Genomic DNA, 144179 nt, shown 5'->3' on the forward strand with positions numbered 1-144179 from the left:
AGTTAAAACTTTATTCTTAAAGGCTTTTTACACTTGAATAAGTGCTAAATAATAATAATAGGCCAAGACTGAAAGAAACTCTTTCCACTGGAAGAGTGTCAACACAGGCAGGATGAAGAACTGGGAGTTCTTCTAGGGAGTGAGGGGGTGACAAAATCTGGGTTGATGAATGCTGACGTTCTGAATAAAATCACTCCATGCCTTCACCTAGGTCAAGAAACGACATTGTTTTCCTGAGCCGCGGTGACAGCGAGGTGACAGAGATTAATAGCTTGGTATTGACTGAGCAACTTTGAGTTCCTTATCTCTGTCAAGTCAAGGCTGTGTCCAAGGGCTGAAAGTGTTATTAGACTTATAATTGCAAAGACATTTAAAGGGTTTCCCCTTAAGGGACTATGAAATCCAATAAACCTTTCACAAAACCTCAAGCGCTGGAGTGCAAAGCCCCCGTCTGGGAGAACTGCGCGCTCCCAGCCAAGCGCCAGGGAAACCTTGAAGCCGCCAACATTGAATAATGTTTGATTTATGAAGTTGGTTTTGAATTTGTATCAGTTGTTTTATTAAAAATATATGAAAGGAAGTTTTAAATATGAGCAAGCCCTGTAGGCGCTTGTCTGCACTGGAGCTGCCTGTCTGGCTGAGCTTCCTCCTTGCTGGGGCGCTGGATGAAGGAGGAACGAGGAGGGAGGAACTGGGTGGCTAATTTGCAGGGTTAATTTGGTTTGCCAGGGGTTAGGTCTCAATTTCTCTCCCAGGTTTACAGAGAAAGGTGGAGGGGCTAGTGAATGCTGGAGTGGGTGGGTTTGATTTGTCATCGGTAAGGTGGCCCCGGGACATCATTGGTGAGCAGGGCTGCTTTTCTTGTCAGCAGCAACACCAAGAAGTACATCAACTTCTGGAAAAGGCATTCCTGCTTCCATCCAGGAAAGTTCTAGCACCAGAGGCTGTAGGCAGGGTTGTGGTTTGTTTGTAGGAGACCTGCTTAAGGGTGCTGCTTATGGGGTGCAGAGCAGGTTAGGACTTGACCTCGGTTTTTCCATCTGTCAAATGACAGGACTGGACTACATCCCCCAGCCCATTACCGCTGATCCTAAGGTTCCTCAAAGTTCACTCAACAGGGCAACACCCACAGAGGAACACCCACAGAGAAGAGCTCTGTGAGGAAGGTAAGGGTGCTGTAGCCCAGCGGGTGGGGCAGCTCCTGGCACTGTGAATGAGCCCATGGTTTATTGAAGCATATTGGTAAAGGGGGGCCTCTGTCTCCAGGGCCAGCCCGGGGTGACAGTACACGGACTGTGCTGAAGGGGCTATAGACATCTGCAGAGATTTGGGAGGGCATTTTTTATGTTCTACCTGGGAACTTCCCAACAGATGGATGCTACTTTAGGCATGAAGTACCCTCAGCTTCTTCCCTGCCATGGGCTTTCCATGAGAACCCTGGTATGAGGTGTGAAGGAAGCTGGGGTCAGCCTCAGTCTTTCCCAGAGGACACCATTCATTCTCTCTGCCCCATCCTGGAGTGGAGCTTCCACAGCCCTGCCTACCACTGCCTCACTGTGTCAGGCACATAGCAGATGTATAATAAATACTGATGCAGTATTCATTGCATCCCCCCAACCACTATCAATGCTAGTCAAAAGTCACCAGCCAGCTTGACAATTCTGCCAGATGGCTATGGGCACTTGCCAAAACTGGGCGAGTGGGGCTGATTTCAGGTTTGACTTGGGAACTTGCCAACAGGTGGTTGATTTTGAAGGTATTGAAGTACTCTCTGGTGCTCTAAGGCTGTACCCTAATGAGGAGGCTGGGAGAGTGGGAGCCCCAAGAGCCCTTCATAGAGGTGGTCTTGCCCTCTCTCTACCTCCTTCCTGTGGTGAGGAGAAAGTCTGGACATACTTGGGGCCCCTACAGCCACTCTTACATCACTGCTCCATCACCCTCACACTGCTGCTCTGTGCGTGGCACATTGCAGATAAGTGTGTATTGAGTGGATCAGTGAATGAATGAAGCCATCCATCAACTCAAACTCTACCCCACCCCATTAATGCCACCCAAGCATGACTGACCAACACACTGACTTTGCCAGGGAGCTGTGGGGATTGCAGAAGCTGCCCTGCTCTGGACCATGGTGTAGTAATCCTCCATCTTCCTAAATTGCATCTGTAGGTGTTATATCTCAGACCTTCTAATAACTTGACCTCCAAGTACCTTGAACTTATCCTCAAGACAGTTTAGCACCCTTCTCTGAACCTCTTCCATGTGCCAGGTAGAGCAGAACAGGCCATGGCAGACACCAGAGAGGGCAGAAGCCAGACAGACCTGGCTTCAAGTCATGACTCTGCCACTTTTCAGCTTGGGCAAGTGATTTCACTTCTCTGAGCCTCAGTGCTCTCATCCATAAGATGGGGATAAATATTAAGATCTGCCTTAAATGGTTCTCCTGGAAATGAAAGATGCTAAAGCACCAAACATATTTTGATCATTAGCATCATGCTGAGTTCTCAATGTTTAATGCTCTGAGGTACTATCATGCCAAGAATCCCCACTTGATAGGGAAGGACACCAAGTCTTAGGTTAAATGGTTTTACCATTTAGTGGTGCAGCTCACAAGTGGCTATGCAGGGCTTGGCCAGGTCTGGCAGAAATTGAATCTGATTCCAAAGCCCATAGTCATCACCAACTTGCTTCAAACTCCAAATACCTGCCATGAATGTTTTGGGATGGCCCCTTGATATGAAGAAGGTGGGGGTTATTTCTTAATGCTCAGTGATGGCCACAGATTGGGCATATCCTTTGTGAGCACTTATCATCTGGAAATCCATAACATTGGGGCTGGGAATGCAGGTTTGATTCAGATAGACCCACAGTCAGTAACACGCCTTCTCCAAGGTATTTCTCCAAACTATGGAGGACTGACTTGATGGAGGACTTCCCTGGGTGGTAGAGAAGTGCCCAGGTGGTAGAAGAGTACCCAAGTGATGGAAGAATACCCTGGGTGGGGAGAAGAGCCCCTGGATGGTGGAGGACTGCCCTTGGAAGTGGAGGACTGTCCCAGGTGGTGGAAAATTGCCTCTGGTGGTGAGGTGCCCCAAGTAGTCAAGGACTTCCCAGTTAGTGGAGGAGTGCCCTATATGGTGGAGTAGTGCCCTGGGAGGTAGAGGAGTGCCCCACCATGTAGGACTGCCCCAGATAGAGGAGAAGTGCCCCTTGTGGGTAGAGGAGTACCCTGGATGTTGGAGGAGTGCCCAGTGGTGGAGGAGAGATCTGTTGGTGGAGGATTGCCACAGGTGGTAGGTGACTGTGTCAGGTGGTGGAGGACTATCCCAGGTGGTAGAGCACTGCCCTGATGATAGATGATTGCCCTAGGAGGTAGATGGCTGCTCTGATTGGTGGAAGATTGTCCTAGGTTGTTGAGGACTACCCCAGCTGGTAGAGGACTGCCTTGGGTGGTGGAGCATTGCCATGGTGATGGAAGATTTCCCCAAGTGGTAGACGGGTGCCTGGGTTGGTGGCACCATGTGGTAGAGAAGTGCCCAGTGGTGGTAGACTGCCCAGGTGGTAGAGGACTGACTTAGGTTGTGGAGAACTGTCTCTGGTAGTAGAGGAATGCTCTGGGTGATAGGGTGCAGAATGCCTAGCCAGCTGACCTGCTGGTTTGGAAACCAAGGCCTGGACTTTTTTCCACCATGACCCTGTGGGTCCCTAGAACTCCCCACTTTTTTAAGGCTCAGTCATCTGAGAGTGTGTCTCCCTGGGGCAAAGCCAGGCCAAGACAGTAGTCACATTGCACTTGAACCAAGGCCTATAAGCCCATGTGGCTGGGTCCCAGCTGAGAAACCACATACAACACATGGATTTCAAGGCACAGCTTGTCCTCTTGAGCTAGTACAGCCCTCAAGGAGGCAGGAGCGAGGGACAGCTTATCTCTTGCCCTTCCTCTGAGTCTGGGAATTGCCTCCTCTGTCCAGGTAGGGACCAGGTCAGTCAGTAAATGCTGGTCTTCAGGACAGATGAAAAAGAGAAAACCTCATCCTGCTGAGGTTGTGAGGCCTTTCAGAGACTCTCCACCCTTGTCATGGCCCCTCCACTCCTGAAACAGATAGCTCCAAGGGTTCATCTCATCCCTCTTCCTGATCCCTGCTCCCCTCACTGTGCATACTTACTTGTTCTGTGATGTCCACCATGACATTTAATGACTCCTCAGCTCCCTGTATTTCTCCTTCGTCCGCCCCTGTGCTCTCTGGCTCACCTCATGTCTTCCTATATCAGCTAATCCCTGGGGCCCCACACCTCAAGTAAACATAGTCTTGGGAGGCATCACTGAAGAGGTGTCACTTCTCAGCATGCAGGACCCATCTGCCAACCTTTGTTCAGACAGCCTTGTTACTTGTGAACGTTGGGCCCTGCCTACTGGATGGTGGCTTTTGGATCTTGTAATTTGCAAAACTCTTTGTTCTTCCCTGCCTACTAGCTGTTTCAGACAGACTCACTCCTTTGCAGAGTTGAGCTCTTGTGACATTGAATCTGTGGGGCTATGGACTGTTTGGAAGTTTGTCTTGAAGGTTGGCCTTCAACAGTCTGTCATGCTTTGTGCTTTCCACCTGCTTTTGATTAAATTTGAGTAGAAATTTTCAGTCATATGGGGTTTTAGTCACTGGAAACACCAAGGATTAGGAAGAGCAGAGAGACCTGTAAAGGAGACAGAAATGGCTCTATAAACAGCTCCCCTTGAAAGGGCTCTCACACTGCCCAGTGGCTTCCACACTGGCTGTATGTATACTCACATCACCTGGCCTCCTTTGCCCCAAGTAAACTCTAGACTGGTGCTAGGAGATAGGTACAAAGCACTCTGGCCATCAGGCCCTTTGGAGGGTAAGTCTGGCTGGTGGGGGTTTCACTCTCCTGTGTGTCTTCCCCATGGGATATTACAGGGAGTGGTCAACTTTTCTGGCGAATTAGCCCACTCAGATGTACCAGTGGGGGGAAGATGATGAGGTGTCCTTCTCCTCCCAGAGAATTAGGATGTCCTTTAATTGGGGTGAGACAGTCAGGCTTCTTTGAAAGCAAATAACAGAAACCCCAACCAGGTTGATTGGATCCAAAAGAATTGATTGTCCCCTGCAACCAAAAAGCAATTGTGGGACCAAACAGCAGAACTCAGGGCTCAAACACTGATTTTGGAACTTGGTCCCTCTCTATCTCTCAGCATTCTTTTCCTCTGGGTTCACTCTTCTCAAGTGAGCTGGTCCCAAGTGGTGCCACCAGCAGTCCCTGATTTACACCACTTTCTTGGTTGCTATGAAGAAATTCTGGAGACTGAGTCTCACTGGGCCCATCTGGGCCAGTGCCCATTCCTGCACCAATCACTGGGCAGCAACAAGCTGATTGGCCAAAGCCAGGTCATGTGCTTAATCCTGGAGTTGGGTCAATGTCAGGTGAAGACACACGAATTCAGAGTGGGATACGGGCAGGGGAGTAAAACTAATGCCCATTAAAGGAGTCATTGCAGACTTTTGAACTTTCCAGCTGTCTTTTGCTAATACCATTTTTTTCTACATGAAGCAAATCACCCATCTTCTCTGCTTTGCATCCCTGCCCTTCACTTCCTACCTCCTCATGTCTAGTTAGTTGTTAATCTGATGTCAGTATGCTACTTGGAGAGATCTTTTCTTGTTCCATGCCTCAGCTTATGCAAAAAAGAGGGATTAGAATAGTTCAGCTGCATGACTTCTTCCAGCCCCTTCAATACTAATCTTAGCTTCTTCCTTCGGGGCTCAACTGAAGTGCTGCCTCCTCCAAGCAGGCTTCCAGTATGTCTCCCACCTGCCCAGTTCTGATTTTGCCTTGAGTCATGGCTATTCTGTATCCATTTCATCTTCCTTCTACCCCATGAGTTCCTTGAGGGTAGGATCATGTGTGATTCATCCCTGATTCCCAGACAACACCTCACGCATAACAGGTGCTCACAATACTTTGAGAAGTAGAGACCTGGGGTACTGTCCATATCTTGATTCTTCCTCTATATTAAACAGTGAAGAAATGTCAAAACAGGGTAATGAAAATTGTGTATTTTAAATACTTTCTTTGAACAAATTAATGCTTTCACACTAAAGCAAATGCAACAGAATAATTTACTACTCTGCTCCCATAAAATACATGACTGAATAATTTTGACTAATGCAAAATGTCAAAACATTTATGGGAAAATAATGACACTTCAGAAATTTTGATATAGCAGGCAGCATTACACCAATTAAGATCTGAATGACAGCTACATGTCACTCCTAATCCCGGACTTAATTCTGTCTTCAGTGTTCTACCACAGGTGGCAATGTTCTACAATGCAATTTGCTATTCACAAGATAATTACAGGATTTATTTTTAAGAACTTAATTCGCAGTGCCCACCAGGTGGTGGGGTCCATTGAGGGGACCCACGTTTAAAGCTGGAGGATGAGGGTCTTCAATCAATGCTGTTGTGCATTCCTGTGACTTTATTTATAACGTCATTTGGTGACAGTCTGGGATCTAGGTTTGAGGCCTTCTGTGACTATGTGGCCACCCCTTCTTCTCCCATCCACATCTCCCAAGATCAGCTGTATGTGGACTGGGCTTGTGGAGCTGCCTCGAGTGCCACTAATCCAGAGGCCTGACAGTGTAGGGGAGATCAGGGACAGGTGGGATGGGAGCGTGGTGCTGGGGCAGGCTCGCGCAGACACTTTTGGCAACAGGCCGTGATCACACTGCGGGTGGTTGGACAGTCTTCTTGGCCCATGCATATGCATCATGCCAGCCCTAGGGAGCTGGGGACTTGGCCGGCCTCCAGAAAGGGCACCATATGGAAAGCGTGTGAGGTTTTAATTTTTTTCAAGACCTTACCAAAACAAAAGAAGTAAAAAAAGAAAAAAGGAGACAGGACAAGAAAAGTGAAAGATAGGATCATACAACGTTAATGATTAAAGACTCATAAACATCAGCAAACTGCTCTAGCCCTGACATGGCCGTGGAGAAACTGAGGCACAGAGAGTCAAGGAGGGCATGCTCAGGTCCAAACAAAGGTAGAAGGAGAAGCCAAGAGTCTAGCACAGTCCTCTGGAGAAGCATGACCTTTGGTTCCTGTTTCCTCCTGGGATTTTCCTCTTGGGATTGATTTCCTGACAGGACAGGATAGCAATCTATGGTTTTGTGTTTCTAGATCCTTCTAAGCGTCAAACAATTTCTTAGCAGGTGGTGTTTTTACATGATCTGTTCTTCAAATCTATTACCCAAGATCATTCTTTTTAACTACATCAGGCTTTAAATTCTTCTTTTGGCTTAAACAACAACAACAAAAGTTTAATTGTGATAGAATAAGCATAACAAAATTTATCATTGTAATCATTTTGGGAGATGATGTAGTATTTATTGACATGGGAATATTTACACAATATATTCTTTTTATTGTGGCTATAAAGCAAATAAAATTCACTTTCCCAACAATTTCCCAAGTATACAGCTTAATATTGTCAACCACAGGCATCATTGTGCCACAGACCCCCAAGACACCTCCTACCCTGGAACTGTACACCCGCTAAAGAACATTTCCCCATATTTCTCTCCCCCAGACCCTGGCAACCACTATCCTTCTTTCTGCTCTATGAGTTTGACTACTTTAGATACTTCATATAAATAGAATCATACAGCATTTGTCTTTTTGTGACTGAGTTATTGCACTTAGCATCATGTCCTCAAGTTTCACCCATGTTGTAGCAGACGACAGGACTTCCTTACTTTTTAAGGCTGAATAATATTCCATTGTGTGTATATATCACATTTTATTTATATCTATTCATCTGTGGATAGACATTTAGTTTGCTTCCACCTCTTGGCTGTTGTGATTAATGTTTCAATGAATGCAAGGATGCAAATATTTCTTCAAGATCCTGTTTTCAATTCTTTTGGATATATTCCCAGAAGTAGGATTGCGGAATCATAAGGTAGTTCCATTTTTTTATTTGTTTAAGGAACCTCGATTTTTGAGGAACCTCGATTTTCATGGAACCTGTTTTCCATGGCAGCTGTGCCATTTTACATTCCTACCAGTGGTGCACAGGTGTCCACTTTCTCCACATCCTCACTCCATCTTAGCCATTTCTGAGTGTACAGTTCAGTAGTACTAAGTATATTCACATTATTGTGCAACAAATCTCCAGAACTTTCTCATCTTGCAAAGGGCTTCAACCATTGGGGTTGGTTTTTTTCTATTGCTTGTGGTGAAAAAGCCCTAATTTATATACCCCTAGTATGGTGCATCCCAGTTCCCTGGTTCATCAACATGTCAGACCATTCTTGGTTTGTATCAGTGGGTGGATGTTGGGATGGCAGGAGAAAGCATTGCCCTAGAATTCCTGAGACAGGGTGACAATGCTCCTGAGAGCTTGGGGAAGACACCTTGAGGTTCTTCCTCAAATCCTTGGAAGGAAGGATGAGAAGCCAGCTTGCTCAGATAGTGAGGATAGGTCACATACCTAGATCTGTCTTCCCTGACTGTCATGAAGAACTGTGTTTTTGTCTAACAGAAACAAATGTTCATTCTTAGCCACACTCTAAATTTAGCAACCCTTGGGGCACTAGTTCAAAACATCGGTGCCCAGGCCTTGCCTCTTCTCTCAGGATGGGAGATTCTTCGAGGATGTGCCTCAGGTCCAGGTAAATAATCCCCCAATTCAGAGGTTGAAGCAAATGTTTGCCTTTGAGATAGGAACCACTGATACCCTTCATAGACTTCACAGGCCAGGAAAAGGACGGCTTTGAGAGCACCCAGCATATTATTCCCATAGAATTTTCTTGTCTTTTTCTTATAGAAGGGCTGTTGAAGGTCATGTCACAAACCGGATGTGTATCATAACAGATGGAGTTCTTCCCTGATGAAAGAGGTAGTTTGGGGGAACAAGTGCTTGGCTTGGTGATTTCAGAAGTCCTGATTTGTCAAAGCCAAGAATAGCCTTGTAATAATAAAGGGGAAAAATTGCTTGAGATTCCAAGGGAGTCATGATTTAGCGATAATCCCAAAGGAAAACTAGGGTATTATGGCTCCTCTCCTTCCTACTGCCTCCTGAGAGATGATGACTCATTTGTAATTTATTAGCTAATTATGCACAGGCAAAGGAGTATGAATCACTTCATTCAGATGATATCAATTAATGAGGGCTTGTTGGAGTTCTTTCTGTTGGGGTTCTGAGTGTGTTTAGACAACACAGGTGCTGCCGAGGCCAGGCTACCTCTGGGGAGGAGGTACTCCATTTCCCCCTGCTCCTGCCCAGCTAGCTAGCTGGTTCCATTCTGATTCTGACTGCATCACCTTCTGATTTATCTGCCCTTCATCTCTTGCAGGCTCTAAGAATGTGGGCAAATCACCTTACTCCTCTGGACCCTATCTGTAAAATGGAATCATTTACTATTCCTGCTCCCATGTGAGAGGCTGGCTGGATGCCTGGAAACTTTAGACCAGGAATTTAGAACTATTGGCTGTTTGGTTTGCTCCCAACCCCTGAGAGAGTTGGGGGGATGCCAGCCCTTAGAACCCAGAGACTTCCCTGCTTCATGCTCACTGCACATATACTCACAGATACAGGCTCCAGGATGCCCTTTGCACCATGGCATTTATCATCAATGAGCAGCAGATACCTCAGTGTCCAAGAATAGGGGAACAGCAATATAAAATGTCGTATGTTCAGATGATGAAATACTACCAGGCAGGTACAAGGACTGGCCTAGATCTCTATGTCCATATGGATAATGGCAAATGGCTAAACAATATATATAGTAGGATCTCATTTATGCTAAGAAATCAATACAAAATAATGTTACACATTTTCTGTGGAAAAGTATATATATATATATATTTTATATACATATATATATATATATATATATATATATCACTCAATCAAGCAATCATCTATATATTTGTATTTGGGAAAGGATAAAATGAGTCTAGAAAAACACATCAAATTAATGGCTTAAGAGCATGAGAATTTTATAAAGTCCCTTTTGTCACCTCACTCTCTGATTCCAACTATTTATTTTCATGGACAGTGGGACCTATACTTGGAAGGATGACAAAGGAGACTTTATCTGAATGTTCTAATTAAAATAATTGTTTATTAGGCAATTATAAACACCTGATGCCCACCTTGTTTTATATTCTGTTCTGGACCCCAGAAGCTCCTTCCAGGCCATGACCACCCCTGCCTCAGCCCTCCACCCACTCAGCTCCGCTCCTCTCTTTATACTAAGACAGATTTTAATAAAGTTGCTACATGTGGAAGAGGATTATGGGTTCATCTGATTTCTGCTATTTGAAGTCCTAGGGGAAGGAAAGCCTTGTTTAACTCAATTCATAACACTATTAATCCAACCATAAACCTTCTGATGACTTGAAAAGAGAGAGGAGAATTCATTATAGCTCATCTCTAAGCAGCAAATCCTTCCTCTCACATACCAGCAGGTGAGACTCTGGGGGCCAGAGCCCCCTCTGTCTCTCAGAAGGTCATTCTCAAAGCCCAGTTACAAGAGCTGTTGTCTCAATCCTTCCCTGTCCTTCCACACTTTCTACATGGGGTAATTGGAGCCCAAAGAGGTTGTATGAGTTGTCCAAGATCACAAAGCTAAAAAGAAAGAAACCTAGCAACTCAGCTCTCCTGATTTTGTGTCAAGGGGTTCATCCATCTCAAGGACAGATTTTCTAAGTGTTTATTTATTTATTTATTTATTTATTTATAGAGAGCGATCATGTGCCTATGAGCTGGGGAGGGGCAGAGGGAGAGAGGGAGAGAGAGAGAATCCCAAGTAGGCTCCACACTGTCAGCGAAGAGCCCCATGTGGGGCTCTATCTTATGACTGTGACATCGTGACCAGAGTTGAAATCAAGAGTTGGCTGCTTAACTGACTGAGCCACCCAGGTGGTCCGTAAAAACAGTTTTAAATGTGCGTTTATAGGTTTACATACAATCATTCTACTTCTGGAAGTCTAGTCCAAGGAAGCCATTCTAAATATGGAAAAAGCCATACCCTGAAATATTCATCACAGTATAATTCATAATTCAAACTTCTGAATAAGGATATATATACCATTAGGGAAACAGTTCACTAACAGTCACCCATTACTCAATAAGTTATTATACCACCATCAAAAATGTTCAAAAGACTCAAATAAAGAGCATCTATGTAGCTCAGTCCATTGGGCATCCAACTCTTGGTTTCAGCTCAGGTCATGATCTCATGGTCATGAGACTGAGCTCTGCGTCAGGCTCCACACTAAGTGTGGAACCTGCTTGAGATTCTCTCTCTCTCCCTCAGCCCCTCTGCCCAATTTGTGATCCTTCTCTGTCTCTGTCCTTCTCTCTCTCTCTCTCTCTCTCTCTCTCTCAAAAAGAATCAAATAATATAGATAATACTCCTATTATGTTGAATTTAAAAAGGCAGGATAAAAATGGTGTATATAAAGTTGTTTATAATTTCATGAAAAATGTGTGTATAGAAAAGAAGACTGGAAGAAACAGCAAATTGCCACATGAGGGCTTGTCACCTATTTCCCACATATTTAGTGATACCAGATTGAAAGTGCTTTATTATAGTGGGATCATGGTACATATTTCTTCTTGATTCCGTTCCCCCCAAATATTTCGTAATGTGCTGATATTGTTTTTTAATTAAGTTTTAATTTTGAACAAGTGGTTTCACCTATTGTCTTAGGTCACTGTTTCTTCAAAACATACTTTGAGTGAGAAATTTACATGCAGAAGTTTGATGGGAAGAGCTCTGAGGACCAAAACCTGGGTGGGGCAAGGGAGGCAGGATTGGGCAGAGGGGGACATTGGGCTGCAGTGCAGTCACAGTTAAGTTCTCAACTGATCCCATGGAAGCTCCACAGCTGGGATGGGCTTTAGGATGGCTGTAATTGAGATAGCCTATCTCACAAGGACAGGAATTAGATGGGGACTGCCCCAATGGAGAAGGTGCAACCTTGGGAAAGGCAGCTTCTCTTAGCTGCAGGGAGTTCCTGGGAAGGGACTCAGCTCTGAGTCAGCAGGAGCCAATGCTCTGGCAGCTGAGGGAAGGAGTACTTTGGTTCAAAAGGAGGGATCTTGGAAGCGCATCACAGCATCTACTAACCCTGTAATAATGCACGTGTACCTAGCAACAAAGCAATGATTTAGAGCACATTGAAAAGGACCCACTTCACAGATGGTGAAACTGAGGGATAGAGTCACCTATGTGACTTTTTCCAGGTCACAAACAGAGAATGTGTTTGTTTAAGAATCATGGTAGCAATCCCAGCACAAGAAGCCACGTGCCCTGATACCCAGATTGTCTACTGCCTGAGGCATAGCCTGAGAATTCTGTCCAAAAGAGTCAGGGTGTAGGGCCAGAGAAACCAGAGAAGCTGAGCTGTGCCCCAGGAGTCTGCAGCAGAGAGCAGGGCTTCCTTCAGGTGAGAATGAGATCTCTTCTAGCCTTTGGTGAGCCACCTGGAAAGAATGAGGGAATGGAGCCCACCCAGGAGACATAAGTCCTGGTGCCATCAGGCCAAGGCACTGACAGCAGACTGCCTGCCAATCCCACCCCACAGGAGTTTCCTCAAGAAACTGGGGATGGAGCAGGGGAGGTCAATGAGCAATTTGATCCTTAGTTTACTGGGATTTTATATGGTACTGGGGACATAGCAGTGAATGAGGCAGATGAGGAGGTCCCTGCCTACATGAGGCTAGAGTTTTGTTTTGCTTTTAAATGTTTATTTATTTTTGAGAGAGAGACAGAGCATGTACACATGTGAGCAGGGGAGGGGCAGAGAGAGAGGGGGACAGAGGATCTGAAGCAGGCTCTGTGCTGACAGCAGACAGCCCAATATGGGGCCTGAACTCATGAACAGTGAAATCATGACCCGAGCCAGGGTTGGATGCTTAACCGACTGAGCCATCCAGGTGCTCCATGGGGCTAGAATTTTGTAGGGCATCCTAGAGAGGCAGCAAATTATATGGCCTCAAACAAAGTCCGGGTTGGGGGCCAGATTCCTAAGTTTGAATCCTGGTTCCCCCCATCATGATACCATGAGAGCAGGGGCATGCTCCCCTCACCCTGCCTCATTTTCCTGATCTGTAAAATGGTAGCAGTACTTACTATTTCCTTTCCAATCCATATTCATGCACTTTACCTCATTCAGTCCTTAAAACACCCCTGTGGGGTAAACACTCAGAAATGTACCCCCACTTGAGGTGCTCATGGTGACAAAACCTATGATGAATCTATCCTATCCTCAGGGGCTGCTTGCCCTGGGGAGTCTAGAAGTTCCGCCAGCCAGTGCCTCATTAATCCCCAAGCAGAGCCGCTCATGCATCACCACACCACCGCAGCTCAGTGGCCCGGATAAAACCCCTCATGTTCTCATGCACAAGGCCTCTGGCTACCCCTCATCACTGGGGGTGTCCCCTACACCCTGGGAAAAGCCAGTTTTGGCAGGGCTGGGGGCTCTCCTTGGCCAGATGTGTTCCCTCTTCCCATCCCAGGAAGATGCTTGAGATCCAGTTCCTAGACTCTCCAAGTTGTTAACAGCTGCTCCCATGTGATCAAGAAATTACCACTCCCTAAAATTTTGAAATACATTCTAAATATAGATGCAACACTGGGGCTCCTGGGTGGCTCAGTCGGTTAAGTGTCCGAATCCAGCTTGGGTCATGATCTCGCAGTTTGTAGGTTTGAGCTCCGCGTTGGGCTCTGTGCTGACAGCTCAGAGCCTGGAGCCTGTTTCAGATTCTATGTCTCTCTCTCTCTCTCTCTCTCTCTCTGCCCTCCCCTGCTCCAGGTCTGTCTCTCTCTCCTTCTCCCTCTCAAAAATAAACATTAAATGCAACACAGACATATGATAAAAATGCAGATGGCAGGAGAAGGTGAATCATCTTCTTCTCCCTCCTTCCTTTACCACACAAACCCACCCCTTTGGAATTAGATTCTCCAGGGAAATTGTTAATTCCCCGCACTTTGTACCAGCCCACATATGCATACATTCTTAAGATGTATACAAATGGAGTTATAATACAGGTACAGCTCTGCCTTGTGTCCCTTCACTTAATAACATTTGATGGAGGAAACATATTAGAGTTATTTGGTCTATTTTTTTAAGTTTTTAAATTTATTTTGAGAAAGAGAGAGAGAGGGAGAGGGAGAGAGCAGGAGGGAGAGAGAGAATCCCAAGCAGGTGCTGTGTTGTTCAGCACAGAGCCTGACATGGGGCTTAGACCCACAAACCATGAGATCATGATCTGAGCCAGCCAACTAAGCCACCCAGGTGTCCCTGATTTATTTTGATGTACATGGTATTAATTCTAATTCTTGTAAAGACTACCATTAATTTTGAAATGACTTAATTTTTTCTATTTGATCCTAATTCTTTTTAACGAATTCATTATGCCTTATTTAACCGTATAGCTCTTGACTGCAGTTCCAGCTTTTGGCTGCACAAACAATGCTGTGATGAACATTTTGAACATGCATCCTGGAAAGCAGCTTATCCTTAGGATATATTCCTAGAGATAATCTTTTTTTTTTTTTTTTATATCATGTTCTTTGTTTATTTATTTTTTTTTATTTTTTTTTTACAGTAAACTCTTTTTTTTATTTTTTTATTTTTTAATATATGAAATTTACTGTCAAATTGGTTTCCATACAACACCCAGTGCTCATCCCAAAAGGTGCCCTCCTCAATACCCATCACCCACCCTGCCCTCCCTCCCACCCCCCATCAACCCTCAGTTTGTTCTCAGAGATAATCTTATTTTAAAGTTCCACATGGGGATTAAAAAAATGAATTTCCTTTATCACATGCTTCTGTGTTTCCTCGCAAGATCAGGAAATGTTTTGTTGGAGACAAAGTGGCCTGTTGAGGGGGTGGGCCAAGAGTTTTGGTCATATCTTGTGTTGTGAGGAAATGCTTGCAGTGGGACTAGAGATGCAGAAGCAGAAATGGTGTGGTCAACCCAAAGAGTTGGCCATTTTTATGATGTAAGTTGATTTCTGCTCCTCTACTTTAGACTTGGAAGGATCTAAGTGCTGGTGGTGGCTGAATTGCAAACCCATCCCGTGGTTTTTAATCAAGTTACAAATTGGCTTGTGTGCCCCTTGTTGCTTATGTCTGGCAGTAAGATGTGACCTGGGCATACTTTCTCTAGTTGTTTCGTAGACAGGTCACTCAGTAGCAGTGTAAGTCTCTTCTCACACAGGGTGTGTGCATATGTGTGAGACCCAGGAGCAGGAGGCACAGCACATATTATTAACTACAAATAACATTTATTGAACACTTACTGTGTGTGGATACTGTGTGTGCGTGCATGTGTGTGTGTGTGTGTGTGTGTGTGTGTGTAGGTGTATGTGTGCCGACACTGTTTTAAGTGCTTTCTGTGATTTAATTTATTTAATTCTTAGAACAAACCTAGAGTAGGTGCAATTATTATTTATATTTTACATATGAGGAAACTGTAGTGGTTATTGGCACTGTTCAGATGGTATTTTTAGTTTCTCTTGTAAATATATGATGAGTTTGCATTTGCCAGCCCACTTGGAAGTTAGGTGTGGCCATGTGAATTGTTTTGATTAAAGAAAAATGTGAACACAAGCATCATGAATCTCTTCCAGGTAGAAGCTTTAAGAACCAGCATGTGATTGGTCCCTTCCTGGCTGTCACAGAGACTGGCAATGCTCTGTATGTCAGGTACTCTGTCAGTCAGGGGCCCAAAATGAAGATAATATATAGAAAAACCCTCAGGCAATCTATGATAGATGAGAAGTATAAGTGCAAAATAAATTATATATTTTTTATTTTATTTTATTTTTTAATTTATTTTGCTGAGAGAGAGAGAGAGCGAGCACAAGTGGGGGAGAGGGAAAGAGAGAGAGAGAATTCCAAGCAGGACCCACACTGTGATTCCCACACTGGGGCTCAGTGCCACGAACCATGAGATCATTACCTGAGCCAAAATCAAAAGCCAGACACAACCGACTGAGCCACCCAGATGCCCCAGATTGTACTATCTTTAACCACTATGCTCCTGGGATCATTTTTTTTTTTTTATCATAGTATAACCTACCCTATCCTGATTGACACAGGCAAAGAGTTTAAGTTAGTTTCTCAAGGTCACACAGCTAATAAGTGGAAAAGCCAGGGTTTGAACCCAGATGCTCTGGCTTCAGAGTTTGCCTGTCCTTCCCACTCTGGTATATGGCATATCTACTTAAGTTGGAACTTAAGGGGCAGAATCAAAAGCTCTTTCTAAAATTCTGAGTGTCTTTGGGAGTAAAGATCCAGAATGTCAGGTTGACAGGGACTTCATCATCAGATGCTCAATGCAAATTGAAGATATATATATATATTGGGGCAGGTGCATATGTCTAAATAGTCTATGGGTAGAATTGGCTCAAGAACCAAGGGCCCAGACAAATCCTGAGGACACTGGCTCCCCATCACTTCAGTCTCCTTTCATCTGTATTGGCTTCGATCTTAGGCAGCCTCTTGCATTAGGGAAGCAAAAACTTCATCCACCAGTTTAGTGCCCTAGTAGGGATGTGTTTTCATCCTGCCCACCTCAAAGGGCAGTGTTAAGAACTGGGTGAAATAATGTGTGTGAATGTGATTATGGCAAAAATGAGAACATAAACATCAATGTCTTTGGTGGTCATGTTAGCTAATGAGAGTTTAAATGCTTCTCCTTTCATTGGAGAGGGGAGGGATTAACAATATGAGGATAGGTCCAGCTGCGGAGATCATACTTGAGGTTCCAGCACACAAAACCCAAGGACTATTTCATTCCAGCCAGAGAGTCAGGAAACAGCACCCATGGAACAAGCTTGTAGCGGGAGGCATGGCAGTGAGGGTGTGGCAGCACCTGTGAATTTGAGTTATGCCTCCTTTGTATGGCAAACACTAGTCAGGGGTTCCTTGGGTTAGGATCTTCCTTCTCCAGAACTTGTACTCAATCCTCATGGGGAAGCCTTCAGTGGGTATATCTGTATGACATGACGCTAATTGGTCTGGGGAAGAGGATATGTGGCCAAGCTAAGATAATCGATTTTTCTCTCCTGGTAATACAACATTCAGGACAGAGACTCAGAAGCTTGGGCATGGTCATTCTTTTACTTGTAAAATTTTATTGAGCACCTACTAAATGCCTGATATTGTCCTAAGTACTGGGGATTCAGATCATTCCATGTCAACATAGATTTTACAACAGAGATTTACAAACACACACACACACACACACACACACACACACATATCTATATATAAAGATAATTTCAAATGATAACTACTATAAAGAAAATAAAACAGGGAAATGTGACAAATAATGACTAGGTAATCAGGGAACGCTTCTCTGAGAAGGATCATTGAAGCTGAGTCCTGAATGAGAACTTATTCTTGGGAAGATGTGGGGAAGGGGATTCCTAGAAGGAAGGACAGAAAATACCCTGAGGGAGAAAAAAAGTTGTCATTATATGGGGTCAGAAGGAAGGCTGGTGTGGCTTAGAGGGTGCCGAGGGAGGGGGAGGAAGTCTGGAGAGTAGGTTAGGTCTGAGTTAGGTAAGGCCTTGGCAACCATAGTAGAGAGCTTGGCTTTAATCCTACATACTGTAAACAATTGCAGTTGAGTCCCCACCCTTTTTAAATTAAGGTATAGTTAACATACCATGTTGCCTTTTAAGGCCAGAGACCTACAGAGAAGAGCTCCCATTATGTTGAGATCCCTGGAGCTGGCCATTGTCCTGCCCTCCCAGAAGTTTGGCTCCTCAGCACTGCCTGACAGACTGAGCCAGGCCCCTCACCTGCCTCTCAACATCCACTGCCACACTATTTTCATTTAGGAAAAATGTCAGCCAGGTCTGGCTTCTGCAGGATTCTGCTTATCCTTCCTTCTGCTCAAAGCATTTTGTCTAATGCATGAGGGTATAGTTTACCTTTGGTCTACCTAAAACCAGAGCCTGGGATGGGAGTTCTTGTTCAAGTGATCTGTTGAGGGAGTGTACTCAGAAGAAACTTGTGATGAAGTGAGGAAGGCAAGGTATGGTGAAGCAATAAGCAAAGGTGGGGTTTCAGTTGACATGTAGCCTCAGCCAGATTCCTCAGAAGTTCTCAGAGCATGAATGGCTCCACAGAGTTGAATCATCTTGAGGCAAGGTGACCAGGCTTTTATACCCTGTGCTAGTTACTGCCTGCAGGCTCCCAAGTGTCTCTGGGCAAGGTGGTTCTCATTAGTCAAGGGCAATTCTCTGGATGAGGGTCAGCTGTGAGCCCTTAGCCACCCAAATGTGCATGTACATGATTTGTAACAAGTCCAGTGATGGGAACTTGGGTGGGGCACCAACAGCACCTTGTATAAAGGGCATGGGATATTTCCTTAGAAGGAAGCTTGAAGCTGGACCAAAGACCCAGGCTGATATGGAAGAGATAGTCCAGACCCTGACTGCAGAGGCCAGCCAATCTCTGGACACTACCTATTGGTGAACTGGGGAATACTGCCCTAGTTAACACTGGAATAAAGAAAATGGGCAATCTGAAGGTGCCCATTCTGGGCCATGACCTGTGCTGAAAGCTCTGCAAGTGAGCTCATTTGTGTTTTTGGCCAGTCAGCTACAGTGTGAGGATCATTCTCCCCATTTTACAGATGGGGTAATGGAAGGTTATGTGGCTTGCTTCAAGTCATATAATCAGTTAGTTGGTGGGAGAACCAGAACTTGGATTTGATGGACTCTGTGTCTGGACCATGCCTGTGTCTAAAGGAGTGGAACTAGGAAAAGGCGATAAGGAAGAGCAGCCTCCTTTAGTGACGTTCTTTGGGGCCGGCCTTGGGTTGGGGCATCTCCATCCCATCTGTAAAGCATTCCAGGCTGCAGTTTCTCACTTACCGTGTTCTTATTCATCTTCCTCTCAGGCTGAGGCACCAAAATTACATTTCTTTCCAGCTCCCACAGATGCCACATTTCTCCTCTCTGCCCATTGCTCATCCCCCTTCCTCCCTCCAGCAACTGCAGAGCCCAGCATCAGCATGTAAGGTGCATGATAATGGCTACAGTGGGATCTCTGGCTCATGGCTCATTTCCACCAGGGCCCTCCAAGACCTTAGCTCTGACTGTAAAGCTGTTGGCATGGAAGGGTTGGGCTGGTGGGCAGTGAGGAGTAGCCTGAGTTTTATTAGTATACTAACCCTACAAATTTTGCCATCTCTTCATAAAACTTGGGGTATCCTTTATTTACTTAAAAACTGATTCATATTTAGAACCTAAAGACATTTAATTTATAAAGAAACTTTAAGACGACTACCATAAGTAGAAAATAGTACTCACTTATTATTAACCATATAACTTGAAAAACTATTAAAATGCCTGACAATTAAAATCATTTTGTGGACAACTGTGGTATATGTGTGGCATCTTAGGGAACACTGGCATATTTGGAAAAGTATAGGATTGGATGTCAAAAAATTGTATCCTGGTTCAAGCTCCTTTATCAACATCACAAAATCAACAATAAGAATAATATTCAACATTTATCAAGGATACATAATGAGTCAAGCATTGTGTTAAATACTTTCTACAAATTATTTCATTCAAGTCTCATACTCTTAGTTTGGGGTCCCAAGACCCTGAAATGAGGATTTATGTGCAAGTGATATTTTAAGAAACTGCTCTCAGGAGAGGCAGTAAGGGAATAGTAAACTCTGGGGTATAATTTAGTTTTAGGGAGTTGGTGGGGAAAGTATGTTCTCTATGTTTCTCAGGTTATAGTAAAAAGGCATCTCCATTAGTCAGGCATCTTTTGATTGTGTCACAGACCCAAGTCAATATGGTTTGATCTAGAGGAGTTTATTGCCTCTGTTTAACAAAAAATTCCAACAGTAGCTTCAGGCAAGGCTGCATCCAGTGGTCAAACAGTGTCCTCAGAGTTCTGTTTCCATCTCTGATCTTGGTTGTTGTCATGTCCAATTCTCCCATGACTCAGACCCTCCCCACATTTTGGCTCCAGGCTTACATCATGTCTGATCATAACCGCAGAGGAAAGAGAGAACCTCTTTCTCATAGTTCCTTCAGAAGCTCTAGGGAAGGCTCTTGCTGGCCCAATGTAAGTCACACAACTATCACTGAAGTAATCACTCTGGCCAGGAGATGCTCTCTGATTGTCTAGACTTGGCCACATGCCTATTCCTGGATGTTGAGGAGTGGGAAGGAGTCAGACTCACTTGAACCTCATGCACTGAAATTGCAGGATGGAGATATACCTGAAAGAGAAGTTGGCCAGAAAAAAAAATGGCTAGCTCCACCTGCCTCCATGTCAGGTTTGCTCTGCAGGTCAGGGGAGAAGTGCAAAGGACAGCAACGAACTGCACACTTTTAAATGTGCTGACGGTGTTCTGGGAGGGGGTTCCCACTGGCAGCCCGGAATGCAATCAACTTGCTGCTTTTGCTAACCCCAGCACCTGTCATATTTCATCTTCTTTTAAATAACTTCAAGGATATGAAAGTCATAAAAGCAAGTCCAGGTAGGGTCAGAAGTCACCGGCTCCTCTGGGTGGAGGGCTGTCACTTTTTGGCTCTTCACCCTGCTGCACATTTGCATGGCCCCACTGGATGTGAGCACAATCCCAGTAAATATTCAAATGAGGCTTGTGGGTCCAAGTGGAAATAAATCACAACTGCTTGCCTGCCCCCAGGATGTACTCAAAATAAAAAAAGTATGGTGGACATTACGTTCATCATAATTGTTATATATTTCTTTGACCTCGCAGCAGCTAAAGTTGGCCTTCCAAAAAAAAATGTTGTTGCTGAGCAGCACAGAAACATTTTAATGAATACCACAGGGTTTACTGATCACTGTTAATGAGTGAGGAATGAGGGTCCTGCAGGAACCTTCTGTCTATCTTTAGAAAGCAGACCTGGATGATGGAGGGGTGGAAGGTGATGGAGCTATACATGTGTCTGCAAACTAGAAAACAAATACATCATGTCTTCCACACCGTCTGCAATGGACACTTCAGAAACCAGCCAAAACTCGTTTGCACCTTTGTTTGTGCCCTCCCCAATCAATAGCGGCAGTTAAACTGAGATTTACGGACTTCTATAAAGAGTTGCAGCAGCAATATTCAAAGAAATGGAACTCAACAGAATCATTTCAATCTCTCTGGGGCTCTTCACCTGCTATTGTGGTTTGGAGGATACTTGATGGGAAAGGCCCATTTGTGCCAGTATACATTGTGTGTGAGTGTGTGTGTGTGTGTGTGTGTGCACGCATGTGTGCACGTGTGCCCACATTCTTGGTACCAACACATGAACAGAAGTCACCGATCTGCACTCCTGAAATCAGTTGGAAGCCCAAGGATGTAAGAAGCAATTTAATGTAGCCAGCATATGTGCTTCTAGAAATGGGAATGTTCTCCTTGTTAGCTTATTAAAATTAAAAGCAGGGAAAAGAACAGTCTATTAACTACACATAATAAATGACACAAACTATGCTTCAGTTTTATTTTAGAACTGAAACAAATAAGGGTGACAGAGACAGATAGGAAAAGATACACATAGAGATGCATTTAAAATAAACAAAGGACTCCAGAGACAGGTATGGCCGAAGTAACACAATGATTCATCAAATGCTTGTGGAGGGGAAGGGGCTTTAAACTACTCACCTTGTTAATGTGTCTCCTGACCCAGGGGCAGGTACTGTTCATATCCCCCCTTTGTGCAGATTGGGACAACGAGGTTTGGAAAGGTTAAGATGTCTACTCAAGACCACAGTGTTAGTGGGGCACCTGGGTGGCTCAGTCGGTTAAGTGTCCGACTTCGGCTCAGGTCATGATCTCACAGTTTGTGGGTTCGAGCCCAGTGTCAGGCTCTGTGCTGACAGCTCAGAGCCTGGAGCCTGCTTCGGATTCTGTGTCTCCCTCTCTCTCTCTCTGCCCCTCCCCTGTTCACTCTCTGTCTCAAAAATAAATAAACATTAAAAAAAAAAAAAGACCACAGTGTTAGGAAATGGAAGGGTGTGATGCAACCCCAGGCAACTCAACCCCAAGGCCTTGGCCTTTGTTCTGTACCATGTCTGGACCACTTGGTTGTTTTGAATATTGTTGTCCAAGAGGTTGTGTGTGTGTGTGTGTGTGTGTGTGTGTGTGTGTGTGAGAGAGAGAGAGAGAGAGAGAATTAAATATATAATCTTTTGTTTTAATGGGTAATATATTCACATGGCACAACAATCAAAATTGTATAACAAGATTGCAGTGAAAAAGGTCTGTATTGTTTCTAGACATACCTATACTACTAGTGGCCAATGATCTCTCCTGCTCCATGACCCCCATCTCCCTATAGCCTCCAGCAAGCCTGCACCCCCTTTGCTATGCATTTCCCAGTCCTGGAGTCCTCAAGTCCCTTGTTGGGAGGGAAAGCCTACCCTCTCTCATGCGTCTCTAGTCAGGACAGAGTTCCTTGGAGGATAACCATGTCTTTAATGCCTTGATAATACTTGTTAATCTCTTCTTTACTACAAAGAGGAAGCAGATCTTAGGTGCAGAGCTTTTGGCCACCAACATGTAACATTTAACAATTTTGGAGTGTTAAAAATATATTTTTATGATTGCCTTTTTGTTTGTTTGTGGCCTGCAATATCAGTTTTTCCATATAATTTCCATATAATTCCAAAGTTATCTTTGGAAACAAATTTATTTAAAACAAGACCACTTAACAGAAAAATATGAAGTAGATAATTGCACAGGTGGTACAAGGAAATGCCATAATTGTGAACTTGGGAAGCCAATAGCTGAAGGTGGGGAAGCACTGCCTTCAGCTTTTACAGTTTAGAGCCAAGTTTAAATGGCACCTCATTTCCGAAGGTTTCCCAGATATCTTTCCCTCTGGCCACCTCTCCCTCTGTGTCTTAAGAACATTTAGCTCACAATGTGAGTATTATCATAGGCTCTATATCCTTCAGCCTAAATCTGAGGGTTTTTGTTTTGTTCTGTTTTGTTTTATCCCACTTAGGAAAACTCTCAGTTCTGGCAGTTCAAATGACATTGTTTTAGGTTTTCCCCATTTTAGTCCCCCGCTTCTGGATGAAGATTCTCTTGTCATGTTTTTCTGAAATCTGGTATTTTAATGTAGATCTTATGGTCTGGTACCTCATCTCAATTGATGTAACATGTGTGCATTGTGTATTGATGTGCATGTATGTTTTCCCCAATAAAAATGGGATCATGCTGTACACACTGTTTTGTAACCTACTTTTGTCCCACTTTATCACATATCACAAACATGTTTTTAAAGCAGTAAATGTACATCTGCTCTATCATTGTTAATGGCTGCCTAATAGTCTATTGAATGGATATGCCATGATTTACTTAAGCTGTCCTTTTATTCCCAAATTTTTCCAAAATTGTCCCAAGTACAAACCACATTATAATGAACTCCAGCCAAAATTTCTGACCAACGATTGTCATTATCTTTTGAAGAGATTTCCTTGGTATCCCTTTCTTCGTGAAATTGGTTAACATTTCCTGAGCATCTCTCTTTGTGCCAGGCACTGCTGTAGATCCACGATAATTTGCAGTGGTGGGTCCTGGAGGATACTCACTGAGGTATATGTGAAGTGATCTGTGAGCAGGGAGGGAATACTGGCTAGGTCTGTATCAAAAAGGTTGAGGATGGTTTCATACAGGCAGGGGCACTCAATTCAGGCTTTGAAGAATAAGTGAGAACCCAGTTTTGGAAGACTAATTCAACTGCTGGCCCTGTTGAAGCTGCTCTGGAGATCCCACCAAACCTAGGACCTAACTCAAGCAACTCAGGCCACGTGGAAGAGCTCAAGTCCTTGGACCACAGTCCCTTGGCCATCTTTACCTTTTTCTGAAAACCATGATCCTGACCTTTCAGTGAACAAGGATCTTGGGGGAAATTAAAACCCTCAGCAGCATGGAGGTAATTATTGAACCTTCCTCACAGTGAACCAGGGGATATAGAACAGGTTTTTATTAACCCCACCCCACTCCCAGCCTGTTAACTGTGTATGATCTCTCCCCAAGTCCTTCTGATTGGTTCTGGCTGGTTAGGATGATTGACAGGTCACTTATTACTCCTGTCTGCCCCTGCCTGGCCCTTCTGGAGGCTTTTATTAGCCCCCTACCTGGGTGAACTTGGGCTTGGAAAATACCTCTCCTTGAGGCAGTCTCAAGATTATGTTTTCTCACCCGAAATAACTGGAACATTTATTGTTTTTGAAGGAAAGAAAAACCTCATAATTGAAGTAAAAGAGGAATATACTTTGGGTTTTTTAAAAGTGTATCTAAGAGGCAGGGAGACAATTTTTCCACCTCAGGGACTGTATTTCTGAATAAGAATGTAGAATCCTGCAGCTATAACTCACTTCTGGAAAACTCACACCACAGCCCCTGTTTGTTAAGATGTCCACCTAATGGTTATGGAAAACACACTTGCAAATTGACGCCTCATTGGGTTGAAAAGCTCTTAAAATTCTGGAACATCATCAAAAGCTCTCACTTCTTCTAATGCGATAATGCTTCCCTGGAAAAAAACATCCTCCATGAGCCCCTTCACTACAAAGCAGAAAGTCAGATGGAGATGGTTTTCAGCAAATTGACAAACTGAGCTAAACTTTATTTAATTTAATTTCAGAAAGGATGGATCTGGAAATAACATTGCTGGTTTCACGTGCTAGAAAAATCGATGCTATGATTTTTTATCTTCTTCCTTTCTACTCCCTTGCTAGGGGCTGGTATAATAAGTCATTTGGACTGGCCAAACAAATAACCTGCCTGCTGGCCCCTCTGGCTCATCATCACCACCCCTTAGGGCTCCAGTGATGGACAGACCTGAGGACTCCAGCTCTTCCTTTACTGTTTTCCCACCAAAAATCAAAACAGCATTTTTTTTTCAATAGAGAAGACCTGGTGTGCTTGAGGGAAAACTCACTCGTTTACAGAAACAATAGGAGGATTAGAAGCCAATTATAATTTCCCCTCAACAATACCTCCATGAATTCAGTAAATTGGCACTTTGATGAGTTGGGGTAGACCATTTTGTCGTATCTATGGCATGGCCCGAAGTTCTGGTGCCTGAACTCTGACCCAGAAGTTCCCCTTCTGAACCCCCTGCTGGGAGGGAGCTTGAGAGGGATTTAGTGGCACACGGCATGAGCCCCAAAGCAATGACCTGAGTGCAAGGTGGTGTAGAGGCACTTTCTCCAGGCTCCACGTTTTTCAGATGTAAAATTGGGGAATGAGGAGGTCCTGTAAGTGATGGCCTGTTTACATTCTATGATTGTTAATTCTTTGATTCCAGTTCTGTGACTCCAAATTCTTTCTATAGCTTGTTAAGCAAGAAAACAATTACAAAGTGAGACAAGTACTTTGGGAGCTAAAACCACTGGGTAAACCTATGCTATTTATATTAGCTATGGTGTAGAGCAGGGCTTGGCAAATTTTTTCTATAAAGGGATAGATAATAAATATTTTAGGTTTTGTGTTGAAACCACTCAACCCTGCTGTTGTAGCAAAAGCAGACACAGGCAATATGTAAGTGATGAGCAATGCTGTGTTAACTGTTGTTTTACTAAACTTTATAGATTTTATAGATGCTGAAATTTAAATTTGAGATAATTTTTATGTGTCATGATGTATTTTATTTTTTCTTTTGATATTTTTCAACTATTTAAAAATATCACACCATTCTTAGTTTGCAGGGTGTACAAAAACATGCAGTGGGCCAGATTTGGCCCATGGGCCACGGTTGGCCAAGCTGACCCTTGGTGTAGAAGTCTCAGTCAGAGCAGAAGATATCCTAGGTTCTCAGCCTTTGGAATTCTGATGTCATTGACCATTAGCATGGCCCCTGCTTGGCAGGTAGCAATTGCCTTTTGTAGCAGTGAAGTGCAGTTCCCAGGTGGTGAATGCCCATACTCTCCTAGTTCCAGCTGGTGTATTCTGTTCCCCAGGGTCACCCCACTGGTGATTCACCTTCAATATGAAGAAGGCTCTCTTTGACCCTCATCTTTCCAGTTTTGATCTTGTCCCAATTTATAAGGGGTATTTTTTTTTTCACTGGAATTCTTGACCTTCTGAGTTCTTTTGGGATCAAAAAGGTAAAAAAAAAACAAAAACAAAAATAAAACAGGAAAAAGTACAGAAAAAAATGCAGGCACCTGAGACCAAGCTGTATGCAGCCCCCCAGAAGGTGTCCCAGAGCTACAGAGTCTCAGCAAGAACCCAGCTGTCTCCCTAGTCACCTGCAGAAAGCTCTTTCTTGATCTCTTTGACTTGAGAACCCCAGTGACAGTGAACTCACTATCCAAACTGTTAGGGGCTCTGATGTTTAGGAAGTACTTCCCCAAATCTGCTGATACTCATCCCCCAGGAGTTTATGTACATTGCTCAGAGTTTTGCCTTTAGGGGTCATGCAACTTTTTATATGTAAGAAGTCATCTGAGGGCCCAGAATGAAATAGCATAAAAATAATTAATCTTTACCCAAATAATATCTGCATAGCTAACAATAATTGAACCATCATCTGGGCTGATCATGAGAATGAGTAACACACTGTCCCTCCCCTCACTTCACTTAGTCCTGCTCCCCAGAGGCAGCCATTTTTATTAAGGAACATTTTAGTTGAAATAGACTCTACAAACAGAAAAAAAATCACACATATTATAAGTATCTAACGTTTTTCATGAAATGAACCCTCTTGGAACTGGCACCCAGATCAAGAAATAGAAAATGATCAGCACCCCAAAAGCCACTATCCATCTTTCTCCAGGGATAGTAACTACCTTGACTTCTAACACCAGAGAATAAATTGAAGCAAACACTTTAATCGTTTTTATTTTTATTTCTTCTGGTAGTTTCTTCCATATGTCTAAATAATATAATTATACAGAGTTTTTTGATTGATCCATTCTAAACATTGTTTTTTGACTTCCTCCCATAATAAAAGACTGGGCTTCCCTATCCCAGCTCCCCACATATAATTAAATCACTTCCTTCACTTACTGGACATCTATACAACTTTGGCCACATTCTAAGATTTCCATTCCCTCTAGCCCCTCCACTCACCCAGGTGTGTTGTATCTACTTTTATATTATTATTTTGGGTAACATTTATATTTTATTCTGTAACCATAGCTAAGCCTATGTGGTTTGTCTATGGATTGATGGGACATTTGAAGCCCAATAAATAGTATTTAGGTGATTTTTGCAATATTGTTTATTGCAGAATCACTCTGTGCCCTAAGATTATAATCCTTCTCCACAGGTTCAATGTCATGCCTCCTGAACCACTTTAAGAAGAATATTTCCAGACTCTGCAGTGCCATATTACTTATTCTCACATTTATTCCATGATGAATTGAAGAGAGAGAGAGCATGATATTAGGGGCCTATGAATGTCAAAGAGACAGCCTGAAGACTTTGGTTTTAGTGATACCAGCATACAACACATACAGATTTTCAGGTTGGTGGTGGTCTTGTGTTCTGTTGTTAGCAGCACCAGTTCAGAGTGTTTGCTTTTACTGAGAAACTTCTGAAGGGCTGGTGCTCCCAATGAGAGGCAGCATTTACCTTTACGATGACTTAACTACTTGGAAGGGTGGTGTCAAAAGCCCATGTGTTCTTAAATGCAGGTAGTCATAAAATCAGTATCTAATTGATTTATGTTAGCACTCAGTTTTGAAAAAGGGTGGCTCTGAGTGAAAAATACAATATGGGAAGAGGTTTAATTTTTTTTGGATTACCCTTTACCAGGTAGCGTGTAATTGCATTAGTAATCGGAGTCCTTCGAGCAGAATCTCAAACAAAGGATTAGCAGGAAGGAAAATGGAAGAATGCTGACTTCACAATAACTCACCGCCTTCCTAACGTGATTATATAAATAAATTCAAGCAATATTTTCCAAGACGCTGGAGCCTGATCGTAAAGGCGTGAGGGGGCCCAGGGCCTCCGCATGGCCCCTGGTTGGCAGGCAGTAACTGATTGCTGTAGTAGTGAAGGGCAGTCCCCAGGTGGTGAAATATCCAATATCTCTGAATTATCTGTCAGCACTCAGAAATTATTGAAGCTGGGCTGACTTCTCCAGTGGGGAGCAGGAGCATCTTGGCTTGATTTGGCTAAACAATGGGGTTAAAATGGAAACTCCCCTGCTGTGGTCTCCCGCCAGCCCATGTGGGTCATTCAGCTAGCAGTCAGTGGTGGGAGCCATGCAGGGCTGGCTCTGGACACTGCAAACTTCTCGACCCCTGGAATCAAGGAGTCCACAGAGCTGAATTTCATCCTCCCATCTCACCACCAGCAGGGGATTAGCTAATCCATCCTGTTTTGTTCTTCCATCCATACCAGCAAAGGCAGCAGGCACAATCCTCCCTGGGCTGAATGGATGGAGGTCTGGATGACACATCAGAGAGCAATGACACGCTGGCGGCATTGTTTGTCAGAGAGTCCTTGAATTGCTGTTTTCACTTAAGCCGAAACACTGCCTTGGAGGCCTTAGTTATTCCATTTGCCAGACTGGGCAAGAAGCCAAGAGTAATGGAACAAGCCACTTTCCTCCTGGTCCCCCTAGAACTCTTTCCAGTTGCTTGAGAGAAGGATTTCAATTCCAGATACTTTAAGCCTCTCAAATCCAGGTCACAAGAAGCTCCAGTCCCATTAATGCTCCATGGGAGGTGTAATGTGACACAAGTTGTAGGATACTTGGACAATGGGTATCACTACCAGGTTATGAGGGTGGGAAATGCCAAGTAGACAAGCAAGGTCTCAAATCCAACCTTACTATCTGTGTGCCTTGAGCAAGCCACTTGATTTCTTAGCCTTAGTTCCTTCATTATTAAAATGGGAGTAATTATAAGTTTTTTTTCTTCTGTAGAGGTCAAGTGAAGCAAAGATGGGAAAATACTTAACAGACTTTATGCAAAGGCAAGGGGTTATTGTTATCTCTTTGGTGGTGCTCATTGATGTACAGGCTGGTTTCTAATCAGATGAGTTTCTGATGAACTGGGCATTCTTCTGGTTTTCTTCATTCACTTCTCTTCCTGGAATATTCTTGTCTCCCTCTCTGCTTATCTGATGTCAACCCACCCCCAACGGGTTGCCCATTACACTTCCTTGGTCATCATGAGCACCCTTTCCTCTCACAGCCTCGCTCATTGGTGGCCAGATGTCATAGTGTCAGATGATGGGAGTGGCCCCAGAGAGGAGCCCAAAGAAAGCTGATAGGTGTGGCTCTGTCAGTCCTTGATGATGTATATAAATCATCATGAGTCTGAGAGCTCCTTGAGGACAGAGATGGAGATTTATAACCCAAGTGTTGCACTAACCATCAATTTATGTCACATATCATGAATGGAGAACTTTCTGAGCCCACCCTGCACTTACACCAACCTGAGTTGAAGGCTCCTTACATCTTGCCCCTAGACACCTCACTTGGATCACCCTAGTCCTAGGTCAGCTTTTATGGATCAGGCATAGTGGGGAATTCAGAGACAAATAATAAGGCATGGCTATCGCCTTCAAGACACTTGCCATCTATTAGAAGGGACAAGGCAAGAATATAAGCATCAATAAAAAGAAATTTTCGTTTGTTCATACAGAAAATATTTATTGACTTATTCCAGGTACCTTGCAAGACACTGTGCATTCAAGATGAGAGGAGCTCACTGTCATGACCCTTGCAGATCATCCAGCCTAGAGGAAGACATGTCCATGGACAGTTACAGTCGAGTATGATAAGGAACATGGTACGAAGGTGCAGGCTATGGGAGAGCTCTAAAGAGACAGTGCAGAATGGGAAAGCTGGGAAGTCTTCTTAGAGGAGACAACACTTATCTGAGACCGGAGAGGTGAGAAGGAGCTGGCCAGATTCAAAGGGTAAATAACACACCAGTCAGAGGAAACAGAGATATACAAAGCACATGTGGGAAACAGGATAATTTGGTGTTACTGGAACTCAGAGTAGGATGGTCACTGGGAGTTGAAAGCACTGGGATCATCTAATTGAACCCTCAAGTATCTTATAAGATATGCACTATTGTCCTCATCTCCATATGACAGAGGAGGAAAATGAGGATCAGAGAGGCTGGGTAGCTTGTCCAAGACACAGAGCTAGAATTAAAATTTGATCTTGATTGATCTATTTCCAAAGCTCTTGCCTTTAGCCATTGGAACTATGGGGAGGGTTCTCTGTGAGGGGTGGTATAACATGGTGGCCAGAATGCCTACTTCTACCTCTGATGAAGTGTGTGACTTTGGGCCAGTTATTTAACTGCTCTGTCCTTCAGATTCTTCAGCTTAAAAATGGAGATACTAATAATATCTACCCCATAAGCCTGGGTTTTCTGAGGATAAAATGAGTTAATACTTGTAAAGTATCTTGTATATAGTCTAGCATATAATGAGTGCCCCATAAACATCAGTTACTATTATTAGACTGGATTAGAAAGGAGAGAGACTAAAACAAATATCACATCTCAGTTGGGAGGCCATTGCAGCTGTGGGGCTGAGAGGTGTTGGTGGTGAGGGGGAGGGGGAGGGACAGTGAGAGATGAAATGCCATATTCCCTTTAGGCTAATAGTTTAGAGACTGAGGCTTAGCTACTTTCTGGGTTGGATTTCTGTGTCCCTTTAAGCTTCCCACAGACTGCCGGGGACATGCTGCCTGCAGAAAGGTTGGTTGCTCCTGAGAATGATATAGATTTCTTTTGTGAGCTTCAGGAAACCACATCCCAGTGAGCGTTGCAGTATTGGCTTGACCTGCTGGGACGTGTGGTTGCCAGGGGCAATGCAATCAGCTTCTGGGCCCATTCCTTCTTCCTGTGGCTCCCAATGACTTTGTTTCCAACTGAGTGGTTAGGGCCCTGTCACTTCTAGATCTCTCTGTTTTCCTTCCCTGAAGGTGGGGAGCCAGATGTTAGCTCAGAGGTTGAATGGTTGGAGGGGCAAGCTAGAAACTCCCCAATCTAGGGTCAGAAGGGGTTAATTCATCAACTGCCCTGGGCCATCCATGAGTGAGGCAGCTCCAGCTTCAGTGGGATTTGTGGGGTGCCATGAAGGAGCATCCTGCCAGTCATCTCCTAGTCCCTCCTCTTCTGAGCCATGTATCCCTTGTCCCTAGCTGGCCACTCCCATGGGTGACTTGTCCAACTTCTATTCATGTGCTGGGTTCTGTGGCAGAAGGAATTCAGGATACAGAGGAAAGTCAGTGATGGTTGGAGTAGTCAGCAGAGGTATTTGGGAAGAGGGGGCATCTGGATGGGTCAGGGGGAGGATGGGAGGATGGTTTTTAGGTAGAGAAAGAGGGACAGTGTCATGATAGAAAGAGCACTGGATTGTATCTGAGCCCTCTGAAAGCAGAGTGTTCATCTGGTTTTCTCACTGCTGTATTCCCAGAACCTAGCCCTGGCTCACAGCAGGAGTTCACCAGACAGATGTAAAGTGAGTGAATCATGCCCAAGATTAGGAGACTTTGGTCTGGGTCTGACTTTATCATTACCTTGTTTTGTGACCTAGGCCCATTATAGCTACTCCTAGAACTTGGAGTATGGTTGATGCCACCCAAACCACAACACCTGAGAGTGGGGTTGGGAGCTGGTCCCCCAAAGAAAAATTGGAGAGCCATTACCAGAAACAAGAGAATGGGTCATGAGAAGGCCAACATACATGCACACACACACATAAATACATACATACACACACACATACAGACACACACAAGCACACACACACAGACACAAGCACAAAAACGTGGATATTTGTTTCAGTGGTACATTTCTTCCTGTAATTTTTTCCCCAAACCCTTCATAATTGCCAATTTGCTTATAGTAATAACCATGAATTGGTACATTTTATTTTATTTTTTGTGTGTGTTTTTAAATGCTGATTTATTTATTTTGAGAGAGAGAGAGAGAGAGAGAGAGAGAGAGCAGGGGAGGGGCAGAGAAACAGGGAAAGAGAGAAAATCCAAACCAGTCTCCACTCTCTGTCAGCACAGAGCCCAATGCAGAGTTCAATCCCACAAACTGTGAGAACATGACCTGAGCCAAAATCAAGAGTCAGATACTCAAGTGACTAAGCCACCCAGGCACCCCTGGATCATTGCATTTCAGTAGGTTATGAGTATGATCCAGAATTCAAGCTTCTCAGCTCAGGGCTGGCTCTTCATGCTCACACCACACAGGGAGAGATCCTTAAAGTCCCTCAGAAGTCTGGAGGTGATTCTCCAGGATCAGATAATCAGATAATACTCCAGAGAAGAAAGGGAAGATTTATTGGAAGACTCATATATTTATTCACTGTCAAGCATTTGGAGAGTGTCTTCTCCAGGCCAGACTCTGGGATTGGTGAAGGGAAGTGTATGAGTCAGAATGGGGTATGTTATGCTGGAATAACAAACAGTCCCCAATCTTCATGACTTGAACAACAAAGTGTTTTTCTTGTTCATGCTGTGTTATCACTGTAGGTCAGACTGTTCATCCTTCCCATGGGATCAAGCTGAGAGAACAGCTGTTCTCTGTGGCAGGGGGAAATGGAGCTGGTAAGACACACTCTGGAGTTTAGGGTTAGAGGTGAGTGGTGTGGGGGGTGAAAAGCTGGTAGCATCTCAAAGGTGAAAACCCTTGAGTAGCATGATAAGGACGTTGCACTTCAACTCCTAGGCCTTTCTCAGAACTGGTCTCACCTTGGGATTGAATCTGAACCTTTCCTCTTGGTGTCCAGGATCACAGTGGGCACTTGTTCATGACAGGTCTGTGGTCCTGGGAAGTTTCTGGTCAGCAATTACCCAGGTCATCAGCTCGTGCCTCAGCGTGGCCTGACCTGGAGAAGCTATGACACGGAGGAGAAGCCATTTAGAAGAGATAACTGGGATGCACACTTAGCTTAGATTTAAACTCCCACCATCTCACTATAATTAAGGCCGAGTGGTTATTAAACAATACATTTACAGAATTCTGACAACTGTGTAGGAACCATTCCTCTCCTACAGTGAATATTCCCCCGTAAATACACTTGTAATACTCCACTGGCTTTTAATTAACCCGACTCGCCTATAAACCCATTTATCTTTTAAAAAGAAGGTTGTTCCATGTGCAATATGTGTCAATAGATAATTAAAATGTTTTTCTTAGAGAATGAACAGGGAGATGTGATCTATGCATTTCAGAACCTTATTATTAAAAATGTTATTTATTGAGGTTTAAACACTTGTTACTTGGTAACTAATAGAGACCGTGTCTTTAATACCAAAATTAAACAGGCACCGCAGACAGAATGTGCATGTTAGCAAACCTCTTGGGTCATAATTAAATAGCACAAGTGACAAACGTTCAATTCTTGTTTAGGAAACAAACACCACGATCTGGCTTCCTTTCAATCAGGAGTTGGGAGGGTGTGTCCTTGTTCCTTTAGGAGCAGCCGGGCCGTGTCGCTGTTTCAAATGCAGACACTGTAGATTTTCAGAGCACAGTCTCTTCTACAAATAACAGCTACTAACTGTGTTGGGAACCTCAGAATAGAAGATAGCATGAGGCTGCTTTGGTGAATGGAGACTTTTGCAGAAGTAGTGGCTGACCAGAGCCCCATGCCCATGAGTGTGTGTACAGTAGTACATGCATGTGCTTTATAAATACATACGTGCACTTATACTAGGAGGTACACGTTTGAAATATTTTGATCGATAGGGGTGTGTGATCAAAGCAGTTCAGACACCACACTGTTCTAAGGAAGGGAGTCAATGCTGAAAAATTAGAAAAGCAGTTCCTGTGGAGCAGGATTTAACATAGGAATCAGAAGAAAAGATTTTAAAATTCTATGGAGAATTCTTAAGGTTGTAAAATAAGATTCAATCAGCAAAGGATTGGAGGCAAAAAGGTAGGTTTCTCTATTGCTCCTGAGGACTGCACTGGGATTATGACATCATCGCACATATCACAGTTTGTAATGTTTGGGCCTCCTTCAAGCCTCACCCCAAGGTGCCCCACATAAGGCCTGTCTATGGTGAGGTCCGAGAGTGAACACAGCGTTCTATACAGAGTGGACTGGCAGGGGCTCAGCCGGCACCAGAACACAGGGCATCTTTCTCTGTAAGCCACTCCATCCTGAGAGTGACAAGTGAACTGCAGGTCAGAAGGAAGGAGGAGGGAGAGTGAGACAGAAAGAAGCAGGACTGCAGCCTCAGAGGGAGAGGCAGGTAACCAGAGAAAAATACAGGGATAGGGCATCTGAGAAGCAGAGATAGAGTCGGTGGGGTGGGAGGCACTGAACAAGGAGGCAGAAAAGCAGGGTGAAATCAAGAGATAAATCCAACACTGTTAAAAATTGTGCAAACACTTGGTAATTTTGTCATACATCATAATTTCAAATATGTTTAGGGCTTTGCTTATACATGATCCCGATCTCTATTTTGCTCACTCACTTGAATAAACATTTATGCATCCCTTACATCTGGTATTTTACGCATTATATTATAAGTTCTAGAGAGGGCTGAGCCTCAGTCCTGGGAAAGCACATTGTTTTGGGGGGCCCTGGGGCACCAGTCTTCAAGTTGGGGAATGGGAAGCTCTGAGTGTCAGCTATTAAGCCACCAATGTGGGTGTCCTGGTGCTCTCTCCCAGGAAGCTGAGAACAGATGTTCTCTCTGCCCTGGTAACTGCCTTGATTCCAGGAGAGAGGAGAGAGAGTGAGCAAGAACTCTGGATGCCTCCCTTTCTCTCCTCCCAGTGTTACCATAGTATCTTGTTTCCTTGGTTACCAGTGGCCAAGGAAAGGACACTGGGCAAATGCAGGATTTTGATGGAGCTCTCTAAAGAGAGATGTCAGCAAGGACCTTGTCTCTTTTAAAAGAACACTCATTCTGAGAGGTTGCTAAGGAATGGGGGTGGGGAGGGGATTGGTGGGTCTCTGTGAAGTTGGAATTTAGAGATTTCATCTCACCCAACAGAAATGAGGGGCTTAAAAGATAAACTTGAGGAATCAAAGCCTGGGAGGCCTTACCCAGCTTTGTACATCGCTGGAGATCTGAAATGGGCAGGAAGGCCATGATGTTAATTAAGAAATGATTTCTGCAAATGCCCCTTTTAACTGCACCCAGCTTGGACTAGCTTTGTAACTGTCCTACTATTTCCCCTTATAACTAAACACCCGTGGGGTATATGGGGATGTGCCACTTCTGCTGTGAGCATATGGCATCAGCCTTTAAGTGTCCCAAGAGGCCACAATAGACCTATAAACTCTTTTTCTGGATCTTCTTTTTGGACAGCTAAATGATGTGGAAGACAGCAGCCCTCAATTCTACTCTTCTTTTAAGAGTCAATCAAGATATCTCTTCCTCCAATAAGTTTGTCCTGACCTTTCCACCCAAGCTAGGTACACTTCTTCAAGAGCCCAAAAAGCTACATCAACATTTTATCATTGCATTTACTGTTATTCACTAATGTATGATTACTAGTCTGTCTCCACTACCTGATTTTGAGTTTTCTCATTTTTATTTCTTTTTTCAAAGTGTTTTATTTTTGGAATGAGAGGTAGGTAACATGTAAAGGACTGGAAACCCCACCTTTTTAGACCAGAGTGAGGAGTTCAGACTCTAGTGCTGTGACGCAAATGCTCTGGAGGGCTAAGAGGCAGGACATTGACATATCTGATGGGCCAGACTATGATGTTCATGTTGCTTCCTCTCATGTCTTTTTGTCACATTCTTAACAATTAGTCATGACAACCCCATACCTTAAATTTGTTACAAATTCACCACTAATAGAGAATGCTCCTGAGGAGTAGCCTTTCTCCTGTGTTCCCTCTTTCCCTTCACCACCCCATGCCATGGTCCCGAGGCAGGATCATGGGGCCATTGCCAGGGCTGGGTCTTGTGAGCTGCCCTGGAGATGTAGGCATCTGACTCCTTCCTCAGTCCTCAACTTTCCCTTGAGCAGCTCTCATGTGTCCAGCACCCAGCTGGAGGCTGGGTAGATGATGTGTAGACAATGAAGTCACTGCCGCCTGCTAGAGGGAGTTTGGTCTAGTTATGAAGTTAAGACTTGCCTGAAATAATTAATTAAGTGGTTTAAAGAAAGATCAAAATTCGCTGTCAGATTGGATGGCTTATAGGCAGCTAATGGCTATCGGAGCTCAGAGACCTGGTGATGTAGCAGACATGGATTTAGAGTTCCCACAGAGACCCAAAGCAGCTAGCTCCCTTGACAGAAGATTCCCAAATACACTGTAGTCCTGCCAAACCTGCTTGGAGAGAACAGACACTCTGGAGTAAACCCAGAAGAGGGTGTGATAGCAGCTGCCTCACTCAGAGCCAGCTGCCCCCATCACACATGCGTGATCACACATACACACATGCACACACACATGCACACACACACACCTGCTTCTTTAATGCCTATGATCCTGGTAGAAGTGAAAAGTTCATGGCTGAACATTACCACCCTGACCTTTAAATGTCTGCAAGTAAATAGCAGAGAGGCAGGTGTAAGAGCGGGAACCCTCAGCCATAATTTTGAAGTCCTGAAGACTGTCCCTGCACATTGTGCTACTGACCTGATTTTGGCATGTTCACAAAGCAACCTACCAGCCATTTAGCTGACCAGCATTTAAAAATGTTTTTTAATGTTTTAATTTTAATTTTTTCCAGTTTTATTGAGATATAATTAACATACATCAGTGTATAAGCTTAAGGTGTACAGCACAATGGTTTGACTTACATATGTTTTTAAATTATTACCACCATACATTTAGTTAACATCCATCACCTCAAATAGACATAATAAAAAGAAAAAGCAAGAAGAAGAAAAAATATTCCTTGTGATGAGGGCTCTTAGGATTTACTCTCCTAACAATTTTCATATATACCATACAGCTGTGATAACTATAGTTGTTGTGTTGTACATGACCTCCTCATACTTATTTATCTTATAACTGGAAGTTTGTTCTTTTACACCACATTCCTCTTATTCTTTCTCCCTGCAACTCCTGCCTTTGGTAACCACAAATTTGATCACCTTTTCTATGGCTTTGTTTTTTTTTTTTTTTCCTTTTTTACATCTAATATATAAGTGAGATTATACAGTCTTTGTGTTTCTCTGTCTGACTTATTTCATTTAGCAAAATGCCATTAAGTTCCATCCGCATTGTTGCAAATGGCAGGATTTCCTTCTTCCTTACAGCTGAGTATTATATTCTATTGTATATAAACACTACAACTTCTTTATCCATTCATCCATCAATGGACACTTACCAACCAGCATTTATTGAGTACCTGCTGTCTGCCTGGTGACACAGTCTTCACCTGATATGTGTCTTCAAAGATCTTACAGCTAAGAAAGGTGATGTGTATATAGAATAATCACCAAGTGACAGTGAGGTGGTTAAGAGCTTGGCTCCAGAACTTGAAGCCCTGAATAAGAATCCCAACCCCACCTTTTACTTATAAGATGTGAAAAACATAACAAAAACTTTCACCTCTCTATCTGGTAAATGAGTATAATAATAAAACCTTTCTTTTACGTTTATGTGAGGAAGAAATAGAGGTCCTGGCACTCAACAAATCTTAGCTTTTTTTTACAGTATTGCTCAGTAACTTATTACCATTCTTATTTATATTAGTAATAATAATTGTGTCTTTAAGAGACTGGGCCCCTAAAAAGTTGGAGAAATGTGTGTGGAAGGATCTTTGGGCAGTGTTCTTAGGAGATAATACCTATAAGGAGGTGAGGGAAACAGGAGGGGGCAGGGGTAAAGCTGGTCCTATAGGGACCTCTGGAGTAGGGTGATGCTTCAGAGTTGTCCAATTAGAGGCAAGGAGGTGCCTTTGTACCACTGCATCAGCCAGTCACTGGACATGGAACAGGCTTAACCCTGGGTGAGGCAGTTCTCTGCAGTTGAGGATGATCCCCAAAAGGGTACACCAGGAGTCTGCAGAAGCTGGGATTCCCAGCAGTCAAGAGTTGGATGTGTCTGTCCCAACAATGGGATCTGGGCTAGGCACGTAGAGTGTACTCAGCATAAAAGGGACCTTCTGTGTGACATACTGTGTTCCTTTTGGAGACCATAGCTTCCCTAAGATAAAATGAAAGTGTTGGTCTGAAGTTACTTCCAAGTCCAGCATTCTGTGGGTTGAAGGAGTCAGCGAAGGCTTCATGGAGGAGGAATGACTTGAATTTGGCCTAAAGGATTGCCAGAGTTTGGCTAAGCAAAGCAAAGGAATGAGGGAAGATATCTGGGTAGAGTGGATTAGAGGGAGGACCCAGCCTGTGTTCTGTGCGGGGCAGCCCAGATCACCTCAGTAAATTATTTTTGAATAAACAAATGAATAAAGCTACAGACATGTTAAATGCTATAGAGAAAACAGAAAAAAAAATAGACCTTGAAGTCTGAAGACCTTAGTTCAAGTCCTAAATCTTCTACTTACTACCTGTGTGATCTTGATCTTGAGTCTTGATCTTTCTGTGCCTCAGTTTTCCTTGATGTAAATGGGGATAACAATATTTAGCCATTTACTGGGTTGTTGTAAGGCTCAAATGAGGCAAGATAAGATGATAGATGTGAACATGCTTTATGTCAGTGATGTTAGGGGAAACCAGATGAGTCAACCTTTCTGTCTGGGAGGGTCAGGAAGGCTTTCACAGAAGGAGGCATCTGAGTTGGGTCTTGAAAAAGAATATGTTGAGAAGTAGAGATTAATTTTAGGCAGAGAATAGAGTGAACAAAAAGACAGGGATATTTGGCAACATAGAAAGAAATTTTATGAAGATCTCGGGAATTATTTTCTGGCAGGCCTGGCTTAGATATCTTGGGGTTCCCCAGTTTCTGGTGGTCCTATCTTACCCCAATTCACTTTTAAATTATAACTCAGTTTTATTTCCTCACCTGCAGAATACATATCCCAGGCAGCTTTCTGAGAGTGTCCTCAGTGATCCCCTCCTAGATTGTACAATCTTGTGTCATCCCCCACTCTAGAGTGTGGGCTGAACCTAGGGACTTCTTAATCAATAGAATACAGCAAATGTGATTGGATGTCACTTCCAAGATTAGGGTTGATACCACACTCTCACTCTCTGCTTGGCTCTTCCTGCTCGTTGCTCTGGCAAAACCAGCTGCTATATTGTGAGCCTCCCTGGGTAGAGGTTCACATGCTGGTGGGCAGGCAACAAGAAACCAAAGCCCCTGGTCCAACAGCCTAGCAGAATCCTGCCAACAACTACATGGGTGAACTTGGAAGTGGATCCTTCCAAATAGAACCTTGAGATGACCACAGTCCTGGACTGACACCTGGATGTCAGATTATGAGAGGCCCTGAGCCAGACTCAACACAGCTGTGTGTGATTCCTGACCCACAGACTGTGGGATAAGAAATGTTTGTGTTTCAAGCCACTATGATAATAGGTAGCTACCATACCAAGGAAAGGCAGAGAGCACATCACAGTTGGAGATCGGAAAGTGATATTCCTTTCAGACACACAGAGAGAAAAAGAGAGATAGGAAAATGGTAGTTACCCAGAGGACATCACAAGACATCCTAAAACCAGTGGGGAGGGGGCTTGCTCAAACACAGTGGGTAACCACCAGCTTAGGTGGCTAATTATGGACCACACTCAGAAGTAGATGAGTTTTGCTTTGCATACATAATGTTTGGAAATTGTTTTTGAGATGGTTGCTATGTTCAAGTTGTAGATTTCATATAAAAATCTAGATTTACAGCTTTTCTTGCAAAATGAGAAGAATCGACAACACTGTTCTGGGCAATACAATAGGGTGTGGCCTTGTTACAGGAACAGGTAACTGATTAGACAGGGTATATAGATAGATTCAGGTAAAGGCATGGGTCTAGTGCCAGGGAAACCAGCAAGGGGCGGTACTGCACTCCAGGGCAGTGGGGAGCTATAAGCACCCCAAGGTTGAAGGCACAAAGGGAGGGAGCAGTAACGGCAAGCCAGAGAGAATAGTTGTAGGAAAGGGCTCCCTGGTAAGGGATGTGGCCTCAACAGAATCACAGCCAGCCTCAGGCAACCTGGCAGGAAAGAAGCTGGGGAACAGACATCTTGTCTATTCCCCTCCCAACTTCTATATCGACTCCTGGGGCTTCTCATGTCTGAACTAGTGCTGCCCAATAGAACTGTCTGTGATGATGGTAACACTATATATCTGCACTGTTCAAAACCATAGCAACCAATCACTTGTGGCTATCGAGCACTTGAAATGTGACTAGCGTGACAGAAGAACTGAAATGTAAAATTTTAATTTCAAGTAATTTGAAATTAAATTTAAATAGCTACTTGTGATGCTTAATTTTGAGTCAGCTTGACCAGGCTAAGAGATGCCCTGATAGCTGGTAAAACATTATTTCTGGGTGTGTCAATGAGAGTGTTTCCAAAGAGATTAACATTTGAATCAGTATCCTGAGTAGAGAATACCACCTCCCACCCTGTGCAGGTGAGCTTGAATAGAACAAAAAGGCAGAGAAAGAGTGAATTCACTCTCTGCATGTGATGGGGCATCCATCTTCTGCCCTTGGATATTGATGTGCCTGGCTTTTGGACTTCGCCTAGAACTTACACCTTTGGCTCCCCTCGTTCTCAGGCCTTTGGACTTGGACTGAACTGCACCACTATCTTTCCTGGGTCTCCAGCTTGCAGATGGCAGATCATAGGACTTCTTGGCCTCCATAACTGTGTGAGCCAATTCCTATAATAAATCTCTGCTTATGTATATCTGTATATATCCTGCTGGTTCTTTTTCTCTGGAGGACTCTAATATGCAACACAGTGGCTGCTGTGTTCTACAGCATTGGCCGAACCTTCTGAAAGAAACAGGGCCAGGGAGCCTTCAGATGCAGCCCATAAAAGCTAGCCTGCTGGGCACAGAATAGAGTGGAGAAAGGTGAGGAGGGGGCTGGAGGGGCAAACAGAAGGTGCCCAACAGTTACCTTTGCCTGGGGCTGACACTGTGCCTGTCTGATGTTTTTTTGACACAAGTTCCCACCTGTGTGGGGATCACTCATTTATGTTACCTTCATAGCTCCTGTTGTGACCCACCCCCCCACAAACTTGAAGAATGGAGTTACAGGTTGAATTATTTTTCCCCAGAACTCATATATCTTAACCCCCTCAGAATATGACCTTATTTGGTGATAGGGTCTTTATTGTGGTAACCAAGTTAAGATGACATCATCATGACTGGTGACCTTATAAAAATGGGAAACTTGGAAACAGACACACACAGAGGAAGACATGGGGAGAAGGCCATCTACAAATCAAAGACAGAGGTCAGGAGCAGACCCTTCCCTCATGGTGCTCAGAAGGAAACAGCCCAGGGGACACCTTGACATCAGACTTCCAGCTCCCAGAATTGTGAGACAATACATTTCTGTTGTCGAAACCACCCAGTCTGTGGTCCTCTGTTGTGGCAGCTCTAGCAAACTCATATGCACATGAAGGTCCTTTCCCAAACCCTGGGATTGCAAGATTCTCTGTGCCCATTCCCCTAGGGCCAGGTGCGGAGGACTGTGGTGCTTGCTCATGGAGCAGAGGTCTGAAAATGCCACAGGGCAGAACATTTGAGGTGCCAGATCTCAGAAAGGTGTCATGCGACAGCATGTCTGTGACAAGTTTTCAGGGCCCTACGATCTCCTGGAGACCACCGTCTGGGCTGCATTCAGAGCCCCAGAGCTTTGCAAAGGCCATTGGCTGTGAGGTGCAGCTCTGTGGGCTGTGCCAGACTTCGCCATGAGGGAGGGGTGCCATGGTGCCTCTAGTTACTGTGGTGTTGCTTTCATAAGGTCTGACAAGTCCCCTCATAAGTACTCAACCTCCTGTCTGCCTAGATTAATTGGTCAGTAGTTGTGAGCTGCATGTACCAGCATGACTTACACCAAATTAGCATTTGAAAAATATTATTAAAATGGCAAGCAGACCACAGAAGAATATAAAGATGTGTATGCGTATTTGACTCCCCTTGGAAGCTATCTTCCCATCCCCTTCCCCCATCCCACCCAGAGTCAGATAAGATTCTCCCTCCTGTAACAATGTTTACTAGACAGTGCTGGGGAGCTGGAGGTGTCCTCGCCCCACAACAACACTTCTGCTCACTGGGGTTCCTGCAGGAGGGAGGTGTGCACACAGGAACAATGCTGGACCGACTGTGTGGTCTTATTTCATTAATAGCTGAGTGAGTTTCTGAAGGGCACTTTCTGAGACTTGTAACAGGGCACAGACTTAATAGCTCTGGAGCAAGGCAGAGCAAGTGTTTCCCTCACTTATGAAAGGAGTCTGGACATGGGCAGTCTAGGGCTAGTGTGGCGGCTGTGCCATCACTAAGGTACCAGACTCCGGGCTCTTTCCCTTCCACCAGCCTCTGCAGTGTGGTTTTCATCAAGATTGCCTTCAGTCCAGAAGGGCCCCAGGGCCCCCACTATCACAGCTACATTACCACCAGGAAGCAGAAGGGGAGGATGGCAAAAGGGCATTTTGTCAGCTGTCACCTGCTCAAAGGAGGGGGGGGGTGTCTCTACACCCCATGTGACATGTCTGTGGGAAGCCCACTGGCCATTGCGATTTGCAAGGAAGGTTAGGAAATAAGGGTCCTGCTGGCTGGGCACATTGACTCCAGAATAAAATTGGAGTCTCCTACTAAGGCAGAAGGGAGAATAGATATTGGGTGGGCAACTGGCCATCTGTGCCACAACCTAGACCAGCCCTGACTAGGTCAGCTGACCACATGGAGATAGGAGTTTAGGACGGAAGGAAGTAACTTTTGGATTTCTGATTATAAAAGTTTACTGTGGTCAACAGGGCTTATCTGGGCAGGCAGATCATGGCTGCTTTTGTTTCTGTCTCTGTGTCTTTTTGTTCTGCCTCAATTACATGTTTTTATAAAGACAGATTATCCAAAAATTATTCAAAGGAAAGCCTCTTTTTAGGTAATAAAGTACAATAGATGTCATTTCCCATGCACCCCCAAATATTTCCTTGTAGTAAATTTAGAACATACAGAAAAGTAGAAAGAAAAGAAAAAAACACTCAATAGTGCCACAGTGCAGAAATTAGCATTGTTAAAAGCTTGGTATATTTTAACTTGCTCTTTTTCTTTGTATTTGCTTTTTAAATATGTATTATGCACTATGATATACTCAAAAGAACAATTCACTCTGTATAATGAGAATTTTCCCACATCCATAGGTATACCTCTATAACACAGCACACAAGGTTGTATGTAGAGGGTTTCCTTATGTAGATCAACCACAATTGTTTGACTTAATTCTACTATTGTTGGAAAATTATTTGACCATAATTCTTTTTTGTTATTGTTGGAAACAATACTGCCTAGACTGTCCTCAAACACAAATCTTGGGGGACAGCATCAATTAATGTGCAAATACATTTCTAGTAGAAAAATCATAGTCAAAGTCATGTACATTTCCAAGGCAGGTGTAGCTGAAGCATCAAATTCTCCTTCAGAAAAGCCAGGCCAGTATTCATTCCCAAGACTGGTGTATGAGAATGCTAGGTTCTCTTAAGTTTGGGCTAAGCTATAAAAACAATCGACCAGTGTTTCAATTTAATAGGTTGGTTTAGTTAAGCCAAGGGTCAAGAAGAGAGTGAGAAGGTAGACCTACTGGAGGAACATTGTGCTCTGGGTCAGTCATCTGCAATAGCAAGTTGGTCATTCGTGGGACTCCACAAAAGACATATGTGGCATAGGCCCTGCCCTCTGGCTCATGGCAAGGTGGGGAGGATGACAGTGCTCCAACAATTGCAGAGGAGACCTAAGTCATTCAGGAGTGTGATTGAGGTGACCCAGGAGGGACCAAAAGGGGGGGCTTAAGATAATTCTTGGTCATATCTTGATCAGTTGCAGCTACTAAGAGAGAATACCATAGCATGTGTGCCTTAAACATTTTGAAAACAACAAACATCTCTCTTTCACAGTTCTGAGGCTGGAAGTCTGAGGTCAAGATGCCATCATGTTTAGGTTCTTAACAAGAACCCTCTTTCTGGTTTTCAGATGGCCATCTCTCTTGTATCCTCTCATGGCATAAGGAGAGAGAGAGAGAGAATAAGATATCTTGTGTGTCTTCTCATAAGGGCACTAATCTCATGTGGGGGCTTCATCTCATGACCTAATTACTTCCCCAAAACTTCATCTCCAAAATCTATCACACTGGAGATATAAGATTTAACATATAGATTTGGAGAGGTCACAAACATTTAGCTCATAGCAGGTCATAAGGATGCAGCTAGGGCCAGGTGAGTGTGTATGCACATGAGCTAGTGAGTGAGGTCTGGGAAGAGGGAGCAGCAGGTGCAGGGTTCAGGAAGAAAGGTGTAGAGTCCTGATGTTGCCAGCATGGGAAGGTGTCATTACCCTGGGTGCCATTTCCTGATCATGTTTCTTATTAGCTATTAATTTGCATATCTCTGGACCTCTCATTATTAACCTGAAAAATGGGCACACTTGAAGAGAGCAGGCCTTCTCTGACTTCATTATGAGAGTAGATCAATACCCTGGAGGGAACATAAAGCAGGAGCTTAGACACACATGTGTTTCAGCCCCAGTAGCACATTTCAGTTTTGTGTCCCCACAAAGCCACTTAGTCTCTCCCTTCCTGTTTACTTTTCCATAAACTGGCTAAAAACAATACCAACTGCAGACCTCTTGTGTGCTAGAGATAATGTGCATATGGTGGTTGTAGTTTATCCCTGTCCCCACAAACATTTTCTGAGCACCTACGTGCCTGGTGCCATCTGCAAAAAGACACAGCCTCTGTTCTTAGCTCTGCTCTAATGGAGAGAAAGGACACACAGGAGCAGCTGAGATGCAATGTCATACATGCAGAAATTGTTAGGACAGAGGCACCAGAGGCATCTCCCTTTGGGGAGGCGCTTGCCTGAAGGAGTCAGTGGAAGTTTCAATAGCTCTCAAAGAACTTTGAAAAGGTAATCTTCAGTATTAGTCTATGGAAGTCTTAAAAAAAGACTATTAAATTATTTTATTTGTATGACTGCCAATATCTTGATGGACCTTTCAAAAGTGGCAGTGAAATAAACCAGTCACAGAAGGACAAATCCTGCATGGTTTCACTTATACATAAGGGATATCTAACATAGTCAAATTCATAAAAGCAGAGAACAGAATGGTGATTGCCAGAGGCTGCAGACAAGGGGAAATGGGGAGATGTTCAATGACTATAAAATTTGAGTTAAGCAAGATGAATAAGTTCTAGATATCTGTTGTACAACACAATGTCTATAGGTAATAATACAATATGATGCACTTCAAAATTTGTTGAAAGGGTAGATCTCATGTTAAATGTTCATACCACAAATCAAACACAAAAACAAAAATAAACCCACAAAAGGACAAAAGGACACTTTGGAGGTATTGGATATGCCTATTCCCTTCATTGTGGTGGTGGTAACATAGATGTTTGCATATTTACAAACTCATCAAATTGTGCATATTAAATATGTGTGGCTCTTTGTAAAACAATTATACCTCAATATAGCCTTTTTTTTAAACAGAGAGTGAAAGAGAGAGCACGAGAGTGAGGGATGGAGAAGGAGAGAGAGAATCTTAAGCAAACTCCATGCCCAGTATGGAGCCCATTGTGAGGCTGAATCTCACGACCTTCAGATCATGACCTGAGCTGAAATCAAGAGTCAGTTACTTAACTGACTGAGCCACCCAGGTGCCCCAAAGTTATTTTTTTTTTAATTTTAAAATTTTTAAGTTTATTTATTTATTTATTTATTTATTTAGAAAGAGAGAGAGAGACAGAGACAGAGAGAGACAGAGAGAGACAGAGAGAGAATGGGAGAGGGGCAGAGAGAGAGGGAAAAAGAGAAAATCCCAAGCATGCTCCACACTGTCAGCATAGAACCCAATGGAGGACTCACACTCATGAAACATGAGATCATGACCTGAGCCAAAATCAGGAATCAAACACTAAACCTACTGAGTCACCCAGTCACCCCATCTAAAAGCTGTTTTTCTTTTTCTTTTTTTTTTTTGTTAATTTGTTTATTTATTTTTGGCGTGTCCAATATTTTATTTATTTATTTACTTATTTATCCTTATATTAAATATAATTTATTGTCAGATTGGTTTCTATACAATACCCAATGCTTATCCCAACAGATGCCTTCCTCAATGCCCATTATCCACTTTCCCCTCTCCCCTCCCCCCATCAACCCTCAGTTTTTTCTCAGTATTTAAGTCTCTTATGGTTTGCCTCCCTCCCTCTCTGTAAATTTTCCCCCCTTCCCCTCCCCCATGGTATTCTGTTAAGTTTCTCAGGATCCACATATGAGTGAAAACATATGGTAACTGTCTTTCTCTGCCTGACTTGTTTCACTTAGCATAATACCATCCAGTTCCATCTATGTTGCTGCAAATGGCCAGATTTCATTCTTTCTCATTGCCAGGTTGTATTCCATTGTATATATAAACCACATCTTCTTTATCCATTCATCAGTTGATGGACATTTAGGCTCTTTCCATAATTTAGCTATTGTTGAAAGTGCTGCTATAAACATTGCGGTACCAGCTGCTCTGGAAAACAGTGTGCAGATTCCTCAAAAAATTAAAAATAGATCTACCCTATGACCCAGCAATAGCACTGCTAGGAATTTACCCAAGAGATACAGAAGTGCTGATGCATAGGGCCAAAGCTGTTTTTCAAAACAAGTAATCTCAGTAAGACATTGTCCCTGCACCACATCTGGGAGAATTCTCAGTCTGAAGCAATGTTCCCTTCTGCTGCTCACACTGTTCCATGTGAGCCATCCTAAGATTTTCAGTCTTTTTTTTTTTTTTTTTTTTTTTTATGAGAAGAGGCTTTCCTTACACCCTGAGTGTCAGGAGTTCATAACTCTGACACTCTGGAAGAAATGCTAAGTGAATGGTAACTGTAAGTTAAGTGTAAAGGGACAGGTGTTGCCTCTACGGATGACAGTGGGGAGCCCAGAACAAAAGGGACAGAGAGCCAGAAGAATGCCCCAGGCCACTTGGATAATTCAAGGGTTTTCTCAGGCTTTGCTTTTACCTGAGCCAGGAACCAACGTTTCTTCCATTACTAATGCACTTAAACAGTTATGAAGACACAAGGGAAGGAAAGGGTCTTGTAATTTGCTTGAGGGTCAGGCTGTTTGCTCGGGTCCCTGGTTGTGGCTCCTGGGTGAATCCTTTCTGTTTCCTTCAGTTTTTGGGATAGACTCCTGGCCTGGATGTGGATGGATGTGGCTCAAATAAATGTATTTCAGTCAATTAAGGCAAAAACAGTGGATGTCTTCAGGACATAGATCTGAGCCTACTGGTCACAAGATGCAAACTCTTAGCCATGGATGGCTAGTAAGTTGGGATAATGTGGTCATATTGCCAAGGAAACCTGTTGGAGGTCACTTTTGGAAAGCTGCCTGCGGCTTAGGCTTGGGTGAGAAGGTTGTTGCTCCTGGCTTTCTTGGCAATGGGCAGAGCTCTGAGCACTTACTATGTGTCAGGCATTGGTTAAGCAATAGGAAGTAGGTACTCTTACTGAAAACTAGGCTGGGTGATTTGTCTCAGGAGATGGAGGAGGCAGGATTGGAACTCAGCTCTGTATATTTTCAAAGCCTATGCTGCTAAGTACAGCCCCAGGAGAACTCAGTTCTGGCTGGGATTCCCTGACTCTTGAATCAGAAGGAACATCAAAGAAGATTTGGTTTTTGTTATGTGGGTCCCTTTGAGAGGCAGCCTGGCACCATGTGTGGGGTCTGGAGCCAAGCTGGTGGTGTGGAAGTCCTGACTGTGCCAGCTGAGCATTCCTGGGTCTGAGTGTGGTGGCATAAAGCCCAAATGGGCTGGCACAGAGGCCATAAGCTATTTTATTTACTCTAGTGTGGTAGGATTCAGTCAAGCAGATCTGACTTGCAGGTACCAGCTGAGTGACGTGGGGCAGGTGTCTCCACATCCAGCCATCATCTGTAACATAGGTCTACTGATACAGCCCTGCCTCAGAGGGGATGAAAATTAAACTAGTCTATTCTTATCAAGTACTTAGAAAAAAATCTGGTGCCCAAACCTGTCAACATTACTTATCATATGGAAATCTATGAATTCCCTAGTTTTCCAATTTGGAGACAGCTTAAAAGTCATTCCTTAAGCTTAGTTGACATGTCCAGCTTGATTGTGTAAAGGGCTTCTTGTTGGAGAGGGTTGGAGTGTGGTCAGAGGGAGGCTACAGACAAACGGTAGCCTTGCAGCCATGCAGTCAGCTCACACAGGAGACTGGGCTTCCAGAGTGTTCCTCCTGCTCCTGAGCCATGCCTGAGACTCAGGAGGCCATGGTGGGGCTCTGACCCCACTCCCCAAACTGTGGGAGGCACCTATGACATTTCCCAGGTGCTGCCAGGATGCCTTTGCCTTGCTGCTTCCTCCTGCCCAGCCAGCCTGAGGCTCTTTCTGCTTTTCTTTCTGTCTTTGATGATCTAAACTTTGGGGACCTGGGACGAGCTGAGTATCTGACTTGAGCCCCTACTTTGCTCTCCGTTTCACTGTTCTTTTTTTTTAATTTAAAAAAAAATTTTAATGTTTGTTTATTTTTGAGAGAGACAGACAGTGTGAGTGGGGGAGAGGCAGAGTGAAAAGGAGACAGAATCCAGAGCAGCCTCCAGGCTCTGAGCAAGCTATCAACACAGAGCCTGACGCAGGGCTTGAACTCACAAACCAGGAGATCATAACCTGAAGTCAGATGCTTAACCAACTAAGCCACCCAGGCACCCCTTAATTTTTTTTAGTCTTTACTTATTTTTGAGAAAGAGAGAGAAAGAGACAGTGTGAGCAGGGGAGGAACAGAGGGAGAGGAAGACACTGAATCCAAAGCAGGTTCCAGGCTCTGAGCTGCCAGCACAGAGCCTGTTGTGGGGCTCGAACCCACAACCACAAGTTCATGACCTGAGCCCAAGTCAATTGCTCAACTGACTGAGCCATCTAGGTGCCCCTTAGTTTCACTGTTCTTATATGAAGTCATTCTGTTACTGACTATGACAATAATTTTTCAAATAATAATTCAATGATGTTAACAACTAGCCCATATTGAAAATGTTCAGTAAGTCGGGCACCATGCTGCACAGTCTGTGTGTTTTATCTCAGGCGACCCCCCCCAAAAACACTGGTGATGTTGTAATCCCCACTTTCCAGATGAGGAAATGGACTCAGAGAAGAAACTTACCCCAGATCACATGTGAGATTCAAACCCAAGTCCTTTGGACTGTGTGGTAGCTCTTAGCCACTATACTTAGCTACTTGGGGTTAGAAATTTGGAGACAGTCTTGCAGTGGGGAGTGAAGTGAGAGGTCAGGGTGGATTGAGGGGGAAGTCAGGTACATGTTACTTATTCTTAATTTGAGGATGCTTTGATGGGCACCAGTGACAAAGGTCCCAGGGCAGTTTTGTTGACCTAGCAGGGTCCTGTCACTAATGCTTTGCTAACTACTGAGACCCCTGGATCAAGTCAGGGCCCAGCCAGCATCCAGCAAGTCAGCCAGGCATCTGGACCTGTGGTGCTTGGGAGAAGAGATGGGACAGACAGGCCTGGGTTTAGGAGTCTGAAGCATGTACCATCTCCACCCAGGAAGAGACCCTGAAATCCAGATGGGCTGCCTCCCTCCAAGTGTGCAAACTCCCCACCCAAATTCTACAGGAAGGGACCTTTCAAGACATTTGCTCCATTTCTTTAATTATAGACTCTGTGACCCAAGAAAAGGAAGGAACTTACCATTACTCTGCACGAGAGAGCTGAGGCCACCATTTATTGAGTGCTTCCTATATGCAAGACCTTTGCTCTGTGTTCTCCCTCCTTCTCTCATTTAACCCCTGCCATAGTGCTAACTGGTTTTCCTCAGAACCTGGCATCATGACATCCAGATTAGGATGGTTCACATTGTACCTTAGTGACTCCCTAACAACTGCTGCTTATGGGCATGGGGCTGCTCCACCCCCACCTCAGAGGAGACCCTGCTTAACCAACATTCCTTGTCCATCAGAGGCAGCTGGCCACCCTTCCTTCTGGTGTCTTCTCTACTCCAGCCACACTGGCTGGCTCCCAGGGCCTTGAACAGACCAAGATCTGTCTTTCCTCAGGGATTTCACACGTGTCCCCCTCTGGAAAGCTCTCCTCACCATGCACATCTCTCTCCTCCCGCCTTGCCTGTCCATCTCCTGCACATCCTCAGGTCTCAGCTTACATGTCTTGCTCAAATACATTTTTTCTAACCTCTCCTCCTCAAATGGGATCATTTTGTTTCTTCATAGCACATATCCCAATTTGAGAATTTAATTTTATTTGGGGGCCTATTTGCTGAACTCCTCCCCTCTGCTGAATGATGAAGTAATGGAGGTTAGTGGAATGGCTATTTTGTCCACTATAGAACACTTCTCACCAGCACAGTGTCGGGCACAAAGCAGAGCTCACCAGACATTTGTTGAATGATGGATGGTCAGAATGGGCTGAACATGAGTCACTTAAAAATCTCCATCTTTACCACTAGTTTTTGGAGTTCAGACTTTAAATACAAAGGTTATGGAAGAAAACTGCTGAACTTTCTAAAATATTGATCAAAGTAGCTAGAAATCAAAATCAGATTTGGGGGTCTAAATGGTACATTGACTTGTAGCTGTCAAAGGCTATCAGGGATGCAGAACTTGATGTGAGAGAATGTGAGTGACAGCTCAATGAGAAACAGGCAAACTGGGGCTGCCTCCAAGTTTGAGATCATCTTCGGGGGAAAAAAGTTGTGCTTCTAAGTTGTGTTAATTGGTAGAAAAACTCAATCTGCGAACAAGATTTGAAGGGCAGGGCACACTATTTTTTTTTGCTGGGTGAAGGGACAGTTGTGTAAGTTTGCAGGGATACAGCTACACTGGACCATCGGGAGCTGTTGGCAAGCTCCTGCACAATGGAAAGCTGTGTAGTGCAGCCATTAGCTCCGTTATGATCCTCATTTATGATTTTATTTACTTAATAATTCAGTCTTTCGTGTCATGAATTTTTGAGAGAGACATTCAATTAGGAATTATGACTGCAGTTTAGAGAAATATATCTCCTTATTGGTGAGGTGGGTGCCAACTTTCTTTTATGGGTGCACCTGGATGCATTCCAGAACATTTGGAAGAAACAAATTTTAACACTTCTCCCTTTCTCCCTCAAAGCTTGGGAGTTGTGCCAGTTAGAAAAACCTTCCTGTGTCCTCTCAATTCTAGGTGTAGTGTTACATTGGTAGCAGGCAGAAAGGGCAGGGGTGCTCTGGTGACATCTCCCAACTAGTTCACCTGGACAGATATTTCCTAAAATCCTACCACATCCAACTTCTTCCTTGGACCACATGCAGGTGTGAAGTTTTCTCCATTTAATGAGTCTTTCTCCCAAATGACACTCTCATTCTGATGTTTGCTTCTAATACTTCCCATCTCATCAGACTCAGAGTTCATCCTAAACTTTCCCACAGGAATACTCACAACCTCCTCCAAAACCCCCAATTTTCCATCTGGAATGTGTTACATTAGTGTTCCTTGGTTATAAGTAATGGGAATGTACTCTGTCTAACAAGCAGAAAAAGAATTTGTTAGTGACACATTGTCATTGAAAAGCTGAAGACATAGGTTGAGAAAGTGGAAAAGTAAGGCACTGAGGTGGCAAGAAAGCTGGACCATCTCTCCAGTCAAGGCAAATGAGCACCAACTTTTGTATCACTCAGCTTAACATGGAAGCTTGAGGGGAGAACATCTGATTGGCTAAGCCTAAGAAGCAGAAGCCAGGGCACTTTTATTGACAGTCCCATCAGACTGTGTACAATGGGAGAGGTGGTTTCCCTCAAACAGTATAGGATGTCATTGTCTAAATAAGAAGGAACACATCTAGGAAGGCAGGCAAAGTCAACACAAGTCTGGTAAAATTGGGAGGGATTTGGATACTAGGCCACCCAAAGAGTGGCTGGAGGAGTTGAAGCCCATTAGCCTAGAGACAAGAAGATTTGGTATTGGAATTCAGCTTTGAATTCTTGAAGAGTGCTTGAAAAAAATATTTTTCTCCTTCCTTATAATGCTGTCATGGAGGTAGGGTTATTATCCCCATTTTATTGATGAGGAGACTAATAATCACAAAAATTGAGTAGTTTGCACAAAGTCACATTATAAGAGGGCAAAGCTGGTTCAAACCCAAATTTTTTTGACTCTCAAACCCATGCTGAATGCTTCTTTTTGACTCATTGAGGACATGTTAAAAGGAGTGGGTAGAATAGATAGAAAAATCAGGCAAAACTTGGGTAAATATCAGGGAGAACTTCTCTTGTGTTGTTATTGTTTTAAACAGAGTTTTCTAGCAGTGTTCTTTAGAAACAGTGATCTTACTGGGATGGATAATTGCCATTTTTGTTTCTCAGTTCTATCCTTTCCTTCTTTTGGTAATCATGGGCCAGTTTTACTTTGCAGATGTCTTCAGTAATCTCCTTGCTGGGTGGGCATTTGAGTTTGTATCCCTCATGGGGGTTTACAGTAGCTAATGTTTTTAAGCACTTATTTTCCAGGCACTACTTCTGGGTTTTTTCATCAGTCAACTCATATAATACTTGCACCATTTTTATGAGATAGAAACAATTTTTATTCCACTTTTACAGAGGAGGAACCTGAGACAGAACATGTCCAAAGTTACACATGCGGTACACAATAGAGCTGGAATCTGAAACAGGTAGTCTGCTTCTGAGTCTGCATTATCTCAGTTATGGTGGCACAGAACTTAAACTGACAGGTAAGCCAATCCACCCTTGTAGCCAACATTTTGGAAGAGCAGAGAGGTCACATGACAGCATAAAATGGCATGTAAGCAACTAGAAGATGGAGCGGATGCTTGAGGAGAGGAGGTATGAGAGAGAAGCACAGCTTTGGACACTGGCCACCCAGTGCCAGGCCCCATGTGGCCCAGCTGTCCTCTGTTTTCTGTCCTTGGCCAGTCATATCCTTCCCAGTTCCCCATTACCTGAGCTAGTTTGAATGAACCTGTTTCTCATCTCTGCTTTCCTTACTGACAACTCTTCCACAATGTACACTTCTGCCCAGGGGAGTCAACAGTGTCTTCTCTGTACCCAAGTCTAGAGCAAACCAACAAGAGGGTAGGAAACAAGGCACCCCAAGATTCCTGGAAACCCCACAAGGGAGAATCATAGAATGTTTTAAGCATCTTTGACTGTGAAACAGCTCTCAAAATATCCTCTTGGCAAAGGCATTTTTGTTTGGTGAAAATTTACAGGTACTTACCATGTTTTTGAAAAATCAAGACCTTGCTTCTACCCATACCCTTGGTAGAGAAAGCAAGGTCACTAACCCCCACCTGCCTCCAGAAAGAGCAAGTCCCAGACTACTTGCTGGGAGCCCAGCCAAGTGCCATCTGAGGTACTGTGGGATTGTCCATGCTGCTGTCCCATCCCAAGGCAGTTTGAGAATGTAGCCAATCGACTCCTCTCCCCAGCACACTCTGTTCAACAGAAGAAAAAGACTTTGTGTCTCTCTCATAACTTGATCCTCTGACCTGTGACTTAGGATCCTTCTGGACCTGGAAGGAAGGTGGTTTCCATGACACAGAAGGTCAGACAGAAAAGATTTCTCATAGTATGCTCCTTTGAAAGAAGGATCCAAGTTCAGTATCTCAATCTGGTGGAAGTTAAGAGGCTTGCCTGCTAGGAAGACTTACTTAGGTTTATGGTCAGTGCATTTTGGAAATGCCCATTAGTGTTGCAAACCAGTAAAGAATACAGGGGGTCGCTGGCACCTAATGGTTGCCTTTGTGCAAGAATAATCCTGTGAACTATTTGAGTGGACTAGAATGGGTTCTGTGTCTCTATGTTAAGCCCAAGAGTGCTAAAGCGATTTCTTTCCCCAGCATCTTCCCAAGGTAGATCTTTTTTTATGCCAGGGGCTCAGAAAGACTCCAGAGAAGCTGCTGTAGAATCACAGCTTCTGCCACAAGAAAAACAACTACCTGCCAGGCCCTGTGCCATGCTCTTACCTACGCCATCTCTCTAAATCCTCAGCCCAGCCCTAAGAGGTAGAACTGTTGTTACCCTGTCTCACAGATGTGGAAAATGAGGCTCAAAAAACTTGATTTATTGCCCCAGAAGTAGAGCTGGAACTTGAGGTGGTGAGTCTAACCCCAAAGAGATGGAACCTGCCCCCAATCTTCATTTTGGAGAATTTACTTTTCTTTCCTGGTTCACTGATTCCCTTCCTCTTGGCTCTTCCTTCTGCTTGTGCTCCTAACAATCCCAGACACTCCCTACTACATGTACCCTGAGCCACCTCCCACCTCTCTACCCCACAACCCCGTTGTCACTGGGTGGCCCAAGCAAGAAACTAGAGCAAAACAGTTTAGGCCCTTGAAGACCCTCAGTTTTGTCACATCCCTTCTCTCCTGCCTGAGCCACTGACTACAGTTCCCTCTCCTCATCTGCTTTGTAACACCCCTGGATAGAATTCTGGATTCTTGACTCATCCATCCATCCATCCACTCATTCAGTTGAACAAATTTTGAGCACCTTTAATGGATCAGGCACCGTTCCATGTCTTGGAAACACAAAAACACATAGACTAGAGTCCCTGCCTGTTAAAGAACACAATTTTGGGTGGCAGACCATGGACAAGACTACAAATAAATGAAAAAGATAAATAAGCAAGACTATGGCAAGTGTCTTCACGGACAGTCCCAGCAGGAGGACATGGAGGAGGTAAGGGCAACTTTAGACAGCAAGACTGGGCTACATCTTTCTGTGGGATGACTTGGTTTTAGGGGGCTGAATGGACTTCTGGTGCCACACTAATGGGGCCCAAGTATGGTATGAGTTTCCTGGGTGCTTCTGCCCTGCAGACACTTCTTTCTCCCCTAGGTCTGTCAGTCAGGAATCCTTAGGAAGGGAGTTAGCAGCCAGGCTTAGTAAAACCTAGTGGAATAGGCAAGGCTGCTAATTTAGCTCCATCTGTTCCTGTCCAGGATGGAGCGCTGGCTCATCCTACCCTTCCTGGGGGACCTTTCTCTCTGGTTCCAGAAATTGTCCTTGGCACCTGCCTACCAGGTCTCTTGTCAATGAAGCAAAAGATTAGCCTCCAACTTCATTGTGTCACTTGTCCAAGTGAGCCTCATACCTCTCCTTCCCCCGAGGTTCATCTATGTGTTTCTTTTTTTTTTTTTTTTTTTTTTTTTTACTGTATATTTGTTTTTGAAAGAGAGTGAGAGAGAAAGAGCAGGGGAGGGGCAGAGAGAGGGGACAGAGGATCTGCAGCAGGCTCTACACTGACAGCAGAGAGCCTAACACAGGCTCAAACACACAAACCATGAGATCATGACCTGAGTGGAAGTCAAGAGTTGGACGTTTAACTGAGCCACTCATCTTTTGTTTCCAGGCCTCATTTTGTAACTGTCTCTGCTGACCTTTTACTAGGATGTATTTGTGAGCACATTTTGTTTATCCCCTGGGGCCCTGGGATCCAAAGGGATTTGGGGGTGGCTCTGTCACAGAGGGAAGTTCTCTGGGGTTCTTGCTGATTTTACCTTTTTTGGAAGCCTGTGAAATAATAAGAAATGAATACGGGCATACTTTGGAGATATTGTGGGTTCAGTTCCAGACACCACAATAAAGTAAATATCACAATAAAGTAAGCCAAATGAATTTTTTGGTTTTCCAGCTCACATAAAAGTTACATTTACACTATATAGTAGCCTATTAAGTGTGAAATAGCATTATGTCTAAAATAACAATATATATTCTTGAATTCAAGAATACTTTATATAAAGCACTTATATAACTCAACACCAAAAAATCAATCTGATTAAAAAATGGGCAAAGGATATGAATAGACATTTTTCCAAAGAAGGCATGCAGATGGCCAACAGACACATGAGAAGATGCTCAACATCACTAATCACCAGGGAAATGATCATAAAAACTACAATGACATATCACCTTACACCTGTCAGAATGGCTAAACTGAAAGAGACAAGAAATAAAAAGTGTTGACAAGAATGTAGAGAAAAAGGAACACTTGTGCTCTATTGGTGAGAATGTAAATTGGTGAAATCACTGGGGAGAACAGTATGGAGGTTCGTCAATAATAAAAATTAGAAATACTATATGATCCAAAAAATTCACTACTGGGTATTTACCCAAAGAAAATGAAAACACTTTCAGCAAGTTGTAATTATTTTTCTGGTAGATTTTGCCTCGGTGTTGATGGCTGCTGACTGATTAGGGTGGTGGCTACTGAAGGTTGAGGTGACTGTGATAACTTCTTAAAAGAAGACAAGAATGAAGTTTGCCACATTGTTTAACTCTTCCTTTCACAAATGATTTCTCTGTAACCTGTGATGCTGATTGGTAGCATTTTACCCACAGTAGAACTTCTTTCAGAGTTGGAGTCAATTCTCTCAAACTCTGGTGTTGCTTTATCAACTAAGTTTATGTACTATTCTGAATCCTCTGTTGTCATTTCAACAATCAATATTCACAGGATCTTTGCCAGGAGTAGATGCTATCTCAAGAAACCACTTTCTTGCTCATTTAAGAAGCAACTCCTCATCCATTAAAGATTGATCATGAAATTTCAGTGATTCAGTCCCACCCCTGAACTCCACTTCTTTTTTTCTTTAATGTTTATTTATTCTTGAGAAAGAGAGAGAGAAAGAGAGACAGAGTGTGAGTGGGGGAGCATCAGAGAGAGAGAGAGAGAGAGAGAGAGGGAGACACAGAATCCACAGCAGGCTCCAGGCTCTGAGCTGTCAGCACAGAGCCTGACGCGGGGCTCAAACTCATGAACTGCATGAGATCATGGCCTGAGTCGAAGTCGGACACTTAACCGACTGAGCCACCCAGGTGACCCTGAGCTCCACTTCTGATTCTAGTTCTCTCACTGTTTCCACCACATCTGCAGATACTTCCTCCCCTGAAGTCTTGAACCCCTCAAAGTTATCTGTGAGGGTTGGAATCAACTGCTTCCAAACACCTGTTAATGTTGATATTTTGACCTCTTCCCATGAATCATGAATGCTCTTGATGGCATTTAGAATGGTGAATCTTTTCCAGAAGGTTTTCAACATACTTTGCCCAGACCCATCAGAGGAATCACTAACTATGGCATCTATAGCCTTAAGAAATGTATTTTTTTTAACATTTATTTATTATTGAGAGACAGAGAGACACAGAGTATGAGCAAGGGAGGGACAGAGAGAGTAGGAGAGACATAGAATCTGAAGCAGGCACCAGGCTCTGAGCTGTCAGCAGAGAACCTGATGCGGGGCTCGAACTCACAAACCGTGAGATCATGACCTGAGCTGAAGTTGGACGCTTGACTGAGCCACCCAGGTGCCCCTGTATTCCTTAAATAATAAGGCTTGGAAGTTGAAATTACTCTTTGATCCATGGGCTGCAGAACGGATGTTGTGTTAGCAGACATGAAAACAACATTAATTTCATTGTCCATCTACACCAAAGCTCTTGGATGACCAGATGCATGGTCAAAGAGCAGTTATATTTGAAAAGGAATCCTTTTTCCTGAGCATCAGTTCTCAACAGAGGGCTTAAAATATTCAGTAAACCATGTTGTAAACAGATGTGCTGTCATCCAGGCTTTGTTGCTGCATTTATACAGCACAGGCAGAGTAGATTCAGCATAATTCTTAAGGGCCCTAGGATTTTTGAAATGATAAATGAGCACTGACTTCAACTTATAGTCACCAGCTGCATTAGCTTCTAACAAGAGAGTCAGCCTGTCCTTGAAGCTTTAAAGCCAGGCATTAACTTATCCTCTCTAGCTATGAAAGTTCTAGATGGCATCTTCTTCCAATAGAAGGCTGTTTTGTCTACATTGAAAACCTGTTGTTTACTGTACTCACCTTCATTAATTATCTTAGATCTTCTGGACAACTTGCTGCAGCTTCTATATTAGCACTTGCTGCTTCACCTTGTCCTTTGATATTATGGAGACGGCCTCTTTCCTTAAACCATATGAACCAGCCTCTGCTAGCTTCTAACATTTCTTTTGCAGCTTCCTCACCTCTCTCAGCCTTCACAGAATTGAAGAGAGTCAGGGTTTTGCTCTGGATTAGGCTTTGGCTTCAGGGAATGTTGTAACTTGTTTGATCTTCTATCCAGACCAAGAAAACTTACCTCATATCAGCAATACAGCTGTTTCTCTTTCTGATCATTCATGCGTCCACTGGGGTAGCACTTTTCATTTCCTCCAAGAACTTTTCCTTTGCATTCATTTACAATTTGGCTAACTGGACAAGAGGCCCAGGTTTCAGCCTGTCTTGGCTTTAGACACACCTCCCTCACTAAGCTTAATCATTTTTAATTTTAGACTTAAAGTGAGAGACATGTGACTTTTCCTTTCATTTGAACACTTAGATGCCATTGTAGGGTTATTAAATTGGCCTAATTTCAATGATATTGTGTTTGGGAACAGGAAGCCCCAGGAACAGGGAGAGATACAGGAATGGTCAGCTGGTAGATCAGTCAGAACACACACAAAATTCATTGCTTAAATTCATGGTCTTACACGGATGCCCCAAAACAATTACAATAGTAACATCAAAGATCACTGACCACAGATCACCATAGCAAACATAATAACAATAAAAACGTTTGGAATATTGTGACAATTACCAAAATGTGACACAGAGACATTAGGTGAGCAAATGCTGTTGGAAAAATGGTGCTGATAGACTTGCACAATGCCACAAAGCTTCCATTAGTAAAAATGCAGTATTTCCAAAGAGCGATAAAGTGAGGCCAATAAAATGAGATATGCATATATATTGGCCTCTGTCCCCAGCTTCTGACACAGGACTCCTAAACCCTTGCAAATAGAGATGTTAGGAAAATCTTTTGTTCTTACATTTAGTCTTTGGCTCCAGTTCCTGACACAGAGCTCCTAAATCCCTTGGAACTTCCTGAGCGATAAGAGAGTCATTTGTTCTAATAGGTGACTCTTGGTGAACTCCTGGATGTAAGGGGTCAGAAGTAAGCCATGATTAGAAGCTTGAAATGTTCAATCTTCCCCCACACACCCCATTCCCAATTCTCCAGTGAGGACAGAGGAAAGGAGGGATGAAAACAGAGTTAATGATCAGGCATGCCTACATGTTGAAGCCTCCATAAAAATCCCAACAGTATGGGGTTCAGAGAGCTCATGTGTTGGTGGACCATTTTCCTGCCTGGAGGGTGATGTACCTCAACTATACAGAAATGAAAGCTCCCATGTTCAGGACCCTCCTAGACTTTGCCCTATGTATCTCTTCATCTGGCTGTTCAGCTATGCCCTTTATCATATCCTTTATTATATTATAAACTGGCAAATGTAAGTGTTTCCTTGAGTTCTGTGAGTTGTTCTAGTAAATAATTGAATCCAAGGTGAGGGGTTTGGTTTATGGGACTTCGAATTAGTAGCCAAATTGGACAGAGGTTGTGGGTAATCTAGGGACATGCCACTGGTCATTTGCATCTGAAGTCAGGGGCATCCTTGTGGGACTGAATCCTTAGCCCGTAGGGTCTGCTCTGCACGAACTTCAGTTAATGTCTGAATTGAATTGAATTGTAGGATACTCAGCTGGTGACAATTGCTTAGTGGGGGACCCCCCCCCCACCCCTCACCGCCAACTGGTGACCAGAAGTGTCAGAAATGTAGTGTTCTGTATGAGTAGTAAAGGCGAGACACAGGGGAGAAATGAATTCTCCTTTACAGAAACTTCCCAACCTTCCACAAAATGTTCTTCACTCTGTGGGTCCAAGTTAATGGATGCTGCAGTCTCCCATCCCTCCAACCCCACTCCGGTTAGGACAATCAGACTGATGTTGCCCAGTAAGATTGTACTCAGGGGTTTGAATGTGTGAAACCATGAGCTAAAAACATCGATTTATCTGCAAAAGCCCAAACTGTATCCAACCAAGTCAGATTTTTTTTCTCTTTATAGATTTATGTACTGTGCCAAGGTAATTTTATTCTTTCTAACATCAGGAAAAGACCCTAATACCCATTGAGCCAGTTTGAACTTAAAATGAACTTAAAATTGTCTGAAGCTTTTGGATCAGATTCTCAAAATACTCTCTGAAATGAATCCAAACAACCACTGCCGCTGGGCTGCCCAGACTGGTTTACTAGCGTCACTGCTGATCCTGTGCCCTTTGCCTGCTGCCTGTGCGTTTTGCAAGTGTTGCTTTGCAAGGCTTTCCAAGGAACAGTGAGGGGCTGGATCATCACAGCACCAATCCTAAGCTGGTCCGCACTGGAGAATATCATAGGTCGAGACCCTTGGGCACCCTATGCCACCTTCTTCATGCTACAGTTGGGGCCAGGAGGTCCAGAGAAGTCAGGGCCATCCTGTCTTCTGTACCTCAGACTGGTGCATTTGTTGGGTTCTCTTCCATCCCAGTAGTTCTCAACCTCAGCTACACATCAGAATCATACAGAAGCAAAGAACCCTTCTGACCAGAGAGGATATTTGTTGTCCCAGCCCAACCCAGAAGAGACTACACCTCCCACTGAACCCGGCCAAGCCAAGAGCTGGGTGGGAGGTGGGCTCAACAGGTCTGTTAAGCCCAGAACTGCATATGGTGAACCTGGGCTCCCTCCAGTTCCTCCCATCCCAAATACCAATTCCATTTCCCCAACTATAACATGAAGGTCTTGGTATAACTTATTGTAGCAGCTGCACAGTTCTTTGATTACTAGAAAAGCCAGTAATTTTACTGGAAAGGCCAGTAAAGTCATGTGAGTTCAGGTTCCTCAACTGTCTTATTCCTTTGGCATCTCCAGTGCCTACACAGTATCTGGCACATAGTGGCACACAATAAATATTTGTGGAAGAGTAAATGAATGAGTGAATGAATGAATGAATGAGTATACAATACATACATAAGAACAACAATTTCCCAGACATAAGAACACCTGGACTAGATTCTCCTCCCTGCTTTGTATTTCTTATATAGATATGAATTTGTGTATTTAGGAAGGAGCTGGTATAATACTGCTTAAAGTCAGATTCTGATTCGACTATATTCTAACCATTTGATCTTGTAGGTTATTTCACTTGCCTGAGTTTCAGTTTCTGTATGTGTAAAATGGGAAAATAGTCCCTATATCACAGTGTGTGAAAAACCCTTGGCACAGTGCCTGACACATGGCAGACACTCACATGTTAGCTATTGTCAGTATTAATAGGAAGCTTTGTTTCCATGTATGCCTATCTATACCGGTATCTATTTTTATACTCATTTAACAGCCATGAAGTTCAGGGTTAAATAATTATTGTGTTTATCCTACAAATACTACTGACTGTCTTTGGCCCCCTTTATAGCTCTGACTCTTTGCCCAGCTTATTTTCAACTCTTAAAGAGTTACAGTCCATGTGTTAAGTGTTACATTTACACTTTCTTCTTGGTTACCAGAGTTACAGCTTATCAACACAGTTTAAATTCTCCACGCCTGTTTTCTATCACTTGTCTCCCAGAACCATCCACTTGGCAAAGCTCTTGGTTCCTTCTCAGTATTTTTTTTTTCCCAGTCACCTGATATTATGCCTGTCTCTTCTACTGGTTTTTTTTTTTTTTTTCCTCCTCAGCTTCTCCTCCTTCTTTGGCAGGGATAGCAAATGGTTTTCATTGCTTGTGCCAGCTCAGATAGCCTGGAGAGCTACATTGAGGCTTCTAAGGCCATGTCTGGGGTTGGTGGGGCAGAGCATCATGATTGATTGGCAATGCCTGCCACTGATGTGGGAGAGGAAGGTAGGGCTATGTGTGGTAGCCATTTGCCATTCTTATTTGGGCAAAGGAAACACTGTGACATCTTTTTGCAGCTTTACTATAAATCTTCAAACAAAATCAAACGTAGGCTAAAAAACAAAGTTAAATCATCTAATACAGTATACCACAATTTGGCCAGGTGGTAAAAAATGATTTCTTCTCATTCTCTCTTAGCCAGAGGGAACATCTATATCCTCCTGTCTTTGGGGAAATGGGAGGCCTTGGTAAAGAATGTTCTTCCTTCTCTCTAGAAAGCACAGGCTACAATAGACAGATTGCTTCAGAAGGAATATTAAATTTGCTGAGTAAACTCTGAGATCTGTTTGGTTAAACGGAGAGCTAGGCTTTCTAAGAGATTGTAAGCAAGGGCTATGTGGTAGGGAAGGTATCACTGGCCTAGGACCAATCCTGAGTGGCGTGCTTTCTTACCTCCTCAAAGGCCTGAATAAAGTCACCTAGCTTTGTCTCCATACTTCAAGAAGAGGAGGTATCCAGGGAGGGGCTAACTTGTGAGCAGAGGGCTTAGAAGCATCCATGACTGGTACTGGGTCCTTCTGATGAGACATGGCTAAAGCCCCCACCTGGCTCTGTATACCCTGCCCCACTGTGGACCCATGACCAAGTCTTAAGATTCCCTCCTTGGCACCTTTTGGGATGAGCACTGGGTGTTGTTTGGAAACCAATTTGACAATAAACTTCATATATTGAAAAAATAAAAAAAATAAAGATTCCCTCCTTGCTCAGAAACCTCTCCTCTGTGAGAAGACATAAAGCCAGCATGGCCACTGACCCCATCTGTCTGACCATTCTTTTGGCTACTACCCTGGGCTCTCCTGTCAACAGTGACTACCTTGTTTGTGACCGCAGCAGCAGCATCCTTTATAGCCTGCAAGGCCTTGGGCAAACTTCCCAACTGCTCTGTATCTCGGTGTCCTCATCTATAAGATGGCAATTACACTAAGAGCATCTACTTTGTAGGGCTGTTTTAAAGATTAGAGGGGTTAACACATGTGAAGCTGTTAGAACAGTATTTGGCACATGATAAATGCTTCCAATGCTAACTATTATTATCATTAGAAGTGTTTTTCCTTTTGTCCTATGTGACCCTAACCACACTATGAGGTCAACTGGGCCACCAGGGTTAGAATCCTCTTCATAGGAGGCAACAGAAGTTCTGGAGGGGGAGGGTCTTTGTCCTAGAGCACCCTGCAGGTCCAGGTGCTGAGCCAGAGCCCAGTTCTTTTGAGTCCATTTCTGGAACTCTGGGTGAGGCCACCTGTGATTTTTAGGACTGACCCCAGACCACACTGGTGACTGATTCTGTTTTCCTTTGAATTTTTCACATAAAAAGGATTCTATAAACAATCTGAGATTTTGATTATGTCAAAGTCAGATTGGACTATGTCACTCCATTTATAAACGTAGACATGTTGAGTATACACCTTGGTGTGACTATTAATTCACATCCTTAAGAAAGAGAATGGGTGAAGACATTTCTTCTTTTATGCCTGTCACAGAACTGCTGCTGTTATTGGCTCTGAGACCATTCTAATTCCTTTGTACAATTGCCCAGTTTTCTTGTGGTGGAATCCCATCTATTATGGGGCAAGGGGCAGGGCTTTTAATCCTCACTCTTCCTGTTTCCAAGGAGAGGGGCTTCCACCACAGTAACTCTCTTGACCTCCCCCTTATTCTTCATCCCTCCCCTGGGAGAGGGAGAGACTTACCTGTTTGGTACATTGAGGGAAGGGCACCCCCACTTCTCTCTCAGGGAATACATAGCTCTTTCTCTTCTAAGCCATGATTCTATAAGCTTAGGTGTCCATGATTCTTAGGACACCAAGGGGGAACACTTGCAGTTATCCAGTTCTGCCTGTGATAGGCTGGCTCTTTCTGGGATTTTAGTATTTAGAAGCCTGTTGTTGAACACTGAAGCAACATTCCATGTGTCTAGTTTTACCAGTAATAATTGTGATGTTTTGAGCTCTGTCTGCCTGACCCTGAATCCATCTCTCAAGTGTTCTGAATTCAGGCAGAAAAAAGAAGGAGTGTTGTTTATTAGGTCCCCTCCACTCCCCAAAACCTCTCAAACTCTCAGTCCTACTTCCTAAGCCTGAACTGCCATGTGCTGCTGGCAGTCAGTGAGCATATTCCCTATCCCTTTGGTCACACTGACTGGTTCAGGATGGGCACATGATCCAAGCTGACCCAATAAGATTCGTGGATAGTTGTGATTTCCACTCGAGTTACTTAGAGGAGCGTATAAACCAAGACTCATTGAGTGAGTTTTTTTCCCATCACAGAAGAGCCTGCCTGAATAGAATTGAAACCAAAGTAAGCAGAGTTGGAAGATGGAAGGGGACAGAGACCAAATGACAGTGACCATAAATCTCCTCTCCTGCTTGAGCCAACATGAGCTGATCTTTGTCACTTGCAACCAGACAACCTTGGTTATGCAATACTTCCCTCTCTAACAGTTAGGCAGAAAAGCCCCTGAACTTGCTGATGGGACCCCCATCACACCCTGCTCCTGATATTGTCTATATTTACCATACACATCAAGTTCCACAGATACTTCTATGGCCCTAGATGTCCTACAGGGACAAGTTTGAACCCTATCTGTTAAGTGGATTCAGTGTACTTTCATGTAATAATCGCAAAACTTAATGCAAATGTGGCCCCTTCAGCATATTTTACACGATTCTGGAGCCACTTATCATTTCTATTATTCTCTCAAAACACATCAGAAAGGTGCCTCGCCACTCCCCTTGACCCATCACTAAACCTCACTGTGGGCCAGAGAAGAGAGGGCGGTGTCAGTCTGGCCCCGACTGTCATCATCTTCTGGGTTTTCTTTTTTTTCTTTTTAAAGAAAACAGTCATGTCAGATACATGGCAAATATAAACCCAAGGATATGATGGAGGGAAGTCTTCACATTTGTATGGCCATGGTGTGGTTTCTGAAGGGGCCTCCTGAGATGGGTATTAACCTGGTCTTGCAGATGAGAAACCGAGGCTCAGAGCTGTTTCATAACTTGTGCAGCACTCAGGACTGCCCAGCTCCAAAGCCCAGGCTCTTGGCCATAGTGCCGCCTTCTGGGCACAGATTCTTGGTGCCCAGTGGGCAGAGAATACTTCCATCCTCCCAAGCTCTGGGGTCCATTTCTCCATAGGTCATGCCAGCAAGGAGTGAGTTCTCCGTCTTCTGAACCTTGAGCATTACCTGCCTTTATTGCTTCTTTGGTCTTAGCCTATACGGATTTGTAGCGAAGCACTTTTCTTCACCTTACCACCCAAAAGGTTGTGATAATATTCCTAAGAAGGCTCAAATTGGTGGGAGTGAAATCAGAACAGACTCAGTGCCAGTACTAAGCAGGACTCATGCAGTTCACAAAGGTGAAAAGGGCTTTTACGACTGGTGATGCATATGCATATGGTACCTGCTGGGTCTGAAGCCTCTCACCATCTCATACTCTATTTGGGACTGTGAAATGACAACAATTTTTTGGTGTGGGGAGCCTTTGGCACTATACACCAAACTTGAACGTACATACATGGCATATTTGCTAAGGCTGCCATAATAAAGCACCAACAACTGGGTGGTTTAAACAACAGAAATTTATTGTCTTACCTCTCTGGAGGTTGAAAGTGCAAGATCAGGGTGTTGGCAGAGTTTGCTCCTTCGGAAGGTTGTGAGAGGGAATCTGCTCCGAGCCTCTCTCCTAGCCTCTTGTGGCATGCAGGCAATCTTTGGCTTTGTGTGGCTTGCAGAGATACCAGCCCAATCTCTGACATCATCTTCACATGGCATAAGCCCTGTGGGCTTGTCTCTATGTCCCAATTTCCCCTTTATAAGGAATATCAGCCCCATTGGATTAGGCCCCACCCTAATGACTTCATCTTAACTCCTTACACTCTCAATGACCCCATTTCCAAATAAATTCACATTTTGAGGTACTGAGGGTTAGGACTACAACATGAGAAACTGGGGTGTGGGACATATTTCAATCTGTAGCACCTAGAAATTTCACTTCTAGGAAGCCACCCTGCCAATCTACTTGCATGTGTTCACAAACAGGTATTTTATAAGATGGTTTGGTAAAAGCAATATTGGAATGTGCTGCATTAAAGAAGAAGGAGGTAGATCTATATATGCTACTGTGAACTGATTTCCAAGGTATATTATAAAATAAAGAAGCATCTTATAAAATGTAGTGTGCTCATAAAACAGAACATAACTCTGATTTTTGTAGATGTCCATAGAGATGATCAGAAGGATGCACGATCCAAACTGTTAACAGCGGTAGGCTCTGGGGAGAAGAGAGGGAGTAAGGGTGGACAAAGGGCCATCTGGGGTTTCCTGGCACACTTCTGATCATTTGAAGCTTTTATAATGAGAATGCACTCATATAGTACTTGAGTAATACACATAAAATTTGTTTCCTTTCCACACCCAGTGGTGAGACTGCACCCAAAGAATGTATTTCTTAAATGACATGGTCCCCAGAGGGTCTCCATGGCTCCATGGAGAAAGCAGTTCTCAGAGCCTGAGCAAGGGTTGAGTCATTCTCTGCCTACTGGGCACTGACAGTCTGTGCCTGGAGGGCTGGGCAGCAGTATGGCCAAGAGCCTGGGCTTTGGAGTTGGGCAGTCGTGAGTGCTGCACAAGTTATGACGCAGCTCTAAGTCTTGGTTTCCCATCTGCAAGACCAGGTTAACACCCATCTCAAGGGGTCCCTTCTGACGCCACACCCTGGCCAGTTGCTTATGTTAGTATTAGCTCACATTTCACTTATGGGCCAGAAAATATGCCTAAAATTTACCTGAAGCCCAGACCTCTGGCATTCCAAGCAGACATTTGTGAACTCTTCAAGAAAAAGCAAGGCTCTTGAGTTTTGGGCCCTAAGAAATGTGTAGAATTTAGTAGGTGAGGAGAAGGGACTATAGGACTCTGACAGCGGCAGAAACACTCCTCCCACCTCCCCACATAGTCCTCTGCCTTCTCTATATTTAAAATTATTTTGCTCAAAGTATTCACTTATTTTCTCATTTTTTCTTTTTTACTATTTATGTATGTATATACAGTTGACCCTTGAACAACTGGCCTTGAACTGCATGAGTCCACTTATATACAGACTTTTTTTTTTTTATAAATACAGGACAGTACTGTAAATGTATTTTACCTTCCTTATGATTATTTAAATAACATTTTCTTTTCTCTATCTTACTTTTTTATAAGAATATGATGTATAAAACATGTAACATCCAAAATATGTGTTAATTGACTGTTTATGTGATCAGTAAGGCTTTTGGTGAACAATAGGTTCTTAGTAGTTAAGTTTTGGGGATTCAAAATTATACACAGATTTTGACTGTGCAGGAGGTCAGAGCTCTTAACTCTTACATTGTTCAGGGGTTAACTGTACATGTATGTAATTTTTATATTAATAGGAAAGGTATGTGCATATACATTAATCTCTGTGTGTGTGTGTGTATTGTGAAAAGTGGGGAGGGGTTAGAAAGAGAGAGGTGGGGGGAAAGAGGATTTCTAATTTCTATTCATCTCAGATTTGTTAAGGAATGAAGAAATGGGATCAAAACTAATTAACTAGAGATTCTGATTCCACGAGATGTGTCACAAATATCCCTCATAAATGACCAGCTTTCAAAAAGATGGAGTCCAATAAAATTCCCTTAAAATGAACATTATTCAAATAGCCCTCTAATCTCTCTTTCAGGATTCAGAAAGACCTTCAAGGCCTCAGTGTCTCAAGGTCACTGTTAAAACATCTGTGAGCAGTGAAAACAGGTTGTTTATTTGAGTGTTCTGAGTGTTTGGATCTGGATAAAAAGGAGCTGACGTTTCTATCTTATTCATTCAGCGATCTGGTGGGTTACAGCTCTGTCTGCTCCCTGTGTAATTAATTGTAGGGCTTAGCTAATGCCTCCTAAATTAATGCAATTATCAGTGTCTCCGAATAACCACCTTCATGCACTGTTATCAAAACACACTGTTGATGGATCTGCAGCCAAAGCAGGGACGCTCTGAGACTGGAGTTGGGATTGATTTTAATTAACTTGTTTCTCATATTACAAAGGTGAGAAAAATACCGATTCTCAGTAGCTCCAGATTAAAAGAATGGAAGAGGGGGTGTGCAGATGGGCAGAGAGACTCGTGAAGATAATAGCTACAAGGTATTTTTGTTCCAAAGCCTCTGTGTCTATGCGCTGTGTTTTATTACCACAGTTGGCTGGGGCTCAGCCCAGAACCCGTTAGCCTACTCTCTGCTTCTCATCCCGGGACTTGAGTCTAAAGAGCCCCTGACTTAATTTGCTTTGGACTGAAATGTGGTGCAATCTTGGGAGCAGCACAACCTTTCCTCTCTTTGCCCCTTCCACCCTGATATTTCATTAAATATTTCATTAAATGTAGAGCTCCAGAACAAAAATCAGGTGAAAGAAAAAGCTTTTTTATGTTTGAATTTGTTTTACACTATAGCTTCACTTTTAAAGGCTCATGTTTCCAGGAACACAGCCCAGTCTCTTGGTGTGGATGGAGCTGCTTCTCCTCTGGGTAGACACTTCGAAAGGGGTATCCATTCTTGGGGCTGGGTCATGAAGCACCATCATTGTGGCATGCTGTATTTCAATGTGGTTTGCTGGATGTTGGGCTGCAAGATGGTCACTGGAAAAGGGAAAGGTCAAATAAGTTTGGAAAATACTGTATGTCCTAGAATACCTCCCTCCTTACACTACCCTAATGTCCTACATACCATAACATATCAAAGGCTCTGAGAAATCCTGCACCAAGCAAGCATGTTTAAACTTGTCCAACCCCAGGGCTACCCATGATAATTGGCCACAGACCTCTTCACTTGGACTTCATCCCTATTAGCATTGGGCAGAAGTAGTGTTAGGTAGAACTCAGATGAGGCACATTTCCTGCTGGGGGATGCACCTGAGATCAGGGCCTTACCTGAAGACCTCATCTCTGTCACTACTTACTGTGTAACCTTGGCAAGTTCCTTCCTCTCTCTGGGCCTCAGGCTTCTCTTGTGCATGAAGAGGTTCCGCTCTTGGATTCTATGCCTCTCATGGGACTGCAGACAAGTCAACTCAGTTAAAAACCAGAGGACATAAAGGGACAGGGAAATAGGGGAAGAGAATGATTGAAGGAAAGAAGACATAGAAAAGAAAGGGACCTGGCTTCATACAAAAAACATGCTGAAGAAGACTGTTTTCTTTGCAACCGGTTAGGGTTAGCAGTAAAGAATCTAAGATCCCCTCTTCTAACAGCCTCTGGTGCTATAGGGAAGGGGGCAGATTGACCATCCTCCATGTCTGCAATGCCAACATAGCTTCTAGAAAGCTCCTCCACTACCAGGAGCTGCTAGTTTTTTAGCAACATTCCTGCTGCCACCTACCATCCCCACCTCCAGCACCTGTCAGTGGCTGTCATCTGGTCAGGACACAGTGAGGAGGAAACACAATGTAGCCCAGTGGGAGGGACCCCTGGCCCCATTTTTGTAGCTTGAGGCTGCTCCTCTTCCAGGAGAATGCCACTGTCACTGCAGTGGAAAAGTCCTACCCCGGAGGTCAGCCAACTTGGCTTCAGGCAACTCGGTAAGAAGAACATTACCTTGCAACAGCTGAAAACAGAGGATTAATAATTTTCAATGTGACTCTTGTTATAACCTTCTTCATATGCCCCAACAGGGGGGATTTCTTGGTGCGAACAAAGGGAAGGATGGAGAGGCCGACTGAGGTTTGCATTCTTGGTGGAGTCTCTTTCTGAGTTATTTCCCACTCTGCTCAGATCTGTTTCTCTGAGAGATGGGCCTGGCTAATAGTATTAATCACCATTTTCATAAAATATTAAATTTTAAATAAAAATTATTTTAACGTGGGTGAAAATCGCTTTAAAAAGACTAACCAAATGGAGCCTTTATTGTGGCCCAGACGCTGAGCAGGCCATCTGTGTGTGATCTTAACCTCCTCTCTCTGCAGCCCCATGTGGTTGGCACTGTTATCATCCCATTGTATAGACGAGGACCCTGAAGCCAGAGTGGGCAGCTTCTTCTCATCATCTGCTTGCTTAGATCAGAAGCTCCAGCCTTGGCTGTCCCTCTCACCTAATCTGCAGGTTTAAATGACCACTTGATTAAAAGGAGAGATTTCGACTGACTGGTCCTTTTGGTCTTTTACGGTTCTGACATCTCAGATGACTGACTGTCTTTGCATGTTCAGACTTTTTTTGTTCACTGGCCAGTGGCTGCTGCTCCAGCACCATGGCTCTTCTGGGTCTTGATGTCACTGATTGGTGCCCACCGGGTGGGAGTCTCTGCAACAGTGACTGACAGGTAGAGCACACCGGTCTCTAGTTACACAGCCCCAGGCAGTCCCACCTCACCTTCTTCTGAAGGTTATTTCCAGTGAGCTGACCTGTCCTATACCACATGACCCAGATACCCTGGCTGTAGCTGGTTGGATCAGCCAGGGGGGAGCCAGTCCCCAGGCAGGCCAGCAAACCAGAAAAAAGTTTGGTGTGCAAGTTCTGCAAGTCAGAGTTTCCTATACTTATGACCATTGGATAAATCTATCATAGCTTCCCTTTTGAGGACTTTGAACTTAAGCTGTAACAACTGAGAAGTTGGTAGAAGGTGGAGTGTGAGCCACAGAGAGAAAAGAGTGAAAGACATGAAGGGACAGAAGGCATAGGAAGAACAAGAGGTGATGGCGGGGGGAATGGTGGGGGCAGAGATGAGATCACATATCTCATGATATGTGATGGGAGACACTTGGGGCTAGGGAGTAAAGGGTAGCCCTGGTGAGGGAGTAACATAAGGTCCAGCTGCCGGAGTTGTCCCCAAACCCCCTGTATCCATCCTGGGTCTTGGAGTGGAGCTGGCCAGCTTTCTCTATTCTGCCCTGTATCCTAATATTAATCCTATGTAATCTTGGTGAGGGGCTGGAACAGGATTCTGGCCCTGGGAGCCAAAAAGCCAAGTGAATGCACCTCTTGACTCTTGCACTCTGCTAATGACTTTAGCTCATTAGGTGAACTGGCTGCTTTTCCCTGTCCAACTGAATCATTTCTCCAGTTCCTTTCCTGTCTGGTCCATCATCAGAGGAGACTTGATGTGATGCTCAGAGTCTGACTCCCTCCCCCATCACCTGCCCCTCCTGGTTCTTGCTCCCTGTCTCCTTCCCTCTTTCTCTGTCTTAGTCTTTCTCTCAAATGAGACTTCAGAGCTCCTTGGAGTGGGACAATGAAGCAGCCATGCTCTTTAAAAATGCTGTCTGACAAAGGTGTGGGAGGATTTTACTTGATAAAGAGAGAGCTGGAGAGAGAATTTCCTGGAGAAACCTGTCAAGTAGTTTCTTATATGAACCTGCACGTCCTGCTGGCTGGGCTGTCAGTCTCTGGTGGAAGCAGAAGGAAAATCTCTTGCTGTGGTTATTACACTGAAGGCATTTATGTCCCATCGGTGTTGCCCCCCTGAGTATCCCAGGCCCCTCTTAGGAATGTCCCAGCCCAGTGGATCTGAGGTGGGCCTGAGGCTTTGAGTCTGGAGACACAAATGTCCTGGAGAAAGCTCTCACTGGCTACCTCCACCCTACTGACTCATTGCTTATGAGCAATTCTCGGGGAGGGACTTACTGGTGTCATTTCTCCTGGTCTCAAAAACCAGGCAGATTCTCCCACACATCAGGCACATAGTAAACCATAATTTCTAGAGAGATATCTTGGAAACTGTCTATGACCCTGCCACTTCCAACTTTCTTGACCTTTGATCTTATATTATTTAGGATTATCTGGTTACCAATGACAGAAATCACTCTGGCTAATCTAAATTTAAAAAAGAAATTCATGGGGCATCTGGGTGGCTCAGGCGGTTAAGCACTGGTCTCTTGGTTTTGGCTCAAGTTAGGATCTCATGGTTTTGTGAGTTCAAGCCCTTCTTTGGGCTTTGCACTGACAATGTGGAGCCTGCTTGGGATTCTCTTTCTCTCCCTCTCTCTCTGTTCCTCCTCCATTTGCACTGCCTCTCTCTCAAAAAATAAATAAACTTAAAAAAAAAAAAAAAGAAATTCATTACAAGGACAGGAGGTAGTTCATAGGAAATGCTTGACTCCAAAGCTTTGAGGAGACAGAACCAGGCCAGTTCTGGTGGACAAAGCAGCAGGAAATGATGGGCAGTCTGTTCAAGTCATCACTGGTGGGATGAATCAGCAACCAGGATTTTCTGTCCCTTTGTCACTCTGCTCAAGGCTCAAATTCTCATGAGAGAGAAGGACTAATTGGCCTGGTTGGGATGATATGCCAGACATTGCCAGGATCACCTTGATTGGCAGTCCTACTGCATGCAGTGAAGAAAGGGGAAAACCAAAGTCTGTACCAGAGGAAGGGAACATGGTGTTATGTAGCCACAGCATTATGTCTCCACCAACCGACCCTGATTTTCTATATCTTTCTTTGTGCTAACACTCCATGCTTTGCTTGCTATACCATTCACAGATTTGGCACTTCCAAGCATTCCTCCTGATGTTTTCACCTCAGGTCTTTACTCAGTCGTTCATTTGCTTACTCATCTAATCACAGTGCACTGAACACCTATTGGGGTGTGTAGGAGCCCTGTGTAGGAGCTCTGGCTTTTTGTCCCCATGACGTTAGCATCCTATATGGTTCCCCTCATTCCTTGGCTCAGTGAAACCTCTTACTTCACCTTAGCTCAGTCCATCTCTTTGACTGATGCCCAAGTCTGGCCAGTTCTAGGTCCACACAATGTGGGAACAATTAGAAAGAATTTGGGGAAAATATGACTCTCTGTATGAGTAAGGGTTTGTGGTAACCTTTAGACATTAGCACCAGAAAGTGAGTCAGCATGTGCCCCTTAGTTGGAGAAGATCCTCTTGGGTGAGGGGGTGGGAAAGAAAAGGTATGCTATCTGGGACACTGATGAAGGCAGCTTAGTTGGGTGAGAAGATTGTACTAATAACATGGGGTCCTGGGCACCTAAGTGGAGTAGGGAAACATGCAGATAGAAGTGAAGAATGGGACAGCATGAAGGAGAAAAATGACACCTGATTCAGAGTCTGAGGATCTACTTCTGTATCTTAACCATATTGTCTACCAGGTGAGTAACCTCAGGTCCCTAATGGGGTCTGTCTCCTAAGTTCTGCCCAGATGTAAAAACCCCAGTCTTAGGATGTGATGTACTCTTTCCACTCCAGATCATGTTGGATTCACATTTCCTCTTTATGCCAAAGACAAAGGAAACAACTCCAACAGCTTGTCACTTAAATCACAGGAGATGTATTACTTTCAACCAGGGAGAAGCTTGTTATAAGAGGAGCATCATACATGCCTGCAAAGATGGGAACCCAGCTCATAGTGTCCTTGGCAGCCTGTCAAGGGGTTGTCCATCACCACCACCACTCATGCCCACCTTTGTGGCAGTCACCGGCCAAGCATGAAGCAGGCTTCTGACCCCTGGAATGAAGCCTAGAAAGAGAATTCAGAATTATGTCCTCCAAGGAAGAGAGAACCCTTAGATCTATAGACCCCAACCCCCACATCTTTTACAGTTTGTTAGGACAACTTTGATGGTTAGGCTCACTTTGATGGTTTCTCTAGAACTGAAAGACTATCATTCAAAATGATCTTGGACATTTATTCTCTGATCAATCCAAAATGGGAATGGAATACAACTATCCCTCCACATATACACAATCAGAGAGGGCTGGCCAGGTTGCTCACTGGGCCATAGGAAGTCAAGCAGTCTGGGGCTGACTGTTGCTCTTTGAGGTGCTGGTTGGTGATATAAGCAGATTTGGGAGAAAATGGGAAGTTAAGAGGTCAGTGACATGCAGAGAGGAATAGATTTTGGTTCTGCCTTTGGCTGAGATACCTCTCCAATATCTTTTTAGGCTATGAACCAGGGCTGTTTTCTAGAGCACAAAGACCAATGACCAGGGTGAAGAGTGTGGTGGGTACAGCACTCCTGGCCCTCTGAATGGCAGGTGCCAAGTCTTAAAATTATGTCTGGAGTTGTCTGTGCTGTGTATCAAAAGCACAACCTGTGGAGGATTAGAGCAAGTCACTGGGTATCTATCCTAGTCTGTCCAGGCAACTATAACAAAATACTAGAGACTGAGTAGCTTACAAACAACAGAAATTTATTTCTCACAGTTCGGGAGGCTGGGAAGTCTAAGATTAGAGTCCCAAGCATGGTTGAGTTCTGATGAGGGCTCTCTTCTGAGTTGCAGACTACTTGTTGTAACTTCGTATTCCAGCAGGGTTGAGCTTGCTCTCTAGGGCCTCTTTTATATGGGCAGTAATCCCATCTATGAGAGCTCTGCAATCCTGATCTAATAGCCTTGGGAGTCTTCCAAAGGCTCCACCTCTTAATACCATCACGTGGAGTCTTAAGTTTTCAATGTACGAATTTGGGGAGGACACGATCATTCAGACCACAGCAGCATCTGTGAGCATCTGGAAGGAATATCTACCTTTCTAGGTTGTAGTAAGGTCTCAAAGATCTAATAGATAAGAAAGTGTCCTGAAAACTCTCATATACCACATCAATGTTAGCTGTGTGGCTATGCAAGGATAACAGAGAGAATCTAAACTGGTCTTGTGTTTCCCTACAGCAGGGAGAAAGGCTTCTTTCATTAGCATGAATTCTTATTTAGCCAGTCTCCATTCCCCTGGAACCAAAATTCAGGCTCTCCCAGGCAGAGGCCACATTTTACTCCATGTATTCCTCAGTGCTTAGTGTGGGACCAGGAGAATGGGAAAGGGTCAATAAATACCTGTAGAATGATTTATAAATGTTCAGAAGGGATGCAGAATTAAAACTACAGAATATGAAACAAAAGAAGGTCCATCATCACAAACTTACATGTCTTTAAGGGTCACACAAATAATGTTGAAGAGTGAAATGGGTTGGGTAGAATCTGATAGGAAAGTGTGGGAACTGTGGGAACTGGAGAGGGCATGTCACATCTCTCAGAGGCAGCTTCTCATTTTCAGCTAATTGTTTCCAGGAGGGAATGTGGGTCCAATAAATCCAGATCTTCAGAGTATTCATTCATTCATCCATTCATTCATTGAGAGAGCCTGAGTGGGGTAGGGGAAGAGAGAGAGGAAGAGAAAAAATCCCAAGCAGGCTCCATACTCAGTATGGAGCCAATTCAGGGCTAGATTCCACAACTCTGGGGTTATGATCTGAGCTGAAACCAAGAGTTGGATGTTTAACTGACTGAGCCACCCAGGCACCTCTAGAGTATTTTGAACAAAGCCTGAAATCTACACTGAAAAAATGGTGTCTTCATATTTATAAAGTTTTGTCAACTAATTCAAATACAAAAACCAAATAAGACAAATCAGTATGCAATACCCTCAAAATATATCTGTTGGCTAGGTTTGGTGTGACACCCACCATTATGAGACTAAAATACTACCTCTTCCTTTCGTGGGTGATAAGACAAAGGCCAGAGATGGGGAGTGGCTTGCCCAAGGAGGCAGAGCCTGTGGTAAGTAGAGGGTTGTGATGAGGAGAATGGCAAGGAAGTGCTTGAGAGCATCCACGAGCCTTCTGGGAAGGCAGGACTCCTTTCCCTCTCTCCCTGGGGTTCCTGCACTTCCTTGTCCAGTGTGTTGGCAAGAGGCTCTGGAAAGGCCAGGCCACAGTCCCTGATCTGCTTGCCATGAAGATGCTACCTTCATGTTCTCTGCATGAATAGCAGTCATTGTGGGTCTACCTCCCTGATTAGAGCCTGGGCAACAACAAGTACAGCAAAAGGAAAAAGACAGAACTGTGGAGCTTCAGAGGAAAGGGGCTTCCCCAGGGGCCTGGTCCATGGCCTTGGCTCTGGCAGTACCAAAACAGGCAGCCCAGCAAGCCTATTAACTGTACAGACAGGCAGAAGAGGGGTAGGGAGGAGGGACTTAGGAAGCCACAGTGAAGAGTAATGAGGCCCCTCCCAAACCCTTCCTTCTCTGGCCCCAGGAGCTATTGTCTGAGACCCAGGGATGATTTGTTTGCCCACAAAGCTGAATGGGATGACAAGCAAATCATCTGATTGGCTGAGAATGACTGGTTAATTAGGAAATGAAATCGGGGACTATGCACTCAGAGCTGTTTGTGGGTTTGTGGGAGTTTGTTTGCTTTGTTTTATTGAGTGGGTGGCTCTCACCATCATGATAATAGAGAGCTGATGAACAGAGAAAACACAGGAAATCATTTGGCCTTCAGCCCAAAATGAGGGCTGCAGGGATGAGGATTTCAGTGTTGGAGGAGGGGACAGCAGCTGTTCCCGGCAGCACAAACCAGGACTAGCTCTTCTTGGCCACAACAGACTTCCCCACCCAGGATGCCCACCCTGGGTTCCTCCCAATCTTCCACTGCCTCTCCTACCTCCTTACCTAAGTCCAAGTCCAGGCTGGTTTTAGGTGTGGCTACAAGCTTGTACCACATAGGGATCCTCTTTAAGGAAAAAAAGAACACAAATTTAGGTATGAAAGTGAATATTGATTTTGAATGAAGAGAGTAACTCATAATGAATAACAAAAAAAGTTAAAACCTGACAAGATGCACAAATATCAGAAAAACAGTAATATTTGTATTAATTAACTGCTGGTATACCTCTAAAACACTTTTTTATTCTCTATGTGTATTGGCTTCATATTCTCTTTGCTTCTTTATACATCAGTGATTAGGTTATATGATTCTTCTATAGAGAGAATAGAAAGATTCATTGTGCAGAAGAAAGCTTTAATTTTGGTGAGGTAGAACAATGAGGATGAACTCCTTCACTACCCATGGTACATTGTCTAAGGATTAGAATAACATCCCACAGGCTGCTTCTAGCTCTGTCCATTCACTCACTTCCTTCTGGTGTTGAGCATGTTCTTCTCGAGATATGACCCCTGGCCTTACACCTTCATGTTGTAATGCTAGGTAAGTCAGTAAGAGTGAGAGCTGGAATATCCCTGGAAGCCATTTCCACACCAGAACAGTTGGCAATAGCTTTACTCTACATGAAATTAACTGAAATCTCTCTATATATCCCACTATACTCATGCTAATTGTAACTCTAACCCAACTTCTTAGCCAGATCCCCAAATGCCCATAACTCTCCAAAACCTCCTGACACAAGCACATTGCAGGGGAAAGAAACAGCAGTCCTAACTGATGTAGTTCAAGTGTCTTACTTTTGCAACCTTTACAAAAACATCTGGGCATGTGAACCCCTTGTTAGTGCCTTTCCCAGGTCTTTGGAAGGAGTTGTTGCATGTGAGGATCCTGGAATTCCATTTGTTTTGTAGTAATTTCACTAATAATCAAACTCTGCCAGCCCTTTTGTCCTCCCTCTCCTCCATCTCATGTCTTCTCAGGTTTGGCATAGTGGAATTCAAATTCCCAGCTCTGACCCACACTGGTTGTATAGCTTTCAGGAAGCCATCAGCCCTAGATAAGCCATGGCTACCTTGCCTCAATGATGGGAAAGCTCCAGTTGCAAAGAGAAAGCAAGTTTTCCCCCTTTCATGGTGGTATTTGGCAAAAGGAAGGGCAGAGTTGGGCTGAACAAGTATAAGCATCATTTGAGAACGGCTACAGACCTTTGAGATGACTTAGCTAAGTATTGCCCCAAGTCTATCCTGTGCAACAAGAACCAGCTGCGCAGATGACAACACTTACTGAACACCCACTATAAGCCAAACACTCACTGAGGCAATAGGACTATAGCAGTGAATACTGAAACATGGCTCTGCCTTCAGTGAGCTTATTTCAGTTGTGGGGGAGGCAGGGAAGACACTTGAAAAAAATAATATTGTTGAGGTAAATGTAGGTGGAGAAGTACTAATTAGAGGCTACTGGTAGAGGAGGCTGTCAAAGCAGATGAGCAATGACTCCTGGAGAACTGAGCAAGGAGGAGGGACAGTCACATGAAGATCTGGAGAAGTAGTCCAGACAGAGAGCCCTGATCTACAGCAGTCTCGGCCAGTGTGAGGGGCAGATGGAAGTCACAGTAGATAGCAGAGGACAAAAGGAGATGGTTTTGGTAAGGGATCCCAGGTCAGAGTATGCATAGCTTTGAACTGAGGCAGGGATTTGGGGTTTTATTCAAATTGGGCTGAAAAACCACTAGAAAAAAACAGGCACATGGTAGGATCTGTCGTGAATTTTAATACAATAATTCTGGTCTGTAAGTAAAGAACTTTTTATATGGGTGTAGAAGTGAAGTCAAGAGACCAGTTGGGAGACCATTATGTCAGTCAAGCTGAGAGCTTATGGTGGCTAGGTTGAGATTATAAAGGTGGAAATGAAGAGAGATGGTGGGATTCAGGATATAGTTTGGAAGCAAAACCAACAGTATTAACACTTGGCATGGATGTGGGTTGTGAGGAAAATATAGAATTCAATGATGACTCCCATATTTTTTTAGCCTGAAAAGCTAGATAAATGCTGGTAGCATTTAAAGGTTGAGGAGCTTTGAGGGCTGGGGGTTCCTTGTTGGAGCAGATTTGGGAGGGGTGAATTATTTATCTCTTGCTGCATAACAAATTACTCCCAAATTTAGGGACTGCCAACAACAATAATTATTTATTATCCTCTGAGTTTCTGTGGGTCATTCATTCAGGAGTGGGTTAATTGGGGGTGCCGGCCTGAGGTCTCTCCTGAGGTTGCAATCTTTTTAAGGCTTGACCAATGCTGAAATAACCTGGTTTCAAGGTGTCTCTCTTACATGGTGGGCAATTTGGTGTGAAGTCTCAGTTCTTTTCCACATGGGCTGGCCCACAAGACTATTGAGTGCCCTCGCAGTACGGTGTCTGGCATCCCCCCCACCCCCATGGGTGCCATCTAAGAGGCAGTGAGGTGAAAACTATAGGGCTCTTTCTGGCTTAGCCTTGAATGTGACAAATAGTCACATCTACAGTATCCTATTTGTCACAGCCTATTCAGTGTAGGAGGGACTACACAAAAGTATGAAGCATACATGCTCTTTATTGGCATGACCAGTGGACTCCTTCAGTTGCAAGTGACAGAGAACAATTCAAGCAAGCTTAAAGTGAAAAGTAATATATTGATTTTGAGAAATGGAAAGTCCAGTGGAGTATGCATGACTGGATCTAGGAGCTCAAATGAAGCTATTTGGACCCAGTGTTTATTCTTTCCTTCTCTTGGCTTCCATTCTCACATGGGTAAATTCCCAAGGGTGGCCAGATGGCTGCAGATTCACCAGCTTTATATCCTTTCATACAAGTGCAGCTGAAAAGAGAGCCTTTCTTCCCCAATAGTTTGAACAAAAGTTCTGGGCCTGATTCCCAATTCCACTGACTGACTTTAGCCTGGGTCGCATGGCAACCTGTTGGAGTTGGGAAGTAAAGCCTAATCCCTCCAAAGGATGGGCTAAGAGTGGGATAGAGCTGTCTTATGCTCTTCAGGCACAGAGGTGGCTGAAACCAAGTGTTCACCTCACAGAACTCAGTCTGGTGGTAGAACAGGTACACAGGTAGGAAGGACAGCACTAGAGGGGAAGCACATACCTCCAGAGAGATAGGAGGGACACCTGAGCTGGTGCTCTCATCTTAAAGAAGGAGGAGGGATTAATCCAAGATAGGGCAAGAGTGCTCCAAACAGAAGACACAGCATGTGCAAAAGCAAGGAGTCAAAATATAGTGGTTTGGAAATGAGTGGAGAACTATATCCAGTTCTCTGTTTCTAGAGAGCTAATGGCAGAAGTGACAGGGAAATGATCTGGGTTGGGGAGATGACTTGGACCACAAAGGCCTTGCACTTACCCTTAGAGCACTGCGCAGCCTGTGGATAGGCAGTGGACAACCCCATTATGTTTCCATTCTCAGTGGGTCTCTTTAGCAGAGGGTAGAGGTGGATCAGAAGGGGCCAAGCCTGAGCTTGGAGGGGGGGTGGTCAGGCAATAAGGAAGTGGTCAGTCACAGTGGTACAGTGGTATAGGCAGGAGGGGAGTGGGTCTGAAGGAGAGAGGCACCAGGAAGACTAACAGAGGAAATGAGTTTGGAAGGCAAGACCCTGGCTAGTGCCAGTGAGAAGGCAGGCTCATGGTTTCCTTGGGCTGCATGACAGGTAAGGAAGTTAGAAGTGGCAAATCTAGCCCTTAGCACCTATCCCAGAGAAGCCCTTGCACATGTCCCAAAGAGCCTTTGAAAGGAATTTCTGTGAAGTGTTGTTTATAATCTGAAATATAAAAAGGCGATACAGCATAGAATGTGGTTAAGGCCTTTAGCTCTACCTCCCATGTTTACAATAGGACTGCTGTTGAGTTGAGGGGCCTGGAAGACCCCGTGGGTGAGTCCACCAGGCAGCTGGATGTACAACTCTGAGGCTCAGAGAAAATCCAGTTTGCAGACTTGTTTGGCATATGCATGTTTCAAAATGCTGTGCTTTAATATACTCTCTTAATTAGGATTGCCATGGTTGTAAGAAACAGAAGCCCACTCAAGCTACTAAAGCAAAAAAAGGAAGACACATCTTAAAGACACAGGTCTGAGACCCCAAGGCAAGAAACATGGCCTCTGCAAAGTCTAGAACTAAGGCTGCAAAGCCACCAGGTATTAAAAGCCACTTCTCTCTATCACATGTTGTCTCCCTCTTATTTGGGGAGAGTTTGTTAAAGATCTTTCCCGAAGCAAAAAGTTGATTTTAATAGAGTCTTTCCATCCCATCCACCTCCAGACAGGTTCTCTAAGGCTCTACAATTTCCCCATTCACAGGGGGAGAAGACCCTCAGAATACCACCTGAGAAAACCAGGCTTCCCTGGTCACAGTGGTATTTATGGCCACCCATTGGAGAGCCACATGAAGCTTCCCCTGCCCCCACCTCCTCTTTGCTAATTCAGCTCTAACTTGGTTGCATCTGCTTTGCTGGCAGCTTCATGGAAGTTAAAGGGAAGAATTAAGGAAAAGAGGAGAAAAAGCTGCCGGAGACTTTCCTGTGACTCGCTGCTAATAAAGTTGATTAGACTGACAAGTCTCTCCTGTTTTATTACTGACAGCTTGTGTCCTCATTTTGATTTATCACCACCACACCTACCTGAGTCAGGAGTGAAGATTAGCCCAAATTAAAGCTTGGGTGACTCAGGAGAGCTGAGACATGACAGCAGGTGGAGGTGGAGGTTGAGGGGGTGAGAGAGCAGCTAACATCTGTGGGTGGGTGGACACAGGCCCTGGCAGAGTCAAAGATGGAGGTACCAAGGATTGACTTCTCTAAATGGGAGGAGAGGGGATTTTACTATTTCCTCTCTGACCATGGAAGAAAGTCCATAAATAAAGCTTGTGGGTTTTGTGTGTGGCTCTGTCAGTCTCAGGGGGGTAATAAATTTTAACCAAGACCTATCTCTGCAGATACCTGGGAACATGAGCTCAATTATCTCCAAAATAAAGCTATGCATTCTGCCTGTGTTATCTTCTTCCAGAAATACTTCAGCTTCTAAGTGTGGGCTGGCTAGACATGAAAACACTTAAGTTCCTGGGGAAGTCTGGAACCCATCTGTAAACCCTCCACAGTACCCTTAGAGGCCCTCCGGCAGCTCACAAAAGATTTACCATGTAACTATAAATTTTGGTAGTTTGACCCCATGCTTTCTGTTGCTCCCTGAGAAGCCCAATTCCAAAGACTTATCAGAATTTTTCAAAGACCTATTGTTGAAAGTGCTGCTATAAACATTGGGGTACAAGTGCCCCTATGCATCAGCACTCCTGTATCCCTTGGGTAAATTCCTACCAGTGCTATATTGCTGGATCATAGGAAAGAGCCTAAATGTCCATCAGCTGATGAATGGATAAAGAAATTGTGGTTTATATACATAATGGAATACTATGTGGCAATGAGAAAGAATGGATATGGCCTTTTTGTAGCAACATAGATGGAACTGGAGAGTGTTATGCTAAGTGAAATAAGTCATACAGAGAAAGACAGATACCATATGTTTTCACTCTTATGTGGATCCTGAGAAACTTAACAGAAGACCATGGGGGAAGGGAAGGAAAAAAAAGAGGTTAGAGAGGGAGGGAGCCAAAACATAAGAGACTCTTAAAAACTGAGAACAAACTGAAGGTTGATGGGGGGTGGGAGGGAGGGGAAGGTGGGTGATGGGTATTGAGGAGGGCACCTGTTGGGATGAGCACTGGGTGTTGTATGGAAACAAATTTGACAGTAGATTTCATATTAAAAAAATTAAAATGAGGGTAATAACAGTAAAAAAAAGAATTTTTCAAAGAGCATAGTAGTTGAGTGGCACATCACTGGAGGTACTCAAATCTGATGTAAGAATACACCTGGAGGACATTTGAGTAATAACTCTGAGATTCCTTTCTAAATGAGTTTCTGGGATCCCAAAATGGGAAATTCCTGGAATAAATGAGTAGAACACTAATATTGAATGAGATGGCCATTCATCAAGAAAAACAAAATTCAGAGTGTCCCATTATATATCAAGGATCCAGAGTTGACTGTCCTGTCCTTATTGGCAGGATCATGCCTCAAGTCTTATTTTCTTCATCTTAACTCACAGAGCATAGATCCTTTAGCACAGTAGACACTCAATGAATGCTTGTTGAATAAATGAACAATGAGGTGATTGCAAGAGTGAAATCCACAGCTTGATGGTTAGAAAGGCTGGTCCAGAGAATTTAAATCCCCACAGCTGAGCTCTTGGCCCCTATATCCAAATACCTTCCTAACCTCTCTTCTTGGATGTCAAATAAGGATCCCAAAAATTAGACATCCAAGACAGGACTCTTAGATTGTCTCCTGTCTTCCTAACTCAGGAGTGGGCAAACATCCAATCAACCAGATGCTTAAGTCAAAACCTAAGGATCATCTCTGAATTTTTTCTTTGTATTTCTCCCTACATAGTAATGCATTAAATAGTTGCATCAACACTACCTCCAGAATATTCCCCACTTCTATCCAGTTCTCTCTCTCTGCTACTACTACCCTGGATCAACTGTTCATTGTCCCTTGCTTAGGCTACAGCCTTAGCCTTCTAATTGTTTTCTCTGCTTTTAACTTTTTTTTTTTTTTTTACTTTTAGAGAAACAGAGAGCATGAGTGGGGGAGAGGGGCAGAGGGAAAGAGAGAGAATGTTAAGTAGGCTACATGACCACTGCAGAGCCCAATGTGGGGCTCGATCTTATGACCCTGAGATCATGACCTAAGCTGAAATCAAGAGTTGGATGCCCAACCGGCTGAGCCACCCAGGTGCCCCTGTTTTCCCTACTTTCATTCTTCCATGCCACCCCACCCCTAACAGCCCATTATCCATGCAGCAGCCAAAAGATATTTCCAAAACATAAATCAGAGTAATTATTTCCCATCACAACTTTTTATAAAAGTCCACAAGTTTCTAGATGATCTTTATTTTGACTAAATTTTAAACTATCTCATACAACTCTCTCCATGCTATACTCTGGCTATACAGAAATTCTTTATTCTTCTGACCAAGCTTGTTTCTACCTCAGGGCCTTTGTATTTGCAGTTTTTAACTACCTGAAAGACCTTTCCCCCGGATATTTACATAACTGGCTCCTTCATTTCATTCAGACCTTAGCTCAAGCTCTCCACCTTTTTTTAAAGAAGTACTTTTCCAATTTCTAGTACCCCTTTAAATATTTTCCTTATATCATGTTCACTATATGATATTATCTTATTAACTTGTTCATTTATGTGTTTATATAGACAATAAAATATAAACTACTAGAATATAAGCTCCATGAGCTAGTCTATATTGTTTACTGCTGTATCCCCAGGGCCTAGAAAAGTACTTGGTACACAATAGGCATTCAGTGAATATTTATTGAACAGATATAGCCTGGAAGGTAATTGCTCCAATCAAACACTGATATGGGAGCTTCATGGTCACACTTCTTATTCTTAAAGGAGCCAGAAACCATTGTGTTGGTGAACTGAGTTTGACCTTAACAACCAGGGAATCATAACACATCAAGGAGAAGACAGCCATGGGATAAGGAAAGGGGTCTTCAAGAGCAAGCTTCTATCTGCTGCCCAGCCTCTCTGGGCCTTCTTAACCCTGTTTTATGGACTTTTTTTTAAAATCAATTTTGCCTACCCACCTTCTGGAATAGGCCTTTGCTGGGGGCTTCCAAAACTCATGCCTTGGATTTAGAAGCTGCATGCCTGACTGCAAACCCAGACCAAGCATGAAGAAACCTAAATTGCAAACAAAACAAAACAAAACAAAACAAAAACAAAAACAAAAACAAAAAACCAAAACAAAACAAAACAAAAAAACCCACCCAAAAACAACAACAACAAAAACAAAAAACAGCCAGAAAGTTGAGTTTTCATCAGAGAAGATAAAACTTGTTGTATTGATTGAGGCAAGCGTAGGAAGGGTGATAGGGAGCAGAAAACAGCCAGAAGCTCCCATTTCTGTCTGATCATAATCAACTCAGAGGTTTATCTTCTCTATTTCATTACACTAGGGAAAGAAGAAAGCACTGACAACCCCACCCTCACAATCGAACACACCTGCAGGTAATATCTCTCTTGCTTTCCCAATCTCTCCCCCCCCTTTTTTAAAACTATTTTCCTTATTAAACTTGCACTGGGTGAATCTCCATTGGCCTATTGATTTGAGTATTAGACTGTGTATCAAAGATATGAAAATACAAATTGTTGTTTCAGAGAGAAATGACTGTCTTTATATTGTTTCTGTCTCCAGGGTTCTAAATATTCCCTGGGGTTCTTAGGCTGCATGGAATCGGAACGAGGGCATCTTCTTGGCAAATGTGGAGTAGATTCTCAGGGAAGATCTGAGCAACCCCTTGCTGCTGTTGCTGACTGGCCCAGTAACAGGTCAAAGATTTTTCTACTTACAATTTTTTAACTCTATATAGAGTCTGGTCAGAATGGGATCTGGATCAAGACATTTCCTGGATACGTTGTTCCAGCATTTAAATCTTGAGAGTGGCCTCTGTGTGGGATGCCACACACTGATTAACCAAGACACTGGGAAGCCCCCTTCATTAATGTCTTATGTGCATCAGAGGGCTGGTGCATATAATTGTTGTTGACCAATGTGAAATCAACTCCCAGAATATGGAACAGTGAGAGGCAGAGGAGAATTCAGATAGTGATGGAGGAAGGCAGAGAGAGAGGAAGGGGCAGTTGGTAGGTTTTCTGCTGATTTTTAGAAGCAGGTAAAAGAGCTCTCAAGCAGAGTTGGAATTGTGCTTAGTTTATGGGTCTTTAAGGAAGCACTGGTCCATGATGCCTGTGGTATTCTTTCTCTTTTATCTGCACTGATTTAGACTGGGCCATTGTGTGTACCGTGGCTGTACAGATAGTGACCTGGTTGATGGGCATGTGGGACCAAAATGTAGCTGATGCTCTGCGCACCACGCTGGGTAGCCCTCACACAGAGTTGTATCAGCCCTAATAAAAGAATACCCTTAAAAAATAATCCTAGGCCCCTGGGTGGCTCAGTCTATTAAGCATCCAACTCTTGATTTCAGCTCAGGTCATCTTCTCACAGTTCGTGAGTTCGAAGCCTGTGTCAGACTCCACACTGACAGTATGGAGCCTGCTTGGGATTCTCTGTCTCCCTCTGTCTCTGCGCCTCCCCCACTCATCCTTTCACACACACTCTCTCTCTCTCTTTCAAATAAATAAATAAATAAGCTTTAAATTAAATATAAAACAGTATTTTTTTAATATATGAAGTTTATTGTCAAATTGGTTTCCATACAACACCCAGTGTTCACCCCAACAGGTGCCCTCCTCAATACCCATCATCCACCCTCCCCTCCCTTCCACCCCCATCAACACTCAGTTTATTCTCAGTTTTTAAGAGTCTCTTATGCTTTGGCTCTCTTCCACTCTAATCTCTTTTTTTTTCCTTCCCCTCCCCCATGGGTTTCTGTTAAGTTTCTCAGGATCCACATAAGAGTGAAAACATATGGTATCTGTCTTTCTCTGTATGGCTTATTTCACTTAGCATCACACTCTCCAGTTCCATCCATGTTGCTACAAAAGGCCATATTTCATTCTTTCTCATTGCCACTTAGTACCCCATTGTGTACATAAACCACAATTTCTTTATCCATTCATCAGTTGATGGACATTTAGGCTCTTTCCATAATTTGGCTATTGTTGAGAGTGCTGCTATAAACATTGGGGTACAAGTGCCCCTATGCATCAGTACTCCTGTATCCCTTGGGTAAATACCTAGCAGTGCTATTGCTGGGTCATAGGGTAGGTCTATTTTTAATTTTTTGAGGAACCTCCACACTGTTTTCCAGAGTGGCTGCACCAATTTGCATTCCCACCAACAGTGCAAGAGGGTTCCCGTTTCTCCACATCCTCTCCAGCATCTATAGTCTCCTGATTTGTTCATTTTGGCCACTCTGACTGGCGTGAGGTGATATCTGAGTGTGGTTTTGATTTGTATTTCCCTGATGAGGAGTGACGTTGAGCATCTTTTCATGTGCCTGTTGGCCATCTGGATGTCTTCTTTAGAGAAGTGTCTATTAATGTTTTCTGCCCATTTCTTCACTGGGTTATTTGTTTCTCGGGTGTGGAGTTTGGTGTGCTCTTTATAGATTTTGGATAGTAGCCCTTTGTCCGATATGTCATTTGCAAATATCTTTTCCCATTCCATTGGTCGCCTTTTAGTTTTGTTGAATGTTTCCTTTGCTGTGCGGAAGTTTTTTATCTTCATGAGGTCCCAGTAGTTCATTTTTGCTTTTAATTCCCTTGCCTTTGCGGATGTGTCAAGTAAGAAATTGCTACGGCTGAGGTCAGAGAGGTCTTTTCCTGCTTTCCCCTCTAGGGTTTTGATGGTTTCCTGTCTCACATTCAGGCCTTTATCCATTTTGAGCTTATTTTTGTGAATGGTGTGAGAAAGTGGTCTCGTTTCAATCTTCTGCATGTTGCTGTCCAGTTCTCCCAGCACCATTTGTTAAAGAGACTGTCTTTTTTCCATTGGATATTCTTTCCTGCTTTGTCAAAGATTAGTTGGCCATACGTTTGTGGGTCTAGTTCTGGGGTTTCTATTCTATTCCATTGGTCTATGTGTCTGTTTTTGTGCCAATACCATGCTGTCTTGATGATGACAGCTTTGTAGTAGAGGCTAAAGTCTGGGAATGTGATGCCTCCTGCTTTGGTCTTCTTCTTCAAAACTACTTTGGCTATTCAGGGCCTTTTTTGGTTCCATATGAATTTTAGGATTTCTTGTCCTAGTTTCGAGAAGAATGCTGGTGCAATTTTGATTGGGATTGCATTGAATGTGTAGATAGCTTTGGGTAGTATTGAAAAACAGTCTTCTTTATGATAGTCCCTCTAGTTAAGGAACTTTTAAATAATTTTCAAAAAGACCCAGTACATTCTGGCAGCTGCTCTGAATCTTTAATTCTCACCTTCCATGCCCCATATGCTTTGATTCCACTTTTACAAACTACCCTAAATTAGGGTACACCTCATCTCCTTCATGTCAATTTAATTCCCTCCAGAAAAAATTTTTTCTCTCAAACATTGTATTTTTCATCTCTAGAAGTTCAATTTTGGTCTTTTTCTATTTTTCATGTCTGTCCTTAATATGTTTGGACTTTCTTCTATCTTCTTGAACGTATGGAGTATATTTACAGTAGATATTTTAATGTCCTTGTCTACCATTTACATTATCTGCATCATTTCTTGGTCTGTTTTTGTTGGTTAATTTTTCTTTTCATTATTAGTTGTATTTTCCTTACTCTTTGCATGTTTAATCATTCTTGTTGAGTATCATTGTGAATTTTACCTCATGTGCTGGATTTTTTATATTCCTTTAAATGTTCTTGAAATTTGTTCTCAGGCTCATTTAAGTTACTTGTAAACAGTTTGATCCTGTTAAGACTTGATTTAAGCTTTGTTAGGCTGGATCACACCAGTCTTTAGTACAGAACTAATTTGACCTTACTGAGGCAATGCCTTTCTGAGTACTCTACCTGATCCCTTGCGTATCATGAGATTTCTCTATTCTGGATTTTGGGAATGTGAGCTATTCCCGGTGCTGTCTGAGCTCTAGGAATTATTCTGCCTTTTCATTTCCAATGGTTCTTTTACCAGCCTTGGATATTCTCTCTCTCTCTCTGTCTCTCTCTCTCCAGAGACCTCTCTGTATAAATCTCCCCTCTGTGGTACTCTACCCTGAAAACTCAGTTCCTTTGGCCTCTTCAAACTTCCAGTTATATCTTTTCAACTCAGAGACACCACCAGGCTCTGCCTGGGATGTCCCTCTCTGCACTGCACTCTGGAAACTCAATTCAGACAGTAAGCTGGCAGAATTGAAGGACTCACTCTATTTGTTTCCCCCTTCTTCAGGAATCCTGCATCAACTCTAACACATGTCTAGAAACCATTTTACCATATATTTTGTGTGGTGTTTTAGTTGTTTAAGGAGGGAGGATAAATCTTTTTTCTGTTCCTCTGTCTTGGTCAGAAGCTAAAGGGCCTCATATCAACCTATAAAATGATTTTCTCTCATCCAAGTACATATTGCTTTTAACATTCAAAGTATCTTTTGTTTGTTTGTTTGTTTTGGCAACAACCAGGTGGCTTCAGCAGTACAGATATTCATATCCTCATTGTAAAAGTAGAAGAACTGAAGGTCAGAGAGTCCAAGGTGCCTGCCTGAGAAGATCATGCAGCTGGAGACTGCTAGAGCCAGAATCTAGAACCCAAGCTTCTCAACATGTTCTTGTCCCACTTGATCACTGTGCATTTCTCCACTTCCTCGGGTCTCACTTACAATTCACATCCTCAAAGTCCCCTTTTTGATTACCCTGACAACCAGTATATCAATCATACTTAGGATTTTGGAGATTAAAAAAAATTCCCGGCACCTTTCATAGGGGCTCAATAAATACTTGTTGAATAAGCAGAAAAGACAAGTTCCTAGGGACTAAAGCTCTTTGATCTCCAAGGGTCTGAGACAGGGTTTTCTTGGACATATGAGCTGGTGGCTCTGCTGTCATTTGTGTCATCAAGACTTGCAAGTGACAGAAAACCCAACTTAAATTGGGTTAAGAAGTGTGTGTGTGTGTGCGTGTGTGTGTGTGTGCAAGCTTACCAGGTTAGGTTGCCCTCAAGCACGGCTATCTTCAGCTCAAGTGCCATCTGTTCCAGAAAGTCTCTCTGGATCTCCAATTAAGCTCTTTTCTTCTTATTCCTATAGAACTTTGATTTCCTTCATGGCTTATTCCAAAGTCCTCACTGTAGTACTGGTGATAATGATAGTAATAATGATTGGTGATAAGGATGGTAATGATGACAATACAGATAAAACTTACTAAGCATGTGATACCTACTGGGAATTTCACATGCATTATCTGATTCAGTCCTCACTACAACCCTGATATAGGCACTATTGTGACCCTCACTTTGCTGAGAAGAAACTGAGACACCAAGACCAGAAGCTAGACCACTTGCTAAAGAAATACAGCTGATCTCTACCTCTGGCTCCTGGATGCTCATAGTTCAGGCCAGGCTGGGATTTTGAACCCAGAAATTCTGATTCCAGAAATTCTGGTTGCCCTGCTGGCAACCTCATTGTACCACATCTATCATGGAATATACCTAAACAAGATGGTGTTCATTTTCCCAAACAGCACAAGTTCATGGAAAAAGACCTGGGTCTTGCTCATCTTTCTATTCCCACATTGTGCAGAATTTTGTCCAGCACCTAGTGGGTATTTGCACCTATTCTGAATTGAGTGTCCAAAGCAGTACCCGTATCCTGCGATAGAAATGAAGTTGTTTACATCATAGTCTTTCCTCTCCCTGGCTCATATTTTCCTGCATCTAGACTAATAGCTCATGTAAACAATATTAATCTTTTGGAATAGCCAGCCACTTCAGCAGAGGGACTGCAAAGATCTCAGCTCAGGACCCGCATGTATGGGAGAGCTGGTTGCTGCAACTTGGCCAAGCATGGCTCTTCTGCTGTCTCATCCCATTTATCATCCATGGAACTAATGATTTGTCACTGCTAGAAACACACGTCTATTTTCAGTATCAGGGTCTTAAGGAAGAATTGGAGGGCTTTCACTGTGATCCACTTCCCAGGGACATGAGCTGGAAGTTGAAGTTCATAGGCCTAGTTCACAAAAGGTTAAGCTATGGGTTAGTGACAGAAACACAACTCAAGATGACTCCAGCACAAAGTCTGTACTGGAGGCCAGAGGGTGAGTTCCAGAGGGTCAGGTAAAGTTTTTCTCATTCTCTGTCTCTCTGTATCTCTCCCTGGCTCTCTCATTCTTGAATTTTCTGTATGCATTGGCCTCAGTCTGCTCAACCACTGATGGACTCTGTTCTTAAAGTTCATGAAGAGTAGACATTACCTTACTTAGGTTTAACATCACGTAACTCAGCAACTGTTAAAAGAAATAGTGCTTCTTCAGCCACTATTGGAAGAAAAAGAAATCTATGATGGTCTGTGATTGGCCCAGCTCTGGTCATGAATCCAACCTTGGGCATTGATTACTGTCTGTGGGGAGGGGGACTATGATTAGCCAGGCCTATGTCATATGCCCATTCCCTAGCCCATGGGGAAAGCAGTGTGATTGACAGCCCCTCTGAAGCATGTGGAGCAAGAAAGGGGAAATTCGTCAGTAGAAGCAGTTGCAGTTGTAGGATGGAAATGTTGTTGAGCAGATAAAACAACTGATATCCCTTTGGAGAACTCTGGAGGGGCCACAGAGCTGACAGGTGAAACATTAGTCCTGGAGTATGAGTCTTCAGCTCAAGGATGCTCTGATAGCTGTCAAAGACTTCCTTTTTCTTCCCTTCTTCATATATATATATTATGTATGTGTGAATACATATGAGTATATGTGTGAGTATATATATGAATATATTATATATAATATATTATATATATTCATATATACATACATACACACATATATACACACACATACATATGAATACATATATGAGCATATATATGAATATATTATACATAATATATTATATATATATTATATACATATTTATATATAATATATATACATACATACACACACACACACAACCTGCCAGTGTCCTAGTAGACCCTCAGTATGAAAGGAGGCTATTGGGTCCAAGTTTTTCTTTTTTCTTAATTTTAATTGTTGTTGACATCATTGTAGATTTACATGAAGCTGTAAGAAATCATTCAGAGGTTATATGTACACTTAGTTTCTCCAATGGTAACATCTTGCAATAATATCACAACCAGGGTATTGATGCCAATACAAAAATAAAATCAAAGCTCCAAATATTTGGATTTTCCCCAATTTTTCTAACCTCCTCTTTATCTGGAAGCAAGCACTCAAAGGTGAGGAGATTTTACCCATTATAAACAACATGTTAAAAACTACAGAAAAACTTGACCCAAAGTTTAAAACAAGCTAAATCTTGATGTGGGAAATCTAGGATGTAACTAGCTTGCATGACAGGCTTATCAAAAAGGAATTTGAGAATCACAGGTTCCATCCTTCGAAAACCCAAAAGGCAGAGTGAGGAAGGGCAGATGGTGTCACCTAAGCCATTTCTGACAGGCGAGGCACTATGCCAATATTCCGAGCTATGACCTCTAATTGGGATCCTCAATCCTTTCTCCCTGAGACTGACTCTGGAACAACACATGTTTTATATCTGCCTCATCCTAACTTCTCCAACCTCCCAGCAACAATTATTGTATCAATGGGCCTGGGGGATTTTCACCCAAGATGTTACTTCTGCTGGGAGCATCTGGCAACAACTTTAATTTTATTTGGTTTCTTCTTTTCTTCCCGAGGAGCATCCTGAAGGCAGCAGATGGCAATAAGAAAGGGCAGATCGATGCTATGGAAAGTGGCCTGGTTTGCCCTTGGATTCTCAGACTCCTGTTCTCTGTTTTTGAGAGTGGTTGTTAGAAGTAAGCTCCTAAGGCTAATTATTTGTGTGTCCCAAATATCCCTGGGAAGTCAGATCTTATTTGCTTGGCTTCTTTATAGTTATGTTTCTAGACTTCAGTGCAGGACCATGGCCACTTGCTCCAGAAATTCATTCACTGACACAACAAACATTTATGGAGTGCTAGCCATGTGCTAGGCCCTTTTCTGGGCACTGGGAATTCAGCAGTGAACAAAACAAAAATATGTTCCCTCATGCAGCCTATGCTCTACGTTCTACATTCTAGTCATTTTCTTGGCTGGTCGTTGACCATCAAATTATTGATCACTACTTTATGCCAGGCAATGCTGGAAATATAATGATCAGCCCCTGACCTCTGGGGGTTCATATTCCAGTGGTAGTACAGGGTTGCATCAGGCCAGCACATCACCTGAGATTCCTTGTTACAAGCCTCAGAAACAGACGCTGGGTACCTCCAACAAAGGGCAATTTATTTAGAAGGCTATTAGGGAGGGTGGAAGAGAAGGGAGGTGCAGCAGGCACTCTGGGTTGTGCAAAGCCTGGACAATCTCTTCCATCACCTTTTTCCCAGATGGCAGATCCCTGATTATAGACATGTGTTCACAAAACTAACCAATCCTCGTACTGCTAAGTCTCTGAAGGGCTGGTCATGTGAGATAATAAAATCTCCATATTCTTTTCAGAAGGCTGTTACTTGTAACCAGGAGTGGCCTAATTGAAAAGGAGTAGCAGAACAAGACTTAGAAATAGGCAGGACACAGAAAAATAACATTCTCGTGGCCAGAATTAATGGCCTCACCACCCAGAACACTCGAAATGGAAAAGCGAGATTTCCTCTATTAAAGATACGGTTGTAATTAATTGTTCTGGGAGGCAAAATCAAACAGTTCTGCATTATATTCTATGAAGTGAAGTTGTGAAGGACCAGCCCTTTGCTATGAGTTGCTCCGAGTGTTGCCTGCCCACCTTAAGAGACACAGTGCAGTGTGGTGGGAAGACTGGAGCCAATGGCTTATCTTTGTAAAAATTTGCATACAGTAAACCCAATCTCCCTTTTCTGAGGGTACAGTCCTATGAGTTTTAGCACATAGACATCACTACCATCTAGGTACAGAACATTTTGGAGCACCTAGGTGGCTCAGTCGTTAAGCATCTGACCTAAGCTCAGGTCATGATGTCACGGTTCATGAGTTCAAGCCCTGCGTCTGGCTCTGTGCTGACAGCTCAGAGCTTGATGGAGTCTGCTTCAGATTCTGTATCTTTCTCTCTCTCTGCCCCTCCCCCGCTTGCACTCTGCCTCTCTCAACAATAAATAAGCATTAAAAACAATCTTTAAAAAAATATACCAAACATTTTTATCACCCAGAAATTCCTCCATGCAGTGGTAATATCTTCACCCTGTCTTATCCTTGGTAACCACTGACCCATCCCCATCCCTATGTTTTGCTTTCTCACATACATATCAGGTAAATGGCATCATGATATGCAGTCTCTGGGACTAGTTTCTTTCAGGATAATGCCTGTGAGAGCCACATAATTGCATGTATCAATAGCTTGTTCTTTTTGTTGCTGAATAGTATTCCATGTTTTGGATGTACCAGTGTGTCTTCATTCATTCATCCATTGAAGAATACGTAGCTTATTTACAATTTGGGAATAGTTACAAATAAAGCTGCTATAAATATTCATATATAAGATTTTGTCTGAAACAAGCTTTTATTTCTATAGGGTAAATACCTAGGGATAGGATTGCCGTGTCATATGGTAAGTATATGTTTATAAGAAACTGCCAAACTATTTTCCAGAGTGGCTGCACCACTTTGCATTCCTACCAGCAATGTTTAAGAGTTCCATTTGCTACACATCCCTGGTGGCACTTGGTATTATCAGTGAGTTTTGTTTATTTTGTTTTGTTTTGATTTTTAGACTATTCTACTAGAAGTCTAGTGGTATTGCATTGTGGTTTTAGTTTGCATTTCTGTTTATGTGCTTGTTGGCCATCCACATATTTCTTGTGAAGCATCTGTCTAAATATTTTGCCCTCTTTTTAACTGAGTTGTCATTTTCTTTTGTTGAGTTTTGCAAGTTCTTTATATATTCTGGGTACAAAGACTTACGTAATTTGTAAATATTTTATTTCAGTCTGTACCTTTCTTTTCATTCTCTGAACAGTGTCTTCTGCAGAAGAAAAGTTTTTTAATTTCCATGGAGTCCAATCTATCTTTTTTTGTTTTATTTTTTGGATTGTGCTTTTGGTGTCAAGTGTAGGATCTCTTTGCCTAACCCAAGGTCATAAAATGTTTCTCCTATATATTCTTTTAAAAAGTTTTATAGTTTTATATTTTACATTTAGACATGTGGTCCATTTTCAGTTAATTTTTGTATAAGGTATGAGGTATATGCCAATGCCCTCTCTTCCTTCTACCCTTCCTTCCTCTTTTTTTATTCATTAATTCTTTCTTTCTTTCTTTTGGTATAGGGATGTTCAATTATTCCTACACCATTGAAAATACTCTCCTGTTTTTCACTGAATCGCCTTTGCAACTTTGTCAAAAACCAATGGACTGTATTTGATTAGTTCTACCACTAGACTCTCCATTCTGTTTTCTTGATCTCTGTGTCTATCCTTTGGTCAATAAATATGATACCCTCTTGATTACTGTAACTTTATAATAAATCTTAACCTTGCAGAGTATGAATTCTCCAACTTAGTTCTTTTTTTAAGAAAAATTTTGTTTTGACTACTCTAGCTCCTTTGCATTTCTATATAAATTTTAGAATTAATCTGTTTATATCTACAGTTCCTACTGGGATTTTGATTGGAATTAGATTGGATGTCTAGATAAGTTTGTGAGAGAAATGATCTCTAATTATGCTGACTCTTCCATTCCATGAACACAGTATGTATCTCCAGTCTTTAGTTCTTCATTCACTAGTGTTTTATAGATCTCAGCATGCATATCCTACATACATCTTTGTTAGATTTATATCTACTTAGCTACTTTCTTTTTTGAGAGCTATATGTCATTTTGTAATATTTCAGTTTCTGATTGCTCATTTCTGGAACATAGAAATGCAGTTGATTTTTTAATATGTTGCCCTTGAATCTTATGACCTTGCTAAACTCACTTATTTATTCTAGATTTTGTTTTTATAGATTCCTTTCGGATTTTCTGTGCAATCATGCTATCCACAAATGGAGGCAGTTTCATTTCTTCCCTTTCAATCTCTATGACTTTTTTGTTTTTAGTCTTATTAGTTGGGATAGGATTTCCAGTGTGATGTTGAATCAGAGTCATGTGAATGAACATTTTCTTGTCGTCAATCTTAGAATGAAAACATACATTCTTTTGTTTACCATTAAATATGATGTAAGCTGTAAGTTTTTTTTTTTGTGGATGCCCTTTAGCAGGTTAAGAAAGTTCTCTTCTATTTATAGTTTGATGAGTTTTTTTATCACAGAAGGATGTTGAATTTTTTAAAATGCTTTTTCTGTATCAATTGATCATTTGATTTTTCTTCTTTGATTTGTTAATATGAAATATCATAATGACTGATATTCAAATGTTGAACCAGCTTTGCATTCCTGGGATAAACTGCATTGGTTACGGTGTATAATTCTTTTTTATATATTACCAAACTCGATTTGTTAATATTTTGATGAGGATTTCTGTATCTATATTCATGAGGGGTATTGCTCTCTGGTGTCTTGCATTATCTTTTCCTGATTTTGGCATCAAGGTAATGTTGGCCTTACAAAATAAGTTGAGAAGGGCTCTATCGTCTTCTGTTCTCTGGAAGAATTTGTATAGAATCTTCTCTAAATATTTGGTAGAATTTACAGAGAAACTTTCTAGGATTGGGATTTTCCTTTTCAGAGGTTTTAAACTATAATTTAAGCTTCTTATAGGCAGGGCTATTCAGGTTATCTATTTTTTCTTGGGTAAGTTTAGTAGTCTGTGGCTTTTAAGGAATTAAACAATTTCATCTAAATGGTTGAATTTATGTGTATAGAGTTGTTCACCGTCTTCCCTCATTAAACTTTTAATGGCTGTGTGGTCTGTGCTGATAACCTCTCTTTCATTCCTAATAATGGTGATTTGTGTCTTTTCCATTTCTTTCAGAGCCTGGCCATAGGTTTGTCAATTTTATTGATATTTTCTAAGAACCAACTTTTGTTTTCATTGATTTCTCTATTTTTCTGTTTTTAATTTCATTGATTTCTGCCCTCATCATCATTGTCCCTTTCCTTTCACTTGCTTTGGCTTTATTTTCCCCTTTTCCTTTAGTTTTGCTAAGGTTAAAGATCTATGTTGTTAATATGAGACATTTCTTTCTTTTAAATATAAGCATTTAATGCTGTAAATCTCTAAGCATTGCTTTAGCTGCATCCCATAAATTTGATGTGTTTTATTTTATTTTTGTTCAGTTATTTGTTCAAACTATTTTTTTTTAAGAGACAGAGCATGCAGAGGGGAGAGAGGCAGAGGGAGAGAGAATCTTAAGCAGGCTCCATGCTGAGCATGGAGCCCAACACGCAGCTTAATCCCACCACCCTGGGATCATGACTTGAGCCAAAATCGAGAGTTGGATGCTCAACCGACTGAGTCACCCAGCACCCTTGTTCAAACTATTTTTCTAATTTACCTTGAGATTTCCTTTTGACCTATAGATTATTTAGAAGTAATTGTTTAATTTACAAGTATTTGAGGATTTTTCCCCACGCATCTTAGTTGTTGATTTCTAATTGAAGTCCGGGATGTTTGGGTGTTGAGTCTCATGCCGTACAGCCGGACATAGAAATCAGGCCATCTTTTGAAAGGATATCTTGATACTTGCAGCGAAAGCCTAAGAAATGTTCATATACTATACTTTGATCCAATAGTTCCACCTCTTTGCTTATATCCTAAGGAAATATTCATGAATGCACACATAAATCTGTGCAATCCTCCAAATCTGAAAGAAAACCTAACTGCCAAAAAATAATTTAGTTAGCTAAATTATGATGATCCAAACAGTGTAATGTTATGCAGCCATTAAGACTTATCCCGAAGTAGAATGTGGAATGCCATGGGAAGGAGCCAATGGTATATTAAGTCCTTTATTGTCTGTCAACTCTTCATTGGAGTGTAACCTCAATGAAGTCCAAACTTAGTCTCTCTTCTTTATGGTTATTTCTTCAGTGCCTGGCACAGGACTTGGTAAATAACAAACACTCAGATATATTTGATAAACAATTAGGAGAAAAGTATCTTTTATCATTATTGGATCATTATTATATTATATATTACCTACTATAAACAGTATATATTATACACATATTTGTATGTATTGTTATGTCATTTTTGTAATATATATTATATGTGTATATGATATATGTAAATGTATGTTTTGTGTATGTATATGTATATAACATATATGTACGTATAGATGTATACCTGTAGGAAATCTCTTTTTATGTGAGTTGTATTCTTGTTCCTATATTGCCTTTAAGTGCTAAGCATTTTCCCCCTTTTCCCTGCGACCACTCCAGACCCATTTTCAACTGATACCATGATGGTCCTCCATACCATGGAGCAAGCCCTATTTGGTGTGTGTTTACAGTCATCATGTTTTTTAAATTTATGTATTTATTTTGAGAGGAGAGAGTGAGCATGAGCAGGGAAGGGGCAGAGAGAGAGGGAGAGAGAGAGAAGCCCAAGCAGGCTCAGTGCTGTCACTGTAGAGTCTGACACAGGGCTTGAACCCACGAACCATGAGATCATGACCTGAGCCTAAATCAAGAGTCAGACACCTAACTGACTGAGTCACCAGGTGCCCCAACAGTCATCATTTTTGATCGCTAATTATAATGTCCTCACAATTAGTAGGTACAAGTCACCTCTTTTTTCTGAAGGACAGATATAGATACATGTGACTTTTTCTTAAAGTCTCAAGGTGAGTTAATGGCAAGAGTGGGTCCTAGGTCAAAATACCTTGCTCCCAGCCAGTGACTCTTCTCTCCTCCAATGCCCCATCCCAGCAGTTCTGTCCTATCAGAGATAATGACTCTGAGTCATCTGGGGGCTCCTGATTCCACCTGAGGCTGTAAGCCCCTCACCATTAGAAGTCTGTAGCTTTTCAGCACCACACAAAATGCCAAAGTGGCCTTGCATTCTTGCTGGTTCTTACATTTCCCAAATACCAAAAGGGCACAGTCTGCCATAGCAACTAAAAGTCTGAGAAATGTAATTGCTTTTTTAAAAGTATTAGGCAACCTGGGCCACTTGTGCTTTTCTACTTTCCAGCTTTTACAAAACAGCACAAAATACTGCAAGATACACCCAGAAAATCTCAGCAGAGTTTAGTGAAAATAAAATGAGTTTGGAAGTGAACTGCTCAGGGATATGGTTCTGTCACTGTGAGAACTTGGGCACATTGCTGAATCCCTGAGCTCACTGGCCCCACCTGTGGAATAGGGATACGTGAGCACTGGAGGTGACATCAGACATGAAATGATAAGCACCCTGTACCTTGCAAATAGGGAGGGCTCACTACTCACTAATGAGGATCCTGGCTGATGACCATGCTCTAAATTCCCTTCTAAGTTTTCCGCTTGCAAGGGAAGAGCATGCTTTGCAATCAAGGTGAGCCCTACCTAAGTCAAACCTGCCTCACCTGTTTGGCTTGCTTCCCTTCCTCCTTCTCTGATCACCCGCACATATCAATGGTGCCTGCTGATGGATGAGATCTTGCAGCTTCTCTGGCTCCTTTTGGGATAAGAGTATAGGAAGGTATAAGTGGAAACCAATTTGACAATAAATTTCATATTAAAAAAAGAATATACTATGAGACAAGACACTAAATGTGCACACAAATAAAATTGCATGTGTGTGTATCATAAAAAACAAAACTGGGACTTTTTACCTTCTCCAGATTTGTTCTGTAGGATTTTGTCAACTTGTAATTAATCATGTGAGTTGATTCTGGATGTCGTTGGAGGACTCTTATGGGGAAGAGGCCATTTCTCTGGAGCCCAGAAACCGGGGATCCCTTGACCCTGAATGGGACTTTCAAGAGCTGATTGTCCATGCCCATCACAGGCTCAGTGGAGAAGGGCAATGTGGACTTTTGGGGCCCAAACCCCTTGCCTAACACCAAACCCTGCCCCTGATGCTCCTTCCATGACAGCAGCATTGTCTCCTTTGTAGTACCCAAGATTGGTTTGTTTCCACTCTCCTGAGAGTTCCTCGTCTGTCTCTCTGCACCCACCAGTGAGTTTAGTAACTGGTCACTGGAAGCCAAAGTGAATGATGACTTCATTTGAATCCTGAACTGATGGGTAGTTTGTGCAAAGGAAAACAGTGTTCCCTCCCACCCCCACACAGACCTGAAAATATGCATTCTTCAAGGGAGGCTTAGCAAACGGGCTTTGTTCTTGGGCACAGAGCAGGCAAGCGACTTCGTGACATCGCGTTTGAGTGGCTTTTCTGCTCCCTCAGCCTCTGAGCGTCTGAGCAAAATGTTCTGCGTCTGATTGTCACTCTTCAAACTGCATGTTATTGTCATGCTCCTGCTTCTTTTTAATAAAGAGAAACGAGGGGGTTTTTTTGTACATGCAAAATTAACACAAATCAAAACTGCTGCTATTCTTTGATCCATTCTGGACTCTGATCCACATCGTCCTTTTTATTTTCCCACTGAGAGTGTACCGCTCAGGAAGGATTACAGAGGGAGGAAAACCGCTTACCACTTCCCATTTGATTAACACAATTTAATGCGGCAATAATGCTGTGGAAGTTCATTACTTGGGAAAGGCTCTGATGCGGCTGCCCACAGTGTCTAGGGACCAGGTCTTTTTATTTAAAACTCAATCAAGCACCTACAGTGAGAGGATGTGTGAAATCCTGCCTAAGCTGGGGAAGGTGGAATTTCCATTTAATGTAGACGGACAAAAATCCCTTCCATTTGTATAGCCTTTGACAGTTTATTCATTTGGTCTATTAATAATTAGTGTGGCTTATTAAGTCCAAAACACTGGAATCAGAAAACAGCAAAGGACCCCACCCTCACGGTCATATGGCACCTGTCTGGACAATCAGGGAAGATCACTCTGAGGAAGTGATATATGAGCCAAGATCAGAAGCATACGAGTTTATTTGGAATAGGTGACCAGGGGAGGGGCAGACTTTTTTGAGGCTGAGAAAAAGCCTATTTGATATTATGAAGTAATATCAAAATGAGCCTATTTGATATTATGAGGTAATAGTAGCCTGAGCTGTGAACAAAGCTGTCAGACGGCCACTGAGTCTGGGCAGGTGGAAGGTAGGTGGCAGATGGAGATGGGGTTGGAGAAGGGTCCATTAACATACCCCAGCATCCCTGTCTCCAGCTCAGATGCAGCCTGGTGTGGAGAGAATAATTAGGAATTGGTGGCCTCTTCTCCAAACATCCCCCATCCCTCAACCCCACAGTGATCATCACCAGTCCTGGGACAGGTAGCACAGAATGCCCAGTTTTGACGTCCAACCCTGCGTCTTCCCAGATATGTGACATTGGCCATGTCATGTGGCCCACCTGTGCCTCAGTTTCTGCCTCTGCAAAAATGGAATCATTGTGGTCACTCTTTGCTTGCCTCCCAGAATTACTGGATAAAAATAAAATAGAAGTCTCCAGCAATTTCAAGACACTGTGGAGAATATCAGGCTCCTGGCAATCATTAACAGGACACAGCACAGTGTGAGCTGGGTTGTTACTGGCCGGACTTGAGGAAGGAGTTGTGAATTACATTGAGATTAGGAAGATTCTGCCCAATTTCTAGGAATAAGATCAAGGTCTAGTGAGGAACTTGGCTATTCGAAATAATGCTGTGTTAGTTATGATAAGATACGTCGTGCTGCAATAAAACAACCCTAAGTCTCTGACTTAGTGCCACAAACACTATTTCTTATTTACACAAAGTCAGCTTTGGATCTGGTCAATTGTCCAGGGCATCTGTCCTATTTGCTGCGAGCCAGCAAATGGAGCTCAGGGAGACTATAGCCCATGGTTATTGTGGAGTTGGCATACCAACTCTTAAGTGCTTCCACTGGAGGAGACAAGTGACACTTCCATTCTCATTCCAGTGGCCAAAGCAGGTCATGTGGCCACACCCAACCTCAGGGAGGCTGAGACATGCAACAGTCCCTGATCTTGGAAGGAGAGAAATGGAAATCCACAGTCCTCCCTCTGCTTGGTCACTTCTAGTCACAGAGCTCCAGACACAGTCCTTCCATGGCCTTCCATCTTCCCAGGACAAAATCCAAACCCTTCACTATAACTAAGGAGCTTTATAATCTGGCCCCCACTTTGAGCACAACTCACCCCAGCAAAGCACCTGCTGCAGTCAGATAAAATCCCTCTGAAGTCCCCAGATTGCTGCTGTCTTTCTTCTGTGACTTTCAGCTAGCCGTCCCCACTGCTGGAACACACTCCTTTCCTTTGTGAAGATCATGTCCTTTGAAAAACCAGCTCTTTCTCTCTCCATCACCAGCCCAGGCTGGCCACTTCCCTCTTTGTCCCAACAGCCATTGGCTGCATTGCCATCTGCCCTCCACTCCCCACCCACCAGTAGTCCTGTTTCTCCTTAACTGTGTTCCTTCTCCCCTCTGCCCCCGCCTTTATCACCTTGTGACACACTATCTAATCTGTTTTTTATGCCTATTGTTTATTTCTTACCCTCCCACTCCATCACCTAGAAGCTGGACTCCACAAAGGCTGGGATCTTGCTCTCTTTTGTTTGTAGATGCGTCCCAAATGTCCAGACACATATCAGGTGCCCAATAGATATTTTCAGAATATCCAAAGAGAATGGATCCAGTAATGCCCTTGTTCTCCCTCATGTCTGTGATCCAGAGAAGGGAAACTTCCATTCTGGATTATTATGTTTTTTTATTTAGGGGATCTAAAACTCCTGAAAAAAATGGCATGTCTTGGTCAGCTTCTCTGCCTATCAGGATGTTAATAATAAATGGAAATAAGTAATTGAGGCCCAGAGAGTGGGAAGATGGAGAGCAGGGCAAGCCAGGAAGGAAAGGCCAGGAGAACTGAGATGGGAAGTCCAGTGGGTGGGAAGTGACATCTTCAACCCCTGAGCACTTGTGAAAGGGAGAGAACAGGTTCTTTCTCACTGTCCCTGAATGGCAACAGCAGGTGCTGCCTTGAGCAAGATCAAATTGTCCTGATTTGTGGATTTGGACCAAAGAATTTCAGTAGACACTGGAGAAGAATCAGACACATGGAGCCACCTGGGTTTGACTTTTCGGTCCCAGGGGGAGGAGAGCAGACTGGAAGGCTTATTGAGGTTTCCTCCTCATTTCCTTGCTGGGGGTGAATTCAGCTTTCTCTTCCTGCAGATAGCATTACTTTCAGCCTTAGGAACATGATTCCCTTCCCTCTTGCAGACAGAAGAGCACCTGTAATTAGCCTTTGCTGTCAGGGAGAAAACACCTGCGTGAGCAAAGGGACTTGGGGGAGGAAGGCCTTCCCTAACTGGCTGAAAGCCTGGCCTGACTGTCAAGCCACCTGGGTCACGCTGGGTGATAGGGACTTTTTGCTGACAAGCTCTCAGTCTGTGGGAAGGTTTATCTGCCAGGCTTTTAATAAAGTCTTCACTGCAGCAGCTCACACCTGGTGACCTTTACCCTGTGCAGGGGCCCTCATGTGTCACACGCCATTTATTTCCCACCTCGAGAATTCTGGCACAAAGGCAGAGACCTGTTACCATTTTGTAAGTGCTGGAGGTGGACAAGGGCCACCTGGCCCCCTTCTCCCCTGTGGACAATAGAAATAGTTGGCCTATGTTTGGAGTTACCTCTGTTCCTCTCTCATTCTTCTGCTGTACTGATTATATTCTTGTTTCTTTATTTTGATTTTTCATCTGTGATGGTAAAAGTGAGGTATGGGCTTGTGGTTTTGGCCCTGGAAGCCTGTGAGCTAGTGGTAATAATGTGGTGGCTTATGTCGTGTGATGCTGACCTTTCCAATGAGACTCCACATCCATGTTTGATCCTCCCGCTTCCCCGCCAGGAAACAAGGACAAGGAGGATTGTCTTTCTATTTGCAGATGGAGCTGTTCAGGCTCCGAGAGGACCAGGGCCTTGCCTCCGGGTCCAGAGTGAGTTAAAGACAGACTGAGAACCCAGCTGGCCTGGATTTTGTTTCTTAGTGTGCTTGACAAATATTTAGTGAGTTGCTACCAGGTGCCAGGCATCTCCCCAGGGGCTGGTGAAATGCTGAGGAAAAGCAAAGGGTTGTGCTCTCATGGAGCTTTTATTCTCAGGGATCCATCTGAAAATAGAGACAGGTTTAGCTCCCGTGCAAAATGGTTGTCTTTTCTTGATTTGAATTTAAAACAAGGCTTAGGATACAGCATTGTTACCCTGTCTCTGTTTCTTTCTTTCTCCCCCTTCTTCCCTCCTTCTCTTCCTCTTTCTCTTTACCTTTCTTTATCTTTCCTGTTAGGATTGGGGGGCGGGGATCCAAACTCACTGCCATAGCTATCTGCTGCTTTCTTTTTGAAATTTCTTTCCTAATTTCAGTAACTTTTGATACAATGTACCACAGGCTTTTCCTGCACAGAAACAAAAGGTGAAATGTTAATATGATTTTATTTGGGCTCAGATTGGATAAGGAAGACCTTTTGTTTCCTACCTCTCATCCTCAAGTTGGCCCTTGTTAATTAAATTGAGTTTGTGGAAACTGACGTTTGCAGGGAGGGGGATTCCTGAGGATATACTATGTTTTAATAAAATATGGGCAAAAATATATAAATAAGCAAGAAAAGACCTATTAGGCAAAGAAACACCCTGAAAACTTTCAGACGAGCACTGTTGAAGGAAAGGTAATTTGCTTTTTCCCTTTGGGTGAAAGTGTACATATAGGTAACGAGACACAGTGGTCCTGAAAATGGGGTCACTTGCACAAAATCACTCACCACCCCCATCCAAATGCCCTTACGATGAGGGAGAGCTCCTTCCTGATTCTTCACACCCAGACCACCACTCGTGGTTTCCTACAGTCAGATCCAAATCACAACTCAAGGTTGCCGGATTTCTCTGAGCTTATGCCTCACCTGGACACAAGGGGGCGCAGAAGAGTTGCTTTCCTCTGCCTGAAGAGGCAAACCTGTGAGGCCTCACACCTCTGGGCCAGGTGTGGCTGAGGACTTGGTCTGCAGGACTTCAGGACTTCAGGGCACTGAAAGGGAACTGAACATCTGCCTGTTCTGGGGGAAGGTCTGTTCACCCCAAGTCTGAAAACTCTCTATGCCAGGAATAAGGCATGCTATACAGAGCCTGCAGAGAAGAGATGGAATGGGAGGACTGTGGTGGGCTTTGAAGGCTCTGAAATTTACTTTGTGATTTTAAGTGAGCTATGCAGCCTTTCTGAGTCTCAGTTTCCCAATCTATAAAACGGGGATATAATCTTATAAGGTTGTTAAGAGGAGTCAGTGAAATGAAAAATATAGTAATGGGATGAAAGTGATAGGCACTAAGGAAGGATGGTTATTGTTGATGCCTGTCCCCCACATGTGCTGCCTACAGGGAATACAGCATATCTCACTGCCTCTTTTCCCTTGTATTTTTTACATAAAATTATAAGCAAATATATGGTAATTTTTAAAATATTTATTTCTTTATTTTGAGAGAGAGAGAGACAGCATGAGTAAGGGGGGCACAGAGAGAGAGGGAGAGAGAGAATCCCAAGCAGGCTCTGTGCTGATAGCACAGAGCCCAATGCAGGGCTCAATCTTATGAACCATAAGATCATGACTTTAGCAGAAATCAAAAGTCCAATGCTTAACTGACTGAGCCACCCAGGTGCCCCTAAATATATGATAAATCTTTCAATGAAATCTCTCTTTGAATAGAATATATATATATATATATATATATATATATATATATATACACATTCATGTAACTATTGAGTGACTACCATGTGTCAGGTACTCTGCAAGGTGTTAGAAATAAAGTGGAAAGCAAAAAGCAGACCCAGGATGTCCTTTTATGGAGCTTCCAATCTAGACCAGCGATGTCTGGCAGAACTTTCTGTGACAATAGAAATGTTCTATCTGTGTTGTCCAATACAGTAGCCATGAGCCACAAGTGGCTACTGAGTGCCTGGAATGTGGCTAGTGACAGGAAGTGAAAGTGAAATTGTATTTAATTTCAATTGATTTAAATTTAAATAAGCATATATGACCAGTGGTTACTCTCTTAGTGCAGGTCTAGAGGATCAATGTGATAACGTTTAACACAGAGCCTGGCACACAATCAGTACTCAATAAGTGCACATTTGCTTTTCTTCCTCCCACTATGTGGCACTTGGTACCTTGTGCATAATTCGTCTGCTAATACTACAACTTCTTGGTGATGAGTGAGGTCATCCAAATAGACTTTAGAAAGGGAAGCGCTAGTTCAGATTACTTTATGTACGCCTTACAGGATTTTGCACACATTAGGTGCTCTTTCGGTGCTTACTAAGTTAAAGAAACAATGTGATATAGAGAAAGAAGCATTCTTTGATGCCAGATATGAATTTGAATCTTGGCTCCATCACTCCTCAGCTGTAAGATGGGAGCAAGTTACTTAACCTCTCTGGGCCTCACCTTCCTCTTGTTAGTTGGAGTGATCATAATTATTCATGGGATAGTCCTGAAGCTCCATGAGATCATGCAGAAAACAAGCACAGCATAGGTCATGACACAAAGTTGGTCTTCAAAGATGGGAAATCCAATTGGAAGCCAAATATAGTCAACCCATGATGACACATCTTCTCTGGACATTCCCAGCCTGACAGAGGTGCCCCCTGTGGTGTGACTCTGTTGTCCCAGACTTACTGATTGGCCTAGAGACAGGCACCTGATTCCAGATAAGCCAATCATGCTCATGATTTGGGATTTAAAAAATCCTAGATCTAAGGGAGCAGCTCAGCCATTTTTTGGTGGTGGAAACTGAAAGAAGTGAGGCCCAGAAGCTCTCAGCACCAAGATCCCCCCAGGTGGATGAAGCTGGTCTGCAGCAAGGAAGAATTAAACCAACACATACACAAAGGAACTGAAATAAAAATTGCAAAGAGAGAAAGAGAAAGCAAGAGAGCACAAGTGAGCCCGGAGATGTTCACACCCTGATCCAATTGACCCCAAGACCCAGATGAAACCCTGGTATTCTCAGGGTTACATTAGGTACTTTTCCATCTTGCCCATTCTCCTTTCTGCCCAAGCATATTTAAGCTGTTTTTTTTTTCTCACTTGAAATGAAACAAGTTTTAATCAAAACAGCAGGGTGGCTCAGTTGGTTAAGCGTCGGACTCTTAATTTTGGCTCAGGTCATGATCCCACGGTTCAGAGATTGAGCCTAGTGTCAGGCTCTGTGCTGGTGGTGCAGATCCTCCTTGGGATTCTCTCTTTTCTCTCTATCTGCCCCTCCCCCTCTAGTGCACACCCTCTCTCTCAAAATAAATAATTAAAACATTTACAAATTAAAAAAAAAAAACAGCAATCTGACACTTTTTTTTCCTGCTCATCTGCATCCCATCAGAACTTTGCCTTAAACCTTGTTTTACTTTCTATTTCTGCATCTGCTGTGAGATAGCTCAGAACCTGGAGTGGTTTGGGGTTGGGGGGGAATGCTAAGTCCCTGGGAGTTAATTAGTGCAGTTGAAGTTGTTTTATGTAATGTGTATGTGACATTGCCTCAGGACAATTCAGTAGCAAAAGAGCAAACGCAGGTGTCTCTAAAGTGGTCCTCTGAGAGGCAGCCCCATGCATGGGGCAGAGAGCATGTTGAGTCAGGACCCAGGGGACCCAGGTTCAAGTCCCTGTCTGGCTGCCCACTAAAGTGAATTTGCAAACGTCATGACCTGGGCCTCAGTTTCTTTACTGGTAAAATGGAAATTATAACACATGTCATATCTGTCTCATGTGGGGTCTGTGTGTTTGCATGAAAGAATTCGTGAATTCAACCAACTTGGGTGAGTGGCTACTCTGAGGCTGGCATTGTGTGTTTTTAGCAGAGCACTTTGAAATTTATATATTCTTTCATCCTTCTTATCCCCACTCCCTTGACGAGGAACTGGGAGGCATGTCTAAAGAAGGAGGGAATTTCCTACCTGTCCTTTCTTGGGACCCTGATGGGCCAAGAATACAGTGGACTTGTAGCAGATTCCTACTTACATGGAACTTGGAAGTTTTCCCCTGAAACCTCACAGCACCTGGCACTGCATAGCTCAAACCTCAGGCTCACCTTTGCATGAGATAAGCACCTCAACTAGAGATCCACCTCCCCTTCATTTCTTTATGTCGAGTATCAGAGCCCCCATCCCTTGCTGGGGATCCAGAATCAGTAGGCTTGCTTCTACACAGTCTACAGTTTCCTGGCCCTACCACTTTCCCAAATGGCCAAAGCCAAGGTCATTGTTGCCTTTGGCATTGTGGTATATTGACCTTCCAAATTTATAGTATCTGGGGCCTTTCTTTGAGAATTCCTACCCACGATTGGCTTGCTGCAGGCACAGGTGAAGCCACCTACACTGAGAGCTGACAGCTCTGCCGGGGTCCTGGCCCCAGCTTTGCTCTCAGACCTTGGGCAGGTCATACCTCACACTCGCTGTTCCTCAGAGTCCCCATCTACAAAACAGGAATAAAAATACCTGCTCTCCTGACCTCACAGATAGGAAATTAGATTAGAGATGTGAGACACAGCAAAGCACTATGTGACTGCAAGGTGCTAGTATTATTTTTTATATAACCTTAAAAATGTTATTACAAAAGTGATATATGCTCATTGGAGAAAACTTGGAAAATGTAGATAAGAAAATGATGAAAATAAAAATAGTCCATAGTCTCATCACCTAGAGAGAACTGCTGTAAATAATTTAACGGATATCTTTCTAAGATCTACATCTATCTTCTTGAAATGGGACAACATTCTTTGTGCTATTTTACAATTTGATTTTTTCACATAATAACATGTAATCCCCAGAAGTATGCTTTTCCAGAGATTAAACGTGTGGAGTTTAATCCCTCTGTCCCAAGCCAACACTAGCTAAGAATTGTTGAAGGTCATCTCCTCTATCCTCCAAAGAGTAGGTATAGACACCTTGGCTTCACTTGGTAGCCTGCCTCAGGAGGAGGGGCTGTGGAAGGAAACTATGTAGTTGGCCCTGCATGGTTTAAGGGTAAGGAGGAAAACCTGCCTGTCTCAGAGGGGAGGATCCCTGTGAGGTAGGTATTGGTGGCTCTGGTTCTAAGAGATGGTGAGGAATGGGTCCAGGGATGAACCAGGGTCCCTGGAGCTGCCTCGATCTCTGGAGGTGGTGATGGGAGAGTAAATGGGTTGTACCCTTGCATGCACAACTCCAGGGGGCCCTGAGCCAAGCTTGGCATTGAAGGAGTGACATTGCTGCTCCTGTCCCAAGAACAAGACAGTCTCTACAGGGATTTAGACTAGGGAGGGATTGCAGACACCCACCGGTATCTTTGACATGTTTTCCTCATTGTATTGGTGAGTGGTCTACAGTAGCAATGGTCTGATCTATCTCTAGAGTTTTCTCCATGTGGAGAGCTGGGTTGATCATCTGCTCCCTCCTGAACTATGTTAGGTCCCTAGGATTCCCAGAAAAGCTATGATTGGGAGAGGCCTTCAGAGGGAGAGACTAACTGCCTTCCTAATTATGAGAGTGAAGGACTGAACAACTAATCACAGAAAAGTGAAAGAGATGTCAGTCACTCTTTGTGGTGGGTTGAATGGTTCACCCACTGCAGTGGGTTGATATGCTTACCTGGAATGCATGGACATGATCTGATTTGGAAAAAGCGTCTTTGCAGAAGTAATTAAGCGAAGGATCTTGAGATGATATCATTTTAGATATAGGGTAGACCCTAAATCCATGATAGGTGTCCCTAGAAGGAGACTAACAGGGATATTTGAGACATAAAAGAGAGGGGCATCTCCCTCTAGTGACCTCTACTGGCAGGACTCAACAGGAGGGCTGTAGTTTGGAGTAGAATGCAGAAGGGCAGATTTGGAGCTGAGAATCAGCAGATCTGCTATCTGGCATAAGAGACTTGGCTTTGTCCATAGCCAGTCCTGATTTTGCAGTATCTTATGTACCCTGTGAACCCCTTTTATGCTTCTAGTGGATCTACTTTTGCTCAAGCAGCCAAAGTCATTTTCTGTTTCTTGCAACCAATATACTTGGAAAGTACAGGTGATAGCTTCTGTTATGCTTATATAATTCCATGAAGAAAGTAGATAGTGTGATACCCATTTTACAGATGAGAAAACTTAGGCTTGAAGAGATTGTCTCCTACTGAAGACTGGTTAGTGATGGTACTAGGACTAGACTAGTCCTCCAAGGCCTTTCCCTCCCAACTTTGCTTCTCACCTGACCTGCTAGGCCCAGAAAACAGAAGGAGCTTTCGAAGCTCCAAGTTTGGTGATGCTCTCCACTTTGTGCAGAAAAGAAAACAAAAGATGTGTGGATATTCTTCACAGTCAGTACGGTGAGTCTGTTTAAGCAAAGTGTCAGTTTGCCCATTACCTTGATGGAAGAGAAGGGAGAATAACAACATTAAGTTGTTGAAGAGGTGTCAATTGAATTTGAAATAAGTGGCCTTTAAATTTCTTCCCAGAATGACTTTGAGGTGAGTCCAAGAGATGGGGAATGTTGCTTTCTGTCCAAACCCTTCCCCTGTCCTTCTTCAATAATCTCTTAAATGTCTTGAAAAGCTCTGGGAAAGTCTGCTCCCCAGGAGGGATCTCTCCAGCAGTTTCCAGGTAAGGCAGGGGTTTTCAGTCCCTAAAATGAATCTCTTTAGGCATTCTTGAAAGTTAACCATAAAGATGTGTTGTAGGGAAAAGTGCCTGCAAGAATTCTGAAATGGAATAAAATCTCTCTGAGGTTTAGAAAATAAAAGATGACTGAGACACTGTTGTATTGATTTTCTTCCCCTTGTCTCACACCACTGGATGAATAAATTATTCTTGGAGGTTTTGTACAAATTACTCAATAAAGGCACAAGCAATGTGTCTGGTAAATGTGGTCTGCTTTGATTTCAAGTTCATATGGCAGACTATAGCAGGAAATGCTAAGGTGGAAAAGACCTTGTGGACCACGGAATTCAATTCATTTCATAGGCATATGTGATGGGAGTCAGGGAAACTGGGAGATGGACCTGGGTTCCTAGAGCAAGTTGGTGGCAGAGTTGAGATTAGAACTCAGAGCACTGAGTACTGAGTACAGTGTGAGTACCACGCTGTCTGCATATCTGAAGGTAGATACGGTAGGAGACTTGGCACATCCCTCTGATGCATTTATTTTATGTGTCAGCTTGACTGGGTCATGAGTTGTTCAGACATTTGGTCAAATGTTATTCTAGGTTTTCCTGTGACTGTGTTTCTGGATAAGACCGGCATTTGAATCAACAGACTGAGTAAAGCAAATCGCCCTCCTCACAGTGGGTAGGGCTTTAGCCAATCATTTAAAGACCTTGCTAGAGCAAGAAGGTTAGGAAAGAGGGAACTCCCCCTGCTGACAGTTGGGCTGGGACTTGAGTTTTTTCCTGCTTTCAGACTTGAACTGAAACACTGGTTCTTTCTTCTTAGATCTTGAGTCTGCTGAAATTTGGACTGGAACTTAATCATTGGCCCTTCTCATTCTCAGGCCTTTTAAGTCTATCTATATCTATATCATCTATATCTATATCTATATCTACATAGAGAGAGAGAGAGAGAGTCAGGGTTCTCCAGGGAAACAGAACTGATAATACATACATACATCCTATTGTTTCAGAGCCTATATATGAATATGAAGATAGATAGGTATAGATAGATAGATGATATAGATAGATAGATAGATAGATAGATAGATAGATAGATTCTGTATATGTATATACATATATAGGTTCTGTTTCCCTGGAGAACCTTGACTAATACAGTGCCCAAGAATTGGAGAGGAAAAAAATAACCCAAAGTAATGATTTGCCCAAAAGCTTGACATCTGAAAGAGCTAAAAGAAATATTCAACATCCCTATCTGAATACACAAACGGGTCTTTACCAAAGGGCCAAGGTCTGTCTTCTCCATGGATTCCTTGTTTTATTTGTTTGTTTTAATATACAGCAATTTGGGCCATTGAAATTTCATGACATCACCAAGGTTGCAAAGTAGTAGCTTTCAGCTGGTGTTGCCCAGAAGATGTGTTCTCATTGGCCCACATCGTGGGTTTTTTCTCCACACTGTTTTTGTAGTTGTTTGAGCATCTAATGTTTTAAACATTGTTAAACTTACAAGACAGGGAACTGCACATAAAAATTCCACCTTTGTTGCTTTAAAAACAAAATAACAAGTTTTGGTAATGTTTGGCTCCTTGGCAACCACAATCAGCGAGCACCAAATAGTAGGTGTTCTTTCATTTAGTGTATGTGTCAGTTCACCATGGTCCCCACCATCCCCAAATGTTTCCCTGATGCTGAAGCTGAGGATCGGTGCCACTTATCATCATGCATGCACCAGCCAGATCAATTATCAAATAATTCAGAATGTCTTTGAGATGAAGACATTGATCCCATCAATTAATATTTCTTGGCTACTGCCTATATTTCTAGAACAGTGTTGGGAAGTAGCAATGCAAAGATAAATTTGGCATGGCTTTTGCCCATGATGAGATGTGGACACAGTGAAATGTGTTCTATATTCATGTCTCAATTCACATATTTTGTACCCTCATCAGGAATATAGGTTGCCGGTTTGGCTGGGACCAGTGTATACTGGAAAGAAGGTAAGGTGGGGAAAAGAGGTAGGTAGGGCAGTGTCAAACTGGGAGAGACTGAGGCACATGGGAGCTTTATCTGCATACATGGGGTGTTCAGGAATAGTTTCTGAGTGGCAGTATGGCAAGACAATAAAAAAGAGTAATTGTGGCACCAAGCCATTCCTCCTTCCCCTGGGCACTCAGCTAGACTCTATTTCCCAGCACCCTCTGTAGTTAGGCAAGATCATTTGACTGAGTTCCAGCCAATGGAATATGGTGGTGGGGGGGAATAAGTGATGGTATTTCCAGAGCAGAGTCCCCCAACTCTCCTTCAGGAGAGCTTTCATCTTCATTCCCCTTTCAACAGTGGAGTAAATGAGATTCTGAGGTTGTGGCCATATCATGGAATGAGCTTAGGTCCCTGAATCTGTGTGGAGGGGACACCTATCATGGACTTGGACATGAACAAGAGGCAAACCTTTGCTTTGTTAAACTACTGAGATTTGGGGATTTATTTTTTACAGCAGACATGGTTTCCTCAACTGAAAGTAATAACAACATGGGGTGCCTGAGTGGCTCAGTTGGTTAAGGGTCCAACTTCGGCTCAGATCATGATCTTACAGCTTGTGAGTTCAAGCCCCACATCAGGCTCTGTGCTGGCAGCTCAGAGCCTGGAGCCTGTTTTAGATTCTGTCTCCCTCTCTCTCTGCCCCTGCCCTACTCATTCTGTCTCTCTCTCTCTCTCTCTCTTTCTCTCTCAAAAATAAAAAAAAAAAACACTTAAGTAACAACAACAACAAAAATTCATTAAGTGCTTATTCTGTGTTAGGCACATGTCTAAGTCCTTGAAATGCATTATCACATTAAATTATTGCCATTCTAAGAGGTAGGCATTTTTATTATTATTTCCACCCAAAAGTGAAGAAAGTGAAGCACAGAGAGGCTAAGTAACTTGCCCAAGATCACACAGCTACTTATCAGAAGCTATACTTTATAGCAGGATTATCCTAAAGCAGAGGAGAAGTTGAGAGGGAGGAGAATTAAAGGAAGCAGAGAATCACCAGAAGAGCAAAGTAAAATAATTTGGAATTCTGTGTAGATCCCCTGTGCCTTCATCTGGGCCAGCAGTGTCTGAAATCTCAGGATATGTTAAAAACATTGCAGACCCCCCAAACTGCCCACACCCCTTCCAGGCCAGACAGAGTCTTGGTATGGGGACAAGGATACTTAGGTACAAGGGAGACATCCACTATCCCAAGTTATGTTTTTGGCCTTGAGGACTCTTTAGCATCTAAAAAATCCCTTGTTCCTCTTCTGCTTCCAACATGGTGAGTATCCATAATATGGATAGAAGGGTCTTTCAGGAGAAAGCTTCCCCTGGGATGTACAATAGTATTTAGGTGGGAGAACTTAGCTGGTGCCTGCTTAGACTGGAGAGACAGGCTCGGGAAGTGCCTGAGTTCTGGTGCCCAGTAGACATCTCTGTGAGGACAGTAGTGACTCAGTGATGACTTGTGTCTGAAGACAGCTTGCTGCCAGATGCATTTCTCATCCTCATTCAGCAGGTCACTGTGACCCAGACTTTGTGCTCCAGCGTCAGAGAAGATAAGAGGAAGAAATGAAGGCAGCCTTCTCCTCCTTCATGTGTCCCTTCTCTGGCAGACCTGGAACTCTTCCAAGGAAGCCTGTGTTGGATCAGAGGTGGGGCACATCCTCCCCACCCATCCTACCTGGTGTCCTCTCTTCTTGGGTGCTTCAGACAGTCAGCTGACAAGAGTTTATCAAGCACCTACTTTCTGCCCCACAGTACCCTGGCTGTTAGGGAGAGCATATTCAGTGAATAGGTAGATGAGTACCTTCCTCTTACTCAAGAGCTCACACTCTTCTGTGGAGATACACCTAGAAAGCAAGGAAAGAGATCAGCAAGATCATTTCATATCTGGGGGACATAGTGGCATGGGGCAGGGGTGTCAGGAAAGGCATCTCTGAAGAGCTGAGGTGTGGGTTGAAGTCTGAATGCTGAGCAGCCTCCCGAAGATCAGCGGAAGTATCCCAGGTAGAAATAATAGCAAGTCAAGGACCTGTGCCCAGAAGGAACTATCTAGGAATGAGCTTGGAGAGTTCGAGCAACAGCAAGGAGGCTGAAAGACCTGTCAGGGGCCAGGGAGAAGAGTGAAGAATGGAGAAGTTGGCAGGGGCCAGATAACACAGTGTGCAGTCTGTGGGGAGGGAAGGGCAGCAGCCTCTATTCTGTCTCTTCCAAAGTCCTTGGGGACAAAATGCCCAATAGGTTGTCTATTGCCAGTTCCCTAGAGAAACTTGCTCCATTGCTGGCTTCAGGGAGCTGAATGAGGTATGCCCTGCAACATTTTCTGGGGGCAGAGCAGTGAGGTAGTTAAGGATGGAGAAGCTTAGAGTCAGGTGACCAAATCTCCATTGTTAAAATCTAAGGACATGGTCTTGAGTATGTTACATAACTTGAGTCCCATTTTTATGCCCACTCTTCAAGGGTGTTGAGAAAGTTAGATGCAGTAGTGAAATTCTAGAAACACCTGGCTTGGAGTAATGCTTCATAAATATTACCCAGTCATCGTTATTGGTTATGTTGAATGGAATATGTCAACCACTAAAAGGGTTTCTTGAGGGAGGTAAGTTCTTGATTTCTTTAGTCCTTTTGGATTGATAGTAGTAGTAAAAACAGCATCTTACTGTGCCCTAGACTCTGTGCTTGCCAGTATCATAAAATCCTCAGGACTGTAGGAGTAAGAACTATTCTGATCCCATTTTTCAAATTAAGGCAGTGCTATCCAGAGAACTTATTTGACTTTCTGATGGCCCCGCAGCTGACACATGGCAGAACCAAAACTGAAGATATAGGTGTGTCTGACTCTGGAGCCCAAGATCATTGCCGCTTTGCTAAGTGGTCTCTGTAAAAATTCCCTCCTCCCTCCTTTGAGCTCCCCAGTTCTACCTACATGGGGCACCCCTCCCTCTAAGTCCTGAGATGCCACTCAGACCTTCGTCTTTCTTTCTTCTCTCTTTAAGGATATGTGGCTAAGCCTACTAGCTCTACAGGGCCCAACAATTGTCAAGGCCATGTATATCCAGCATCTAACTTAACCATCACTGCAACCCCCGCATCTATTACCTGGATGCATCAGCCAAGCTCTGAGGGGCTAAGACATGGCTGATCCAGTGGCACTAGCCTCACATGCCCTTACTTCTGTCTAGCCCTCTGACAGGACACCAGCCTGATTCTTAGGGCTAGGGATGGAGAAGACACTCCCAAAATTATTGTTGGATCTGAAGAAATTAAATTGGGATAAGAATGGAAGACCTGGAAGCAGAGGAATATAACATACCTGGACTCTTAGGCCCAGAGTCGTCCTTAACTGCAGGCTTCGATTCATCAGCCGATGGCCTTGATGTCATGGCCATGGCTGGGTTGAGCCAGGCCTCTGGGAAAACCCAGCCAGGAACTGCAGTGCAGGAGTCCGATCCACAGACACAAGCCATTACAGCATCTCTTGCATGCCCGCCAAGCTTCCTTCCCTCCCCCGCCAACACCTCCACCCCAACCCTCACCTCAAGTGCCAGCAGGAGCTCTCACTCTTCTCCTGGCCCCCACCCTGCTGCCATCTGCCAGGCCGTGCACTGGCCTAGCTGTGCCCGGGAGTGGGCACCATGCCATGGCAGCACACAGGCCTGCATGCCGGGTGACCAGGCGAGCATGTGTGAGCCCTGCGTGTGCTGTAAGGCTGCTGCACGGCCAGGCTCCTTGGGCAGGGAGGGCAGCCATGTGGCATGATTGGCAGGTGGGGTGGGAATGGAGGCCTGGGAGGGAGTACAGGCAGGATGCACACTTCTGCAGATGCCCAAGTAGACCCCCAACCACAGTTGGGATTGGAAGGGGGGGGTGGGCTAACTGAACAATAACAATGAAGCTTCTTGTGTTGATGCTGAGTCAGCTCTGGATGCACATGGACAAGTCCGGAGCCCTCTCCCTCTTCGGAAAAAACCTTGCTTTAGTGACAAAACATTGCTTAAGTAACTAGGCACTAGACCAAGCACCCTCTTAGATGGTACTGAGATAGATGGCACCAAGTCCTCACCACAATCCCATGAAAAACAGTCACCATCATCCTCATTCTTGGATGGAGGAAATAGAGCTTAGGGAGTGAACTTGGTTGCCTTAAGTAACCCCAGTAGAAAGTGTCGACCCCAGGCCTATTCTACTCCAGGTGCAGGGCTGTGTGTCCTGATAGTGCTGTGTCCAGCCCTCCCCCCTTCCACAGTCCATAGGCCCCTGCTGGTTCTCTGTGACCTGTGTTTTCTTAACTGGCACTTAGGGGGCACTTACCATTTGCTTGAATGTGCTGGATATTGGGGAGGTAGTGAATAACACTGACAAACTTCCAGCCATAGTGTTTCATCGGGAGAGTCCAATGAGCTGCAGACTAAGAGAACCACTGGACCAGAGTCCCAAACCTGACTGACGATCAGAACTACTGGAAGATTTTTAAAAATATGTTCCATACCCACCCAGGCTTCCTGAATCTGAGTCTCTAGGAGAGGGTGTCAGCATCTGGACTGTTCAGAGTTTCCCAAGTAGTTCTGGTGGGGTGGACAGTCTGTGGCATTCAAACTCAGAGGAAGAAATGATTCTTGGAGGCTGATGTGGTCAAGGAAGGATTTCTGGAGGAAGAGAAGCTCGTGTGTGTGTGTCTGTGTGTGTGAGTGTGCGTCTGTGTGTGTATGTGTCTGTGTGCATGTCCGTGTGTGTGTGTGTGTGTGTGTGTGTGAGTGAGTGTTGGGCGGTGTTTCATGGGGCAGGCTCAATCAGAGGGCAGGCCCAGCAGTAGGCCTGGGCAGTGTGTGTTTGGGCAGGGCCAGGCCACTTCTCTCAGAGTGCAAAGACAGGAGGGAAACCCTTGGGGATGAAGCCAGAAGGCACTGTGGTCCTTGGATGGTCCACAGAAGCCTTGGATGCCAGCCCAAGGAGCTCCATTTATTCCAACAAGAAGCATTTACTGAGCACCTATTGTATGCTAGGCAGTTTCACACATGGGCATTTGGCAGCAAATAGGCAGACAAGAGGTAGCATTTTAGTCATAGATGAAGGAGTGAGGAGACAATGGTGGACACAGGGCACAGATGTATTCCTGAGAGGACAAGTGGAAGTGGGGATGGGAAGGAGGAAGAACTCGGCAGGCAGGTGGGGACATCAGTGTGGGCTCTGCTGAGGCAAGTTTTGCCAGGCATGTTGGCAGAGTATCTCCCAGGCCTGTGTGGCCAGGGCAGAGAGCAAGCAAGAGGTCAACAGGGGACACAGGCAGGGCTGGGCACTGTGAGCCTCACAGGCCAGGGAGAGTTGTTTACACTGAAACTGAAAAAACCCTTGCGCTTCTCCAACTTCAGGATCAGGTTGGACTGCAGACTAAGCAGAGGCAGTGAGGCGGACCAAGGGGGCTTCAGCTGCAGAAAGGACTCCCCTCTTCTGAGAATTTTAATGGTCTTCCCTCTCCCTTGTCCTATCTTCTGCTCAAGCTCCCACATTTCCCTTGGTCTTTCTGATATTTAGTTTCGAAATCAGCCTTGCTACGTCTCTCCATGGAAAAGCCCACTCTGCCTTTGTAGCAACGCCTCGCAAGCACCTGCCCGAGCTCCCGAGAGGGGCGCCACGTGGACAGGTGACCGCCAGCTGGGGGTGGAGGGGGGCATCCTAGGCCCTCGGCCACTTTTGCCACCTGTGAATCCTGCAGTTCCAGCAAAGACATTGCTCTGATGGGGACTATTCTGCAGGAAGGCAAATGTGAGTGATTTGTCACCTTCACACTCACAATTTACCATACAATTGGCCCAATGCTGCAACATTAAGAAACTTAATGTTTTTAAGCAAAAGTTAATTGATTGAAATTAGGCAGATGGCAACAGCTGTGGAATGGCAAAAAAAAAGTACTTATTTAACCGAGGAAGCTCAAGTTAAACTAGGGATGGCTTGCAAACCACTTAGTACAGAATAGCAGGAGTCATACAGTGCGTGCATGCCTGTGTGTGTGTGTGCTCATGTGAGTGTGACGAGAGGTGGGACTCCAGACACCCCACTCTCGGAATCTAGAGGTTCATCTGCCCAAGCATAGAGGTATTCCCTCTATCCTATCCTCAACCCAGGAATGTGAGGAAAAGCCTCTTTTGGCAGGCTTTTTTATTAGAAAATTTCTTTCTGAAACATTTAATTCTCTTTTCCACCAGAGCAGCAAGATCAGTGAGAGGGGCCAACAGGGAAGGGAGCCAAGACCCACATTATTACTGAGAGCATCAAATGCCAGAAACAGCTCCCCTTCCCCCATCTTGGAAGTGGATATTCTGACCAAATCTCCCTCTCACCCTATTTTGGTGACACCACCCAAGAGCTCAGGCAAGCATTGCAAAACCCGATGCATGCAGGCTCTAGCTAGAGTCTGTCATTTCCATTGTGATGTGGAGAATGACTCACTAATAGACGTGTAAGAAACCACGCGGGTTTTGTGCCTGGAGCTCCTGCAGAACACAGCCTGGCCCCATCCTCGGCGGAAGAAATAGACTCATTAGAGCCCGTAGCTAATAATGGCCAATGCTGAGCCATGATTTCAAACATTCTCTCCTTTTGTCCCTACATATAAAAAGAAATCACAAAAGGTATTTACATAGTGAATCCCTTTTGAAATATTTTCCTTCAGTCAAACCAGGGCCAGTTCCACAGATACTGAATTAATCACATTAGCTTCCTTATAAACCCCACCTTTCACTATCTATTTTTCTGGATCTTCCTTCTCTTTTCCAGCCAATCCCTCCCTCTCTCTTACAACTCCTATGCTCCAGACACACCCTGGCCATCTTGCGGCTCTTAACTTGTCAAGGATTTGAGCCTGTCTTTGAGTGGATCATTTTTGGTCCATAGTTTGGAATATTTGATTTTATCTGATCATTCTGATTTCAGCCCAAATTTCACCTCCTCATAGAGCCTTCCACCTGAACTAAAGCAGAACCTCCTTCCTCATGATTGCCTCACAGTTTTAGGAGTAATGATCTTCCTAGTGCTGGCCAAAATCTAAAATCTTCATGTTTCTGTTGATTCTGTGTCTATTGTTACTTTAAAAACGGGAGTCTGAAAACTATGGCCCATTGCCCATAGGTTAAATCCAGCTCGTGGTCTATTTTTGGTGTGGCCCAGGAGCTAAGAATGTTTTTTTATATATTTTAAAATGTTTGGGGTAAAAAAGAAAAGTAATATTGCATGGCATGAAAATTATATGAAATTCAAATTTCAGTGCTCAAAATTGAAGATTTTTACTGAGATATAATTGATATGAACATTATATTAGTTTCAGGTGTGTAGCATAATGATTTGGTATTTGTACATATTGTGACATGATTACCACGGTAAATCTAGTTAACATCCTCAAGATTAAAGTTTTATGAATACAAAGCCATGCCCATTCATTTCTGTACGGTCTGTGGCTCCTTTCACACTACAATGGCAGAGCTGAGTGGTTGTGACAGAAACTGTATGGACCATAAGCCTAATACATTTACTGACTGACTCTTCATAGAACAAGTTTGCTGACCCCAGATCCAGAATGGGAGATACGAAAAAGCAGAGATCCTGCCTAATTTACTGTCTGCTCTTGCCAAAGTCCTTGTTCCATGGTATTTATTGAATGAACTTGCTTTTTCCTGACTGACTTTTAGCTTGTTCTTCAAGATATAGCTGAGTCCCTACTTCTCCAGAAGTAGGGATCATCCCCCCACCAAAGCTGGGGTAAGTCTTTCTCTTTGTGCTCCCCAGTATCACGAGCTATCTCTGGCATAACACTTGGTAATAACAACAGCTGACATTTGTCAAGCCTTTGACATGGGTCAGAGCACCATGTTACTGGCTTTGCTAGTGTTTCTTTTGTCCTCGCACATCCCAGCGAGGTAGCTACTATTATGATGCCCATTCTATAGATGAAGGAGCTGAGGCACAGAGGGTACAAGCCCAAGGTTACACAGCATGTTGATGACAAACAGAAATGTGAGGTCGGACAGTGTGACTCTTGTACTTTTGTTCCTATATCTGTCTCCAGACTCAGAGGTGAGCTCCTTGCATGTCAAGCTATGGCTTCTTCATTTCTGTCCCAAGATCTGATCAAGAAGGGGTTAGAAATGATGGTTCAGTGAATCCATTTCTGCTGCACCAGAGACTCTTTGACCTAATCTACCATGGGCATCTCCATTCTTCCTCTTCCATTCATGCACACTTTATTCACTCAAACATGTCTTCCCCTCAAAAATAGTACGGGCCGATGCCAACATCCTCACTAGACACACAGAGAAACCAAGGCTCCGCAGAATTAAGAGAAATACTGAAGACCAGCTTGTGGCTGAGTCAGTATTAGAACACAGGAGTCTTGCCTGGAAGTTTCACCAGATCCAGCTCTTTAATCTGTGGTTGGAGAAACCATCCTATTGGCAGGCCGATCAAGGACACCCCCTTTGTCTTGTCTTTGTGAGGTTCTTTGTTATCAAGAATTAAAACATGACCAACCCCCCACTGCAGGCATCCTGCCTGTGATGCCTTTGACTGATTTTACCTGACAGGTACTATCCAGGCACATGTTGTGATCAAATGCCAGGCTGCCCCCGCCCCCCTGCCCCATTCCACCTCCTCCCTCCCTCTTCCTGCACACATACTCCTGCCTCCAAGGGCACAGGCTTCCTGACCAGCCAGCCATGCTCTAAAGCACAAACAGGGTAGGAAATGAAAACCCCGGGAAGAGCAGATGATGCGGGCAGGAGGTGCAGGTACCTCCACTCAGTGTGATCTGCTCGGCTCCCCAGGCTGGCAAGGAAAACTTAAACATTATTTACTCAACCATGTGAGGGTTGAAACCAATATCTGCTGGCCATCTGTTCAGCTGAGTGACCCCTCGGAACTTCTCTGGCCCCCCCTGTGATGTCAGCATTATTTCTTCTCCACCATCTTGCTGCTTCCTGGCTCTCTCTCCTCCCTCAGGAGCTGGCATGGGAAGGGATGGGAAAGCTCTGTGGTGTTCAGGGACAGCACTGCAGAGCTCATTCCAGACACGCAGCCAGGAAGGTTACTGTTAAACCTCCTGCACTTGCTGTTCGGGGATGCTTTGCTGTATGAGGCTTCTTTCCTATTTAGTCAGGTTCAGCGGGAGCCCCATATCCTGCTTCATCCACTACCTGTGGCCGTAGTTCTGACATCAACTAATGGTGTAACCTTGGTCAAGTCCTACCCTAGCTTTGGGTCTCAGTTTCCCTATTGAGTACACAAAGGCATGGACCAGCTCCTCTTCAAGGTTCCTTTCAGCTATAATGTCTCCCCAGCCACTCCATCTTGGGTTGTATACCCCATTTATGACTCAGGACCCTTACACCAGACATTGCCAATTCTCTTCCTCCAAGGAGGCTCTGTTCCCTTCTGCATCCGTACCTAGAAGGAAGGCTCCCCGCCATGACACCTTCCTGTTACCTGGCAACCATCATCACCATGCAGGGCTCTGTGAGCCTGCTGGGCCCCATCTTCCAACATGCATACACACACACACACACACACACACACACACACGCAGGGTATGGTGAGGGAAGAGACCTTGAGGCACAAAGGAGAGCTGTGTCTACTGGGCAGGAATCAGGATGCACAGGAAAAGGGTTCCTGTGCAAAAATTACTGGGTTGAGAATAAGGAGAATTGAGTTCCAGCCCCCTATGCTGATGCGAGATTGGTGTGTACCCCTTGCAGAGATTCTTTACTACTCTGAGCCATGGTTTTCCCATTTCTGTAGTGGCGCCACGTGATTTCCTACCAGCTCCCCAACTAAAGTTCTTTTGCACAATAAAAGTTCCGGGTCTCGGCATCTTGGGAAATATATGGAATGGAGAATGATTCTGTAGCTATGGTCCTGTCATGTTTGTCTGCATGCAGAGAGGGACTAAGGCAGTGTCTGAGGCCAATTAGATACCGGGCCCATGACCTCCAACTAATAGTGTGCTGGAGATAGCTTGGCTCCTAAGACCTGACTGTGTGCACCTCTTCCCAATTCCACATTTGATGTTTGAAGTTTGAAACTGGCAATGGTAGGAGTGTTTACTCCATAGCAATTGGAAAACTCTACAGATTAGGGATTTTTTTTTTGGGGGAGCCATTGTTACCCATTTATCAGCACAACAACTACCTCCAGCCCCTTCAGACAGCAGGTGGTAAGATTTCTTGCAAAAGGCAGAACTTCTCCTGAGTGTCCTCCAATGGTATCCACACCCTTGTACCCTACAGAGGGTATTCCACCACCCACTTTCCTGCTAGGTGGGCTTCCAGGAATGTAGATCCAGAATGAGGAGAGAGGAAGGGGAAGGGGCACTTGCTTTTAGAGATGCCTGTTTGTAGCAGCTGGGAACGAATTACACAAAGACTAGAGCATTTATGTGCTATTTGGAAAGACACGTTAATATCAGGGTGCTAAAATATGTAAATAGCATAAACATGTACCACATCCTAATTACTGGTTTGCATTATCAAGTCATTTACTCTTTATGACATTTTATGACTGTTCAGCTGTGTCAGCAAACACTTAGCAGAACCTCCCACCATGGATGATGAAACACATTGCCCAGTCTCCGGTTTCGGCGGCCCAGGGGGCCGAGGCAAAACAAAGCCTTCCTGTTCCAGGTGCCTGGGCTGTGGAGGAAGACACCTATTGTCAGAGGTTTTCTTTGTGTGAACAACATATGTTCCCACTTCCTGGCATTTTCTCTGTGGTTCTCTCATCCCACTTCTCACGGAGGCAGATTTATACGCAGGCTAATGAGAGCTGACATTTCTGGTGCTGGTTGCTACACTTGCTGCACAGACTGAACGTAGTGCAGGTGTCAACCAATCACAAAGCCAGTTTCCCTGAACCCTTCTTTAAAGCAGTGTAACCGTCACAATGGGAGAAGCTGCTGGCTCTGTGAAGCATGGTGACTTTCAGATTACCCAGCCCAGGTCCTAGCCCTGGGATCTGTCCACTACCTGGGCTCTCTACCAGCTCCAAAGGAAGGAAATTTTTTGTCGGAGCAGAAGGGTTTTAATTTGAGGACACTTGGTTCTCTTTAAAGAGTTAATTCAAACCAGAGATCTCATACAGGTGGCATACACACCAGTCTCTATTAATAGATGCATTTTGTTTGGCCCCTGAAGTGTTAAAAATATGATTTTCCCTGCCAATTTAAAAAAAAATGGGATATTTCATGCAAAATTTCAGATTTGTGGCTTCTTTCAAAAAATACAAAACCATGGCAATTCTTATCCGATATTAGGTGGAAATCATCAGTTGGAGGGGTATAGTGGCAGGTACAGGGGAGTGGCCACTAGTATGGCTTCTGGCTTCAGATGGCCTGGGTTCAATCCAAGCTTCATGACTTAAATGCTGTGTGACTTTGGGCAATTTACTTGACTTCTCTGTGCTTCAGCCACTTCATCTACAGAAAAGGTGGACAATTCCCAAGGCATCCAGTTATAAGCACTCAGAATAGTACCTTGTGCTTATTAAGTACTATGTAAGATTTATTTGTTATGACTAATGGCTGCTGCCTTTGGCTGGAGTGCGTGTTTCTCCTGTGTTAGACCCTGGAACTTCCCTGTGTTAAAACAGGAGACATGACCCAGGTTCTGACGAAACTACCAGTAGTGGTGACATTGCTGGCAGGCAGGGGCAGTGGCATCCTTATGTATGGCTAGAACAGGGAGGAGGAGGGGAAGGAACATTCTGATAGTGTTCCTTGCATTTTTACCATCAGCTGTTTGCATCCGTCAAGGTCCAACGTATTCTCCAAATGATAGGTTCACAGAGTGAATAATTCTGCATTGGAGATTATTAAAGATCGGGTGTCGCTAGCAGGAAGAAGGGAACAGAGAGGTGAATGGAAACAATTTCCATTAAAATGGAGTTGAGAGACAAAAGGCACACAGAGAACTATTTTGAGCCGAAGGCAGGTGACACAGGATTCAAAATTTAATGAGCCTTAAATGCCATTGGATGAATATAGCCGGAGACGTACAGTTACATCAGAAAAGGCCCACACAGTTGCATGCTTTCCCATAATACTCAATTTTTTAACAGCTCCTTAGAACTAACAAGCTAAAACTCAGTCAAATGAGGGAGTCATAACTATTTGCAGCTAAGTGATCTTTCAGCTGCACAGGCAGAGGGAGCTGGGTCGACTGGGTTGCTGGTGTTTCACCCTGTGCCTGGGGACACAGGCTTCCACACTTAGCTGAATGTCCATGCCCTACAGACTAACCATTTGCTGTTGCCCCCTGCATGTCTGCCTCCTCTCCTCCACACACACATCGTGATGCCACCTTCAGCTTCTCAGTGGGGTGGGTTCTGTCGGTCGCCTGCGACAGTTGTGTTCCCCGCAGGGTGCTGTTGAGTGGCTGGGCTCTGGTAAAGGGCTTGTATTTGTCTCATGCATAAACAGGGAGAACCAAGTTCATTTCACAGCTGAGGTTGTTAGCCTCTGACAGACCAGGGAGTTTGGGGGAAATGAAGCCCCATCTTGCCTCTGAAACACATACTCATTTGGAAGCAAAAGCCCCCACAGCACAGATCCCCGAGGGCATTTCTGGCCTCCCTTGCAAGTTCCCTGGCAGCTTTCCACATGTGCTGTAGCCTTGTCACACAGACAGGGAGGTCAGGTTTTCCGGGTCAATCACAGAGGGAGTAATGGAGACCTGGGGACAGACAGGAAACCTCTCCTGCTCCTCCATGCCAGCCACGTCCCAAGCTTCCTGTCCACACCCCCTCTTAGGCATCACCTGTCCTAGCCATCAATGCTGCACACGCTTGGCTGTGACAGTCCTCATCCCCAAAACTTTGGCCATTTTTATTCCTGACTTTTGCCACATCCCTGTGTCAGTAGTACTTAGTACATTCAAACACCTGTGTTAGCCTCAGGGTAACAGTATCTGAAATCACAGGTCTGACATGCTGGGTTTATTTTTCTCTACTATGCATTAAAATGAATACATAACCATCAAGACGGGAAATGTTTCTATGCATACCGCCTAACATCTTCCTGTGAGGTCCAGCGATGAAGGAATGATACTTTTGGAACACCGCTCTAGAGACAGTGGGAAGAACTTGTTACCCCAGAAACACCTGGAGGGGTCATGGCACAAAGTTTGTGGCAGAGGAGGATTTGAATTCAGAGCCAGAGCATGAAAGGAGCAACCCCTCTGGATGGGGTTTGGAGATGTGTTTTTTTCCCCCAAAAAGATTTGACCGGTCTTGCAAGATAAAGATACCAAGCATTTTGGACTTAGAAATCCAATCAGGAAACTGAAGCGTAAGGAAGAACAGAGAAGAAGTAGGCGGGGGGGGGGGGGGGGGGGGCACAAGTTTCCATCTAGGAGGGAGGGAGGGATGTTTTCCAAAGTAACTCCCAGGAGCTGACCAAAAGAAAAAAGAAAGTTCATGTTGCCTTTCGGGGCCATTCTCCCTCAACCACATGACCATAGGAAAAAGGGTCTTAAGGCCTGCATTAATTTGCTAGGGCTGCCATTACAAATTACCATGGACTATAGGGGCACTTGGGTGTCTCAATCAGTTAAGCGTCAGACTCTTGGTTTTGGGTAAGAGCATGATCTCGCAGTTCGTGAGTTCGAGCCCTGTGTTGGGCTCTGCACTGACAGTGTGGAACCTGCTTGGGATTTCTCTCTCCTCCCCTCTCTCTCTGCCCCTCCCTGGCTCACTCGCTCTCCCTCTCTGTCAATAAATAAATAAAAAAACAAACATTTTTTTTAAAAAGTAACACAGACTAGTTGACTTAAACAGGGGGACTGTCTTTCCTCACAGTTCTGGAGGCTGGAAGTCTCTGAGACGAACATGTCAGTAGAACCGGTTTCCTCCAGGGCCTCTGTTCTTGGCTTGTGAATGTTATCTGTCTTCATTTGGTCTTCTCTTTAGCCATGTCTGCATCTAGGCTTCCTCTTTTTTTTCTTTTTAAGAGAGAGAGAGAGAGAGAGAGAATGTATGTGAGTGGGGGAGGAGCAGAGAGAGATGGAGAGAGAGAGAACCCAAGCAGGCTCTGAGCTACCAGCACAGAGCCAGACATGGAGCTTGAACTCACAAACCAGGAGATCATGACCTGAGCAGAAATCAAGAGTCTGTGCTCAACCGACTGAGCCACCCAGGCACCCTCAGACTTCCTTTTCTTATAAGGTCACCAATCATATCGGAGGGCTCAACCCATGATCTCATTGAACCTTAATTATTTTTTATAACCAAATAAGGTCACATTCTGAGGTACTGGGGGTTAGGGCTCCAACATATGAATTTTGGGGGGACACAATGCAGACCATAACAAGGGCAACCCATGACAAGGGCTTTGGAATCAAGGAAATTAAATGTTGAAATGCTATGTTAGAGCCTCATTTGGCTGCTTCAAGTGATGGGATTGTTGTATGGCCACTTGGGCCCTAGAAGGACAGGGATCAGCCCTTTGGGCCAACAAGCTTGCTGGGACCTGGTGCCCTAGGATCTTCCCCCACAAGAGACGTTCTGGCCCATTTTCCTTATTTTTCACTGCTCTGAGCTTAGTGTCTCTGCTTCTCTTTGTGGCTTCTTTTGTCTCTCTAGTCATTAGTAGTTAGCTAGGCCACTCCCTATTTCCTGATTCACATTCCACGTTGGACAGTATGGTCCTCCTGATGATTCTGTCACAGTTTTTTTTTTTCTTCAAACCTAGCCACTCCATACTTCCCTGGTCCCCTGATAAATGGGTCAGCGTCCCATCCCAGACACAGTCATGGTGGACATAGGCCTGCTTCCTTGTGAAGGTGACAGTGACTAGACGATAGCACTACTGATAGAGACATACTTATTAATCAAGGGTTTCCTCCCCTGATATTCCCTGTTATCTCACAACCCTCCCTACTGGAGCAGGAAGTCATGGACCATCCAGTCTTCAAGAGAGGGATGTCACATCAGAATCAGTGAGCAAAGGAAACAGATTCATAACCAAGGTTCAGGCTTAAAACAGACTTAGAAGAGTATTTGGTAGCTTCAGGCAGGTTTTGCTGCCCCAGATGTTCTTTAGTTTGGGAAAGAGAGAGAGACAGACAGAGAGAGACAGAGACAGAGACAGACACACACACACACACACACACACACACACACACACACACAGAGAGAGAGAGAGAGAGAGAGAGAGAGAGAGAGAGAGAGGATTGAATGGGAATAAAGGAGGATAGTAGCTGGTGTCTTCCTAAGAAAAGCTTTCCCACCCCAGGAGATATGAGACCAGAGGGGACTCCACCTCTGTTTTTGGGGCCTCTCATCAGAATGCTCCAGTCAGTACCTAGCATGGAGAAGGAAAGTAGAGGTGAAAGCCACAGGGCATGTCTAGTCAGAAGGGCATGTGCAACCTCCCAGAATTTCCTGGAGTTTCAGAGTGAGTTTTGAGAACAGCCATTCTCACCCCTTCTCCTGTCCCCACCCCTCACCACTTTGAAGGGAACACACAAGTAGCTAACAGCAGAAGCCAGGCAGCAAGAGGCCCTAAGGTCAGGAGTGAAGGATGACACAGTCACAGCTGAGAACGTCAATACAGTGCACTTTTTAGAGGACGCCAGCGTGGATAAATGACAAACAAGAACCAGATACCCCACTCCAATCACTTGGCACCCATTAGCCCTGCCCCTGGCACTTAACAACAATCCTGGGAAAAAGGAAAATCTCAAAATGACTAAATATAACTTTCCACTATCTAGTTGAATGGGGACAAATAATGCTGATGAAGTTCAGTGTATCAGTTTCCTATTGCTGCTGTAACAAATACCACAAACTTAGTGCTTGAAACAACACAAATTCTTACATTTCTGAAGGTTAGAAGTCTGATACTATTTTTCACTGGGCTAAAACCAAGATGCTTACAAGGCTGCATTTCTTTTGGAGACTCTAGGGGAAAATCTGTTTCTTTGTCCTTTTTTAGTTTCTGCATGCCTCCTCAAGTCTTTGACTTGAGGCCTCTTCCTCTATCTTCAAAGCCAGTAATGGTGGGTCAAGTCCTTCAGACCTTGTATCACTCTTATATTCCATAGTTACATCTCCTTCTCTGATTCCCTATTCACTTTTAAGGACCCATGTGATTACATTGGACCCATCTGCATAATCCAGAACAATCTCACAGTCAGCTGATAAGGAAGCTTAATTCCATGTACGAATTTAAGTCCCCTTTGCCATACAGTCCGTGTAGCCATAGCTTCTAGGGATGAGGATGTAAATATCTTTTAGGGGTCATTATTCTGCTTTCCATATTCAGTGAATAGGTCAGTAAATATATATTTCTTGCCCATCTGAGTTGGTGGCCTGAGATTGTGGTCATGGCACTGATGTGTCTAATACTAAAAGAGACTGGTTTTGAGGTTCAAGATGGGGAAGTGTCTTGAGTTTTCATCCCTGTGTGACTTTGCTCTAAGAAACATGGTCAGACCAACAAGTAGGCCCAACCTTGGGGAGAGAGACTTGAACTCAAGGAGTCATAACATCATAGAATCTTAAAGCTGTAAATACCTGGGGTTGGGATGTCTCTCATATGGGACAGGAATATGCTCCATATTATTGCACCTTCATTTTCACCTCCACCATCTGGTCTATCATTTCCCTCTTCTACCAGGCTCCCTAGTCCACTGCCTGCTTGTGTTTCCCAATGGTCATTTCCCCAAACAGTGGTCAGAGAGATCTCCTAAGGATGCCAATCATATTGCAACACTCCCATGCTCAAGGCCCTCGAAGGACTCCCCTTTCCTTGTAGGGTGTAATCCAGACTCCAGACTCTGTTCCGTAGCCTATACAGCCTTAGCATGTGATGCCACCTGTCCTCTGACCTCATCTCCCACCTCTCTGACTCACTCTTCCCCTCTTCTGTGTTATATAAAACTTGGTCCCTCTCTGTTCTTTGTCCACATCAGGCCAGTCCTCACCCCGGGCTTTGGGGCATGCTAGTCCCTTTAACTGGAAATGCTCTTTTCTAGATCTTTCTGTGGCTCACTTCCTCACTGCATTCAGGTCCATTTTTTTAGATAGGCCTTCCCCAGTGAGTGAATGCCCAGTGGGTCTCAGGTACCACTCTGAGAAACCACCTTTACCAGGGACTAGTGCACCATGTTGTTAATAAATTGAACATCAATTTGATTCAGAATTAGAAAAACCATGGGACTCATTTCTATCAACAGAAGAAACATGCAAATTTCAGCCACAATAAGGACTTCCTACAATAGGTACTAGGAGACACTTGATCTCCCTAAGGTTGGGGGAGACTAATCACATGTCAGGACTATGATAGGTACACAGAGGGAAGCAAAGCTGAACACAACACAGCACCTTCCCTTAAGGAAATTACAGAGTGGGAAGGCAAGACAGACACCCGCACACATTTTCTGTTTTCCTGACACAAGCAGAATGATATAAAACATAAAATATGAATAAACCTCAGGAGGAACAAATGAACTTTAGCACCTTTGCTGTCTCTGAAATGGTGGCCTGTGTCCTCTGTCAGTTGATTTCAATGGGAGGATGTGGATTATATTGCTTAATTACACCAGAGCACACCAGGATTTTTTTTTTTTTTAACATTAATTCCCCCCTGGGTTCCTGATATTTGCCTTACATTATTGCCAAGCACTGGAGAGGAGCAACAAACACAAGAAGGCTCTTAATATTTGGAATTCTCAGCCCTGCTGTGAGTTATTTGCCTTTCCATTTGGAACTGGAGGACGCAAACCCTTCATCTGTTCCCTTGACCTGTGAGCCAAGCTCCAGGAACAAGGCGGCTGGAATACTGTGGTGAGTCATCCGGATAACACTCTTGGCTTTGCAAGACACCAGAAACTTTCTCATTTGACCCTCTCAACCATCACATGAAGGACGTCATGGCTCCTCTGTTTCACAAATGAGGAAACCAAGGCATAGATTGGAGAAGTGTTTTATTTGCCCATAGTTAGACAGAGCAAAGGTGGGACTAGAACTCACATCTGCAAACTCCAAGCCTCAAGTGTTTGCAACTAAACATGAACTTTTCACCAGGATATTTACACCTGTGCTGAATCACACAACAACACACTGCATAACTTATCCTTAACAAATATTATTTTTTCCTATTTACAGCTTTAGGTTAGCATATGTGTTTAATTAACATTTCTAATTAAAACCATAATGTGCAAAAGTGAAATATTTTCCAGAACTTACATTTCTTCATATCATATCAAATGATGCCAATTTTGGCACACTAGGTAAATTATTTTAATTTTTCTGGTGACAGCTTCTGATAAAATTTTATAGAATGGAACCAGGGGAATAAGTTGAAAGCTCTTAGCCAGCTCTCTACCAAGGCTCGGAACAGGAAGCAGGAACTGCGCTAAGGGACTTCTTTTTGGAGCTGGGATGGACAAGCACATTCTCTAGGGCAACATGTATATTCCCATAAGAAATTCACTTGGAGGAGACAGGTGGTTGGACTGTATGGAATGTAAGAGAGGACTTTGTTGCCTCATGGTAAAGAGGGGGGAGGAAGCCTATAAAGAGATGGCTGTAAAGTAGATGAGATTTTAAGTGAGAATTTCTTTGATTTGTTATTCTATTTCCACATGGCCCAAAAGAGGATTAAGAGCAAGTTATAACACTCACCTATTTATGAACATGCATGGCAGGTTGCTCTTACCTGCCATGAGATTTCTCAAAACTTTAATGATTATACAATTTTTGCCATATGCTTGAGCCACTTCTCCTATTGTTCACCTAATTTTTTACTTTTAATTGATTCATTTTACATAAATAAATTTATGTACAAAGGAACTTTCACATCACTATCACACAGAAAAACAGTATAAATGATATGTATATGTGTACATATTAAAATAACTACTAAAAAAAACTACTGAGAAATGTTTGTGGGACTCCAATAACCATCTCTTCTGCTGTTGATGGCTTATGTACCATGCTTTAGAGTGTACTAAACTGCACTCTACCAGAACATCCTCACAAATAATTGATAGAATTTTGAAAATTTGTGATAACTTTTAATGGTAGTCAAATTTCATAGCTGATTGGTAGACAATTCATAATTGAAATTGAGTTGTGATAAATGAGGTAGGCTTTAAAAACAAAGCAGTAATGGAACAAAAGATATAAGTATATCTTCCCTTTGTGTATCTCCCTTACCCCCATCCCTGAGTGTGCAAATGTACTGGATCTTCCAAAAACTCCAAGATATCATAGGCCCTTTAAATCTCAGGCACTGGAGGATTCCTCTGGAGAAGTCCACCATCCTGGCCCTTGTGGTACCTCCAAGCTGATTCTCTGTTGCTGCTTTTCCAAGTGTGGGATGCAGAACTCTCTACTGAGATTGGGATGGGAGTTCCTGCCTTCTCTCTCCTACTATCCTCAAAGACATTTCTCTCACTTGGTTTTTTCAACACTACACCTTGGTGGCCTATCAAACTCAGAACTGGAAAAATAAGCAAACTTTTAAAAATCATGTGTGTGAAGGGGCATATTCCTCTTTGTATGAGGGGAGATTGGGCATTATCTCCCTGGAGGTGAAGGTAAACCACATTATGTCCTTCTACTGCAGCAGGAAGGAAAACAAAGGGGTTAACTCTCCATCATACGATAAGCTGCATATTTGTGTCCTGCTAATTAAAACATGATTTGATTGTTATGGAGGCATTCTATGTGCCAAGCATATCATCTCACTTCATCTATACCATGAGGTGGGCACTGCCATGAGCCCCAGTCTACCACAAACGAGGACATGGAAGCTCAGAGAAGCTAAGCAAGGAGCCCACAATTACCTAATTAGTCAGTAAGGGGAAAAATCAGGATTTGGACCTAGCACTACTCTGTTCAAGTGCCCTGAGGCTCACAGGGTGATTTGTGGATCAGAAGCAACTTGCAAACTTCAAATAACCGTACAGAGATCAGACTTAATATTGTTTTACCAGGTATAACTCTAATTATTCTCACTTGCAGATAAAAATGAGGGAATGATGTTTCTCCTGATAAACCAGTCAGCATCAGTGTTAAAACATAAGCCCCTCTGTCCAGTGGTGCCCATGGTGGTTACTGAAGCTAAAGGAAAAGACAATGGAAATGCCTGATTCTTTTCTAATAATAAAGGAATAGTGGCTGAAATAATATTGACAAAACCCATAATGGCAAATCAGGTTATTTCATACATTGCAGGTGGGAGAACCATTGGGACATCCTTTCTGGAAGACAGTGTGGTAGAGTCCATCACAATTTTTAAGAGCATATAACTCATGACCTAGCAATGCCACTGCTTGATAGCCCTCTTGGAGAAATCCTCTCCCAGGTACTCAAAGAAGCACAACCAAGAAAGTTTGTTTGTGGAGCAAAAACTAAAAAATGATGAACATTTTATCCAACAAGAGAATGGTTAAACATATACATTATTTCGATACTGTGGAGTCTTGTGCAGGCATTGAAAATGAGAAGCTAGAGCTCTGTGAGGGCACCAAAGACTTTCCGAGATGTATGAGTAAGAAGACGGCACAATTGCAGAATAATGAGTATGCATGTACCCTGTAAAGCAAGAGTAAATGATCTGGAAAGACATGAACCAAATGATGATACCAGGGTTAAACTGGTCAACCAGCAGGTGGAAAATAGAAGGGAACTTTTTTGTTTGCTTGTTTGTACTCTTTCATTTCTCTTTTTACAGTGAGAATATTCACATTACTTATGTAACTAAAAAACAAAAATTAATAATGTTCACTTAGATAAATTAATTTTTTCACTTATATCATTATAAAATACAGATATGCACAAAAAGAATGAAATTGTACCATTTGCAACTATGTGGATGGAACTGGAGGGTATTCTGCTAAGTGAAACTAGTCAGAGAAAGACACATATATGACTTCACTCATATGAGGACTTTAAGAGACAAAACAGATGAACATAAGGGAAGGGAAACAAAAATAATATAAAAATAAGGAGGGGGGACAAAACAGAAGAGACTCATAATACAGAGAACAAACTGAGGGTTATGGGAGGGGTTATGGGAGGTGGGATGGGATAAATGGGTAAGGGGCACTAAGGAATCTACTCCTGAAATCATTGTTGCACTATATACTAACTAATTTGGATATAAATTTTAAAAAATAAAAAATAAAATTAAAAAAATAATAAAATACAGATATGCAGTTCAGCTCTAAGGGAAAAAAATATAAATTAACACTCAATGATAATCATCATTAACATTTGGCATAATTTCTTTTTAGTTTTTTCTTGCATATACACACACTCACATTTGATTCTTTACATAATTGGGAACTGATACATCTGTTATTTTATTAAATAAGATATTTCCTATATCATGACAGTTTTCTTTTAAATTTACTTAATAGTTTTAAGCGATTGATTTTACTTTAATATAGTCACTATTTAAAATTTTTTATTGAGATAAAATTCACAAGACATAAGTATTAGCAATTTAACCATTTTGAAGTGTACAATGCAGTTGTTTCTGATGCCTTTTGCAACCATCACTGCTAATTCCAGAACATTTTCAACACCTTAAAAAGAACCCCCATATCCATTAAGAATTCACTTCCATTACTCCATACCCTCAGCCCCTGAAGATTTATCTTTCTTTTTAAGAGTTTTAAAGTTTTAGCTCTTAAATTTTAAACTTTCATCCATTTTAAGTTAATTTGTGTATATTGTATGAAACAAGGGGCAGATTCATTCTTTTCGTGTGAATATCTAATTTTCCCAGACTTCCCTTCTCACATTGAATGGTCTTGGCACTCTTGCAGCTTTATGGTTTTATTTCTGAGCTCTCAATGCTATTCCATTTATATATAAGTCTACCCTTATTCAGAATCACAGTATTTTGATTCCTGTAGCTTTGTAGTGAATTTTACTTTGTAGTGAAATCAGGAAGCATGAGTTCTCCATCTTTGATCTTCTTTTGTGAAGTTATTTTGGCCATTCTTCTTGGTCCCTTGTACTTTCATATGAATTTTGGAATCAGCTTGTCCACTTTTATAAATATGATGGTTGGAAATTTGGTAGAGATTGCACTGAATCCATAGATCAATTTGCAGAGTATTGCCATTTTGACAGTACTGTCTTCCAATCCATGAATGTCTTTCCATTTATTTAGGTTTTTAAAAAAACCTAAATGTGCATCAACTGATGAATGGATAAAGAAATTGTGGTTTATATACACAATGGAATACTACGTGGCAATGAGAGAAAATGAAATATGGCCTTTCATAGCAACGTGGATGGAACTGGAGAGTGTGATGCTAAGTGAAATAAGCCATACAGAGAAAGACAGATACCATATGGTTTCACTCTTATGTGGATCCTGAGAAACGTAACAGAAACCCATGGGGGAGGGGAAGGAAAAAAAAAAAAAGAGGTTAGAGTGGGAGAGAGCCAAAGCATAAGAGACTGTTAAAAACTGAGAACAAACTGAGGGTTGATGGGGGGTGGGAGGGAGGGCAGGGTGGGTGATGGGTATTGAGGAGGGCACCTTTTGGGATGAGCACTGGGTGTTGTATGGAAACCAATTTGACAGTAAATTTCATTTATTAAAAAATAAAAAAAAATTAAAAAAATAAAGAAATAAATAAAAATAAAAAATTTCTTTCAACAGTGTTTTATAATTTTCAGTGTATAAGACTTACACTTCTTTGATTAAATTATTCCTAAATATTTTTATTTTTATTATATTGTAAATAGAACTGTTTTCTTAATTTCATTCTAGGATTGTTTATTGTTCATGAATTGAACAATATTTCCTGAACTCATTTATTAGCTCTAATAACTTTTTCTGTGCATTCTCTATGATTATGTATGAGATCATGTCATCTGCAAGTAGTAATAGTTGTACTTCTTCCTTTCCAATTTGGATGCCTCTTATTTATTTTTCTTGTCTGATTGCCCTGGCTAGAACTTTCAGCACAATTTGAATAGCTAAGAGCAGGCATCCTTATCTTGTTCCTGATCTTAGAGGGGAGGCTTTGCAGTCTTTGTCCATTATGTATGATGTTAGCTACGGGTTGTTTTATAGATGTCCTCTATGAAATCGAGGAAGTTCCCTTTGTTCCTAGTTTGTTGAGTGTTTTTATTGTGGAGTGTTGGATTTTGTCAAATGCCTTTTCTGTATCAATTGAAATGCTCATGTGGTTTTTTTTCCCCCTCTGGTTCTATTAAGGGAATGTACTACATTGATTTTCTTATGTTAAACTGCCTTTGTATTCCTTGGATAAATCCTGGTTGTGGTGAATAATCCTTTTTATATGCTGTTAGATTCAGTTTGTTAATATATATTTTAAATTTATTTATTTATTTTGAGAAGGGGGAGGGGCAGAGAGAGAAGGAGAAAAAAGTCCCAAGCAGGCTCTGAGTTGTCAGCATGGAGTGCGATGCAGGGCTCCATTTCATGACTGCGAGATTATGACTTGAGCCGAAATCAAGAGTCGGACACTTAACCAACTGAGCCACCCAGGTGCCCCAGCTTGCTATTTTGTTGAGGATTTTGCATCTATATCCATAAAGGACATTGGTCTATAGTTTTATTGTGATGTCTTTATCTGGCTTTCGTATTAGAGTAAAGCTGGTCTCAGAATGTGTTAGGCAGTGTTTCCTTCTCTTCCATTTTTTGAAAGAAGTTAAGAAGGATTGATATTGATTTTTCTTTAACCATTTGGTCTTGGGCTGTTGTTGTTGTTGTTGTTGTTGTTGGAAGTTTTATTATTATTATTATTACTCAATCTCTTTACTTATTGTAGATCTATATAGATGTTCTATTTTTTGTTGAGTCAGTTTTGGTAATTTGTATGTATCTAGAAATTTGTTCATTTCAGTTAAGTTGTCTAATTCCTTGGCATATGATGGTTCATAGTATTCTCTTATAATCCTTTCTTATTTCTGTAGAGCAGTAGTAATGTCCTTGCTTTCCTTCCTTATTCTAGTAATTTGAATTTTCTCTCTTTTTTTTTCCCTTGGTCAGTCCAGCTAAAATTTTGCCTTTGTGTTGATCTTTTTAAAGAACCAGTTTTGGGGGTTTGTCCATTTTCTATATGCTATTTCACTTATCTCTTCTCTAATCTTGATTATTTCCTTCCTTATACTTGCTCCAGGTTTAATTTGTTCTTATTTTTCCCTTTCTTAAGGTTGAAGGTTAAGATGCTAATCTCAGATTTCTTTTTGATTATATGCACTTACATCTATAAACTTCCCTCTGGCACTGCTTTTGTTGCATCCCACAGCTTCTGGCACATTGTATTTTCACTTTTTTCATCTCAAACTATTTTCTAATTTGCCTTGTGACTTCTTATGACTTGGATTCACTGGACATTAAGAATGTATTGTTTAATTTCTACATATTTTGAATTTTCCAGATTACCTTCTGTTTTGATTTTCAGCTTAATCCCATTGTAGTTAGAGAAGATATTTCATATAATTTCAGTCTTTTAAAATTTACTGAGGCTTGCTTTGTGCTCTAATATCTTGTCTACCCTGGAGAATGTTCCATTTGCATATGAGAAGAATGTGTACTTTGTTACTATGGGGTATAGTACTCTACAGATGTCTGTTAGGTCTCGTTGTTGTATAGTGTTGTTCAAGTCTGCTCTTTTCTTGCTGATGATCTGTCTACTTGTTCTATCCATCGTCAAAAATGGACTATCAGTGTCTCTATTACAGTTGAGCTGTCTCTTTCTCCCTTCAATTCTATTCTTTTTTCATCTATGTATTTTAGGTTTCTGTTGTCTTGTAGACAGCTTACAATGGATGATTTTTTTCTTACCCATTCTGCCAATGTCTATCTTTTGATTGGAATAAGTTCAATGTCTGGACTTCATAGGGGCTATTTACATTAATTACTTTTTTGTAGGGACCATAGTTTCTTTTTTGTTTATAAGCTTGTAATTTTGGGTTGATAACTGGACATTTTGAATATGATAATGTGGAAACTCAGGAAGTCAGATGATCCCACTTCCCATGGGTTTGTTGCTGCTTGTTGTGGTGGCTGTTCATTTAGTGGCTTTTCTGAACTAATTTTGTAAAGTCCATATTCTTCATCATGTGTGGCCACTGAAGTCTCTGTTCCATTATCTTAGTGGTCAGATAATGATTGGACAGAGATCTCCTCTTCGTCTTGGAAGATGGACTGTGTGTATATTGTGACATGCCTTCAACAGTCAGCCAGGAAGTTTAAACTGTGATTTAGCCTTCACTTCTTTGTGCATAATCTCAAGGTCAAGCAGAGGTGAGAGTTTAGGGCTTACTTAGTTCTTTCCTGAGCATGTGCTCATCCCTGTGAATTCACGTGGCCTTCTAGATTCCCAGGAATAGGTTGGAGCCTTTTAAAACCTTTATTCCCCAAAGCATCTCATTCCCCTGCCTTTCCTCCCAAGCTTTATGATTAATCTATTGTTTGCCCCAAACATTATTCATTGCCTAAGGCAGCAGCAGCTAAAACATTTGCCTATAAGTGTTTTTGACAAATGCTCCCATGTAGCTGCTTCAGAACTGGGTGAATACTGAGTTAGGTAAAGTAATGGCAAGCCTTTTAAGCTAGTGTTCCAGGGAAACACCAGACTGCTCAAAACTAATAATTACAACTCTCGAGGTTTGTTCTGCTTCTCTGCAGCTAGTATTGGGAATATAAGCTGTTATTTTCAAGGCTACCATGGAGCTGGGGAGCAGGGAATGGACCAGGACCAGTTAAAATATGTTTTATAGAAATTCAACCACTTTTCCTGATTGAGTTTTCTTCTGGTTGCTATTTGCTGTCAGATGTAGATTCTGACTATTTTTACCCGTTTTTTTTTTTCATTGCTTTTATGGAGTGGTGGGCTTTTGGAACCATTGCTTTTGGAACCATTATGTTTGCTGACATCAGTCCACTACAGAGACTTTTAAAACACTCAATTTAATGGTTGCATAATATTTGTTATGATTTCCTTAACCACTGTTACATTGACGGACATTGATCAGTTGTTTTCATTATACCACGTATAGTGGTGTAATACTTTATTCATCTTTGTACCCATCCCTGATTATTTTCTTAGGCTAGATTCCTCAAGTGAACGATAGGTGGAAAGATACAAACTTTCAAATCTCATGATATATATTGTGAAGGCCACTTCTGGATGATGACATTTATACTTCCATTAGCATGTTTGGAAGTATTGCCTCACCACAGTCTTCTCCCTTGTGAATACTATCCACTAAGACATTTGTTAATCAGGTAGATAAAAAATAGTATTTCATTGTTTTGTCTTACATATCTCTGATTATCAGTAAGGCCAAAATATTTATGGTGTTTATTTGGTGTCGCCATTTCTTCTGTGAGTTTCTCATCAATATTCTTTGTTGTGAGATGTCTGCCTTTTTAATTATTTATAAGTTATTTACATAGTAAGACTGAATCTTTAATGGCAATAATTATACATATTTAAAAATAAAGAGCTCTAAAAGCACTTCTAATCTCACATACTCAACAAGTTCCCTTTGGTAGTTCTGGGACACTATATTAGTGTCCTATTACAGCTATAACAAATTACCACAAACTTGGTGGCTTAAAACAACACAAATCTATTTTCTTTCAGTTACAGGGTCAAAAGACCTAAAGTCAAGTAACCAGCAGGGCTGGTTCTTCTGGAGGCCTTGAGGGGAGGATCTGTGTCCTTGTCATTTTTAGCTTCTAAGGACTGCCTGTATTCCTTGGTTTGTGGCCCCCTTTTCCATATTCAAAGCAAATGACTTCGATCTCTGCTCCTGTCATCAGATCACTTTCTCTGATTCTAACTTCTTCTACATCCCTCTTATAATGATCATTCTGATTGTGTCAAACCTACTCAGATAATCCAAGATAATTTCCCTATTCCAAGACTCCTAACTTAATGACATCTGCAAAGTCTCCTTTGTCATATGTATTTGTCAGAACTCTCCAGAAACACAGAATCAATGGATAGGTAGGTAAATGGATAGATAGATAGATAATTTATTTTGAGGAATTAGTATATACGATAGTAGGAGCTGGCAGGGCCAAAATCTCTAGGGCAGGCTGTTAGATTATAGACTTAGGGAAGAGTTGATGTTACAGTCTTGAGCCTAAAGACAGTCTTGAAGAGAGTTATTTCCTCTTTGAGCAATCCCAGTCTTTCCCTTAAAGCCTGCAACTGATTAGATGAAGCCCATCCACATTATATACAGTAATCCACTTGATTCAAAGACTACTGGTATAAATGTTAACCATATCAAAAATTACCACCACCACCAAAAACAAATTGCCTTCACTGCAACATCTAGGTGGGTGTTTGATTTTCCAAGGATCATGATATGAACATACTGGGGGTACCATTGTTGAGCCTACCACAGGCAGCCAGGGCCATTTCTTTGGCTAAAGAGAGAAGTTCTCTCTTGAGAAAAGATAGATGCTAATTCAGACTAACTAACCCAAACACTTCACAATGCTCCCATTTCCATCAGAATTTTACAGAAACAGAAGGGAATTTTCCCATGCTTCTTCTTACCTTCATTATGTGCAGTTTTGAGGAGAATTTCATATCATATTATCCTCAGTAGTAAAAAGAAAGATCTGCTTCTCTGATTAAAAGCTTTTTTCCCATACTTTTGAAGAAGAAAATCTCTTTCTCTCTCTTTCTCTTGAATTGCTATTCTTGGCAGGAAATATTTTATCAGCTCAGGCTCCTAATTGCATAGGAACATGGCAATTGTGGTGCTTTTCTGTTGTAGGCAGGAGACCTTTAGGTTTGGGGGACTGGAGATACATTTAAGTAGGAATCTGTTCCCTTTTGGTCACTCACAATATTTGAAAATGAGTGTGAAATAGGAGAAATAGGAAGATTCCCAGAGAATTGTTCCAAGTTACTAGAACTTCAGTTCTGAGCTGTCTGCTCTCTCCAAAGACAAAAGAAACTGAGCTTCAAGGAAGAGTCTGCTTGAGAAAAAAAAATTCTTGCTTCTGTTAAAAACATAAAATAACATTCATGGCTATAATGTGAATGATTAATTCTTCTCATACTCCTTGCTTTCATAAATCTTTTGCTTCTTTACCAGAGGAATTATCATGGCAATGGAAATCTTTATTCTTTTCTATACAGCATTTCCTTGAGCCTTGGGCTATAGGAGACTTGGTTAGGTACTCAGCTGAGGATTCAGTCTGGCCAGTAACATGGTGTAAGGTGCCCTTATTTTTGGGTGGCATGTAGAGTTCCCATGTGGCATCACATGTGGAATAATCATAATAACAACTGGTGTCTCTTGAAGACTCACCTGTGCCAAGCTGTAAGTTGAATGCTTTATAGACAATATCTTAACTCTTTCTGAAAATACCCCTCCTAGGTAGAGCCCATTTGTCCCCATTTTACAGATGAGGAAAGTGAGGCTTAGAATCATTGAAGGACTCATTTAAGTCAGGTCCCCCATCATTGGAATTCAAGACTGTATGACAACAGAACCATGTGAAGCCCTATTATGTATTTAATCATGTCCTTCCTGCCAACATGCACACACACACACACACACACACACACACACAATTTATGTTAAAGTCCTAATCCTTAGTACCTCAGAATGTGACCTTATTTAGAGATACAATCTTTACAGATGTAATTACTTAGGATGAGGTCATAATGAATAGGATGAGCCTCTAATTTGGTATTACTGATGTCCTTATACAAGAGAGGAATTTGGACCCAGAGATGGATATTCACAGAAGGAAGATTATATGAAGAGACACAGGGAGAAGAAGGCCATCTACAAGCCAAAGAGAGAGGCCAGGAGCAGACACTTCTCTCATGGAACTTAGAAGGAACCAACCCTTCCCACACCTTGACCTCAGACTTCCAGCCTCCAGAACTGTGAGACAATGCACTTCTGTTGTTATAGTTGCCCAGTCTATAGTCCTTTGTTATGGCAGCTCCTGAATGTTAGTACAGACCCCTACAGCATAGGACTTTAAATACCCTACTAGTCAGTGCCTCCAGTGAGTGTAGGGCTTGGTTGGCCTCTGGCCTCCAAATGCAGCTCACCATTAGAAGGGCAAAAGAGTGTTGAGGTAAGTGCAGGAAACACACTGCGTCATTTCCATGCTGGTGCCATTCAGGTCTCTGCACAGCTTTGTTGCCCCTTCCTCTTATCTCTGTTTAATCCTGGATGCTCAGAGCTGAGCGATACAACCAGCAAGTTGCAGGGTTCCTTGATTTCCTTGCAGCGTCCTCTCACTTGGGTAGAGCAGGTACTCTCCCAAATGGTACAAAAAGCACATTCTCCCTCCCTGAACTGTGGTGATTCTGAAATCCTACCGAGAGTAAGAATCACATGGGAAGTCCTGGGAGGGAGACACATTAGGATTTGAATCCTTGGCATGGATTGTTGCATTGGATTAATCACTTCAGCAGGTGAGAACAAAGCCCCAGGGAAAATGGAACTAGTATGGGTAAATTTTGAAGGGCTGGGGAGAGAGAGAGAGAGGTAGGAACTGGCAAGTTGGAGTGTAGACCTTTACCTTGCAGAAGGTCATTGGTTGAAGGTGAAGAAACATGACTGAAGAGAGCCAAAAAGCACCAAGATGCACTCACCGACTTCACATCTTGCCAGAGCAGGTCCTGGTATGGGGTTAATTGCCCACTTTCCCGATGCTGTACCTGGAAACCTTCCCAGACTGCACATCTGTCAGGGCTGGGCAGCGCCCCCTCTGGAGGAGAAATCTGAGGGAAGGTGGGGAGGTGGACAAGTGAACTCTTCCTCTCACATCTCTGCTGCCACGATAGACACCTGGCTGCCCTCCTCCTCCAGAGCCATCTGGCCCAGAACCATCTGCTGGGGCAGTGGGGTGTTCTGAAATAGCTCTATGCCCCCTTGTCAGTTTGGATGTTTAACTCTCCACTTGGCTCAGCTAATAGGCTCCCAAAGACCCAGGGCATCCCCATTGAGGCAGGAGGAGCTGGCTGGCATGTCCCAGGATGAAGGATTTAGGAAACGAAAAAGCTCATGCAAGCTGTGTTTGCTCCATTTTCTGCAGTGAATTGGTTATTTTCAGGCATATGTTATCTCACTTAACTCTCCAGCAGCGCAGCGAGGAAAATGTCATTACTCAAATGTCACCCATTTCATGGGTGAGAAAAACAAAGCCCTGAAGGTCACTGTGACTTGGCACTTTGAGACAAAAGTCTGAAGTGAGCTTGCCTAGTTCCTCTCCCAATGCCTCAGTAAAAGATTGAAAAGTTTCTGCAGCAGGATGCCCTCGAATGCCTGCCTCAAGTTTCCTCCCACTGAGGGGGAACTACCAGCGAAGTGGGGGAGAGCCCCTCAGAGAACAAAAACCCCACCCATCAGAGACAGGCTGGTGGCCAGGAGCCTCTGCAGCCTTGACTGTGGCTGATGAGGACTCACAGAGAAGTTGGCTTTCTTTCCTCCAAACCAAGCTTCTCACCAGTGCTTTTCAGCCATGGCGGCCATTACAATAACCCAGCAAGTTTTGCCAAGTCTGGCCCAGATTTCAGGGCTTTTGATTTCCTTGGTTTAGGGTAGGGCTTGCCCACTGGAATATTTTTAATCACCCCTGGGCTGACAACCATTGTTCTAAAGGAGGGAAAAGGATGAGAATAGCATTCATATCCACAGTTAGGGGTCGTGGTCCTACCTCACCCACCACTTACCCATCCAAGTGATGAGTCAGCCAATTATTTTTAATGATTTTTACATCTGGCTTAACTCCTTGGTTTGGATGTGGCCAGGTCTATGGGGAGGGATGACTCCTGAAGGAGGAGCGTGGCACAGGACACAAGAGGGAGGGGTGATTGAAATTAGATTGGGCGAGCCGCATGAGACAGACATTTGAGAGGTAACACAATGGCAACCTGCTGGAGGAAGAGAAGAAGGCCTCTTGATTTGCTGGTGGCACAGAGAGCAGATGTGGTGCTGCTAATGTCTTCTGTGCCGGGAGCAGCAGCCAGGTGACTAGGTGAGTTATGGGGCCCAGGCTGCCCCTTCCCCATCCTGGTCCAGCCCCTCCAGGGAGCCAGTTTTGGAGGAGGATGCGAAACCCTAAGGGCCTCAGGGTGAGGTGGGAATTGTGGTGAGTGCAAGGAGGTGACCTGACTCTCAAGACAAGATTTAAGGACACTTGGAGAGAAAGCAGGAACTCCATGGTGGAGGCTGCAGGAACAGTGAGTGAGCAGAGAGGAGGCAAAAGCAGTTACTGTTGTCAGCATTAATTTAGTAATAACCGCTTAGCATTTCATGAGCATTTCCTATGCACCAGGCATTGTGCTGAGGGCAGAATAACTTTTACCTCATTTATTCTTTACACTCTGTGAGGTACCTAATATCACTACCCCCATTTTATAGATGAGGAAACTGAGGCTTGGTGAGGGGTTAAGTGGCAGAACTGTGACTGAAACCCAAGATGGCCAGCCTTCCAGAACCAGGCTCTTGGTCCCTACAGTGGCTGCCTGCCATGGTCAGAGGCTTGCACAGTGGACAGTTGGCTGGGAGCTCTAATCCTGGCTCTGACTCTTACTAGTCGAACCCCGTGGTCTTCAAGTAGAGTTTGGAAACTGTAAGTAATGCTTAATCCCAGGGGATGAAGCTGTTGGTTTTATGGCTCCTGAGCTATTCCATCCCTAAGCAGGGCCGAGTGCTGTCTTTTAGTTCACTGTGTTCCCAGGGATAACCAGAGACAATTTGATGAGCAGAGAAGAATGGAGGGGGGGGGTGGTTTGCTGCTGCAGTGGGGAAGCCGCAGGCGGGAGGGAAGCAGCCATGGGCCCAGGTGTGTGAGAATGCCCGCCTGGCAGTTTTAGGAGCACTTGGTGATTTTACTTCTTTGTGCCCCTAAATCAGGCCCTTGCCCCAAGGGGGTCCAAGCCTGTGCTTGTTTGCTGGAAGCACATCCCGGCTTCCCAGAGAGGAGCTGTCATGGTCCAAGAATGAGCCGACCTGGGGGCGCCGTAATGTGCAGTTTTGTAATCTGAAAATAGATCTGTTTCCCTGGCCCTTTTATTCCATACACAATGGAATCACCAGGCCACTCTTTCTTTCTCTTTCGAACAACAGTGATGCCATCAATATCCTCCTGGGCTCATCTTTATTTGAAGGCCGGGAGGTATAAATTTTATCATTGCAGATAATTCTTCTGGCTACAAAATATTCTAAACAAAGTGAACCACTCCAATTGCCCACTAAGGCAGGTTTTCTTGAATCAAACAGGCTTTTATTTGCTGAGTCCTCCTCCCGCCCAAGCCCTGAACTCTTCTTCACGAGACCAAATGGCCTTTGCCAATGGAGGAAGCCTTTCTGGAAAGTCGTGCAACTTGATTTCAGCCCAGGAACGAGCCCTGTGTGGAAAAGATGGTGGTTTTGAACTGCTCTTCAAGGGCACATTCTCAATATCTGAGTGCAGCAGTTTGCGGAAAGTAGTATCACTTGCCCTGAATTGAGTCATAGAGTGTGAGACTCAGAAGAACCAGAGAGATCACCTAGTAAC

At 43.3% G+C, this 144179-nt stretch overlaps 1 long non-coding RNA gene across 2 annotated transcripts; it reads left to right on the top strand.

Annotated features, from left to right (window-relative positions):
• The first annotated feature begins 34014 nt into the window (after nt 1–34014).
• LOC132691360 (uncharacterized) lies at nt 34015–80865 on the top strand. 2 transcript variants are annotated; one of them, XR_009615710.2, is made up of 5 exons: nt 34015–34244; nt 52705–52835; nt 77273–77428; nt 80326–80470; nt 80791–80865. It is a non-coding gene; the product is annotated as an uncharacterized LOC132691360 (long non-coding RNA). The 2 variants fall into 2 exon arrangements; XR_009615711.2 differs by lacking the exon at nt 80791–80865 and adding an exon at nt 80595–80782.
• The last annotated feature ends 63314 nt before the right edge of the window (nt 80866–144179 follow it).

This window comes from Panthera onca, chromosome E2 (assembly GCF_046562875.1).
Source record: "Panthera onca isolate mPanOnc1 chromosome E2, mPanOnc1 haplotype 2, whole genome shotgun sequence".
NCBI lineage: Eukaryota > Metazoa > Chordata > Mammalia > Carnivora > Felidae > Panthera > Panthera onca.